The 121896-nt window shown below is 42.6% G+C and overlaps 1 protein-coding gene and 2 pseudogenes across 4 annotated transcripts; 1 reads left to right on the top strand and 2 right to left on the bottom strand.

Moving 5' to 3' along the window:
• Positions 1 to 15158: 15158 nt before the first annotated feature.
• On the bottom strand, positions 15159 to 21557 carry LOC116764054 (annotated as a pseudogene).
• Positions 21558 to 24273: 2716 nt separating this feature from the next.
• On the top strand, positions 24274 to 92798 carry EIF2AK3 (eukaryotic translation initiation factor 2 alpha kinase 3). Of its 4 annotated transcripts, XM_032652531.1 has the most exons (17): positions 24274 to 24805; positions 39489 to 39618; positions 58436 to 58630; positions 60633 to 60766; positions 62449 to 62683; positions 63267 to 63429; positions 64414 to 64554; positions 65533 to 65655; positions 66905 to 67125; positions 67504 to 67616; positions 70925 to 71047; positions 73688 to 73837; positions 75500 to 76277; positions 78535 to 78702; positions 82865 to 82966; positions 90221 to 90283; positions 91586 to 92798. In XM_032652531.1, the coding sequence occupies exons 1-17, from the start codon at positions 24465 to 24467 to the stop codon at positions 91784 to 91786; spliced, it is 3381 nt and encodes a 1126-aa protein (XP_032508422.1). In that variant the 5' UTR covers positions 24274 to 24464; the 3' UTR covers positions 91787 to 92798. The 4 variants fall into 4 exon arrangements, with proteins under 4 accessions (XP_032508422.1, XP_032508423.1, XP_032508425.1 ...); XM_032652534.1 differs by lacking the exons at positions 24274 to 24805; positions 39489 to 39618 and adding an exon at positions 45963 to 46011; XM_032652533.1 differs by lacking the exons at positions 24274 to 24805; positions 39489 to 39618 and adding an exon at positions 57622 to 57855.
• Positions 92799 to 120767: 27969 nt separating this feature from the next.
• LOC116764782 lies at positions 120768 to 121019 on the bottom strand (annotated as a pseudogene).
• Between the last annotated feature and the right edge of the window lie 877 nt (positions 121020 to 121896).

Here is a 121896-nt window from a genome sequence, read left to right as displayed (position 1 = left end):
AAATAACATTGTCAAATGACATCATAGAGATGGAGAGCAGATTAACGGTTGCCAAGGTGTAGGGGTGGTGGGAGGGAGAGTTGTGGGTGCGTGTAGTGTAAGTAACTGACAATTATACAGCTTTTTTGATTGTAAAATGTACGTGTCTGACATTAAGCTTCCGATTGCTGCGGCATCTACTTCAAAGTCATTCATCTTGAGCAAACACACTGCTTATTACACAAGCAGTTAAGGAGCCAGGCTGCCCCAACCATGAAGTTCCCCTTTTGGAAAGCCCTGGCTGACCTCAACAACTGACCATTTGAGTGAGCGACCCCGTTTTCCCTTCCCACACTTTTAATTCCGAAAAGAGTAAACCTGAGAAACCCTAGGCAACCCATCCTCGAGCCCAGTAAAGGCAGAACCCCAGGTCCGTACTCTCTTTCTCTCTCTCTCTCTCCCTGTGACCTTGCTGTGTGGCCCCAGACATGCTGTGTACCTTCCAGGACTTGTGGGTAATAAACCTTGTTTTTACAAAGTTCCCTGATGGTTGTTGACAAGGTGTGTCTTGTAATCGTAATAAGAACCACAAGGGCCGGTCCAGCCACAACACTGGTTCCAAAAGGGGAAGCGTCTGAGGGGGCTTGTCAAGAACATTATAGCCTTGGCATTTCTAGCCCACAGCATCACTACCTGTAGGCTGAGAGGTACACAAAACGGCATGATTTTCAGGGGTATTTGTGGTGACGGAACAGTTCTGTCTCTTGATTGCAGTAGTGCTTACGTGAATTTTTACGTGAGAAAATAAAAAGTGCACACACATGTCCTGTAGCAATATCAATTTCCTGGCTTTGCTACTGTTCCTGTAGTTAGGTACGGTATAAAATGTTCGCGACTTCCGTGAGTCTATAAGTATCACAACATAAAATGTTAAACAGCTATAATTACGCTGTGTGTAAACTACACCACAATAAAGGTAGTTTTTAAGCGATCTTTTAATTGTTTGGCAAAATGCAGCGTAACAGCCTGAATTCATGCTTTGGAGCCAGGAAGAATTGTGCTGTACCCATTATTTTCTTGTTTAATCTCGGAGTAATGTCTTAACCTCTCTGAGGATCCATTCCATCACGTGTAAAATACATATAATACTATCCATATTACAAGGCTGTGAGGTGAAGAAATTTATACAGAACGTTCAGTTCACGCTCAGTATTCCACAGATTTTAGTTTTCTTTATCTTTTCCTTTATCCCATTATGAGATTTATTACGTAAAAGAATTCAAAAATCATTAAAACATCTGCCAGCTTTCTCTATTTTAGCGGTTAGAAATATAGTCATAGCATTGGGACTCGCCCAGCCCTTACCTTTCCTTCAGGAATTCTATGCCCAATAAATTCACCCAACACAGGAATTGTGGTTTACCAGGGAACAATGCTGAGAGTTACCACCAGGTGGCAGACCATCCTCTCTACTGAGAGATCAATTTGGTCACCAGAGGTGATGGTAACTCACTATATTTCCACTATGAAGTCTTGTTGTATTTACTGCTGTGAAGAATTTCTGGAACAGCCCAGTTTCTCCAGATTTTCTGGCCCTGAGATTTTGAATATGATCCAACCCTGTACTCAGTTAAACTTGGTTCAACAGTATATCGAATATTTATCAAGCTCATATGACAGATAACTGCGAAGGGCTGAGGGGACCAGAGCCGTAGGCTGTATGGCACTGTTGCTTTTAGATTGTGTGTGTGTGTGTGTGTGTGTGTGTATTGCAGGGTGGTTTTCCATCAAATCCTCCTATATAAATCACACAAGGTATTGCAAAAAGCATTTATTCTACTTTGCACCCAAACTGCTATGGCCTGGGCCAAGCTAGAAAGAATAAGACCAAGTGGGCAAAAGTGATTCAGTTGGATTTCAAACCAACTACTGTACCTTCTCAAAATATCTGGGGTCGTAGGGTAAACAATCTGTCCCAGTTTTCCCAGGACTTTCCCAGCTTTAGATCTGAAAATCCCACATCCCGTGAAAGCCCTCAGTTCCAGGCAAAATGGAACGGGGTAGACAAGTGCGCGCAGCCTGTACCTCAGTAATGGATACGCTGCAGTGACTGTGACGGGTTTTCAAGGGAAACAAGGCTCAGGGCTCTGTGGACAATTGCCTCTGTGGCTAGTGTGTTTGATCTCGCAGGGAACCAGAGCCGGAGCAGACGGGCATCCCATGATAATGACTCATAGCACCTGAGAACAGCAGCACCTGGGGAGGGCGGGCAGCAACCATCCAGCCACCCTCAGGAGAACCTAAGTCTAGTCTGGGTGAATCGTGAGGCACTGTCACCAGCGTCATCCCCTCCTCCAACCTCAGTGGGATGCAGTCATTTCCTGTGTCATCCCCTCCTCCAACCTCAGTGGGATGCAGTCATTTCCTGTGTCATACTTAGGCTCTGATAGAACAAATACAGATGTTTATAAAAATAAGTCTTCCTTTGTCTACTCTTTGGTTAGCCTGAAGTAACGTTTGTATATGAAATGAAAGATAAATGACTGAATCTTTCTCTTTTTTTATAGGTCACTGTCACTTTCAACATGGTCCTAATTGACAATGCCCCATCCTGATACTTTTACCCTTGTATTTGGTCACCAATATATTTGCATTTCTCCCTCACTCAACTGCAAGCTTCCTGGGGGTAAGAGTGGTATCAATCATCCCCAGAGATTCTAGTTCTCTACCTGCCATATAATTGATAGCCAAGACTGTTTGTTGAATGAGTGAATGACTATTCTAGCCCAGGATTTTGTCTGTGTTTTTACCTTTATGCTGCTACCTCAGATACCTTCCAAGCGGGACTTCTCTCGTACTTCTCTGACCTTGAATTAGAGACAGGATGGAGCTGCCTTCTTTTTTTTTTTTAAAGATCCGTTTTTTTAAGCATTTTTAAAAAATTTATTTATTTTTGGCTACGTTGCTGCACGCAGGCTTTCTCTAGTTGTGGCAAGTGGGGGCTACTCTTCATTGTGGTGCGCGGGCTTCTCATTGCGGTGGCTTCTCTTGTTGCAGAGCACAGGCTCTAGGCCTGCAAGCTTCAGTAGTCGGCTCGCGGGCTCTAGAGCACAGGCTCAGTAGTTGTGGTACACGGGCTTAGTTGCTCTGTGGCATGTGGGATCTTCCTGGACCAGGGATCGAACCCATGTCCCCTGCATTGGCAGGAGGATTCCTAACCACTGCACCACCAGGGAAGCCCTGGAGCCTTCTTAATAAAACCAAAACCCAGGTTCCAAACTGGATATAGACCAAGAATCTCCATGTGAAGTGCAGGCAGCTGGGCCCTGAGGTTGCACCCTTGTTCAGACTCCTTGGTCTTTTTCCTCGCTTGCCCAGCTGTGAACAATCTCTTCCTATTAGACCTTCTGAAACAGCTGTGAGCAAACAATCCCTACTTCAAGAAGGAGTGGGCAATGATATTAATACTTAAGTATGAGGGCTCTTTTTTTTAACTTATGTAAAAAAAAAAAAAGCTTGTAGATCTCTACTAGTTAGCAGTTGTTTTTTCCAGTATTTGTGAACCAAATGAAACTCACAATGAAATATCTGCTATAAATTTTTCAGTGATTTTAAATATCTTTGAATTTTATTAAAGATGCCATTTCTACATTTATTGGATTGTCATATATGTGTGTGATACATTGTTTATTCTACCTACAGCCAAAGGCTTGGTGATTGCATGGGTTTTCAGAAGTCTGCAGTAATTCCTTGGTTCCTAAGGTTGGGATCAACATGAAGAAAGAGGAGGTAGCTTGGATCCAAGTTACAGCTTGACCCCAAACTCAAGAGACTCCCCCATTCACATAGGATCCTGGGAAAATAAGGGAGTTTCCCCTTCTTAATCTCTTAATGCTTCCTTCGTTGATACCAGTTATGAGTCTCCCCGCCCTTCTAGAAAGATGTTCCTTCAGGATCCCCCAAAGAAACATTTGATACATCCAGGAGTTCTTAAGGGCTAGATGCCAGTTCAAAGGTCTTTGACTTTGAAAAACAAGCAACAAAAGGTGGGGGACTTTCACATATAGGGGAAGTCCATGTCCTTACAAGGATCCTGGAAACCATCAGGCCTGTCCATGGACGTCCTATGGCTCCACCACTCGTCTCCTTGTAAGCTACATCTGTTTTGACCCCACTTTGCCTGTGTTCCAGATGTTACCCTTGGCTCATACAGTGTTACTGGTTTGCTATCTCTTATTATAATTTTGATACCTGGTGTTTGGGTCAAGGTGTACACTCAGAGAACAGAACTGGCTTATGCAAAAAGGATTTAATTTGGAATATTTTAAAGCCTACAGCATTGTTACAAGTCTTGAAGGCACAGGGTCTAGAAGGTTGGACTTTCAGGAACAGCTCCCAAATCCATGCTGAGGAAATGGACCACCAGAGACTCTGCCGCTTTGGTAGCCTTCCTCACCCCCCGGCTCTAGAACACTTGCTACCAACCACAGAGCAAGATGGGTGCCTCTTATCTTGTCACCTCTCCCACTTAACTCAGTCCTGAGTTCAAATGTCACCTGAGTACTTAGGATCAGAGGAATGGGAATCAGATTCAGAGCCATAGATGCAATGGGAAATGTGGTTTTTAGGTTTCTTGTCTCTACCATACAGGAAGGCACCCTAGAAGAGGCTGGAACTGTTGGGGAGGGACACAATTCACAGTACCCCCTGCACCTGGCCACACTTCATCTTGGCTTTTACCCCCATTGGAAATCTGATATCCCACCCAGATTCTCTGGGACCTTGTTTTATTTGTTTATTTGGTTGTGCCGGGTCTTAGTTGCAGCAGGTGGGCTTCTTACTTGCTATTCGCTGGCTCCTTAGTTGCGGCATGCAGGCTCCTTAGTTGTGGCATGTGAACTCTTGGTTGCAGCATGCAGGTGGGATCTAGTTCCCTGACCACGGATCGAACCCAGGCCCCCTGCACTGGGAGCACAGAGTCTTATCCACTGAGCCAGCAGGGAAGTCCCTGGGACCTTGTTAATCTAATGTGAACTATGGACCAACATAATCAGCACCACCTGTGAGCTTTTAGAAATGCAGACTCTCAGGTCTCACCCCTACTTAATTAGAATCTACATTTTAACAAGGTCCCTAGGTGGTTTGTATGAATATTAGAGCTTGAGAAGGACTGGTCAGACACCGGTTCTCAAATTTGACTTCATGTTGGAATTACGGAGGGAGATTTAAAAACTACCAGTGCCTGGGGTGGGGGAGGGATTCATTGGGAATTTGGGATTAGCAGTTGCAAACTATTATATACAGAATGGATAAACAACAGGTCCTACTGTCTAGCACAGGGAACCATATTCAATATCCTGTGATAAATCATAATGGAAGAGTACAAAAAAGAATGTGTGTGTATATATATATATATATATATATATATATAAAATGTGTGTATATATGTGTATAGAATGTGTATATGTATAGAATGTGTAAATATATACATATATAACTGCTGTACGTTACATATGAATGTTGCTAAGAGAGTAAACCCTAAATTCTCATCACAAGGAAAAGGACGTGTTTTCTACTTCTTTAATTTTGTCTCTGTACGAGATGATGGATGTTCACTAAACTTACTGCGATCATCATTTCAAAATGTATGTAAGTCAAATCATGATGCTATATGCCTAAACTTTCACAGTGCTATCTGTGAATTCTCTTAATAAAGCTAGAAGAAAAAAAGTGGTGTTCCGGGTTACAGGGTACATACATCAATACAGTGTCTTCTCCAGAAATATTTGTACAACTGGTATTTCATTCAGAGCTGGACAGATCCCACCTGAAAAGACTTGAAGATGAGCCACATAAGTGAACAATGTTCATTTCCCAAAGTGTATCTACACCGCCCCTCCCCCACCTCTCTGGCATTAACCTCACCGTGACCTTCTTTAGTCTGTAGTGAGACCATTTTAGGTTAGATCAGATTTAAGTGGTCCCACCCTCCTTAATCCCCTGTATCTACACTGTTAGTAACCAGAATTAGAAAAGTTAACATTTCACAATGGATCTATGATGCCTGAGATGCCTGATGTGTAAAATAAACAAGCAATTATCAAAATCAGTTTGTGTGACTAGTCACCAGGCACTATTTAGTGACAGAGGCCTGGCTTCCAAAAAAGTTCTAACATTGGCATCTCTAAAGAGGAAAGACTGAAAGAAAAAAAAATGCAAGAAAAAAAAAGAAAGAAAAGGGGAAGATTTTAGAATGGGAAGCGAGAAGTGAAATTTAGAGAATATTTAGTAGATAAAATCATAAAATCTCACCCCCAAAAATAGTTTGAACGGGGCTTCCCTGGTGGCGCAGTGGTTGAGAGTCCGCCTTCCAATGCAGGGGACACGGGTTCGTGCCCCGGTCTGGGAAGATTCCACATGCGGTGGAGCGGCTGGGCCCGTGAGCCATGGCCGCTGGGCCTGTGCTCCGCAATGGGAGAGGCCACAACAGTGAGAGGCCCGCGTATCGCAAAAAAAAAAAGCAGGGGTGGGGGGGGACTATGACCTGGGCACCCTGCAGTTCTCTTAGGAGCAATCCCTCTGAAATGAGATTCCCTGCTGGCCAGAAAGGAGACAAATATGACCAAGAGTCATCTATAAGGTCTCGTGAATGAGGGCAGGCAGCCTGCAGAGCGGGACCATGTGAGTTGGGCGTGGGTCTGAGCATGGTCCGTCTAGCCCTTTTGTTCTCCTAAAAGAGAGGAAAAGGAGCTTAACTAGAATCACAAACTGGCCAAGCCTAGAGAGCTCTGGAACTATACCTGTAAGCATCCCAGGAATATTTGCGTGGGAGAATCTCCAGAAACCCAAGATTTCTCTTAAGAGGTGCTGAGCATTGAATTTTTAAAATATTACCATCATGGAACTTTATTTTGAGGTCACTTGCTGTAGGGTTTGAACATGTGAGTTATATTTGCCTGATACCAAATTGATTGGACAATATTCTGGTACAGATATAAAAGCCACCTATAGATTCATTGCTGTGAGATGGACTCGAAAAATTGAATCAGTTTCTCATCAATATACTCCCCCTTTTTTTTCTCTCCCCCTGGATTAAGCAGAATACGATCAGTTTCTTGTGACATCTCAGAGACTTTAAAACAAATGTGCTTAATGAACCTCCAGGAGATTCCAGGGCTAGAGTGGACTGGCTTTTGGAAACTTATTTATCTTTGTGACCCTTTTTTTCAAGAAGCATTTCTTGAGATTAGTGTTTCATGGGACACATGAAATAACTGTAAAGTAATCTTCTATAAAAGACGCTTTTCCTATTAATCCCCAGTTTTCTGTTCTTTTTGCTTGCAGAACAAAGCTCTCAGTCTGACATGAGAGGCCCTTCACACTCTGTCCCCTGCTCTATAGCTGCATCTCCCACAATTTCTGTTCAGTGATGCAGCCAAATTCACCACTCCTGGAACCCATCAAGTCCATGTCCATCTTTTGTTCACGGAAGAAGGATTTATTTGGTTTGTATGACAAGAAAGGCGTATGTACAAAGTCCTATCCTCGTATGTGTGCACAAAGGGCCTTTTGCATTTAAAAAAGAAATAAGTAAGGCTACCAGTTCTGTGAGGCCCTTACAGCTCTGGGAAACATAATATGAACTAAGAACCAGTCATAAGAGCTGGGGTTTACATTCAAAGGGCTTTTCTGAAAGCTTCTGTCTTCGTGGTTTTGGTTATTTATATGCTTTGGTTTTGCAGAGGACCAATTAGAGTTTCCTCCTTTAACCATCACAGACAAGCAGAAGGAAAAAAACAAAGTCTCTGGTGTTACCACAAGCTAAGAAATGCACCCAAATGCCTGCAGAGTGATACCATACCGTAGTCAAGGCTGGACCCGAGTTGAGCGGGCACCTGTAGACGCCCTTCCATGGCAAAAGTTTGCTGTGCTTGAAAAGTTTCCCTTCGGAGAGAAGATTCGCTCTCTCACCCTGAAAGAACCTTTAGTTGGGGGTTATCTCTGCTCCCCGCTGAACTGCTCATGGCTGGCTACCTGGTACACATTCAAGTTCATGACATGCTTGGCCTTTTGACTTAGGAAAACAATTCTGAGGAAATGTGGGAGGCCTGAGCTCTGTGTGGAAACCACCCTTCCTGCCTTCTTTTCAGAACTAAGATCAAGAACTTAGTCCCCCCCTTTCTTATGAAAGGGGGACTTCCCTTAACCTTCCCAGTGGTTAAGACTCCGTGCTTCCACTGCAGGGGGCATGGGTGAAGGTTTCGGGGAACTGAGATCCCACATGCCTCTCAGCCAAAAAAAAAAAGGTTTTTTTATGAAAAGGCAGTTTTCCCCCAATTTAGCAAAGAGGGAGATGGTCAACGGAGAGGTGGTCAAAGGGATAAGGTGGAGGACAGCCTTCCACCTTACAGCCTCTCTCTGATCTCCACTTTTTAGCTTCTGCCAATTCTACCAAAATAAACTGGTAAAGGAAGCACAGATCTTCCGCGCCCCACCCACTGGCAGCCTGGCCACAGCCCCATCTGCCTTGGGGTTTCAGAAAAACAGATCCATATCTGAGTCACTGTTGGCCTCTCTGAGTGAAACAGGGGCTGGCCTCCAGGGTCAGGTGATTGTCACACTACTGAAAACGTAATCACCAAGCCAATAGGAGGAGTTTATTATAAGCACACATTCCCTGCTTCTGGAATTCAAGAGCTGCAAGGAAGCTGCTTTCAAATTGAAAGGAGGATTCCAGGATGCTGCAGGCTGCTGGGAAAGGAAGAATATGGGAACATCTCCTTACCTCAAAGCACAGCTGCGAGAGAGGAAGCCTGAGTTTCTACAGGCTTACCAGAAGAGCAAACGTAGCGGGCTGACAACCATCCACTTCGCTCAGCCGTGCTTGATCATTTCTCTCAGAATGTGGTAGTGAGAGGAAGGCTGTAAGGTGCAGGGTAGTATTGGCTATGACTCCTGTTCCTGGAGGGGGTCTCTGAACCCAGCACTAAGGGAAGGGTGGAGGCCCCCACGGTCTCAATTCCAGAACAAGTTCAGGAAAACACCACTCTTTCTAGTCACTCATTTAATCATTGGTCATTTCACAAATATTTATCATTTATTTATTTATTATAAATTTATTTATTATTTATTATTTTTGGCCGCGTTGGGTCTTCGTTGCTGCGCACAGGCTTTCTCTGGTTGCGGCGAGCAGGGGCTACTCTTTGTTGTGGTGTGCGGGCTTCTCATCGCAGCAGCTTCTCTTGTGGAGCACGGGCTCTAGGCACGTGGGCTCAGTAGTTGTGTCACACAGGCTGAGTAGTTGTGGCGCGTGGGTTCGTTGCTCCGCGGCATGTGAGATCTTCCCTGACCGGGGCTCGAACCCATGTCCCCCGCATAGGCAGGCGGATTCTTAACCACTGCACCACCAGGGAAGCCCAGCCAAATAAATTTTTAAAAATTAAAAAAAACCTGATGAATAAAGATAACAGCCACCCATCCTTCAAATCTCAGCATCCAAGCTTTAGAATGTGAAAGCCAAGAATTACACAACATGTTAAAGAGGCATCAAAATTATAATTGAAAGACACATTCTAGTTTCTATTTTTACTTTTTGGCTCTTGAGAGAATAAAAAGCCTTAGGACTGGAGGCACCCAGAAAAGACATCTTGAAGTTGATTTTTAGCTGCAAATTTATTGTATATTTACCGATATCTAAGGAAGAAAATTTCATTGCTTCCTGGATGAATCACTCTGGCGTTGTCTCTTGAGTTTATCTAAGACGCTCTGGTTTGGTGATCAGAAGTGTTATTATTCTACATTTTCACAATTCAACATCACCGTGCAACAACCCTCAACAAGCCGTATAAGCCTCTCAAACAGGGGGATTTATGTGAGTCTGTGGGCTCAGGTGAACTGGGGGGACTGAAAACACAACCCTCGTCCACTGGGCCAATGGATGGAACCTTCTTTGTCGTGAACAGGTAGCAGAGCTCTCGCCTTGAGCTACCATGAGTCACTGCATGTCTTCCTGCACAGGAATCTTTCGTGTTGTTTCTTCTCTGTTTTTGCTTTGAAATCTGTTTTTTAATGTCCAGGTAGTTATTTATTTATTTATTTTAATTGAAGTACAATTGATTTACAATGTTGTGTTAGTTTTGAAATGGAGCAGGACCCTGTGGTCTTTGCCCCCCATGTCCTCAGTCTGCCTTTTGTCTATGGAAAAACTTTAGCCAAAGAATAAGTTTAGTCAGAGAAGTGAGAAAATGCAGAAGCAAAGAAAAGCAGTCGAACAGGACAAAATAATACTAGGTTAGTCAGTAAGCAAAGTCAAGGCCCTTTAGTTCCTTCTTAAGGGCTATAGATAATATTCTGAGCCATATGCTCTGAGCTGTCTTACAGATACTAAAACCCCCATCAGGTGGAAGAAGTTAACTACATGATGACCAGACTGTAGCCATGACACAAGCTGCCGCAATTCTGAGAACTGGCCTCAAGGAAATGGGGATAAACCGACCCTGGAACTGAAGAATAACCGTACTTAAAACAATCAAGAGAGGGCTTCCCTGGTGGCGCAGTGGTTGGGAGTCCACCTGCCGATGCGGGGGACACGGGTTCGTGCCCCGGTCCGGGAAGATCCCACATGCCGCGGAGCGGCTGGGCCCGTGAGCCATGGCCGCTGAGCCTGCGCGTCCGGAGCCTGTGCTCCGCAACGGGAGAGGCCACAGCAGTGAGAGGCCCGCGTACCGCAAAAAAAAAAACAACAAAAAAACCCAAAAAAACCATCAAGAGGTTGCTGATCAGACCACCGCATGGCCAATTTCAAGATGACTGTCAGAGCCGATTGTGCTGTTTCTGCCTGTAGCCCCCTCCCTCCATCTATAAAAGCTCTTGCCCCCTGATTGTTGGGTGGGGGGAGGAGTTGGCCTTTGGACAGGAGTCCGCCCTCCCCACCCGCTTCCCATGTTGCCAGCGTCTAAAATAAAGCAAACCTTCCTTTCCACCAACCTTGCCTCTCTATTGGCTTTTGAGCAGTGAGCAGCCAGACCAAAATTTTGGTTACAGTTTCTGCTGTACAGCAAAGTAATTCAGTTACACACACACACACACACACACACATATATATATTCTTTTTCAGATTCTTTTCCATTATGGTGTATTATAGGATACTGAACATAGTTCCCTTTGTTATACAGTAGTACTCTGTTGTTTATTTTATATATAGCAGTAGTTTGTATCTGCTAATCCCAAGCTCCTAATTATCTCCCCCCTTCCTCTTTGGTAACCGTAAGTTCGTTTTTCATGTCTGTGAGTCTGTTTCTGCTTTGTAAGTAAGCTCATTTGTATCATATTTTAGATTCTACATATAAGAGGTATCATATGCGATTTGTCTTTCTCTTTCTGATTTACTTAACTTAGTGTGGTAACTTTTAGGTCCGTCCATGTTGCTGCAAGTGGCAGTATTTAATTCTTTTTTATGACTGAGTAGTATTCCGTTTTGTGTGTGTGTATGTGTGTGTGTGTGTGTGTGTGTGTGTGTGTACACCACATCTTTTTTTTATATAAATTTATTTAATTTTTGGCAGCATTCGGTCTTCGTTGCCGTGCACAGGCTTTCTCTAGTTGCAGCAAGCAGGGGCTACTCTTCGTTGCGGTGCGCGGGCTTCTCGCTGCAGTGGCTTCTCTTTGCTGCAGAGCACGGGCTCTAGGCACGCAGGCTGAGTAGCTGTGGCTTACGGGCTCTAGAGCACAGGCTCAGTAGTTGTGGTGCACGGGCTTAGTTGCTCCAAGGCATGTGGGATCTTCCCAGACTAGGGCTCGAATCCATGTCCCCTGCGTTGGCAGGCAGATTCTTAACCACTACACCACCAGGGAAGTCCCTATACTGCATCTTTTTTAATCCATTCATCTGTACATGGAATGTCCAGGTAGTTTTAAAACCTCCATTGAACAGGAAGAGGCAGGACAGTCATGAGGCCTCTATTTCTCTAGTGCAGCTCTTGTTTCTCAGACTTCACCAATGAAGAGAAAATCCAGGGCCCAAGTCATAGCCCCAGAGACTGATCCTCTAAGGCCCACTAAGTCTTCCTGGAACTCTAGCTCCACAGTTGGCAATGCTAAGGCCCCACCCTAGAGTTCCTCCTTTCCTCAGTACTAGACATTTGTTGTTTTTGTCTGCCCAGCCTCCATCGCCTCCTTGGCTGATAGAGGAACACTGATTTCCTGTAGGATCATTCCCTTCCCCAAATTACCATATGATCTAGCAATCCCGCTTCTGGGTCCATACACAAAAGCACTGAAAGCACCCATCTTCATAGCAGCATTATTTACAATTGTTAAAATGTGGAAGCAACCCAGGTGCCCATAAATGGATGAATGGATAAGCAAAATATGTTATATACATACAATGGAATATTACTTGGCTTAAAAAGGAAGGAAATTGTGACATATGCTACAACATGGTTGAACCTTGAGGATACTATGCTAGGTGAAATAAACCAGACCCAAAAAGACAATATTGTATGAGTCCACTTATATGACTTACTTAGAATAGTCAAAATCTTGGAGACAGAAAGTAGAATGGCGGTTGCCAAGGTTATTGTTTAATGAGTATAGGGTTTCAGTTTTACAAAATGAAAAGAAGTCTGGACATGAATGGTGGTGATGGCCACACAACATTATGAATGTGTTTAATAACATTGAACTTCATCCTTAAAAATGGTTAGAACAGTAAATTTTATGTTATGTGTATTTTACCATAATAAAAAAAAATTGGAAAAAAAATCTCTTGGGAGCTTTTAACCAGTCTGATGCCCAGGCTGCATCTCTGACTCATTAATTACATTAGATTCTCTGAGGGTGGGATCCAGGCAGCTATATATATATTTATAAAGCTCCCTTGGTAACCCCAAAGCGGTTAAAGCAGTATCCTAGTACACTAAAGGTAAAGTATATGTCACTTCTCCCTTCTCAAACTTTTCTGGAACAACACTGAGTGAAATATTCATTAGGACCACCTGTACATTAATAAAATATAAAAACCTATATTATTTACAGGGTTATTTCTCTTGTATCATCTTTCTCCACCCCCTCCCACTCTTGCTTCTTTCCCTCACCTTCTCTTCCTTTCTGCCAAGTATAATTTGTGTAAATTCAGTGTTTATATGATGCTCTGTTCCTCCTCTATCAATTTGTCTTCCAAAACAGAGATTCACGCTTTCACTGCCTTTCCACCTCCAGTCTGTATCTTGTCTCAAGTTCTAGGTCTAGTTCCTAACTTCCTGCCCCCCTCTCCTTTACCTTTCATTCCGGAGGAATATAGCTCTCGTCCAAATAATATGCCTGAGGACCTCCCTTGATTTCCAGTATTCCTGAGATGGCCGTGCCCACCAAGTCCTTCTGGAATCCTCATTTTCTCATATTTATGGCATAGCGTCGGGTACTCAGGGCTTAGTAAAACACATCCATATGTAGGAGGCAAGTTCCCTGGGGATATGAGGGGGAAGACCTCTACACCAGGGCCTTGATCTTTTGAGGAGTTCCCCTCCATCCTCTCATTGTTGGCAACAGAGTTTACTCAACCAGTTGACAGCAGGGAAGAAGTCTTCTTTGGGCTCTCTGTAAATGTGTGTGGGGTTAGTTGTTGCCTGTGTTGGGTGGGTGTTAAAGGCAGGACTATTAAGGGAGGTAGAAATGAGAAAGCTCCTTCTATGCACCAGGACCCATTAGAGGCCCTAGGGATCCAGTTTTGAAAGGCACAGTACCTGCTCTAAGGAAATCACAGTCTAAGGGGCAGGCAGGTAATTAGGTGATTAAAATACCTTATGGTAAGTGCTGTGCCTGAAGTGAGCATGGGTATTATGGAAACTAATAGGGTTTTAAGGGTACCAAACCTACCATGGGGAAATGAGGGAGTAGTCAAGGAAGGCTTCCTGTAGGAGGCACCATGAGGATGGTGTTTTATTTTTAACTTAAAAAATATAGAGGTAACATAGGTTCACTGTAGAAAATTAGAGTGAATTAAGAAAGGACACTGAAGATAAACATAAGCATCTTTTTAAAAATGTTCTAACTTGGGCAAAGTTGAAGGGAGTTATGAGACTAAACTTGTGATCACACATCCTGTCCTGGAATGCCATGCTTGGTGACAGGTGCCTGAAAATGCTGATAGGATGCTGTGCTGAAATCAGTGCTCTGCAAAGAGGCAAGTTCCCTGGGGAGACGAGAGGGGAGAGATCTGGATCCCAGGCTGTGGTCTTTTGAGGAGTCCCCCTCCATCCTCTGAAAACAAAAGTTACCAACCAGTGAAGTAACTTTTGGAGGTTGACTCCTCCAACCTGAGGAGTCCTTTGGCCTGAAGTGTGCCTTAGGCCTTAATTTATTTTATTTTTATTTTTTAACCAAGAAATGGAAAATTTTACTCAAGCCAGCCTGAGGATTATAATCTGGGAGACAAGTCTTTCAGAAAGCTCCGAGGACTGTTCCTGGGCACCTACTTCAAAAGATACAAAAGGATACACATTTTAAATTCTCCTTCCTGGTTGCACAACTCTGTCAATATATTCAGCCATTGAATGCTACACTTTAAATAGGTGAATTGTATGTTATGTGAATTACATCTCAATAAAGCTGCTAAAAGAAGCAAACAGTCTTCCTCCTATCCTCCCACCCTGGTGCCTTGGCCAACCTGTCTGTTCTTCCAGAAGCAACCTTGGGACCTGTTTTCTTCTTCCAGAGAGATACAGATATAGATAGGTATAGAAATATATATTTATTTATATAGAAATGCATTTATATATATAGAATGAATATATCTAGATAGATAGATAGATAGATAGATAGATAGATAGATAGATATCTTTTTAATACAAAATCCTAGGGCAGAGTCCTAAAAGAATTAGGGGCCATAGCCTAGGAGAGGGATTGGGTCCGACTACCGGGACAGAGAGTAACAGCCGCTGTGGTCACAGAAAGGAGGCGCAGGCAGGCAGCAGAGCTGTAAATTGGGTTATCAGACAGTGAGTGGAGTTGGGGCCGTGTTGAAAGGTGGGAAATACAGCAAAACGGAGACTACAAGGAAGCCTAGGGCTTATCTGTGACACACAGGATCCCTGGTCTCTTGCTGCCATAAAAGGGGACCAATATACCCTAGTTTGCCCAGACCTTTACCTGTTTTAAAACAGAAGATCCCAAGTCCCGGAAAATCCCTCAATCACAGAACTGTTCAATCATCCTAGTGGGTTGATCCTCCCCCGCTCCCCACCAGGAGATGGTGAGTTTTATTTTATCTTGCCAGAATAGAGGTTTGATTTGCTCTCGAATGTTCCAGGGCAGAGGGAGACTAGGAGAATGCAGAGGATGTAGAGGTCCATTCGTTGTAATCATCGCCCTCATTTTCATGTTCGCTATCAAAGGAGAGAGTAGCATGACTGCTTGCAGAACTGAACCTGAAGCCTGGATTTTCTTCAGGTTTCTTTGGCTCAGGTGCAGATCAGGAGTCCTGATCCTTTTTTACCATCCTTCCCACCTTACTCCTCTGGTCGTCTTTGTTCCCTCCCTGTACTGAATTAGGGCTGGAGTTGCCACGCTGACCTCTTGGGACGTTCACCCATCTATTTTCTTTTCACCTTTCCTGCGGGTCCTTCCTCAGATGGCTGAGCCGGAACTACTGTTGTTGCTCTATGTCTGAGCTCTGAGATCAGCCTCCCCCAAGCATTCTTCTTTGGTGGAGGGGCTGGCATTTCCTTTGGAGGCTGCTCAGGTATGGGAGGCTTGGAAGTTGGAGAGCGACAATCTTCCTCCTTATTGAATGTTTCCTTTTCTAAAGACTTCTTTCTCTTTTCTTCGTGCGTTTCTGCCAGATGCGGCTGAGGTCCGTCTGTGATGACTTACTTCCTCTCCTCAACCCTTCCCTTTCCTGAGTTTCTTTACTTGGGCAGCTTTTGCGTCTCTCCCGAGGTTGAAGTTCTAGTTTGGGGGAAGGCGTCTAGCGACTGTGTCAGTTAGGCTTTGCCCCTCTACAGACAGAGGCTGCCCTTCTGGACTGCAAGGTGCTAGCAGAGGAATCATCTTCCTTGGGAGTACCCTGAGGCTTTACATTCACGTTGGGTCTGTGGGTGGGAGGACCTCTATCATCATGCCTGTTTTCATCACGGGAGCTCCAGGACCGGTCGTCTCGTCTGTCATATCTGTCTTTATAGTGGTCCCCTCTTTCTCTGTAGTTATCATCCCTATAGTGCATGACCAAATGGTCTTCCTGCCACTGCCTGTCCTGTAATCATGGCCTCTGTCATAGTCTCTACTGCCTCAGTCATCATAGCAATCTCAGCCCCCATATCAATCCATATCCCAGTGTGAACCATCCTACTACTCATCCTGACACCCATCATGGTATCAGTGGGAATCACAATGATCTCAACATTTGCGTCCAAAGCTATCATCACTTCTTCTGGGCAGGTAGTCATCAAAGCTCTCTGCAGCAGAATGGGCCCTACGGTGTATACATGTTTTGTCAGAATACCGATTTCTATCTTGGCCAAAAGAACCATCCTTCCTGTATTCATCCTGTACTTGATCAGCAAAGTCCATTCGAAACCCCCTGTTCCCTAGAAACACGTCACTGATGCTCAGCATACTGAGCAAGGCATCCAAGCTCAGGTCCTCAAACTCAGTATAACCAGAACCTTTCAACCTCCTTGCTGGGTTCGCGGGGTAAATGCATTGGCCTTGGGGCGATGATGATGAATCAATGCAGGTTCGTTGATTGTAGCAAATGTACCACTCTGGGAGGGTGCGGATTTTGATAGAGGGGGTGGCTGTGGGTATGTGGGGAGAGGAGGTATTTGGGAACTCTGTACTTTCTGCTCACTTTTGCTGTAAACCTAGAACTGCTCTTAAAAAGTACTAAAGTCTACTTTTTAAAAATTTTAAGTCATTTTAAAAATGAGCTTTTCCAGATATAATTATGATTACATCAGCTTTCTTTTTGCTACTGTTTGCATGTACAAGTTTTGCGTGTACACCTTACAGGTAAGGTGTGTCTCTTACCGTTTATCTAGTCTGATAAGCTTTGTGCTATAGCAGGAGGACTTATTCCATACATGGTTAATGTAGATACTGATACACTGGCATTTATAATTACCACTTACAGTTTTTTTTTCTCTACCTGTCCCTCCTGTTTCTTGTCCTCTTTTTCCTATTTTCCTTCCCACTTTGGATAAATCACATATTTTTATTATTCCATTTCCTCTCTCTGTTAGTTATACAACCTTTATTATTCTTTGAGTGATAACCCTAAGATTGTAACATGCATCCTTGACCTAATACAGTATAACATAAATTAGTACTTTACTTTCCCAGACAATGCAAAGGTCTTTGACTACATCAACTGCATTTGCCTACTCCCACATTTTGTGCTATTGTTAAGTATTTTATTTTATTTTATTTTTTTAATTTATTTATTTTACTTATTTTTATTTTTGGCTGTGTTGTGTCTTCGTTGCTGTGCACGGGGCTTTCTCTAGTAGCAGCAAGCGGGGGCTACTCTTTGTTGTGGTGCGTGGGACTCTCATTGCGGTGGCTTCTCTTGTTGCAGAGCACGGGCTCTAGGTGCACAGGCTTCGGTAGTTGTGGCACGAAGGCTCAGTAGCTGTGGCTCACGGGCTCTAGAGCACAGGCTCAGTAGTTGTGGCACACGGGCTTGGTTGCTCTGTGGCATGTGGGATCCTCTGGGACCAGAGCTCAAACCTATGTCCCCTGCATTGGCAGGCACATTCTTAACCACTGTGCCACCAGGGAAGCCCATGTATTTTAATATTACGTACATTTAAATTCTATGTAATACTTAAAGCTCCAAAAGGCATTAGCATTATTCTACAAAACAATAATTTTCATTTATATTTATCCCCAAATTTACCCTTTTCAATAATCATTAGTTCTTGTGCCCTTCATTTTCAGATTTCCATCTTGGATCATTTTCTCTCTATCTGAAAAACTCCCTTCAGTATTTATTTTACTCTAAGTTTGCTGACAGCCAGGTTCTTTTATTGTTTTTAAAGTTTTTGTATTGCTTTCATTTTTAAAAAGACGTTTTCACTGAGTACAGTATTATAAGTTGTCAGTTCATTTCTTACACCACTTTAACATTGTCATGTCTTCGTCTAAGTAATCTGTCAATCTTACTATTGTTCCTTTGAAGGCAATGTGTATTTTTTCCTATGGTTCTTTTTTTTTTTTTTTTTTTTTGCTGTACACGGGCCTCTCACTGTTGTGGCCTCTCCTGTTGCGGAGCACAGGCACCGGACGCGCAGGCTCAGCAGCCATGGCTCACGGGCCCAGCTGCTCCGCGGCATGTGGGATCTTCCCGGACCGGGGCACGAATCCGTGTCCCCTGTGTCGGCAGGCAGACTCTCAAACACTGCACCACCAGGGAAGCCCCCCATTTGTTTATTTTTGTTTTTATTTCCATTATTCTGGGAGACAGATTGAAGAAGATATTGCTGAGATTTATGTCAGAGAGTGTTCTGCCTATGTTTTCCTCTAGGAGTTTTTTAGTGTCTGGTCTCACATTTAGGTCTTTAATCCATTTTGAGCTTATTTTTGTGTATGGTATTAAAAAGTGATCTAATTTCACTTTTTTTCTTTTTTTTTTTTGTTGGTCCAGTTTGCCCACACCATTTGTTGAAGAGACTGTCTTTCCACCATTGTGTAGTCTTGCCTCCTTTGTCATAGATTAATTGACCACAAGTGTGTGGGTTTATCTCTGGGCTTTCTATCCTGTTCCATTGATCTATATTTGTATTTTTGTGCCAGTACCATACTGTTTTGATGACTATAGCTTTGTAGTATAGTCTGAAGTCAGGGATCCTGCTTCCTCCAGCTCTGTTTTTTCTTTCTCAAGATTGTTTTGGCTATTCAGGGTCTTTTGTGTCTCCATACAAATTTTAAGATATTTTTGTTCTAGTTCTGTGAAAAATGACATTGGTAATTTGATAGGGGTTGCATTCACCCTGTAGATTGCCTTGGGTACTATAGTCATTTTGACGATATTGATTCTCCCAATCCACGAACATGGTATATCTTTCCATATGTTTGTATCTTCTTCAATTTTTTTCATCAGCATCTTATAGTTTTTGGAGTATATGTCTTTTGTCTCCTTAGGTAGGTTTATTCCTGGGTTTTTTATTCTTTTTGATGCGGTGGTAAATGGGATTGTTTCTTGAATTTCTCCTTCTGATCTTTCATTGTTAGTGTATAGAATTGTGACAGATTTCTGTGTATTAATTTTGTAAACTGCAACTTTACCAGATTCACTGATGAGCTCTAGTAGTTTTCTGGTAGCATCTTCTATGTATAGTATCATGTCATCTGCAAACAGTGACAGTTTAACTTCTTCTTTTCCAATTTGGATTCCTTTTATTTCTTTTTCAGTACTCTGGTTCTGACTCTAGCCTGTAAGTTTCCACTCATCTTTTTTTGTGTTTCTGCCATTACCATAAGAATAAAGTGTTTTGGCTACATCATTCAATCCTCAGGCACAGGGTGTGAAAGCATAATTTTTTTAAAAGCCACTTCATTTTTGGGATGGCTCCTTTTATTATTATTATTATGGCAATAGCCCATGGACACAGCATATTTCACTGTATGGCAAACTCTGCTGGGTGCCTACCTATATAAATTCTTTCGTTTATAAATGCTTTGAACAGATATTTCACAAAAGAAGATATATAAATGTCCAATAAGTACATTAAAAGATGTTCAAAATCATTAGTTATCAGGGAAATGCAAACCAAAACCACAATGAGATGCCATTGCATATCCACTAGAGTAGCAGATATCAAAAGACCGACAATATCAAGTGTTGGTGAGGATTTGGAACAACTTGAACTCTCACACATGGCTAGTGGAGTGTAAAATGGTACGACCACTTTGGAAAACTATTTGGCAAATTGTCATATAGTTAAAAATACATCAATCACATGAACCAGTAAGTTTACTTCTAGGTATTTACTCAAGGGTTATAAAAACCTATGTTTCCACAAAAGAGTTGTACATGAAAGTTCATAGCAGCTTTATTTATTTATTTTTAATAATATTTATTTATCTGGCTGTGCCGGGTCTTAGTTGCGGCACACGGGAGCAGCATGCAGGTTCTTAGTTGCACCATGTGGGATCTAGTTCCCTGACCAGGGATTGAACACGGGCCCCCTGCGTTGGGAGCGCAGAGCCTTAACCACTGGACCACCAGGGAAGTCCCAGTAGCTTTATTTGTAATAGCCAACAATTGGAAATATCCCGATGTACACCACTAGGTGAATGGATAAACAAACGTGGCCTAGATACAATAGAACACTCCTTGGCAGTAAAAATGAACAAAGTATGGCTACATGCAACAACATGCATGAATTTAAAGGTAGAAGGAGGGCTTCCCTGGTGGCGCAGTGGTTGAGAGTCCGCCTGCCGATGCGGGGGACGTGGGTTCGTGCCCCGATCCGGGAAGATCCCACATGCCGCTGAGCGGCTGGGCCCGTGAGCCATGGCTGTTGAGCCTGCGCATCCGGAGCCTGTGCTCCGCAACGGGAGAGGCCACAGCAGTGAGAGGCCCGCGTACCGCAAAAAAAAAAAAAAAAAAAAAAAAAATTTAAAAGTAGAAGGAGTGAGAGAAGCCAGACACAAAAGAGTCTAAACTGTATGATGACATTTATTAAAAATTCTAGAAAATCCATTGTGTGTAGAAAATCCATTGTGACTGAAAACAGATCAGTGATTACCTGGGGGCTGGGGAGTGAAAGGAGGGACTAACTGCAGAGGGATGTGAGGATGCCCTTGGGGGTGATGAAATATTCTGTTATCTTGACTGTGGTGTATGCATTTGTCGAAACTTTTCCAAGCATGCGCTTTCAATAGGAAGACTTTATCGTACACGTACTATACTTCGATAAAGCAGATTACAAATTCCCTCCTCATCGTCACTAGCAGAACCCCAGTTTTGTTCTGAGTGGCAGTATGCTATCCTAGCAGACTATGGGACATAGTCTTGACCTTTGAATTGTAAGTGGAAGTCCTCTCCTTGGGGCTTCCAGGTAAGTTCTTTAAAAGAGGGCAAATTCAGGTGGTAAATGTCTTCTGTTGTTCCTCTTTTCCTACCCATAGTAAAGAAATGATGCTGGGCATGCCATCCTGAAATCATGAGATGACAAGCACGAGGAACAAAAGTCATACACGAAGAGTGGAAAAACAGAAGAAGCGTAAGACTAAATAAACCAATTGTGGAACGGCCGTGTCACTAAGAAAAATAAATCCCTTCCTTGTTTCAGCCATTATGTGGCCATTCTTTTTTTTAATTACAACCAGATACAATCTCAACAGATACAGACATTCTCTGTTCATGGACTGAGCTTATGATACTAAAGCTCTAACCTGTTTTCCTGACCTTCTTGACCAAGCTGTTTTAGAATCTTAATTGTTCTGGGCAGCCCTAGCTCAGGAACGGAAACACCAGCTTCTTTTCCTGGCTCAGACTCATTGATCAGCATCACGCCTGGTCCCAACTTTTCATACACTTCCCTGAGGTGCTCAGACTCACTTTCCAGAGCTCCCATGCAGTCACTGTGGCTCTGCACGCTGTTCTAAAACTCGCAGATTCTCTTTCCCCTCCCAGTTATTATTTTCCCACTCAGATGACCATGACTCAGGACTTTCTTCTTTTTCCAAAATGGAAATATTTGCATGTTTTTTTTCTGAGTATGAAGCTTGACTCTCCTGACATTTTCCACCACTGCTCTTCTGCCTGTGCCCTTTTCATCATAGCACTTGTCTTGGTTTTAATAATATATTATTAGTGTCTGTCTCCCTAACTAGATAGGTATTAAGCTTCAGAAGGGCAAGGACCATGCCTGTTTTGTTCACATCTTTATTCCCATTACATGCAGGTGGCTACATGGTACTCCCTGAATGGTAAGTGAATGAATACATGAATGAACAAAACTTCCACATCATTTACAGGTGGCAAGCAGATCCCTAATTCATTAGCTCAGATTATTGCTCATGACATGATCATTTTTTGAAAAAGTTACAAAACCGTGAGGACTAGGTCCACTAAAAAATATATATCAATACTAGCTAATTTCAAATGAGCCATTACAAGTAGTCAACAATCATTTTTCACCTCAGGTTAATTTTCTGACACATCCCTCTTATAACCTCTTACTTAGGAGATCTTATCTCCTGTTTTGTTGAGTAGATAGTGATCAACTAGTTTGAGCTCTCTCATCTATTTTCTCTTCATTGCAAAGTAATTTATTCTCTAGGGGTATTCTCTAATCTCCACTTTCAACATGGAAGGCATAGCAGTCTCTGTTTTCTCCAGATACTCTGGGATCTTGCTTCCTTAATTGCCCCCTTCTATCTACAGCAACTACAATCTCTTCCATTTATCCCTTTCCCTTCTGTCCTCAGATATTCATCCATTCAACAAATATTTATTAAACACTTACTAAACACTTTGTATTGTTTTTAGGCTCTTTGAATACATCAATGAGTAAATGTTCATGGAATTTATATAGGAGTGGAGAGAGACAGACAGTAAACAAGTATGTAGAGTTTTTAAGATTTAAGGAGAGAAATAAAGCAGGGGAGGAGTTTAGGAAGGGTGGTCCTAAGAGTCTTCACTCGGAAGGTAACAGAGCCTTGAAGGAAGTGAGGGAACAAGTCTCACGAGTATCTGGGTGTTACGGGCTGAATTGTGTCCCCCCTCAAATTCATATGTTCAAGTCCTTACCCCCAGTACCTCCGAATGTAACCTTATTTGGAGAGAAGCCTTTCAAAGAGGAGATTAAGTTAAAATGGGGGTGGTAATGAGGGTTATGATTTGGCCCACGTGGAAGCAGGAAAACCAGTGAAAAGTGTTTTTATACAGCAAAGACTCATGTGCTGGGTTAACTATAGCTGATAAAATGAAGATGGAGAATTGTCTTTTGAATTTAGCAACGGTGGCCACAGCTAGAGCAGTTTGGTGGAGTTGTGTGCCCCAAAGCCCGATTGTAGTGTGTTTGACAAGGAGAGAAGAGGAATTAAAGACAAAGAGTTCAGAGTTTCGCTGTACTGAGCAACAATGAAATGTGGGAGGTGTTAGGCGAAGTGGGGGGTTTTGCTTCTTTTGCTTTTGGACACAAGAAATTAAGAGCATGTCTGTATGCCGGTATCTTAAAAAAAAAAAATCTTCAGAATTCTGATGGGGTCATAGCCTCCCAGCTATAGCTGCCCAACAAGTCTTCTAATCTTTGATGCTCTTCTTTTGAAAACACTGCTTAAGAATCCACAGCAGTTGGTTGTTCGTAAACCACAACTCTTATCACTTCACTCAAAAATCTTCACGGTGTCCTTAACTGCATGAAAAGTTCTAAAGCCTTAGCCGAACATTCAAATCTTCTCCAGTTTGGCCTTTTGCGGTTTTAACTCTTTCTTTGCTCTATAGTGAGGTACAAAGCATGGCAGACCAGGATCAGAAGGCTTGGATGAAAGTCACGGTTCTGTAAATAACTAGCTATGTGACTTTAGAAAAATGACGTAAGTGCCCCGGGCCAGGGCTCCTTGTCCTTTATAATGACGAAGGGGCGTGTCGGGTAGACTGGATCACGTAGGTCACCCGCATCTCTAACCAGCCGTAATTCTCAACACCGTCGCGGACACACGCAGGATCGTCTCCCCAACTCACGTTACCCCTTCCACTTTCAGGAACTACATGTTTTGTGCGGTCACTCATTTTTCCTGCTCTTCTTTTGCCTATCCAAAAGAACCAGGTTTTACAGCGGTAACCCCTTGAAGGTCAGCCGCCTCCCTGCCACTAGGGATAGCCTCCCACTCTTCCTTTCACTTGGGACTTTCCTCTCCACATTCAGAATCCGCCACGTATTAAGTGCCGCTTCCAACCAATCAAGAAGAAGTTATCTCAGACTTTTGAGGGGCATCCGCTTCCACCAGTGATCTTCAAGTGTTCTCTAGTGCCTCGCTTTGAGGGGCGAGGCCAACCAGCACAATGGCCAATCTGCTCTGGGGAAAGGTACTCTGGGAACTGCGGAGCTCATCAATCAGGTAAGAAGGTTGCCGGGAGGAGTGTTTCTCATTGGTAACCGCGTCCGGAAGAGGGCCGGGCCTCGGGCTAAGGAAATACAATTTGATTGGCAGGCGTGCTGTTGACAACCAGAGAAAGCCCACCTTCTCCAACAGGACTAGCCTGGGAGCCCAGAGTGGCAGAGGCCGCAGCCAATCAAAGAGCAGACGCGCGGAACGTTTGCTCAATGGGCGATGTCCGTGGGAGGCTGTCACTCAGGTGGCAGTGGCTGAGGCCGGGTTAAGACGTGGCCTGAGAAACGCGGCTGGACGTCCTGACCGTCGGGGCGGCGGCTGGGGTCCCTAGCACGTCCTCGCCCTGGTCCGGGGCTCCGAGCGGCGGGAGAGGCGGGCGCCGGCGGCTGCACCTCCATGCCCGCGCGCGGGGCGGGCCGCTGATGGAGCGCGCCGCCCGCCCGGGGTCGGTGGCACGGGCGCTGCTGCTGCTGCTGCTGCTGCCGCCGCTGCTGCCGCTGCTGCCACCGCTGCAGCTGGGGCTCGTGACGGGGACGGTGGCCGCGCGGCGCGCTTCCGACTTCCCCGCGTCGAAAGTGGAGGCGGCGTTCGGCCTGGGGGCCGCGGCCGCCCCAACGTCGGCCGTGCGGGTGCAGGCGGCGGGCGCCGTGACTGCGGCGGAGGTGACTGTGGAGGACGCCGAGGCGCTGCCGGCGGCCGCGGGGGAGCAGGAGCCGCGGGAGCCGGAACCGGACGACGAGGCCGATCTTCGGCCGTGCCGCAGGTGAGGGGCGCGGGCAGAGCACCCGGACCGCTGACCCCGGGAGTCTACTTGTTTATGCGCGTGCGCCGCGGAGGATCTGGTGGCCGCGGTCCCCCCTCGGCCACGGCCTCTCGCGGGCGGAGGACTGCTGCTGACCTGGGGGAGAGCGCGGGGCCGCCTTGCCAGCCCCTGGATCGGAGACTGGCCTCGCTCCGCTCCCCGGCGCCCGATTCTAGCTCCCGGGCGCAAGCAGCATCCTCCAAGGTACCTGGAGGATGCTCGGAGAATGGAGGTCGAGGTGGGAGAGAAACGTCACTTTCCGGATCTTGCATTGCTTTCGAGCTTTACTAGTACCCCAAGGGACTTACAGACCCCATTTTTTTTCTTTCGTGAATTACCTTATGTCTGTGCTGGTGTGACAGCTGTTTGGGGAAAGGACTTCACAAAGAGATTTCAACGTTTCCCTTTAAACATATCCCTGTAGTGCCCACGGACCAGGGTTGAGGTCAGTATTTCTGTAATTGAGTTCTGCGGAACACCTGCATCAGAAGCACCTGGGGATGCTGGTTAACTGTACAGTTTTCTAAGTCCGACTCCAGATTTACTGAATTAGACTTTCTCAGGGTAAGAACCTGGAATCTGCAAATTTAACATGCACTCCAGACAATTCTTGAACACACTAAAGTTTAGGAGCTATGGGTGTGTTCTTGAATTTTGGTAGTTCTTCGATATTTATAGGGTTTACTGTATAAACATTTAATATAGGGCTGTCTTGGTTGAGTTGCTTCATCTCCTTAAAAACGTTATTTCAAGATACATGTTTTAAAGCACTTTTCAAAGTCTGGACACAAATGTAAGGCATTTTAATGGTAAAATATTTTGCAGATGGCTAATCTTAGCACACCCAGGGGGAAAGTGATTTAATAAATGGAATGATAACAGGAGCGTTAGATAAATTAATCCCGAATCTGGATTAGAATGTATTGTAAATTTACAATGTGGTAATTACTAGATTATGACAAATTAGGTTTAATTTTTCAGTTAAATATCAGAACCTTGATATTTTGCCTGGAGACTACCATAACTAGGATACGTACTAAAATTCTAGAAGCACCCCTTGAATGTTTATATGTGGATGTTTTTAAAGTGGCAAACGTCTGGCAAAATTTTCATAGGTTTTGCTAATGAGTTAGCTATCCAGAAAGAGTGTTTTTGTTTCTCTTAAAGGAACTTCTGAAGCACTTGCTCAAAGTAAGTTACATGAAGTAGAGAAACATGTTTCATTTTTCTTAAAATACACATCCACTGCAGCAGGTGTTTATTGGCACTTAAGAGGCCCCCAGGATGCCCTGGGGTTACAGAGGTTAGGCAGATAGCCCCTGTCCTCCAAGAGGAAGTGCAGTTCAGCAGTGAGGATTAAATAAGGGGACCCGTAATGACTGTACAGGGCAGAAGCCATGCAAATTACGTGCCATCAGTGTCCCAGGGTTTTTGTAGTGTTCAGTGGGTGGGGTACCCAGGTGAGGTAGAAGAGAAGATGAGAAAATGTTGTGGCAGAATGAGTTGTTTCCTGAAAAGTGGGTAGAACTGTGATGGGCAGAGGCTGGACTTGAGGAGACAGCAAGAGGTGCAAAAGCTGGGAAGTATGTTTAGGGAACATTATTTTGTTTGTATGCATCTGTGTGTGTGTGTGTGTGTGTGTGAGAGAGAGAGAGACCTGTGCGTACGAGAGAGATACAGACATATGTGTGCTGGGCAGCGAGGGATAGAAGATAAGGCTAGAAAAATAGGTTGGGGCACATTGTATGTATACAGCCATATGCTAGTAACATTGTCATCACTTGGGAACATGTTAGAGATCCAGAGTCAGGCACCGCCCAGATCCACTGAAAGAGTACCTGCGTTTTAACAAGATCAGCGTCAATTCACATACACACTACAGTTTGAGAAGTCTTGGTGTAGAGTATCTCGAATGCCAGACCTGATTGAAGTTTGTGCTTAAGGAATATTTCTCCAGCAATGCTGTGTACTGAAAACTTGAGGAAAGGATACCAAAAGGAGCGTGTTATAGCGGTGCCGATGAGAGATGTACTGTCCAGTGGATATAGAACAGAAGGGGTGGATTTGAGAGATCGGAAGCAGAACCTTGGTTCCTGGCAAATGAATTGATTCCTCCTCCCTGGGTACCGCCGTCTGAAGATGGAGAACAGGGTGGCTAAAAGGTGAGAGCACAGGTGGGAAAGTGGAAAGATTTAGGGGAGCAGGGAGGAAAAGGTAAGGGGTTTGGTGTTGGACGTGGTGACTTGGAGGTGCTGGCAGGACATCCAGAGGGAGAGATTAGGTAGGAAACAAGCGACTGCAGTTGGAGAGATGTCGGGGTAAATGGTTGAAACTGTGTGAAGAGGAGACTCATGATAAAAATCTCAGGAAATGCCTTATGTTTTAGAGAAGATGAGCCAGCAAAGGAGACAAAGATACAGCTGGCTAGGCTGGAGGCGTAGGGTGAGGACTGAGAAGATGAGAGATTTGGGATGAGCACAATTATAGGAGTTAAAGAGTCATCCTTTTGGGGAATTCCCTGGTGGTCCAGTGGTTAGGACTCTGCGCTTCCACTGCCCAGGGAACTAAGATCCTCCAAGCCACGCTCTGCAGCAGAAAAAAAAAAAAAAAAAGATTCATCCTTTTTGGCTCCACTTCCTTAGTCCCTCACTGTTAAACCTGATGGGACCTCTGCCTCTGATCTTTATACATTCAGAGGGTGGGAGCCTATACAGACACGTTGAAAAAGAAAGGAATAGAAGAGGAGGCAAAGGTAGTTGGCAAGCAAGAGGACCACTTCTTTCTCAGAAAGAAGAGTGAAAATAGAGGAATTTTGCCTGCCAGAGAGTAAGTGATCTTTGGCAAACAGAATTGGCTGGGAAGAGATAGGCCAGGGTTTAAGGGTCTTCCGGGTAACTTAAGATAGTGTGGAAAGTTTGAGAAATCTTTTTTTTTTTTTTTTTGTGGTACACGGGCCTCTCACTGCTGTGGCCTCTCCCGTTGCGGAGCACAAGCTCCGGACGCGCAGGCTCAGCGGCCATGGCTTACGGGCCCAGCCGCTCCGCGGCATGTGGGATCTTCCCGGACCGGGGCACGAACCCGTGTCCCCTGCATCGGCAGGCAGACTCTTTCCCTGCACCACCAGGGAAGCCCGAGAAATCTTGAGTAAGTAGATTGGCAGAATCAACAAGAGATAAGTATGCAATGTTTGTAAAACTTTTGTTTTTAAGTGCTCTTCAGAAAAAAGTGAAAAAAAGAGAATATCAGTTCTATAATAATATCCTGTTTATTTAAAGAAGGAAGATTAGGGGAACAAATTTGGATTAACCAAGCCTTTATTGCAAACAGCTCTGAAAAACCATGGTCCTTGCAAAACTTTTTAAAAGAGGGAGATGGGGAATGAAGATCTTTGTTTTTGCATGTTGTCTTTTGATGCCAAGAAGCAGAATGTGTCTCGCTAGTTTATTTTTTTTTATCTTGATGAAATTTTCATTGGTTTCAGTCTAAATGCTTACTCTGCATCTCAAACATGTGAATGAGTGAGTAAACTACTTTTTTCCCCTTTAAAAAGTAGCTAAAGTAAACTTGTTTTTCTGGTAGCAGTCTTGTCAGTGCTTGTCATGTTAAATATTACATTTAGTTGAAATTTAAATGAGACGGTCAGTGCAGAAAATGGGGAAGAAAGTCAAAATCTCACCTCACTGTTTGGTTTTATGCACGCACATTGGCATAAGTTGTGAATTACCAGTTTTCCGACTTCAGCACAAATAACAAGCTGCAAAGTGTCACTTGGGGTTCTTGTGATGGGATGAGCATCTTCATATTGACATCTGACAGCCCCGGAAGTTGTAAAGCACTAGTTTTAACTATGACACTAATTTGTAAAATATGTGTTCCTTTTGCCTCTGAGTTCCCTCTAACAAAAGTATTACTAAGTTTGACATTCATCTAATGGTGCTTCTTTAATTTGTGCATCTGTAAACTGAAATTTTTGGATTTAATGAGTTGTAACCTGAAAATACTTTGCAAATGTAAGATGACTTAATTTTATTTATTTATTTATTTATTTATATATTTTGGAGGGGGTACGCAGGTCTCTCACTGCTGCGGCCTCTCCCATTGCGGAGCACAGGCTCCGGACGCACAGGCTCAGCGGCCATGGCTCATGGGCCCAGCCGCTCCATGGCATGTGGGATCCTCCCGGACCGGGGCACAAACCCGCGTCCCCCGCATCAGCAGGCGGACTCTCAACCACTGCCCCACCAGGGAAGCCGCTTTATTTATTTTTTATACAGCAGGTTCTTATTAGTTATCTATTTTATACATATTAGTGTATGTATGTCAGTTCATCCCACCACCCGCCCCTGCCCCCACCACTTTTCCCCCCTTGGTGTCCATACGTTTGTTCTCTACATCTGTGTCTCTATTTCTGCCTTGCAAACCGGTTCATCTGTACCATATTTCTAGATTCCACATGTATGCGTTAATATATGATATTTGTTTTTCTCTTTCTGACTTACTTCACTCTGTATGACAGTCTCTAGGTCTATCCACGTCTCTACAAATGACCCAGTTTTGTTCCTTTTTATGGCTGAGTAATATTCTATTGTATATATGTAACACATCTTCTTTATCCATTTGTGTGTTGATGGGCATAGAGCTTGCTTCCATGACCTGGCTATTGTAAATAGTGCTGCAGCGAACATTGGGGTGCGTGTGTCTTTTTTTTTTTTTTTTTTTTTGGCGGTACGCGGGCCTCTCACTGCTGTGGTCTCTCCCGTTGCGGAGCACAGGCTCCGGACGCGCAGGCCCAGCGGCCACGGCTCACGGGCCCAGCCGCTCCGCAGCATGTGGGATCTTCCCGGACCGGGGCACAAACCCGTGTCCCCTGCATTGGCAGGCGGACTCTCAACCACTGCGCCACCAGTGAAGCCCTGCATGTGTCTTTTTGAACTATGATTTTCTCAGGGTATATGCCCAGTAGTGAGATTGCTGGGTCATATGGTAATTCTATTTTTAGTTTTTTAAGGAACCTCCATACTGTTCTCCATAGAATTCCCTTTTATTTCTTTCTCCTCTCTGTCCTTTTACAAATTGATCTGATCTGAATCAGCGGTACAGAAATCTGTGGTCTTCCTCAGATCTTCAGATTCATAATCAAGTCTTTTTTTTTAAAAACTAAAATGACTATTGAATAATAGAGTCTTAGGATACACTGTTGAAAGGGAACTCAGTTATCTGCTCACTTTTCTGACCCCAGACTTTTAAAGTTGACTACAAATCACACTGAAAAAAGAATTTGTGCATAAGTATCAAGGCAGGCTGTAAGCCAAAATAAACATGCTTTAGGTGAGTAATGGATTAGCCTTCCTGTCTATAATTGTCTTTTTTTTAAATTTTTTAAAAGTTTTTGGCTGCGTTGGGTCTCCATTGCTGTGCATGGGCTCTTCTCTAGTTGCCGCGAGTGGGGTCTGCTCTTTGTTGCGGTGCCGTGGCTTCTCTTGTGGCGGAGCACGGGCTCTAGGTGCACGGGCTTCAGTAGTTGTGGCTTGCGGGCTCTAGAATGCAGGCTCAGTAGTTGTGGCTCACGGGCTCTAGAGCGCAGGTTCAGTAGTTGTGGCACATGAGCTTAGCTGCTCCGCGGCATGTGGGCTTTTCCCGGACCAGGGATCGAACCCATGTCCCCTGCATTGGTAGGCAGATTCTTAACCACTGCGCCACCAGGGAAGCCCCTATAATTGTCTTTTTAGCTTAACTGACACCTGGACTCTGGATATGATATGTGACAGGATTGAGGAAACGGTTCTGTATTCACACTCCTGGGCGCAGAAGGCGACCTGTCTTTATCAGCTGCTGTGAGCTGTGACTTCCACATGTTCCTTCATTTCCTAAATACTGCCTGGAAACTCCATCTGCTTTTTTTCCTTTTTTTGTAAGAGAGGAGCTGCCTGTACATTTTTATTACAAAACGTTTTAAAATACAGAAAGGAGAGCTGGTAGGTTTCAGAACTAAATGTGAGAGGGGAGATTAATTTTTTTCACCCTGCTCTGTCACTAATCATTTTATGTAAAAGGTTTTCTAGGATAAAGTAGAAAAAGTGCTTCGAAAAATGTTTTAATCTAACTGGAAAAGGATATCTGCCGCTCTCATGTGGTTTATAACATTGAAAACTTAGATTGTATTTCTTTAAGGTTTAGGTGATATGTCAAAGTTATATAGTTAGTAAGTTTCGGCACTATGTTTGGATTTGGGGCATGGCTAGTCTTGTGACAGGTTTAAATAAAGGAAGTTTGATTCGAAGATTTACTTAGTAGGTGAGGACTAAGAAGTAAAGTCCAATTAGTATGTTTGTTTTTCAACAAGAATATATGCTTCCTTGAGTGACAGCACGCATTTTAGGAAGAGGATTCTTGGTTAATCAAAAGAGCAGATTTAACCCAATCACATTTTTAACTTTGTGACTTCTTCTTCCCCACAACAGGAGATGTACAGTTTTAAAATAAGCAGTTGTTACTGTAGAAACCATTTAATTGATACAGTCTTCTACTGTCACCTGCGTCTGTTTCACCTGGGAAATTTATACAGGCATTAAGACCCCTTCAAAGTTACTGTATGAAGGAATTCAGCATTTACTTATCAGACTCAGATAAACTTAATTGTAAATAGCCAGGTATTCTGGATGACAGAAGTCAGAGCAAACAAAATTTTTTTAGAAATTGGGTATTCATTGTGGCCTAAGGTCATTTCTGCTCGGTTAAGGGCAAAATCAAAGCAATAACAGGATATGTGGCATCTTGATGAGACTTCCGGAAGGAATAAAAGCTGTACATTATAGTAATATAGGAGTTGCCACTTATGCAGACATATAACTAACAGAACGATAGAGTTAAAAACCCTGAAGTTTATGCTTCAGAATTCTGTCCAAAACCTCTTCTTTTGGTGCCTTTAGGCAAGTACATCTTTTCACATCTTTCTTAGCTTCTTTTTTGTTCTTGTTTTATGTGAATAGTGGTATCTGCCCTAGCAAGAGTTATTCATTCAACCAACATTTATTGCATTTTATTAGGGGCTCTGCACTGTTAGGTGCTGAGGGTAGATAAATGGGCCCCTGGGCTGTCCTTGAGTCCCAGGTCTGAGAGGGAGGTACATGTGTTAAAGACTTAGCTGTACTAGAATGGATGAAAAGTGACATAAGAAGAGTTTGAGAGTGAAGAGAATGGAGACGTCAAGTGAGTGAGTCCTTGAAAGTGAAGTGTCAAGGACAGTCTCGGCTGCAGGGATGACGTGAGCAAGGGCTCAGAGCAGTGGTTTCTGAGCCAGGGCTCCTAGACCCCTATGCACCGGCCTGTGCGGGATCCATGAGATCGTCCTTATTTTCCAAATAACCTAATGGAAATTGGACATTCACTGAGGAGAAGGCTAATTAAAAAGTCAAGTTTCTCAGTTTTGAACTGGAATTATACCAAACTTAATTAGTAATTTTAGCTACTTCTTTCCAGAAGCCTTGAATATTTTGATTGGTACTTAAATAGTTCCTCTAAAGATGGGGGAAATTCATTAGAAGTGATGTTTTAGGGGCACATGAAATCGTTGAAGACATGCGACAAAAACCAAATTAACAAGGGAACTTTGTCCAGAAGGTTAGAAACCTAGGTTACGCCAGATTATGTGCTGAACCGAGCAGTGTGGCCTTTATTCACTGGGCGCAGGGAACTTCGGACGTTTATCAGATCTCTATTATAGAAACAAAACTGTTGGGAAAAAAACAAACGGTCGGAAGAGCAAGGGGTACGAGACTAGGGGCAGAAAGTCTTTTTTTAAAAAAATTAATTAGTTAATTAATTTATTATTTTTGGCTGCACTGGGTCTTCATTGCTGCACGCGGGCTTTCTCTAGTTGCGGCGAGCGGGGGCTACTCTTTGTTACGTCGTGCAGGCTTCTCATTGTGGTGGCTTCTCTTTGTTGTGGAGCATGGGCTCTTGGTGCACAGGCTTCAGTAGTTGTGCACATGGGCTCAGTAGCTGTGGCTCACAGGCTCTAGAGCGCAGGCTCAGTAGTTGTGGCGCACGGGCTTAGTTGCTCTGCGGCACGTGGGATCTTCCAGGACCAGGGATCGAAACCGTGTCCCCTGCATTGGCAGGCGGATTCCCAACCACTGAGACACCAGGGAAGCCCGGCAGAAAGTCTTTCTGAAGATGTTCTAATGAGACATGTGAATTTGTTGTAGGACAAGGGCAGTGAGACTGAAGAAGAATGAAAAGATTTAAGGGAAGCTATAGAAGTAGAACCCAGAGTACGTGACTGTTGTCTAAATGTAGAGCAAGGGAGGATCTGATTTCTGATTTAGATGTTCAATGATGGGATGCATGCAGAAAGCTGGGAGAGGGAAGGGAAGTTTTCTGAAGGCTTTGTGGTGATGCCCTGCTGAAAATGCAGAGCTAGTGTTCTTATATGTACATAAGACATACACATATTTTACTGTTGGATTTTTTTCTTTGTTTTGAAAATGAAAGTTAGAAGTTTACTGTTCTTCTCTGTATATACCTCTAGCACAAGTTACGACATATTCAGAAAAAATACAGCTTTTGTATTTGGTTATAAGTAGCTGTCAGATTACACATAGAGTAAACAGCGGGCTTTGGATAAAGCTGGAACTCCTCGGCCCGCTTGTTAGAGATTGAGAGCTGTCGGGATGGCAGGTGAGGAGGGGCGAGGACTGGGCCAGAATGGGAGGCAGCCAGTGTCCCAGCTGCCACTGCAGGGATGCCTGACGAGGGGATGAACCTGGCCATCGGATGAGGTCATTGCAAACCTTTCTTGAGAGGATCTTTGAAGAACGGGGTTATGGGTGAGAGAATGGTGCTTGCTGTTGAATCATCGAAACAAATGCCTTTGTAAACCGAAGCAGTGTGTTAAGTGAGAGAAGTTTCAAAAGGGTTTGCTGACAGAGTTGATCAACAGGCCGTCTTCATCCAGGTAATGGATGATTTTTTTTTACTCCTAGGCAATAGCCCTTTGAGATAAATCGCTCTTTGCCAGACTGACCTTATCCTGAGACTCACCTCAGGTACTTGTTAAGCTGTCGTCTCCCAACCCTGTTCTGGGGAGGGGACCTGTGAACCTTTACTGGTTGTTTTTTTTTTTTTTTTTTTTGCGGTACGCGGGCCTCTCACTGTTGTGGCCTCTGCCGTTGCGGAGCACAGGCTCCGGACGCGCAGGCTCAGTGGCCATGGCTCATGGGCCCAGCTGCTCCGCGACATGTGGGATCTTCCCGGACCGGGGCACGAACCCGTGTCCCCTGCATCGGCAGGCGGACTCTCAACCACTGCGCCACCAGGGAAGCCCTACCTTTACTGGTTTTTAACAAGCACTCCAGATTATTTTGATAATCAGGCAAATTTGAGTTACGCTGAGCTGAGTGAAATAGTCCTGTTTTACCCATGAAAAAGCAATTCGAATGGAGCCGTGAGCAGAACAAGAGCAGAGCCATGGGGCTGGGCACACAGGGCTGACTTCAAAGCTCTGATTCTTTCCACAGGAAATGCTGCTTCTGCAGTTCCTTTGATCTTTAAATAAGTTAAGAGTTTTTCATCTTGCTCATAGAAACCTCCAAATAGGGTGAGTGGATCGTGGGGAGATAAAGGGCCTTAGATTCTCCCTGATTTTTGGTGGGGGGCGGTGGCAGGCTCATTATTCAGCTCTCACTGATGTTTGTTCTAAATGCCATATCTTATTGCCACCTCTGACTGTCCTGCATACACCCCAAGGACTTTGTTTTTCAGCAGAGTCTGTCTCCTTGATGCTTCTCTCTCTAAGAATGTGATAAGGTCTGACAGTCTAAATCGTTACATATCTCCTTGGCCGAGTAGTGCTGCCCAGTTCCAGCCACGGCAGAGGGGGAAACTCCCTTCCAGAGACGTGCTTGGGACAGAACCCATAACTTGTAGCAGAGGAGAATGAAGAATTTTTTTTTTGATACCTGACAGGGTTTGTTATGGGAGTTTCTGTTATTCCCATTAAGAGAGGTGAAAAGAATTAAGGATGCGCCATTCAAATCAAAGAGCCAGATTATACTAAATATCAATAGCAGTTAAGAGGGTGATGTACTTAATTGTTCCTGCCCACGTGTTTGTCTTTCTTTCAGTTATTGCTAGAATTCACACATATTCTCTAAATATAGTAGCTCATTATCTGAAATTTTCTTGTTTATTTTAAAAAGCAGAATCTTTGACTCAGTTCAACGCACCTCACATTATAGGTTTTCAGTGATAGTTAGATATTAAACTCCAAATTACTTATTAAAATGTGTTTTATATATACGTAAGACATATGCATACTTTATTGTTGGGTATTTCTTTGTTTTGAAAATGAAAGTTAAAATTTTACCATTTTTCTCTGTATAAACCTCTAGCACAAATAACTACACATTCAGAAAAAGTGTAGCTTTTTCGTTGTTGTTAACAGTGGAATGCCTAGCATGATTAAATGAACAACATTGGTTCTGAATTTTAAAAAAATAGCATCTGAAGTGTTCCAATGGTCTCCTTAATTCTTCATGGGTTACACTTTGTGTATACTAAGTTTTGTCTCAATTAGAGGGTTTTTCATTCTACCATTTATTTATGGTTAATGATTATTGAACAGAAAAGTTGGATCTTTCTGCAGTAGGACTAGGAAAGAGTTGACTTGGCTCCGAACCCTTGATCTCTAACTGAATTAGAGTCTATTGCTTTTATTTGTAAATTGACACATCTAAGGTATGAGGTTTTTCTTTGGAAATTTTATTGAAGTATAGTTGATATACAATGCTATGTTAATTTCTTCTGTATACCAAAATGACTCAGATGTGTGTGTGTACATATATATATGTATATGTACACACACACACGTATATCTTCTTTTCATGTTCTTTTCCATTCTGGCTTGTCAGGTATGAATTTTTTTATACCTTCATCATAACATAATTTTTTGGCTCATATTCTCCTCATCCAACTCCCAGTAGATCTCTTGAGAATGCAGGGTAATGCATGGGGAAAGGAGTTGAGTTGTTACTTTTCTTTTGTTGTGTTATTGAAAATTACTAGTTTGTAGTGTGGCAAAAGATCTTTATTTTCACGGTTGAGACTGAGTTACCATTTGAAAAATTCAAAGGGAGAATTAGTGTATAGTTGGGGAACTAAATTGACACTTTTATTCACTTGATAAGTGTATTCATTTGCTAAACAATTAAGTTCTTTGAAAGGTTTCACATTTCACATGAGTGTACTTGAACTGGTTTGTCTTAATCGACTTGTAGCTTTACTTTGAATTTGTATGTATTGTATATGAAGTAGGATAGATAAAAGTTACATTTTATACGCTGAACCAGGAACATAACTGTATGTGCTTGGAATTTGCATGGTCTTTCAGAAGCAGACCGGTATACCTAACAAATTCCTAGGACAATTAGTCAACAAACCCTTTCATTCCACAAATATTTATTGAGAGCTTGTCGTATATCTGGGGTATATGTTCCAGGATGCAAAGGAACAGTAGCTGCAAAGTCCCTGAGGAAAAATCATGCATGATGTGTTTGAGGAATTGGGGGTATCAGTCTGGGGATATTGATTTTGGATACATGCACTTTGAGGAGCCTGTAGGACAATCTGAATCTGGCAGGCAGTGGGACTTCCCTGGTGGCGCAGTGGTTAAGAATCTGCCTGTCAATGCAGGGGACATGGGTTCGAGCCCTGGTCCGTGAAGATCCCACATGCCGTGGAGCAGCTAAGCCCATGCACCACAACTACTGAGCCCACGTGCCACAACTACTGAAGCCCGTGTGCCTAGAGCCCGTGTTCCACAACAAGAGAAGCCACCGCAATGCACCGCAGAAGCCTGCACACTGCAACGAACAGTAGCCCGCGCTCGCCACCAATAGAGAAAGCCTGCGTGCAGCAACAAAGACCCAACACAGCCAAAAATAAATAAATAAAATAAATAAATTTATTAGAAAAAGAAATCTGGCAGGCAGTTACATATGTATGCCCAGAGTTCGGGGAAGGGGCCTGGAACCAGAGATACAAATTTGGAAGTTGCCAGTATATAGATGATATTTTCATCTATGAGGCCACCAAAGAAAAGTACGTGTAGGTAGAGAATATTTTCAGAGATAGGAGAGGTGAGGAGGGACCAGGAAATGAAACTGAAACAAGGAAGCATAGAACTAAGAACAAATAATCAGGAGAAGATGGTGCCCTGGAAGCCACGTGAAGAGTGGTTGATAGAGGATAAACAACAAGGTCCTACCGTAGAGCACAGGGAACTATATTCAGTATCCTGTAATAAACCATATTGGAAAAGAATATGAAAAAGAACATACACAGACACACACGTATGTATAACTGAATCACTTTGGTGTACGCCAGAGACTAACACAACACTGTAAATCAACTGTACTTAAATTAAAAAAAAAAAAAACTTAGGGGCTTCCCTGGTGGCGCAGTGGTTGAGAGTCCGCCTGCCGATGCAGGGGACGCGGGTTAGTGCCCCAGTTTGGGAAGATCCCACATGCCGCGGAGCGGCTGGGCCCGTGGGCCATGGCCGCTGAGCCTGTGCATCCAGAGCCTGTGCTCCACAACGGGAGAGGCCACAACAGTGAGAGGCCCGCGTACCGCAAAAAAAAAAAAAAAAAAAAAACAACTTAAGTGAAAAAACATCAATAAAAAAGAGTAGTTGATGGAGAGCAGGAGAAGTAGCTGATCACATGTCACTGGATGGTCAAGTGAATGGGATTTGTCAGTGTGAAGGTCAGTGGTGAGTATCACAGGAGCCTGTCTGTGAAGGGGTGGAGGGAAGAACTTGACTAGAAATAGTTCAGCACAGAAAGGGGGAGAGGATTTGGAGACCCAGACTACATAACAACTCTTTCAAGGAGTTTTGTTCCAAAGGGGGCCGAGAAATGGATTGGAAGCTGGAGCGGGGAGAATGGATCATTATATTTAATCTGGTTTGGTTTTTAAGTTGGAGGATATAATGGCAGGTTTGAAGGCTGAGAGGAATGCTGTGGTGGAGGGGGAATAATTGATGGGAGAGCAAGAGGAGAGGTTTTTGAGGAGTGAGTCCTTAGGTATGCACAGGGAGATACCTATTGCCTAAGGGGAGTGTTGGTAGTGGATGGAGTCCTGGACAATTCACCTGCAGTGAGAGGAGGGGAGGTAGATTTCATGGGTCTAGGTGCTGTTACATGGAGAGATGGGATGGTGGGATCTCTTTTGATTATTTCTGTTTTCCTTAGTAAACACCTATCTAGGAAGCATAGTCCCTGAGATGCACGAGCTTGGAAGAGCTAGGGTAGGAAGTTTGAGGGCAAAGGCAAAATGAAATAGTTAACCTGGGACAGTGGGAGAGTGGATGGACTAGGGAAACGTGTTGATTGTGGAGCATCATTCGAGCCCTTTAGATGTTGATGGTCATGAGTAGAGTGACACCAGTCAGCATGGTTATATTTTTCTTCAACCGCACATATGCAAGATTGAGCGAAGGCAGAAAGTTTCATTGAACCAGGGTTGGAGTTCTGCTAGTTCAGTGTGAGATGTAAGAGAGCGGTTAGGGAGTTGAGGGCGTGAGCAAGGAAGTGCTTAAAATGAAGGACTATGGGAACTTCCCTGGTGGTCCAGTGGTTAACACTCCGGGTTTCCCCTGCAGGGGGCACGAGTTCGATCCCTGGTCGGGGAACTAAGATCCCACATGCTGCACGGTGTAGCCAAAAAGTAAAAAAAAAAAAAAGAAGGACTATGGAATTTAAACTGGATAAGAAAGAAGTGAAGGCATAATGGTAGTCAAGTTCAGGGGAACAGTGGTAGGATCAATGGCTGATAGGGTTCTGGTGGGGTCAGAGGTTTTATGGAGTCAAGGAAGTAGAGGAGGTGAGCTGGAAAAGAGGGGTTGGTGACTGGGGTTGGAATGCTTGAAATTTCAGTGGGACAGGGAAGTTGTGATTGGTAATGACGAGGGCTTAGCGACTGAGGCGAGGTAGACAGATAATGAAAACCCACAGAACATGTTAATAGTGACAGTGAACCAGGAGCCAGAATCCTCAAGGGATGGGGCTAGTGACCCAAGGGTCAGTAGACAATTATTAGGAGGAGTAATGGATGGAATGACCTGAACCTGAGGATTTTTAGAGAGAAGAGAAAGTAAATAGTTCAGAAATGGTAGCGAGGCGCAAGGAGTGTGCCTACACCATCACTGGGCCTGGTAAGGGTTATGGAGAAGAAAATTCTCATAGCTTCTGAAGCAGTGTGCTCAGGGAGAGCCAGGTTTCTGTCAGAGCAAGGAGGTAAGTGAACATTCAGGGGACGCTGTTTCAGGGCGAAGGCTTTAGGAGGTGGGGAAATGGAAGAGGACAGAGCAGGGCATGTCGAATTCCATGTGGGGGATTAGAGTGTGGGAAGGAGGGGTGACCTCGGAGGCTGGGGCTTTTCATAAGTGGAACAAACCCATAAAGGGCATAGTGCAGCAGTTGTCTTGGAGGGCTCAAGACAGAGAATGGCGGAAAGGCTGCAAGTGTCGTGAAGAGGTGCTCCCTCCCCCTTACAGATAGAGGCCTGGGGAGAGGCTGGTTCCTTTTGAGTGTATGTCTTCGATATCTTTTCAACTCTGTCCTATTATTTTTTTAATTTACAGATCCTTAGTGATTATCAGCACTTTAGATGGCCGAATTGCTGCCTTGGATCCTGAGAACCATGGTCAAAAGCAGTGGGATTTGGACGTGGGATCCGGTTCCTTGGTGTCATCCAGCCTTAGCAAACCGGAGGTGAGAATTTTCTGTTATATGTTGACCGGAAAACTTAGTTCAAATCATCAATTATTATTTATAGCAGGTATTTGCTCAGAGAGCTGTGGCTCAGGGTCCGATTGCCTAAGTGTAGGGCATGTCTGTCTCTGACAAGCTATGTCCCCTTGGGGCATTTACTTAGCTTTTCTATTCCTCAGTTTCCCTCCTGTAAAATGAGGTGGGTAACGTCACCTACTTCTTAGGATTGTTTTGGGCATGGAATGAGTTAATTATGTAAATGAGTAATTGAGGATACTATCTGCTCTATCAGTAAATCTCATTATCTGAGCTCTAACATGATCATAATTTCTTCGTCTTCCTATTATCATCATCGTCACAGGGTCCCTAGACATCATAAAACAAATATAAATAACTGTGTTTTAATAGTTAGGAATGCATGCTGCAAAATCCCATAAATTATTCACTACATTTTCCCTCAGTTGTACGTCCTAATTGTAGACATAATTCATCTGAAGTTTCCTTGGCGTGTAATTTGAGACAAAATGGATTATTTGCAAAAAGAGAGACCTTGCTTCCAAAACTACTGTGACGTATGACTCCAAAACTTGGGCAGGTGACTCAGCCCCTCAGAGCTTTAGTGTCACCATGAGCAAAGTAAGGACACTGCCCACCTTGATGAGGGGCAGGTTGGGGGGCTGTGTTTATTTATTTATTTTTAATTAATTAATTAATTTATTTTTGGCTGTGTTGGGTCTCCGTTGCTGCGCACAGGCTTTCTCTAGTTGCAGCGAGCGGGGACCACTCTTCGCTGCGGTGCACAGGCTTCTCACTGCAGTGGCCTCTCTTTGTTGTGGAGCACGGGCTCTAGGCACGCGGGCTCCAGAGCCCAGGCTCAGTAGTTGTGGCGCACGGGCTTAGCTGCTCTGCTGCCTGTGGGATCTTCCCGGACCAGGGCTCGAACCCGTGTCCCCTGCATCGGCAGGCGGATTCTTAACCACTGCGCCACCAGGGAAGCCCGGGGCTGTGTTTAAATGAGGGAAGTCTAGACTCCCCTCATTTAAACACAGCCCCCAACCTGACCTTTTGTCTAGACTCTAATAGATTAAATCTCTCTCCTTTTCTGGAGCTTTACCCTCTTGTTTAAATCATTTAAAATAAGTCCCTCTTAAGAGTTACGACTGCTGACGTGGAAGCAGTCACCTGTTTTCCAGAATACCCTCAGCCTTCTACCTTGTCCCTATGGGCTACTCACTAGGGTACTCTTTTTTTCCCCCTTTCATCATCAATCTTTCCCTTTCAAAAAGCTTCTTAGCTGGTATCAAGTTTGGAAAAGACAAAACCTAACATGAGGGGCTTGAGAATGACCTGATTAGTGATGATGGAATTTTCTGATGGGAAAACTGCTCCCAGTGACCCTGCTGCTCTCTGGAAAATCCAGCCTGGATTCCTTTCTAGGGCACCCGGGCAGGTACTTAGGGCGGTGGCACTGCCTAGCCTCCACACTCGCTGTGTGCTAAGCTTTGACTAGACTTTCAGAGTGCCTGTTGCTTACCGGACAGTATACCGGAAACATCTGTTGAGAATTGTGAACTTGTGAATTATTAATATAAATAACACTTTGATTGTAAATTGCCTTAAAAAGTTTGAATTGGATGTCCTAGTCAAATGAATTACTACTCAGACCTGAATATTCATTTATTTGTGTCCTCCTGAGGTTATGCTTGGGTATGCACATTTTGCTTTATTTTCAAACTAGACATGAAAGGTGATGAGCAAAATCAGAAGATTGTAAGCTGTTTACATCTGAGGTAACATTATCGTGTGTTGTAGTGGTGCAAAGCATGTGTGTTTCTATAAACTAAAGTATGCACACTCACAAAAACATAAACTGCATGATATGACAAATAGTCGTAATAACCTGAGTGCCATTGAGCGTGTTTAAATTATAAGCAGCTAGTCGAGCTTGAAGATTTTCTTACAATAGCAGTTATATTAGCTGCTTTTTAAACTACAGTTGAATATTCTCACCATCCCCAGTCCTTACCGTTTTCTGTGGTTTGTTAGGGCTCTCTTGTTTTAAGTATCCTTCTTCCCACTCACCCCCAACCCTTGATCCTTTGGGTAGAATGCTTTGAAATGTTGAATTGCGAGCATATTTTAAAAGTTTGTGTCACCTTTACACAATAAATGCAAAGCTCACTGCCCACTTTCCATTTCAGGAAAGAATTCTGAGACCTCTTTGCATTATCTAGGTTTTAATTTCCTACTTTACACACAAAAAATTTTACTAGGTCACTACTGCCCTAAGTTCTTGGGACCATTTCTTGAGACTGTGTGTTTACTGTGTAGATATGCTAATGACAGCATTGTTCCCAGAGCTGTAATATACACACAATGTACTTTACACACCCTGTAATCCTCACAGCCATCCTCCTGAGGTTGATATGCTGGTGTCATTTTACAGAAGAGGAATATGAAGCTCAGAGAAGTTATTTGCTTTAAGTCACAGACCGACTACGTGGTAGAGCTGGGATTAAACCAGGCTTGCCTGACTGTACTCCACTCCACCTGCTCTGGAGCTCTTTCTACATCTTGTATGTTCCTCCCCTTTACAACTCAGGCTGTTCACATTCGATATGTTGCATTGTTGTTTCGGTTGAACTGTATGAAGAATAAAATCCGTATGTAGGGGGAGAAAGGGAGTATTTTAGTAGCCTTTTCAGTTGATTGTGATCATTCTTTTTTGGTTCTACACGAGAACAAGTGGAAGTTTCTGAAAGGTGAGTTGCACCGCGGAATCTGAAACCATATCATTGAACCATTGTACTCTGTACCAGTAACATCCATTGGTCTGTCTTGCCTTTTACTCTTGCATGATTTTCTAACATCATTTGGAAAATATTGATTCACTGAGTTACACAGATCTTCCAAATGTTGACATATTTCCTTATAGAATATTTTGTAAACTCACATTTTTTACTGTCACCACTGATCTCATCAGAAAAGTCTTCCAGAACTGGGAAGCTGTCAAGCTCATATGGGTAGATACAGCTATTCCAAAATTCTAATTTTCGCTTGAAAACTTGGATTTTATCATTAACACAGTCAGTTGTTTTCCTTGAAGTGAGAGGTTCACTTTATTTTTGAGAAAACGTCTGCCAAATACCCAAGGCTCATCACTGTTGCTTTTCTCTCAGTTTTTCAAGTGCCAATGGAGCTTTGTGAGCAGTGCTACTAGTTTCAGCTCAAAACTCAGTCACACAGGTGCTTTTCCTCAAAACATACTTCAGTTTGTGGCAGAAGTCCTTAATGTACACCTCCTGGTTAGTCGGGCAGAATAGTAAAAATATATGTACTCAGGTCACAGTTTAATGAAATTAACTTTTATTGTTTCATCAGAACATTCTCGAGTGAAACTTTTTTCTTTTTTTTTTGCTGCGAGTGTGTGACAGTGAAGATGCCAGGACTATGAGTTTGGTACCTTATTCGTGCTTTAGTCACCGTCGCTTTTATACCATCAAAGCAAATAGCACCCCAGGGAAAGGCAAATAGCACCTTCTTATGAAAACCATTTGGCCCTCTGCACCTCAAACAGAATCCACAGACCACATTTTGAGAACGACTGATCTAGTATATAATAGAAATATCACCATTATGAGAGTATTCGTAAGGTTATAAACATTAGCAAGGAGAGAGGACTGTGTTTCGAGCTTGGGTCACCTGTTATTCAGCAAGGTGTGTATCGCTCAGTATCTAGAAGTTATGTTCAGAAGCTGGACAAAACACCATCAAAAGAGGAACAGAAACTGCTATCTAAAATGCCCCAGATTGGATCCAGTACCCTTCTAAATGCATCTGATAGACAATTTTATGATGGTCCCTAACTTTCTGGGAGAAATAGTTAATTTCCTCTGTCTGAAGCTCAGCGTTTGCTAGGATAGGTAGTGTGCAGAGGAGAGCTGGGTACAGCAGGCAGGAACTGGTGGGGAGATGTAGCAGGAACCACCCAGGTGACAATTGGAGGCTCCGTTTGGAGACTCCTCTATTAGAATGTCAGTTTCTCCACCCTTTCATCAAGAGTGGTACAAAGATGAAACCAATTAAACTCAGAAGGCCAGGGAAGATGTATTCTCTGTGCGTTGATCCTTAAAGTGACTTATCTAATGAGAAGCTGAAGGCTAAAGGATTTGATAGACTGTATAATAATTTTTAAGTTATTAATGATAGAGGAATTGGTTATGGATCACATGTACTTTTGCTAGAATAATAAAGTAAAAGCATCACAGGAACTTTGTAGGCCGTGTGGTGTGGAGGAGGCACTGGGATTCAGAGGCTTCAGTTCTAGTATTGATGCTGCTGTTAACTGGCTCTGTGACCCGGCTAATTATTTCAGTAGAGCTTTAATTTCCTTCTCTGTAAAATTATGGATTGGGCTAAATTTCTTCTTCTTGTTTTTTAAAATTTTTTGGCTGCGCTGTGCAGCATGTGGGATCTTAGTTCCTTGACCAGGGATCGAACCCACGCCCCCTACAGCGGAAGCGCAGAGTTTTAATCACTGGACCACCAGGGACTAAATTTCGAAAGATTGTCCTAACTTCAGGACTCAGGTACCATCAAACACATGAAACACCCATATAAATTATCAGAGGAATTTTTTAACTTCCCCTTTTACTACATTTAAGGATTCTTTTAAAAATGGCACAAATCCATTACCGTTAGGTACATATCTCATTGCCTGTCAGCCTGCTTTCATGATGTCCTTAACCTTTTCTGATCAAAAAGCATATAAAATAGTTTATTATTTTGCTTTAGTCATTTTTTGATTATGTTAAGGAAAAAATAAGTTCCCGAAGGATAAGAGAGATTGACAGTTCCATTATGCATTGCATGCTGCAGGAAGGTTGCCATGGGACACAGATCTGACTTGCCGCTCTTTCCTCTTGACTAGGTATTTATAAGCTTCCTAAAAAGAATACTGAACAAACCAAGCTAAAACTGTGTGTGTGTGTGTGTGTGTGTGTGTGTGTGTGTGTGTGTGTGTGTTAGAATAAATGATGAACCTAAGGTTTACTCTGTTACCTTTAACATGTGCCCCTAGGTTCTACATCTAATACTTTTGATCATAGCTAAGAATTTTGTTTTTAATTTTCAGAAGGACCACCTGAGGTAAAATCTGATTTGCTTTCCACTGTTAATTTATATGCAGATTCAGCCTTGAAAAAGCACTAAGGAGATTTGGCAGTGGTTCCTCATTGATTGTCTTAAAATTCTGTTTTGTGACATATTAGCATAGTTTTTCTTTGGGGTCTCTGGGTGGCATTTGTTTGTTTGTTTGTTTGTTTTGTTTTTGCGGTACACGGACCTCTCACTGTCGTGGCCTCTCCCGTTGCGGAGCACAGGCTCCGGACGCGCAGGCTCAGCGGCCATGGCTCACGGGCCCAGCCGCTCCGCGGCATGTGGGATCTCCCTGGACCGGGGCACGAACCCGCGTCCCCTGCATCGGCAGGCGGACTCTCAACCACTGCGCCACCAGGGGAGCCCTCTGGGTGGCATTTGGATCACAGTTCACCAAATCTAAGTAGACATAATATCCTTGAACTGTCTGCTTCTCTGTGTTTTGGAACACATTTATAAATACAAAGACCTTCTTCCTTATCTGTATTTAGAATGCATATTATAATTGTGTATGTATAACTAGTCTGTCCTTAGAGAATACCTTTACCTTTTCCTTATTTAGAGATACCATATTTGTTTTTTGCTTCAGTTTTCTGTTAAAATGTCCTTTTTTTTTTTTTTTCTCTTAAAAAGAACAAACAACTCTCTTATAAGTCTATAGTTAGAGTTTGGGGTTTTGTTTTATTTTATTTTAGGCATGTTTCTCCCCAAGGGACACACCGCCTTTCTGTTTCAGACAGGTGCAGAAACAGCTATGATGCTGAAGCTTTCCCGCCTGCGCACTGTAGAGTCAGACTGCAGTCATGAAGAAGGGCCTTCATAGGTTGGGGGGGGATCTTTTGAAAAGAGTACATTTTTAATGGCTACTTGATTTGCTCACCAAGGGTCCATTAGTAGACCGTTTTGAGTATTGCTTTATTCAAAAAGGATCTGTAATCTGTTTTAAAGATAGTCTATACTGAAAGATGTCTGGTCATTTGGCAGTCTTTCATCTGTACATAAACTAGCACAATTTGAGCCTTAGATGAGCACCATCTAAGATGGTGGTTTATTTGGAAAAGTCACTGTCAATCACGGAGCAAGCCAATATTTAAATAATTGCTTAGGTTAATTGCTTTTCTTTTAATTATAGAAATGAAACAGTTTTTTGATTTAATTTTGTTTTATTAATCCCTTAGCATGGCTGAAAACAGTGCTGTGAACTAAATCGATTTATTCCAGCACACATGTTGCCAAGTGAGACACTGATTTGACTCTGTTTTGTAGGAAATTGACTTCTTGTGCACATTATTTATCTCCTTTATGAATGAATAGTAATCTAAGTGAAGGCAAAGATAGGTACTTAAATCTGTATTTTTCACCGTGAATGCAAAAAGTATACTTCAAAAATTAACCTGGTTGTTTTCCTGGAGGTATTTTGTTTTGTATGTTGACTATAGGTTAAGGAAAGAAAGAATGAAATAATAACTATCTACTTGGTATCTTACTGCTCTTGGTCAATAATTCACAATCTTTGATGATCATAAATACCAGCTCACTTCAGGATTTCTTTTTTCTTCTGCATTTTCTTTCTTTTTTTTTTTTTAACCTACATTTCCTTTTAAGCATGTCACATGGGATGCCTTCTTCGACTAATATCCAGATCTACTGAAAGATCTCATAATCCCTCACGTTTAGATCACGTAACTAGTTGTAAACCATGATGCCTCCTCCTTAGTCTTTGAGGTATGATTCCTGGGAACACTTTACTTTCAGCAGATAAGCTTCCTTTACTTTCCCCATCATGGTAATTTCAATGTTTTCCTTGAAATCTAGGGAAATGTTTAAAAAATTGTTTCCTCAACACAACAATGTTGGAACATCTTTTTTTTTCTCTCATAAAGTCACAAATAGTCAATTTTGTCAACTAGTGGTCTGGTCAGTTGCTCATTTTACTTTAAGAGTTACTATTTTGTGTTCGATATATAGCGCAACATTTTTGAAGAACTAAAATACATAAAAATATGCCTGTTAACTTCTCTTTAATATTGTTTATCTTTTTGGCCAATAAAGTACTTTATGAACCTTCAGAACTTCTATATTCAAAGGAGAATTTTAGGGCTGATAGAGATTTCTGGTGAGTCAAAGACTGGTCACAGTTTGATGTATTTAATTCTTATATCAAACTCATCTTTATATAGTTTTAAGACTTTGTTTTTAGATGGGTGTTGTGAATTCAGGATTGGGAAAGAGATACAGTTGGCTCTTGTACAACTTTGGGGATGGGGCGCCAACCCTTCATGCAGTGGAAGATCCTACATAACTTCTCCGTGGGCCTCTGTATCCACGGTTCCATGTTCGCAAATTCAACCGTGGATCGTGGAGTACTGGAGTATGTACTTAGTGACAAAAATTCACTTGTAAGTGGATTCATGCAGTGCAAACGCACATTCAAGGGCCAACTGTTACTGACATGGCATAATGAAGCTTTCTTCTCTCTCTTGAATTTACTCTTGGAGTGACTATTTGAATTCTAAAAGCTTTTTTGCAATGTGTGAAATTCAGTGTTAATGAACCACAGTCATTTCTGAAGTTTCCTTATTGAGAATAAAAGAAGGCTTATGATGAATCTATAGATAGTCAGATTAAGAGTTTGTATTTTCGTTTTTAACTTTTTTCTTTAACAAGTATATGTATATATGCACTCACACACGAATTACCTTAGAGGTTCAAAATAGCAGCCCTGGATCATTACATCTACTTGACAAGTATTGCTTGACTAGCACTTTATAGTTTGCAAAGTGACATCAAATCCATTCTTATTTATTCCTTAACATGGCCTTATAAAATACTCTTATTAACCCCCATCTTCCAGATGAGAAAATTGGGGCTCAAAATGGTTCAGAGGTTTGTCTGATGTAGTAAAACGGAGACTCAACCCTAGATCCTTGTGCTTATTTCTTGCCCCCTTTCCGATATTTCATGCCTTTTGAAATGCCTCAATACTTACCAATGTGTTTGCATTTTCTGCTCTAATCATTATAATTCTTAATGTGCTTTATCAGGAATAATCACTCAAAGACCTCATACAGAGAGCAGACTTTAGCATGGCGCTCAGCACATTGCGAGCACTTAACTGCTTCTTAACCCTCGTGAGAGACTCAAAGGTACTTGAACTTACCACATCCAAAACTGAACTGGTGTTTAAGGGGACAGGGAATCCTGCAGGGCTGTGCGCTGGGGTACAGCAATGCCCAAGACAGATGAGATCCTTGCCATCATGGAATTTACATGACACTCTGTGGAGCCGGATATGAAATGATTATAATATCAGTATCATAATTGAGTTGCGGTAACTGTCACAAGGACAGGTGGAACTAAGAGAGACTTAGCAAGGATACCTGACCTCCCAGCTGGGAAGTCAGAGAAGTCAGAGAAAGCTTCTCAGAAGAAATTATGTTTACGACTGAGATCCTCTGAGGAGAAAGAGCTGCAAGAAATGGGTAGAGAGGCTGGGAAGGACTACTCTGGGAGAGGAAACAGCTGGCATCAAGGCCTTGCAGCAGGAATGATCAATCTGGGAGAAAGCAGGTGAACCCCTAAAATCCTTCTAGAATCAATCTCTCCTGTAGTCTGCTGACTACTGACCACTTATATAGTCAGTCTCTGCTGACCGTAGAGAATGGACTGGAAGAGGAAGAAGAGCAGAAGTGGGGAGACTAGTTAAGAGACCAGGTCTAGTACAGATGGGGATGATAAGGTGACCGGGGAAGTGAGGGGAGTGAAGTGATGGATTGAAGAGAAGTTTAAGGAGGGACGTCTTTATGAAATGAAAAGACCAAAGGAGAAATTAGTAGTAAATTAAGAACAGGTGGGGGAATTCTCTGGCAGTCCAGTGGTTAGGACTCCATGCTTTCACTGCCGAGGGCCCCGGCTTCAATCCCTGGTCAGGCAACTAAGATCCCACAAGCCGCTGGTGCGGCTAAAAAAATATAAGTAAATAAAAATAAAAGTGTCCTCCGAGACTGCTCCCCGGCCCCTTTAAAAAAAAGAAAAAAGAAAAGGAACAGGTGTAGAGAGGGAGAAAATAAATTTGTTTAGATGTGGTGAGTGCCGAGTGACCTTGACCTTGAGTGACCTTAACAGAGATGTTAAGAAAGCCTGTGCATACGTGGGTCTGGTGCCCTCAGAGGAAAAGTCTGGGCTGAAGAGAAAATTTAGAAGTGTTCGTGTCCTGGGAGCTGAGAGGAGCAATCACCTGGAAGGAGAGTAGGGTGAGAAGATGACCTCCAACCAAATTTTCAGAATCCCTAACATTTAAAAAAATTTTTTTAAAGGATATTTATCTGTCTATTTATTTATTTATGGCTGCGTTGGTTCTTGGTTGCCGCGCGGGCTTTCTCTAGTTGTGGCGAGCGGGGCTACTCTTCGTTGTGGTGCGCGGGCTTCTCATTGCGGTGGCTTCTCTTGTTGCAGAGCACGGGCTCTAGGCGCGCGGGCTTCAGTAGTTGTGGCGCACGGGCTTAGTTGCTCCGCAGCATGTGGGATCTTCCCAGATCAGGGCTTGAACCCAGGTCTCCTGCATTGGCAGGCGGATTCTTGACCACTGCACCACCAGGGACGTCCCTCCCTAACATTTTAAAATTCAGGTAGAGAGTGATGAGTCAGAGAGAAGAAAGGGTTTCCAGGAGGGATTGGCTTTAGTAGGATTTTAGGGATTTTCCTGCTTTCTTCCACATTTCCCCAATGGTTAGTTGGTGTGAATTCTTTATAAATATTTTCTAAATATAGATAATTAACAATGCAGATGCCTCATTAAGAGAACCCTGTGATTCATCAAAGTCTCATTGAAAGTCTTACAGCAAAAGAAAATGTTAAAAACCCTTTCTGTTTTGACTCTGGAAGAATTGAGGGGGACAGGGGAAGGAGTGAGAAAAGCAGGAGGCCTATGGATCCCCAGAGTGGTAGAAACAGTCATTGGTAGTTTAGGGATCAGAAGACATACCTTTTCAAAAAGCTGTGGAGAGTGCTTTTGAGGATCCAGTGCAGTAAGTTAATTTGAGGCATTTTGTAAAAGAGTAGAGTGTTAGTTTTTGTCCAAGGTCACATTAGTGAGTGGCTGGTGGAGTCAGGGACCCAAGGATGGGGCTGGATGAGCCGCAGCCACCTCCCCGTGGACATGTTTCCATTTCATACGTTGGGTGCCTTGCTGTTGCCTCGCCCTACCTCGGTTTCCAAAACAGCTAGCGTGGCAAGGAAAGTAATTGTTCTGGGCAAAGGGGATTTCCGGGTATCAAAAAAAAGTCAACAATTTAACACTTTCAATGAAATGTTTTTCATGTATTTTACATCTTCCCAATCTTGGTGACTTTTATCTTTTAACTAAGCCCTGAGCTCATCATTGGAAGCATCATTTGTTGTATTATACCAGGGGTGCTTGGAGTTCCTGAGGTAGGAGGGAGAAAGGGTGTCCCTTTCATGAATATCCTAGAGTAGTTGGGTTTTTTCCATCCTTTTCCCAGATAGTCTATCTCCATTTTTCCTTATCTCTGTCTCATGAATCTGCATCTCTCCACGTGCTTTTTCACTGTTTCTTCCCCCTTCCTCCCTTTTAACTCTTACTGCTGCTGAGCTCGTATTTGGGACTTGGCTTTTGTAACCGTCAGGGCCAGTGTGATCGTTTTCCCTCTTTCTTGGTTAGGGTACACACTGGATACAACTTTGTGGATTTGAAAGTGTTTCATTTGAGTCACTACTTGAGAAAATGCTAGTGTATACAAATCCAGCTTCCACAGCCGAATGAGGAAAGTTCTTCTTCCTAGAAAAATTCTAGCTAATAAATGTGGAAAGAATGATAGAATTAGAAGTCATTATTTTATTATTTTACTGAAGTAGTAGATCATCAATTGATACTAAAATGGTGAAAAGTTGGTGGGACACTTTGGAGGGGTCAGGCTGACTCCCTTAAATCCACTGATTAATAGTAACAAACACGACAACTCAGGGGTTGGCAAACTTTTTCTGTAAAGGGCTAGATAGTAAATATCTTGGGCTTTGTGGGCCATATGGTCTCTGTAGTTGTAGTGGGAAAGCAGTCATAGATGATACAGAAATGAATGAGCGTGCCTGTGTTCCAATAAAACTTTGCTTACAGAAACACGCACTGGGTCAGATTTGGCCCGAGAGCTGTCGTTTGCTGACCTCTGTTATAATAGGAAGTATATAGCACCACCTGTGAAGTAGTCTTGTCCAAAAAAATCAAACCTGCATCAGATCAGAGCTCCAGTCCTAATTACACTTTTTTAGAAAATACAGGGAATAAAGGAACAAGTTAAGTGACATGCAAAATCCAAACTGTGGGACATTCTGTAGGGTGAATAATCTGGTTTCTCAAGTAAATCAATGCACGGAAAAAGGAGTGAAAGGGGCCCTTATAGGGGGAAAAAAAGAATCAAATATAATATGTGGAGTTGAAGTTCCTTGTTGAAGCAAACCAATTCTATAGTATGTCTTGCAATATCAGGGAAATTTGAATATTAGATCATTTTAAGGAATTACTCTTATTTCTGTTAGATGTAACATTGGCATGGTAGTTGCTTCTCAGCAATGAATACTGAAGTATGTATAGGTGAAATGACATGATGCCTGTGATTGCCTTTAAAATACTCTCATTAACAAATATATGTAGTGGATGGGTGGAGAGTAGCAAAATGTCGATGATTGTTGAAACTGGGTGACAAGATACATGGGGGTTTATTATATTCATCTCTTTACATTTTATGTTTCAAAACTTTCATATTAAGTTAACATAAAGTTGAATATACCCCCAAAAGTGTATGTGTTGATGGTGGGAGGTTGCAGATGGGTGGGTGGGGAGGTAGTTGCATAGAAAAAGAAGGAAGAACTGAATGAAAATATATTTTTGCATATTAGAAGAATTTTTGTTTTTATTGCTGGTTATATTCATTTTAGTAGTAGTACTTCCTTTATTTTCTCAGTTGAAGTTCCTTCTGCCACTTGAAAATAGAGTTCTTATCTCACATTCTGATTTCAAATAGAGTCCTTGATTACATGTGCCACTGGTATTCATTATGCCAGTTAGAGATTGTTCAGAAACGGTAATTGAATTACTTTGCTAAACTGCTTTGTGATTGCGTGGTTAAAGACCTTGATTGGATCTTAGGTACCGAGTTTGCCAGCTGATTTGACAAACCTTTTATTTTGAAATTATTAACAGGGAAAAACAAATAGAGGGAAAAACCCCAAATAACAAGCATTTGTATTTTTAAAAATGACTGAAGTGGGAAGCAAGTCACATAATTAGTTTGAGATGCAGAGCAGCGAATCAGAACAAATAGCAGCTTCCAGAGGCAAATCAGTGGAATGGGAAAATGCATCACCATAACCTACATTTTTTTATACCAAGAGATTTGCAGTTGACTCTCCGGGTGACTCATTCCTATGCTGGGAGGGTGAGGTAATGCTCTTCTGAGGGGTGATGTCATCTCTCTACCTGAACTGCAGGCATATGTCTCTTCTTGTGGCTCTCAAGGAAAACACACCATCTGCTTTCACAGATGCAGCCTGAAAGACTTCACAGCGATTGGTGCAGAGGTTAGCAGCCGTGGGTATGAGTCATGAGCAGCCAATTAGTGAAGAGCAGCTATTTAAAAGTGAACTTTAAAATCACAGTCCAGGAATATGACATGATTGAGTATTGAATCATAATGCTTTTTTGTTTTGGGTTTTGCACTCTTCTTTTAAAATAAGGCAGTTTTTTTCAACATGGTCAATCACGTGAAATCTTCTAGGTTGTTTAAGCCATATTTTTAATTGCAAATAAGTTTGCTTTCTTTTACATTTGGAAGCAATGATGAATTTTAGCTCCTATTTGTTTGATGGATTTTCTGGTTTGTTTTTTTGTTGGGGGGATTGGGGGCGGTTGCACTTAGAAGCCATTGTGTTCCCTAAGGACCTGCTACTTCTTTAGGAGAAAAGAAGTTGTTTAATGGAAAAGGAAACAAGTAAAAATAAATGTTATTTGTTTACTAGAGACCCACTAACCCCTCTTCCTCTTTCTTGTAGTGACGCACACCTGCTCTCCCTATTTGTACTCAACCCGTAGTACTGTTGACATTACCAGACAATACCTACTTTTTAATTTTATCACAATTTGAATTTATTGTTCTAGTAAATGGAATAGAGAATACCTAACATAATATGGGAGGTAGAGAACAGTAAACACTTGATTTTCTAACTGATATGTAACTTAAAATGAGAGATCACATTGGCTAAATACTACAATACTGTTACTGTCGGGTATATAAACTATGACCTAAATCTGTTCTTATTGACAGCCTCAAGTTGGACATTCTACAGAAGATAAAAATAAAAAGTTTTAATTTTTGAAAATATAATCTTTTATTTGTTGTTATCAAGAAATATAAGAAAGCAAAGAATAAAATAGTAATGTTAAAATTCTAAGATAATATGAGGTGGTATACATATGTACGTATGGTATACATACATACTGATGTCATTTGAGAGCTTACTAAAAATCAAATGTTTTTTTAATAAGAGTAGTAGTTGGAGATCTTTAAATATCCAGAATTATGATGAGCCTTCAGTTTAATGGTCTAGCCTTCCGAGTTTAGTTACAGAGCCCCTTCAAGGCTCTTGAGTGTCTTTCTTTTCTTTTTAACCTCTTATTTGGAAATAATTTCACACTACAAAAAGTTGCACTCTTTTTGGTATGAAAAAAACCCAACCCTTATATACCCGGATTTATCTGCTAAGAACGTGTTTGCTTTATCATTTGAGTTGTGTCTCTCTCTCTCTTATCTCCACATCCCCCACACATACTCTTTTTTTCTTGAAACATCTAAAGATAAATATCCATTGTAGCCCTTTACTCCTAAATGCTTCAGTGTGCATTTCCTAATAGAAATAGGAAATTTCTCTATTCTCTTACATAATCACAGTACAGTTATCAACTTCATAAATTTATATGGCCACTTTACCGTCCATATTCCAGTTTCATCAGTTGACCTGAATAACGTCTTTTATAGCGTTCTCCACTCCCAGTACAGCATCTAGTCTAGGGTCAGGTAATACATTTACTTGTTACATTAACCTCTTTTAATCTGGATTTTTTTCCCCACAGACTTTATCTTGTATGACGTTGACATTTTTTTTAACATCTTTATTGGAGTATAATTGCTTTACAATGCTGTGTTAGTTTCTGCTGTATAACAAAGTGAATCAGCTATATGTGTATATATATATCCCCATATCCCCTCCCTCTTGAGCCTCCCTCCCACCCTCCCTGTCCCACCCCTCTAGATCGTCACAAAGCACCAAGCTGATATCCCTGTGCTATGTGGCTGCTTCCCACTAGCTATCTATTTTACATTTGGTAGTGTATATAGGGACATTGACATTTTTGAAGAATATAATCTCTCTTATCTTTTACTGATATTTAAAAAAAATAGAACTTTCCTCATTTTGTGCTTGTCTGATGTTTCCTGGTGATTAGATCCAGGCTGTGTATGCTTGGCACAGAACGCTGCATGGCTGGTGTTGCATCATTTCTCAGGGTATCATGTCTGTCACTCATTTGATCATCCAGTCAAGGTATTGTCTGAATTCTCCACTATATAATGACTGTTTCTGTTTTGTTTTTCTTTTGCTGTACGCGGGCCTCTCACTGTTGTGGCCTCTCCCGTTGCGGAGCACAGGCTCCGGATGCGCAGGCTCAGCGGCCATGGCTCACGGGCCCAGCCGCTCCGCGGCATGTGGGATCTTCCCGGACCGGGGCACGAACCCGCGTCCCCTGCATCGGCAGGGGGACTCTCAACCACTGCGCCACCAGGGAAGCCCTGTGGGAAGATACTTTAAGACAGTGCAAATATCCTGCTCCTCATCCAAATTTTCACCTAGATTTAACACCATGGCTGATTTTTGCCTGTTGCAGTCTTTACTATGATGTCTGCAAGATGCTAATTTTTCCAACTCCAATCCTCCCTTCATATTTACCAGTAGACATTTGGCATTTCATTGCAGTAAAAGCCCTCTCTTCTCCCCCATATGTTGTTTATTTTATCTATTTGTTATCAGTGCGGATGCATAAATTCCTTATTTTTTTCCAATGTTTTATAATTCAGTACTTAATCATTCTGGTGCTTAAATTCCAGATGTGGTCAGTGACATGTTTCCGTCTTTTTTGTTGCATATCTTTACTTTTTAGACTAATAAGATGTTAAAGGCTCATCTTGTACCTGCCCTGCCCCAGCCCTGGAGGCAGCCGTTTCTCTCAGGAGCCTTTGTTCTTTCGGTGGGGAATGGAATTAGATAACAAAATCTGGGCACTAGGTTTGAGTGCATTACTTTTACAGCCACTGAATAAGCATAAATGTATACATGTTAGTATACCTGATAAATATTTGTTAGAGGTACAATAAACAATTTTTGAGACTGTAATGATGTCTCAGTTTACAGTTACAGCAAAAAGTGCAGTATTAAGGCTTTTGTCAGCGAACTTACGCTGCTACAATTTTCTTGGATTTCACAGCAAAAACATAAGTGATGCTAGCTTGAAGGCCAGATAGGGTTTCAGTGGGCAGGGTTGGTACAGGAGGATGTTCCAGGGAGAAGAAATGACATTGACAATGACGTAACTGAACAATAACAGTAAAAACATTAAACATCCTGCTTAAGTAATGGCACCTGATTTCCACCCACGTGGGGAAAAGTGAAAGACAGCAAGGAAAAGGTTGTTTGAGGTCACGTTTAGAGGACTTTGAATGTATGTCAGAGTTAGGAATTGGGGTCTTTAGTAAGAAGATAATGGAGAGCTGTCGAGGATTTTTGAATAGTGTCATAACAAGCTTAACTTTGATTCAGGGATTAATCTAGAAGATATGCAGAGATTAGATTGAGGGAATTTCCAGTTAAGAGCTGTAAAGAGGCTGTTATAATAGTTCAGGCAGGAGATAGAGGATTTGAACTACAAAATGAAGGAAAGAAGTGGATTAGAGTCGTGTTTTTCAACCTGTCTTCTAGAACCCCAGGGGTGTGGGGCACAGCTGGGGTGGGTGGGGGGGGATATATTAGCTGAGCATCAACGGAGAACACTTTGTGACTGAAAAGGATCTCTTTAAAATATCCCCGTAAGTATCCCTTTAAAGAAAGGAATTCTGCTGCTTAAGGAACAAAGAAGTCCATAGAGAAATTTTGTTTAAAAAGGCAAATCGGGGCTTCCCTGGTGGCGCAGTGGTTGAGAGTCTGCCTGCCGATGCGGGGTACACGGGTTCGTGCCCCGGTCTGGGAAGATCCCACATGCCGCGGAGCGGCTGGGCCCGTGAGCCATGGCCGCTGAGCCTGCGCGTCCGGAGCCTGTGCTCAGCAACGGGAGAGGCCACAACAGTGAGAGGCCCGCGTACCGCAAAAAAAAAAAAAAAAAAAGGCAAATCGACATTTGCCTGGAGGTTTTCTGGTTTTTAAACTCATGCTTCTTTCATAGTCTCTTTTTCCAGATTTTTGAGCCTTGATGATCAGGAAAATAATCGTGTCATTAGCTGAAATAAGTCAAGTTGTGTCTGTTTTGTTTTTTTGTGTGTTTTTGGTGCGCTGTGCGGCTTGCGGGATCTTAGTTCCTCGACCAGGGATTGAACCCGGGCCACCGCAGTGACAGTGCCGAGCCCTAACCACTGAATCACTAGGGAATTCCCGAGTTGTGTCTATTTTGAAATGCCAGAAGGCCAGTGTCACAAAGTCATGTACTAATTTAACTCTTTCTCAAGAAACAAGATTTTCTTGGCCAAAATCTTTATAGAGTCATCCTGAGCGCTTTTCTTCCGCTCATTCCGTACAGGGAATCCACCATGAAATCCTGTTGGCTTTACCTTCCAGTTATATCCCAAATCTAACCGCAGGCAACAGCTGCACTGTAGCCCACCACCAGCACCACCATTATCATCTCCGGCCTTCTGCTTCTCTCCCCACCTCCATCCTTGCCTCTACAACCTGTTCCCTTTCCTCCTCACAGTGCACTTCCCCCTTAAGGCCTTTGCAAAGGCTGTTCCGCAGGTATCAGCAGGGTTAACGCTTATGTTTAGATTTTGCTCAAATATTACTTTCTCAATGGGACCTACCCTGAACTTAACCATTACTGACAAGTCCTGTCCCCTCCCATGCACACATTTATCCGTTCCCCCTTTACCTTGTTCTAGTTTTTTCACTATGGCATTTAACACCTAACATACTCTGTAATTATTTATTACGTTGTTTATCTCCCGATACCAGAGTTTGAGCTCCACAATGGCAATGTTTTGTTTTTTTTAATTTGTTTTGCTCCCTGGTGTATCCTAAGCAACGGAATAGTCCCTAGCATGTAGTAGGTCCTCAGTTAACATTGATAGACGAAGGAAGGACAGCTAAGAGCATTAAATCAGTAAGCTTGGTTACCAGGCTTCTAGCTCATAGCAGATCTGAGAAAGTGAATAAAAGAAAGAATGGGATGCTGCGTAAATCAACCTGTGTTCCTTGGATCTGAACCTATGATGGTAATTGGCCTGGACAAAATAGACTTGGAAAGTGCTGCATAAACTATCCCTTTACTAGAAAATCATATTATACGTTAACATAGTAATCACTATAAGAACTCCCACAGTAACCTCTTCTTTTTTTTTTTTTTTTGGTACACGGGCCTCTCACTATTGTGGCCTCTCCCATTGCGGAGCACAGGCTCCGGACGTGCAGGCTCATTGGCCATGGCTCACGGGCCCAGCTGCTCCGCGGCATGTGGGATCCTCCCGGACCGGGGCACGAACCCGTGTCCCCTGCATCGGCAGGCGGACTCTCAACCACTGCGCCACCAGGGAAGCCCAGTAACCTCTTCTTGAACTCACTTGGTCACAGAACTCTCCTCAGTAATTCCCTTATTGTTATGGAACACGCTTGGCTCGTGGCAAACAGAGTTTGAGGAAAACCAGACTGGAGTGTACCTGTGGGTCCCAGGAGAGATGGGTGGTTCTTTTAAGTTGCTTTTGGTGGATGAACTGTGCCGTTTCGTATGCTGCTCAGGAGGCCTGAGTACCTCCGGTGAGAGACTACGGCTTTTAGTTCCTACTCTTACAGTTCAGATCCTTTTATTAATTTATTTTTTAAGATTTATTTTATTGAAGTGTAGTTGATTTACAATGTTATGTTAATTTCTACTATACAGCCAAGTGATTCAGTTATACATATATATATTCTTTATCATATTCTCTTCCACTGTGGTTTATCACAGGGTATTGAATATAGTTCCCTGTGTTATACAGTGGGACCTTGTTGTTTATCCATCCTATATATACTAGTTTGCATTTGCTAATTCCAAGCTCCCAAAAACATTCCTCCCCACCCACTCTCCCCCTTGGCAACCACAAGTCTGTTCTCTATGTCTGTGAGTCTGTTTCTGTTTCGTAGATAAGTTCATTTGTGTTGTGTTTTCGATTCCACATATAAGCGATATTATATGATATTTGTCTTTCTCTTTCTGTCTTACTTTGCTTAGTATGATAATCTCTAGTATGGCAGTATTTCATTCTTTTTATGGCTGAGTAGTATTCTGTTGTTTACATGACCCACATCTTTTTTATCCATTCATAAAATCCTTTTAAAAGTTAGCTTTTTATTTTAGGTATTTGGGAATAAGATGATCATTCCTTCCCTGGATGGAGACCTCTTCCAGTGGGACCGGGACCGTGAGAGCATGGAAACAGTTCCGTTTACAGTTGAATCGCTTCTTGAATCTTCTTATAAATTTGGAGATGATGTTGTCTTGGTTGGAGGAAAGTCTCTCACTACATATGGACTCAGTGCATATAGCGGAAAGGTGAGTAAAAATGTTCAGTTTGGGGAGAAATCAAAATAAATAGGAATAGAAGAGATAATTTCTTAAACTGTACTATTACTGGTTGAGCTTTGTAATAATTTTCCCCTGAGGATATCATTTCTTTTGATAAAAGAACTGTGAGTAGAAAGGGGGAATATTATTAAGAGAAACTAAATTTATCCAAGATAACAGAATGAACAGCAGAGCCAGGAATAGCAGGGGGAAGAGAATGGATAACGGTGGTCTATTGTACGTCAGGTGCCTTCTTCACGCCTTATTTTGAAATCATCACAATATTTCTGATGGTTACATTTTACAGTTTTCATTTGGATAGATGAGGAACCCTCCAAAGAATAATAATAATCCTGATGATAAGAATAATTGCTACTACTTATTTCTCTAGTTTGAGCCTATCGTAAGAGGATGCAAGAGGCAAGTTTGTACTCATTTTACAGATGAGAAAACCAAGACTTTCAAAGGTTCAGAAACTGCCAAGGTCAGATTTGATTTAGATCTGTGTGAAGAAAAAGTCATACTGTTAATGACCTAGACTTTCTCCATTATTAGCTCTTAGGAGATGGTCTGCTTCTAAGATTGGGTCTTAAAACTCCATTATGGGGAATAACTAATTAGCTTTTTGGAAAGGTAAAAATCTCTTTTTAACCCCTTAATACATTGATACTTGAATATTTGTAAATAGACTTAAGACGAAAATAAGGAAGAATAGAAAAAAGATCTTTGGCCCTCAAGTTTTTCAAACTTTAAGGATCCCTTGTCTGAGTGTTAGGCCCATAGGCCCTTTGCAGGCTTCTCTGCCCTCTCCAGCCACCTGCATGTGTATTGTATTGAGGCGGCCTTGTGATCCTTTGTTTCCTTCAGTATTCTCATCAGTAAAACAATGGGATTGAACCCCATCACCTGGGTCTCTGATTTGATGTGCTGCTCCAAAATTCTGGTATTCTAGCAGGTATGCTTCTTTCTGTGAGGATTTGGTCACATCATTCCAAAGAATCTTCCTTTTCCTTTGAGTGAAGTTTTCAAAGAAGTACTTGAAAATACGGCAGCTGTTAGAAAAGGTTCAGATTTTTAAAAACTAAGTATTTCTGTCATATGGAAATTCTGAGGTGTTTTTTTTTTAAATTCACCTAGAATTTTATTAATGATATTATTACTAAGAGATCACAACTAGTTATCCATTTCTTCCATGGAAATGCTCAAAGTAAGACTTATTCTCAGAGATAAATATTCATTGGTACTTTTATGGTTCTAACTGTTTCATTTTAGGAGTTGGTGGTAATCTAGCTGTTGCTTTTTTTCTTTTTCAGGTTATTTATTTTAAAAAATTTCATTGCAGTACAGTTGATTTACAATGTTTTGTTAGTTTCTGGTGTACAGCAAAGTGAATCAGTGATACATACACATATATCCACTCTTTTTTAGATTCTTTTCCCACATAGGCCATTACAGAGTATTGAGTGGCGTTCCCTGTGCTATATAGTATAGCTGTTGCTTCCTTTTGTTTTTTTTTAACAGAAACTGTGTATTTTTAATTTTATTTATTTATTTTTGGCTGCATTGGGTCTTTGTTGCTTGCTGCACGCGGGCTTTCTCTAGTTGCAGCGAGCGGGGACTGCTCTTTGTTGCAGTGCACGGGCTTCTCATTGCGGTGGCTTCTCTTGTTGTGGAGCACGGGCTCTAGGCACGTGGGCTTCAGTAGTTGCAGCACGCAGGCTCAGTAGTTGTGGCTCACGGGCTTAGTTGCTCTGCGGCAAGTGGGATCTTCCCGGACCAGGGCTCCAACCCGTGTCCCCTGCATTGGCAGGTGGATTCTTAACCACTGAGCCACCAGGGAAGCCCCCTAGCTGTTGCTTCTTAATGCTTGGCTACTTTTTACACATTTCCTCAATTTCCTTTTACTTTCTATAAAACTGTTGAGAGTCTTTTACTGTCTCTGATCTCCTGTAACTTGTTCTCTTTACTAATTTTACATCTGTCTTTTCAGGTGAGGTACATCTGTTCAGCTTTGGGTTGTCGCCAATGGGATAATGATGAAATGGAACAAGAAGAAGATATCCTGCTTCTGCAGCGCACCCAGAAAACCGTTAGAGCCGTCGGCCCTCGTAGTGGCAGTGAGAAGTGTGTATTCAGATAATGTTGCTGTTGGGGTTTAGAAGTACGACAAGACCAGAATTCATCAGCTTTTTCTTTGTGGAGATTTTCTGAACTATTTTGTTTCCCCAAAAGCATACTACTCTTTTAAGAGAAATGAAGCCCCTAAATTTAAAACAGCTTCATGATTTTTAACAGATCCTGAAGTGAACTTCTCACCATGTGCTTTAGGATATGGTAACGAAGAGGAGTCCCATACAGTGACTATATATTAGCTTAGTCTTAGGTTAATGATATGTTTCATAGCAATCTCACTGATCCAAGTTCTTTGCAGAATGCAGAAAACTCTTAAGACAAAGCTGATGTGCTTTGTTTCACTTGGGTCTGTTTGACCCTGCAGTTCTCTCTAGTAGGTAGTTTCATGGTTTGTGTGACCACCACCTCAATTATAAAATAATATTTTAGTGTATTTTCTTAAAGTGTTAAAGCCTAATTTATTTGGTCAAATACTGTTTTGTTTCCTTTTTCAAATAATGTAAATTTTTACATTTAAAGTAATGTGATTGAATTAGATATGCTGGTGGTAAATCACATGCTCGACTTTTCAAAACCTAATATTTAAATTTTAAATTGCTGCGCAGTAAAGAGAATTTGAGATCCCATCTTTATCTTTTGAAAGTGAAGCAGACTTTCAGATGTTGTCTAATCTGATGCAGTATCATTCAGTTTCCTTTCCTGAAAACTGTTTTCTCAAATTCAGTGAAGAATGTATTCTTTCTACATTCCCTGGACTTTGCATCTGCTGGCAACCCAACCTTCTTTATCCTGATAGGATTTTGTTTCCTTAAGTGTTTGAGTGCTTGCTGGGTGCTCAGCTACCATAGGAGCAGATGTTCAACTTCACAGAATTTGAGTTATCAGAATGGGAAGAGTCTGGCATCTAAGATCCATATTCCTTAAGTATCTGTTTTTCAACAGATGTCGGAATTCTAGGGCCATTTTATATCTTAGTGTCAAGACCATTATAGTGTCAACAGATAAGTGATTTTCCTATGTATTAGTTATAGAGGAGACATTGCTAATACCACTTTATGGATATGGACACTGAAACTCAAAAAAGGTTAAATGACTGGCCAGATCTCAGTCAGTAGAGATTTGAGATTGAAGCTGAGGTGGTATGACCTTCAGGCTTGGTATACTGGGTCACATTGCCTCTCGAGGCTGTATTTTCATAAAAATCTAAAATCAGTAGCTTTCGTCTTGCCTTTTGCATTGGTTTATTGGGATGTGTTAATTTCTCTGCACTTGAACAAAATGTGTCAGGCTTTAATTAAGAAGTAAGGCAGAAAAAAAAAAAAAAAAGAAGTAAGGCAGACTGCAAGCTACCTTATTTTAGGGTGACTGATATGTTTTGAGAAAATTATCCTGATTTGGAAATGTGAACATTTGTTAATTTCAAGAGAAAAATCTGTCCTGTAGCCGTTGTCAGGTCACAACTCTCAGAACCACTGTTTCTAAAGGGTCAGGACCAAGTTACACCCTCTTGTGGCATAAATCAGCAAGCATGCTCCCTTCCAGAAGATTGTGTTGAGTTGTTCCCTTTCTCGTCACAAAGTTTTAGTGTTTGCTTCTTCACTCTAGAAGAGTTCTTAATTATTTGGTCCTTTATTTAAGTGTAAATTTCTAAAACACACCTTTGTAAATTTAAGGTGGAATTTCAGTGTTGGCCACTTTGAACTTCGGTATATTCCAGACATGGAAACTAGAGCCGGATTTATTGAAAGCACCTTAAAGCCCAGTGGAAACAAAGAACAGTCTAAAATTATTTCAGACGTGGAAGAACAGGAAGCTGCCGTGATGGACACAGTGATAAAGGTCTCCGTTGCTGATTGGAAAGTTATGGCCTTTAGTAAGAAAGGAGGACGTCTGGAGTGGGAATACCAGGTACCTAGAACCACTGAGAATTTATAAATATGTTCCTTTCCTTCTCAGTTTGACCAAACATGTTGGGTAGAAGGAAGTGACTGCCATTTTGGATTTTCAGCTTGTTCTCTGTGCTCTAAGAAATTTGTGATTTTACATCTGTTAGAATGACTATTAAGAAAAAGTCAAAAAGTTGGTGAAGATGTTGGTGAACAGTGTACAACAGTGTATCTTCGTGCAGTGTTGGCGAGAATGTAAATTGGCATAGATGTTACGGAAAACATCATGGAGTTTCCTCAGAATATTAAACAGAAATGAAGAGAATAGATCTTAAATGTTCTTAAAACACATACATACAAAATAACCGTGAGATGGTGGATATATGAATTCGCTTGATTGTGCTAATTATTTCACAATTATACATATATCAAAATATCACACTGTACACCATAAACACATTTTTTATTCGTCAATTATACCTCAGTAAAGCTGGAAAAGTGAAAATTTGTAAAGAAATATGTGGTTTTAAAGGGTATTTCAGGAGTTGGGATACATAGAAATACTGCTTGAAATTGTTTAAAATTTCCTTTCCATTTTTGTTTAGTTTTGTACTCCCATTGCATCTGCCTGGTTGGTTAAGGACGGCAAAGTCATTCCCATCAGTCTTTTTGATGATACAAGTTACACCACTAATGACGGAGTTTTAGAGGATGAAGAAGACATCGTAGAAGCCGCCCGAGGAGCCACAGAAAACAGTGTTTACTTGGGTGAGTGGATATCTCTTATCTAGCAATAGTACATGTTGACATCTAGATTTTATTCCTACATTGTCTCTCCCTACTTCAGGTGTGCCTGTAGTAGTTTCAATTCCTAAGTACACTCTCTGGCCTTAAGATTTGTACTTTGATTTCTATTCCTGCAATTTTCTTTCATTTATCCAATTCTGAAACTTTTAATTACTCTAGCGGGTTCTTTTTCTCTGAGACCTATATTTAAAAGGCTTAAAAATGTTGCCATTACATAGCATGATTTCACAGTACTTATGTATCTTCAGAGTCTAAAACTTTCTACATTTGTATTTGCATCTGTATCAGTTTGCTCCCCCTTAAAGGTATGTTTATTTTTTTCTATGCATCTACACAACTTATCTGAAAAATTAAAACAAAATTCTGGTGTGCTGCTTGGCGGTTGAAAGCCGTCAATGTTCTACATTTTGAAAACCCTCAAATCTAATTATTTGAACTAGTTTTGTGGTCAGATACACATAAAATTCTTTAAGCTCTGTCAATGTGCTACCCGCCCCTCAATCTCAGTGAAATGCAAGAATTTGAAATAACATATCACATGTGTTATGATAGTATTTAATTGAATTGTTAGCAGTATCTCTTGAATGATAGGTGTTTAGGTTTTCTTAAGGAAAAGGTTACCTCATCTAAGCTGTTACTTTCATAAGAGTACAACGATTTCTTTTGTTTGAATTTTCCTACTGGAAGAGTTTTTCAGTAATTACCAAAAGTTATATAGTGAGAAACATTGTAACTTGTGTGTAACTTTCCTCCCCTGTTGTTGTTGAATAACCTTTGGGTCAAATTTGAGTGCTTCAGGTGTGATTCTTTGAAAAGAGCTATGTAGCACATGAATAAATAACTGGAATTCATCTAATTTTATTAAATCAAAGTGAACCTTTTTTTAAAAAAAAAATCATCAGTGCTTGATTCTAAACCTAACTGACAGTGTTCTGGTTGATTCAGGAATGTACAGAGGCCAGCTGTATCTGCAGTCATCAGTCAGAATTTCAGAAAAGTTTCCTACGAGTCCCAAGGCCTTGGAATCTGTCAACAGTGAAAATGCAATTATTCCTTTGCCAACAATCAAATGGAAACCCTTAATTCGTAAGTGAATTATGAACTTTTATAAATGTTATTAAGATGTTCAGAGGCCTAATCATGGGCTTTGCCCTAATCATGGGCTTTGCCCTAATATCACAGAGATCACAGCTATTATACACTCTATACTTTCTGATAAACTGGGAAGGTATTTCAGACGTTAATGAATTTTAATTATCCTTTAGAACATGATTTCATTGAAACAGCAGCTACTTCTATAGAAATCAATGTCAATAAAGTATTTCTCTGGACAGCTTAGAAAAAGTCTTTAACCATTCTCTGACCACGCCTTGATATCATTTAGCTCTTAACATATTTATATTAAGAATATTTATGGAACTTCCCTGATGGCGCAGTGGTTAAGAATCTGCCTGCCAATTCAGGGGACACAGGTTTGAGCCCTGGTCCGGGAAGATCCCACATGCCACGGAGCAACTAAGCCCATGAGCCACAACTACTGAGCCCACGTGCCACAACTGTTGAAGCCTGCGCACCTCGAGTCCATGCTCAGTAACAAGAGAAGCCACCACAATGAGAAGCTCGTGCACTGCAGTGAAGAGTAGCCCCCTGCTCACTGCAACTAGAGAAAGCCTGCGCGCGGCAATGGAGACCAAAAGCAGCCTAAAATAAATAAATTTATTTTAAAAAAAAAAGAATATTTATGAAATATCTGGTTATCACATCATGTTCTTTGAGACACTCAAATTGAGTTGAATTCAAATACTAAACCATCTCTTTCCTTCAGCTATCTTTCTGTACCTTGTATATGTTTTTTATCACATATATCACATCCTATTTTAATTACTCGTTTAAATGACTCATCTCTCTATAAGACTGCTTTTCAAGAGAAAGAACGTTGGGCCATTTGTTTGGCTTACATATTTGAACTGAGCTGTGCTATTTGAATATCTGTTTTTTGGATGAATGAGGCACACACATTTTCATTAAAGTCCTAACAGTTAAGATTTTACCATTTTCTTTTAGATTCTCCTTCCAGAACTCCTGTCTTGGTGGGGTCTGATGAATTTGACAAATGTCTTAGTAACGATAAGTTTTCTCACGAAGAGTATAGTAACGGTGCGCTTTCAATCTTGCAGTATCCATATGGTGAGTGTGATTCCACTTGGATTGAAAATGCTGTTTTTATTTTTCTGTTTATTTTAATTTATCAATTTGAAATTAGTTAATAGAATTCAAATGCAAAGTAGCCAGTTGGAGGGTAGAAAATAAATATCTTGGGGGGCAGATATTGTGAATGGTGGCCAAGGGTACAAGGCTTCAAAAGACGGATTGCCAGGGTTTTGCCACATGCTAGGCTGGGCACACCTAACTTACCTGTGTCTCTGTTTCTTCATCTGTAAAACAAAAGTATAGTAATCCTAATATCTATTTATTGGGTTGTGGTAAGGTCTAAATGAGATAATGCACAGTCTTAATTAGCACCATGCCTGGCAAATAATTGTGTTCAATAAGCATTAGTTCTTGTTATTAGCTCTTACTTAATTATGAGCTTATATAATATAGTCTATATAATATCAGTCTGTATAATGAAGAAGATTGGTGTTTCCCATAGAGCTATGTGAAAATGCTATAAAATGGGGTTATTTTAATTTTGTTTTCAGACAAGGAAAATTAGTACAAAAGTCAAGAATAGGTGACATTTGACGTGAAACACATTCCTGTGTATTTAAAGTTAGGATATATTCAGATATGAAAGTTTTTTGAACAGTTGGATATAAAAAAGAAAATTGCTTAGATCTGCATTAGGCAAAAACATAGACTCCTCATCATTTACCCTAGATGATAAACCTGGGAAATTATTGTAGAATTTAAATTGATTTAACAAAAATCAGAGAGCTCTGAACTACAGACAGCTGTCTATCTGATATTGATCAAAATGCAAGGTAAAAGAGAATTGTGTAATCTGCCCGTGTGGTATAAAATAGAAGGTAAAAAGGACAGGCTGCTTTCTAGGACAAATTCATTTTGACAGCCTGAAAGGAACCAGAGAGCATGTGGAGATGTTCTCCTCGTCATGGTAAAATTTGATATTTTATTGATGCTAAATGAAAGTGAAGTTTCAAATCCGCAAAGGAGGTTTGAGTACTGTCTAATTTTTTTTCTTTTTTGCATTTAAAGGATTGAATTATTAATGAGATAATGAATGGAGTAGGCCTTAAGGGTTGTTTTTAGTCTTATTATTCAATAGAAAGATGTGCTAAAGAGGAGATGAAATTTTAGAAAAAGGAATTAGGGTTAAAAGTCGTAGGAAATTAGATAATTTTTAGCAATTAAAGGTGGAACTATATTGGTTTATCTTTTTAAAAAAAACCACTTTTAATGTTTGTTGTTGAAGATAATGGTTATTACCTGCCATACTACAAGAGGGAAAGGAACAAACGGAGCACACAGATCACAGTCCGATTTCTCGACAACCCGAATTACAGCAGGAGTATCCGCAGAAAGGATCCCGTTCTCCTCTTACACTGGTGGAAGGAAATAGCTGGAACCATTCTGTTTTGTATCGTAGCAACAACTTTCATTGTGCGCAGACTCTTCCATCCTCATCCTCACAGAGTAAGACATTGTTTAGAATCTCATCTTTTTCAAAGTGTTGGGACTATAGAAAACTTGGGGGGTGTGTGCGCGTGTGTGTGTGTGCATGTGAGGAGCAAGGCGTCCATTTCCTTAAGTTTTACCCTAAAATCATTGTTGCCCATACTCTTGCCTCCACGTCCTTGTCCCCTTCGCTCCTCAACCCATTGCAGTCTGGCTCCACCCTGGTCATTCCCTTTCCCTTTGACAAAGGAAATGCTGTTGTTTTATGTTCTTATAATGCATTTATTTTTCTCAATATTATTTATTCTTCAGTGTTATTTTATAGCCTAATATTGTTAGCTAACCTCAATTCAGCTTTGTACTGAGAGGGATTTTTTTTCTCCCCCACCTTATCAGCAAAGGAAAGAATCTGAAACTCAGTGTCAAACTGAAAATAAATATGAGTCTGTCAGTGGAGAAGCTAATGACAGTAGCTGGAATGACATAAAAAATTCTGGATATGTATCACGGTATGAGTCTTTTCATAAAATGTATGTGTGCTGTAGCTTCTGGTGCTAACTGTTCAAATCCAGGAAGAAATGGCCTTAGATACAGAGAACGAATGGGTGGTTCAGAAGGGAGAGGGGGAGTGGTGGGTGAAATAGATGAAGAATAGAATAGTTGTTCATTCAACATCTGCTTCTAAACCTCCAGTTATATGATAAATCACAGGGATTGTAATATACAACATAAGGAATATGGTTAATAATATTGCAGTGACTTTTGTGGGGACAGATGATTACTAGACTTGTCGTGGTGATCATTTCGTAACGTATACAAATGTCAAATCATTATGTAGTACACCTGAAACTTACATAATATTGTATGCCGACTGTATTTCACTTAAGAAAGAAGAAACAACCTCTAAACTAAGATATTGTTTAATTTTTTTTAAAAAAAATGTATGACTAGGTAAATAAAACAGACATATCCCTCAAGTTACTTAAACTGATTCAAGGTGGTATAGAAGAGGGATAGAAATAGAGTGTTATAAAAGTTTAGAATTATAGCCACCATGTATGTCAATTATTTCTCAATAAAACTGGAAGGAAAAGAAAAAAAAGAATTACAGCCACCGAATTGAGTTGTCATTCAGATGACATAGTTATTGAGGGTCTACCAGGTACTGGGCTTGGCATTAATACCAAACAGTAATTTTTATGTTATTGGAATATGGCATAAATCTCCTATGTTACTTAGTCCTCAGTTATTTATTTCATCCTTATTCTGTCTAAAATAAGAAGCAGAAAACTGGGGAGAAATACACCAATAGAATAGACCATTTTTAAAAACAGAAGAGGGAGTTGGGTTACTTAAAAAGCGGCCAATTCAGATAATTTGAAAGTAAAATAAAAGTAGAAAATCTGTAAGCAGATCTGTCAGGTGTACGGATTTTGACGCTTTGTGGGACAAGAAGTGGTGCTGCAGTTCAGTTTTCTTACATGGATTATTGCTACTTAGCACTTTCGTGATACAGGGACAAGGAGAAGCTCTATATGAAACTTACTGCTTAATAAATATCTAGGGAAATGGCTTTTTGACAGAAAAGATGGAAAATTACAGCTAAAATGTGGGTTATTTTGATTATCTATGGACTTAATCTAAGCTGCATTCATACCATCTTCTCAAAAGTTAAGAATTAGCTGCAATCCGTATGTTTAGCAAAACGTACTAGGTGACTAGCAAGTGGTAAGGGCTTTAATACCCTTGCTAATAAAAATGCTGACTTATAGTGAGGGAGAGGAGAGGGGCCCGTCAACTCCATGGGCAGTTCAGTACCCAAGCCATTCACTGTTCATTCAGCATCTTTCTGAACGACTGTGTGCAGTACCTCAGGCTTTGGGAGAAATAAAAAGACTGGTCCTATCCCCTGGAGGAGCTTCAAGTCTACCGGGGAAGGTGATACTAGAGAAAACATAAACATATAAGGAAAAAAGCCATGAGCTATAAGCAACTAACTCTGGCTGTGATGATTCAAGAGGGCGTCATAATAAGTCACGAGTAAGAGACAGGTGGAGAAGGGAGGGTGAGTGGGGTATGGTGATTAAGCATATATTTGTAAGGCTGTTGTGAAGAGAATTGGAATAATGTACTCTAAAATTGAATTAGACTCAATTTTCCTTCCATTTTATTCACTATGAAGAGAACAGCTGATTGTTTTTAAAAATACAGGATCTCTGTGTAATACCTGATGTCTATTGAGTGCCTACTACGTTCTAGGCATTATTAAGAACATGAGCTGTGGATTCAGTCATGAATTTAAGTCCTAAGTTGGGACCTGAGGCAAGATGATACTTATATTTATAAAAGCTGTAATCATATATAAGATGTTTCTCCTTTCAAAAGATATATCCATTTTCATATGAGTGTTTTCTTTAATGTAGGAAGATAATTCAGTTGGCCCTCCAGGAGTAGGACAAGAACTTCATGGGCTTTTGCAGTTGGGGAGATGGATTTGTACTCAAGTACCTTGCCTAGCTATTCTTAGGGATACAGATCATTACTCTTCATTCTCTGTGAAGGTAATTGGCCCATGGAGGGTTGGGATCTATTGTCTCTCCTCCTTAACACCATGCTCTAAAGCTGAGCCAACCGCTGAAATAATATGAGTGTGCAAGTCATAAAGTAATAAAGTTAGCCTTATAAGGGACACCAAAGATCATCTAATTCAACTCCCCCTCACACGGCTGGAAGAATGTCTTCCACAGCACGCATGCGTGCATTCATTCATTTATTAATTCATGCATTATTCGATAGATATTTGTTAGCCCTTCTATTTGCCAGGTGAGCCCAGGCTTTGGAAATACAAAGAGAAAAAAGAATTCTCTCCTGCAGTCAAGGTCCCTACAATTCGGTAGTAGTGGAGAGAGAAAGCTGCTTATAAATAACTGCAAAATATTGAGACTAAGTTTAAACAGTTCCAAGTAGTATGTGCAAAGTGCTATAAGAACATTAAGACAGGGGTCTAGGAAGGCCTTACAGAGGTGGTGAGATGAGCAGAATGAAAGAAAAATAGAGGTTTTTTATTAAGTCCAAAGAAGTAGGGCATCCCCCTGGAGCAAATAGCAGAAGCAAAAGCTCTGAAGTTGTGAGAGAGCCTGGTGCAAGTTGGCTGGAATATACAGAGCAGATCAGAGAGGTCAACAGGGGAAATGGGCTACAAAGTGGAGGTCCATCTGTAAGTGCCAGATGGTGAGTTCGCTTCTGTCCAAATACCTTTGGTGATGAGCACACTGACTCCTGAGGCACCCCAGCGAATTTCAGTTAGCTTTGGTTCCTAGAGAAGGTTTCTGGCTAAAAACGTACATAAATGTAATGGGACTGATTAAATCTTTTCCATAAAATACACAGGCACTGGCATAAGATTAAAATACATTTTCTACTTGAATACAGAATGCCACAAGAGGTAAAAGGTTAGAGAATTAAGGATAAACTGTTTTGATGGATGATGGAAAGTATTGGATAGGACAGAACAGTACTAAAATTGCTGTAAGAATAAGTGATTAACAAGTGATTCCCCATTAAGCAGAAGTTTTAAAATTTTTAATAAAATTCCCAGGGGCAAAATTAAAATGTGTTTGCTTCATTTATACAGACAGAAAAGCAAAGAATGCTATTAGAATTTAAACTGCGCTCTATTAAAATAAGTTCTAGGAAACTTAGTTTATACCTTTTTACATATCATAAAATAAGATTGAACTATCAGTACAAAATTTAAAACTATTACAAACTTTTTTTTTTTTTCAAACTTTTTAAAATTTACTTTTTTTTTTTTAAGCTATCTAACAGATTTTGAACCGATTCAGTGCATGGGTCGTGGAGGGTTTGGAGTTGTCTTTGAAGCTAGAAACAAAGTTGATGACTGCAATTATGCCATCAAGAGAATCCGTCTCCCCAACAGGTAATGGATGGTACTTTTAGTAAACTTGGAGTTAGGACTGTATTATCTAATCTCATAGGCAATATGTCCTTACTATACTCCATAGAGACTATAGAAAACAGAGTTTCTGACCTTCTGAATCTTATGTTCTCAGTACTACCCGGTAACTAGCTATCTTTTAAAAGTGTCATCTACTTTGACCGCTTTGTATCTACTTAAAAAATATGCCCTTGTTTTTGATTCTTAACAACTCAGGGCATTCCCATAGTGAATTTTAATAACTATAGACTTTAATACATAGCACCATTTAAAAATAATCTATATTTATTGTGGAAAATAAGGAATAGTATTAAAACAAAAAACGATCCATGTGTACTCTACCTAGTAATAAACACTTTTAACATTTTAGGGTATTTTCTTTTGATTTTTTTTTTTTCTGTCATAAATTTACCTAGTTCGTAGCACAGATATCAATACAATACAGTTTTATCTGTTGCTTCCTTCATTGTATTCTCAGTGTTTTCCTTGCTATTAAGAGTATGTCATTGAAATGCTAAAATATACTGAAAGTGTTTTATGACTGGAAAATAGTCCAGTTAATACTTGTGCCATGTCCCATTTAACCATTTCTTATTTTTAAATATTTAGGTTTCCAACTTGTTGCAATTAAAAATAACTTTGGGGACTTCCCTGGCAGTCCATTAGTTAGGACTCCGTGCTTCCACTGCAGGGGGCGTGGGTTTGATCCCTGGTCAGGGAACTAAGATCCCGCATGCCTCTCGGCACGGCCAAAAAAAAAAAACACAGCTTGGCATTGTTCGTCTTTTATATAAAATTTTGATCACGTCTGTTTCCTTAGGATAGATTCCTAGAAGTAGAATTTGGGGCTCAGAACAGTGTGATGCTTAAGATGATGGGCTTTCAGTTACGCCGTCCTTTTCATCTATCGTGGAAGCCTCCTCTGGATTCTTGATTGAATGTGCACTAATTTCTGGGCTGTCTTCCTAATTAGCAGTTAAACATGCTGTCCAACAGATAGGGACATAGGAATGGGACAACCTGAGTACTATGGGACTAATTCTTTTCTTTGGTGTATAAGTTTTGAGTAGTTTAAATATTCACATGTACAGAGTACCACATAGGATATAAAATTAAGAAAGGCTTCTGCCCTCAAGAATCTATAACTATTTGAGACCTTTGTATATATACTCAAATAACTGCAAAGCCAGGAAGATTGTGACTTGTGATTTAATTTAGTAAACAGCTTCTCATGAAGAAAGTGCAGAGGTAGCCGAAAGGCAGTCAAGGAAGGCAAGCCTCGTGGTGGTAGTGTTGTCTGCGCCGTGTTCAGGGGTAACCTGTCCCTTGGCGGACACACATGTAGGGGAGGGATGGCCAAGTACATGAAATGGCCTGAGCATAGGCTCTAGGCAAACATTTGCAGGGGATGTAGAGGTTAGTTGAGGATTCTGGCACAAGTGGAGCAAGGGTAAGAATGGAGGGGAGGGACTTCCCTGGCGGTCCAGTGGTTAAGACTGCCCTTCCAACACAGCGGGCATGGGTTCAGTCCCTGGTTGGGGAGCTAAGATCCTACAAGCCACACTGTGCAGCACCCCCCCAAAAAAAAAAAGAGAGAATGAAGGGGAGTATGGAAGAAAGATGGCAAAGATGGGTTCCAGCACCTTAAATGCCAAGCAGAGGAGTTTAGATTTTATTCCATAGACAGTTGTGCCTTTGAGCAGAAGAATGACGTGATCAAAGTGGAGGTGGTATGTAGTAAGAGACAAGCGTGTTCATTAGGAGATTTTTTTTTTTTTTTTTTTTGCAGAAGTTCAGTCCTAAGATACAGAGCATTAGTGCAGCAGAAGTGGAGATGGATGAGGAAGGAATGAGTATCAGGAATTAAAAAGGAGAAACTGGTAGGATTTGGTCACTGAATATGGAAAATCCAGAAACCTACCAGGATTCTCAGGGTGGGACCATTAACAGTAATGAAACACAGAGAGAAAAGTGGGAGTAGCTGACTGTCTCTTGGGGACGGAAGAGGATATAACTTATATTTATTATGTTGTTTCAGGTGATGGTGGGATCCCTAGAATGTGAGCTTAGATCCATCAGAAAAGCTGTCAAAGCAGAAGATCAAATCCAGATGCTTTTCTGGTTAAACATCACTGCCTATGATATTCAGTAGTTGAGGCTTTAAACAGACAAAGGTGCTCGTACAAGCCTTTTGGATTGTTGTATGTACCTTGTCGGGCTGGTCCTTCTCCATCCTCTGGAGCTGCCAGGCTGAGCTCTCTTTTCTGAAGACTTCACTTCCACCTATTCATCCCCCTATTAATTAACAAGCATTAAGCAATTATCTTCAAGGGTCTTTAGTCATTCATTTTTAGTCAGCTAAGAACTCTTTATTTGAATGGATAGATGTACTTGTAAGCATTTATTTCTGGAAGAAAAAAGAAATACTAGAAATACATATCTTTTTCTAATAAAGACTTATTTACTCTTTGGCTTCTTAGAATTATGCCGCTAGGCTGACTCGTCTGTTCCCCATTTTAGAACAAGGGAGAATTTTATTTTATTGTTTTGTACTGTCTTTGGATATGATTGCTTCTTCAGATCAGAGCAACCTTCAGTGTCTTCATTGTTTCTCTGTTTCAGGGAATTAGCTCGGGAAAAGGTCATGCGAGAAGTTAAAGCCTTAGCCAAGCTTGAACACCCAGGAATTGTTAGATATTTCAATGCTTGGTTGGAAGCACCACCAGAGAAGTGGCAAGAGAAAATGGATGAAATTTGGCTGAAAGATGAAAGGTAACTTGGTTAGACATAGACTTAAAAACTAGTATTTGTTTCAGGCTAGTTTTTGGCTTACATGAACAAAATATCCTTTCTATAACTTTAGAGATGATTTTTTTTAAAGAAAAATAACAGCAGATTACTGTTTCTGTCATCATGTTTTGGAACATTCTCTAGTCACTTGTTAAGTGAAAGGTTGATTTAGTTTTTAGAACATGAACTTTTTTTCTTTTCTGTCCAGAACATGAATTTCTAAAATCATTGGTAGATAGAGCTCTATGACTTATAATTCACTGCAGGATTTACAGCAGTCTTTCTCAATAAGAGATATTGTCTGCTTTTGTCTCCATTTTTGTTGTTGTTGTTGCGGTACCCGGGCCTCTCGCTGTTGTGGCCTCTCCCGTTGCGGAGCACAGGCTCCGGACGCGCAGGCTCAGCGGCCATGGCTCACGGTCCCAGCCGCTCTGCGGCATGTGGGATCTTCCCGGACTGGGGCACGAACCCGTGTCCCCTGCATCGGCAGGCGGACTCTCAACCAGTGCGCCACCAGGGAAGCCCTCCATTTTTTATTTTAAATTTTCATTTACTTTCTTAGTAGTTAGCAATTTCCAACTCCTTTCTAAAGCAGTTTTAAACTATTTGCAGTTAAAACTACAAGAACTTAGACTTCCCTGGTGGTCCAGTGGTTAAGACTTTGCCTTCCAATGCAGGAGGTGTGGGTTCAATCCCTGGTCCGGGAGCTAAGATTCCACATGCCTCGCAGTCAAAAAAAAAACCCAAAAAAACATAAAACAGCAGCAATATTGTAACAAATTCAATAAAGACTTTAAAAAATGGTCCACATCAAAAAAAAAAAAAAGAAATACATGAACTTATGGGAATTCCCTGGTGGTCCAGTGGTTAGGACTCCTCACTTTCACTGCCAAGGGCGCAGGTTCGATCCCTGGTCGGGAAACTAAGATCTCGCAAGCCACACGGTGAGGCCAAAAACCAAAAAGCAAACAAAACCATGAACTTGGGCAACCTGATGATAATTCCCACGTTAAATATGCTGTTCTCTAGGAAGGAAGGCGCTTTTAAAAACTACTCGATGAGAACAAAAAGGGAGCAGGCTACAAATAGACTATTTAGTAAAGAGCTGGAGTAAAATTCCTGCCTAAAAGTACCAAACACAGCCCTAGATCCACATGAGGTACCTAGTTACAGTGACACTTATATACACAGCCAGTAGCCAAACCACAGAAGGACCAGGTGAAGCGACCCTGCGTCTCAAGCCCTAATTGGGATGGGGGCTTCCGAATCACAGCCACCAAGGGGTTCTGGCCTTGGTCTTCCTCTGTGCTTTGTGTTTTGCACATAGGCCTTGGCTGTTCTGAGCATGACAGTCCCAGATAACTGTTTCCAGTTTAAAACCAAGATTTCCAATTCAGGAATGGATGGGCTGTGATGTTCTTTGTCTCGTGTGGCATGTTTCCATTGAATTTCCATGTTGTCACTTGGTAACTGGCTTTATTATAGTTGAAGCTTTGGAGACAAAGCATGTAGTTACAACACTGTAAGTCAACTGTACTTCATTAAAAATACATCAGTCAATAAATAAGCAAACAAAGGATGTAGTTCACATAATTTAATCAACACGTATTCACTCTCATCCCTTTGTACTTCTCCCACTCTTAGCACAGACTGGCCGCTCACCTCTCCTAGTCCCGCGGATGCGCCATCCGTTAAAATATGCAGAATGGATCCTTTCTCTACAAAGGAACGCATTGAAATCATAGCCCCTTCTCCAAGAAGCAGTAGGTCTTATTCGGTCGGGATTTCCTGTGGCCAGACAGGTTCATCCAAGAGCCAGTTCTCTCCACTGGAATTTTCCGGAATGGACCACAGAGACACCAGTGAGTCGGTGGACGCAGTGTGCAACCTCCAGGACAGCTGCATTACAGACTGCGAGGGGGAAGACGGTACTAGGGATGGCAGTGATGAGGGACACTCTTTTGAACTTTGTCCTTCTGAAGCTTCCCCTTATGTAAGGTCAAGGGAGCGAACCTCCTCTTCTATAGTATTTGAAGATTCCGGCTGTGATAACGCATCCAGCAAAGAGCCCAAAACGAACCGACCGCCTGTGGGCAACCATTGTGTTGATAAACTAACTGCAGTCCAGCATTCCAGTAGCAAGTCTTCCTCGGAACCTACTTTGTCTATTTCTCCTTCAAGACCAACCACTTTAAGTTTAGATCTCACTAAAAACTCTGTGGAAAAACTCCAACCCAGTTCACCAAAGGTGTATCTTTACATCCAGATGCAGCTGTGCAGAAAGGAAAACCTCAAAGACTGGCTGAACAGCCGCTGCACCATTGAGGAAAGAGAGAGGAGCGTGTGTCTGCACATCTTCCTGCAGATCGCGGAGGCGGTGGAGTTTCTGCACGGCAAAGGGCTCATGCACAGGGACCTCAAGGTCTGTTTTTGTGGAACATCACCCAAGGGTTTCAATGTGGTTTTTTTTTTCTATTAAAGTCATTTATTTTATTTATTTACTTATTTTTTATTGAAGTACAGTTGATTTACAATGTTGTGTTAGTTTCAGGTGAACAGCGAAGTGACTGAGTTCTTTACATACATACATATTCCCAGTTGAAAAGCTATGTATTGTGCTCATTCTGACCTATCATTGAGCCTAATGTTAAACCTTCTAGGCCCTCTAACCTTTTTGTATTTTGGTCACGTGTTTGTCACGTATCAGTCTCAACACAGCTGCCAGAAGTTCTCAGGGCTCCATGTTTTAAGTCTTTTGGAGGTGTTGGGGAGAAAAGTATCACTTTCCCCTGCTATTGATCAGAAGTCCTGGGTTTTCTTTTTTTTTTTTTTCATTTAAATGAGCTTTTTTCAAAAATTAATTTTTATTGGAGTATAGTTGATTTACCTGGTTTTCTTCTAATCGATAAGCCAGGAACACATATGCGTCCCTAAACCAGTCGCCTGGCCAGAGGCTGGGATTATGCTGATTGGTGGATGCAAGTTCTGGATGCAACCTCCAGATAACATCCCGTATGAGCCATGGACTTGCTGCCCAGAAGAAGAGAGTTCCCGAAGTCACATCAGGATACTTTTGGTGGAAGCGTAGGGCAATGGAAAGATGCTGGAGAACCAAAAAAAAAAAAAAAAAAGTCTGTTAGTGTTGGGTAGATAACAGCTGACAGCAGAGCACGGAGAGGGGAGGAAAGATGAAATTTAAGGCCTGTCTCTCTTACAAGGTTATTTGAGGGAAAGTAGGAGGGTATCACCGTAGATGTTGGTTATATGCAATAACTTCATTGTTTCAAAGTCCATACTGTATGATGGCACTTTGGAGTTTTGCAATAAAATGTTTTTCATCTGGCAGTATTTGAAGCCCAGTGAAAGTCAATTTTGTGAGCTAAATGGCTTCCTTTTCCCTTATTTCAAGGGCTATGAATGGTGGTCATGTGGGCTGAGAGTAGGCTCTAGGGAAAGACGATGTATTTCATGTAGGGGATTTTGGGTTTGAGGAGCCCGTGGTTAGATGTATCTTATGAACAGTTGCATATGAGAGTTTAGAACTCGGGACGGGGGTTGTGGGGTATATGGGAGCCTGTGAGTATTAGAAGAGGCAACACAAGGTTGTAGTTAAGAGCTCTTATTCTCCTTGACAGCCTACATTCCCCTCTCAGACACAAGCCCGAAGGTCAGTCTGTTTCGTTCATTCACCAAATAGTAGTGATTAGCTACCGTTGGGCAAGAATTGGACCCATGGCAGTGGAGCAGAAGTCCTTTTCTCACGGAGCCAGACTGCCTGGGTTTGAATCCCTGCTCCACCCCTTACTAGCTGGGTAACCTTGGGCAACTTACTTAACTTCTCTGGGCCTCAGTTTTCACATCTGTGAAATGAGGGACCAATAGGAGTAAAAGCATTGTATTACATGAGTTAATAGTAATGAACTACTTAGATCAGCTTCTGGCTCATTGCAAGTGCTATATATGCATTTGCTATTATTATTATTATTATCATGGCTTAGGTCACAAATGTAGAGGAGCTTGCCAACGGAGAGTATATAGAATAATGAGATTGAGGTTTAAGTACCGTAGACCCTAGGGAATGTGAATCTCTAAGGATTTATTGAAATAGATGTTCAGGGACTTCCCTGGTGGCGCAGTGGTTAAGAATTCACCTGCCAATGCAGGGGACACGGGTTTGAGCCCTGGTCCGGGAAGATCCCACATGCCGTGGAGCAGCTAAGCCCATGCGCCACAACTCCTGAGCCTGCACTCTAGATCCCACGAGCCACAGCTACTGAAGTCCTTGTGCCTAGAGCCTAGAGCCGCAACGAGAGAAGCCACCGCAGTGAGAAGCCCGGCACCACTACAAAGAGTAGCCCATGCTCACCGCAGCTAGAGAATGCCCGTGCACAGCAACAAAGACCCAACACAGCCAAAAAATTAATAAATAAAATTTAAATAAATAAATAGATGTTCAATAAATATTCACTCCCTTTGCTACCCTTGTGTCTTCTTTACTCACAGTACTTGTCTAGCATTGAAGGATTGTTTTTATTTTCATATTAGCCCATTGTAAAGAGAAACATGCTTGAGAATATCTAGTGTCTTGTATTTATTTTCTGTAGTCATTTAAATAATTCTCTTCACTTTCCTTCTCCATACACACCCACCACGCTTTTGTCTGTTTCATTTTTTTCCAGCCTTCCAACATATTCTTTACAATGGATGATGTGGTCAAGGTTGGAGACTTTGGATTGGTGACTGCAATGGACCAGGATGAAGAAGACCAGCTGGTTCTGACCCCAATGCCAGGGTACGCCAAACACACAGGACAAGTGGGGACCAAGCTGTATATGAGCCCAGAACAGGTGAGCCTTTCGATTTCTTTCTGAGGAATAAAGAGATTTTTAATTAGGGTGGCAGCAAGCTAGATGTGCGCCATGAATCTCCATCCGTGCTGTGTTTAAAATACCCAATAAAATAAAAGCTGAAAATGATGAAAACTGGCAGAAGTGTTCCACAGGCAACACAGCTAGGGTACAGTTTCACAACGTGAATTGGCGTGTGGAGGAAGAAAAATACTAAAAATGCATGAAATGTGCTCACCCTCTGAACCGGAACCTGACAGCAACCAGAAACTTAGAATGAGATTTTGAATGTCCTCCTCCCAAACTTAATTGTCATTCACCCTGTGTGAACTATGCAGGAACTGTTTTCAGAGCCAGCTGGAGGTAGTGTTCTAAGCTATTCTCTGCAATAATCCACAGGCAGCTTCCAGAACGTACCATGGCAGGAAATAAAGGTGGACAGGCTGAGCTATGTTGCCTTGTGGGATGCTTAGTCTTCCAAGGAAAAGCTCCATAAACTGAACAGAGACTGGAAGAGTGGTGGGAGCAAGGCATCCTGGGAGCTTCAGCACAGCATCCCTGGCCACCACTACGCTGATGGTATTCACAAGCTTACATATGCTTAGATTGGCGGTTCTCAGACTTTCTGATCAATGCCTGTTCATACCTGTAAACGTGATAGAGAGCTCAAGAATTTTTCTTAAGGAATTTTATCCATCAGTATTTGCCATATTAGAGATTAAAACAGAAATTTGTAAACTTTTTAATTCAGTTAAAAATGACAGTATAGGGCTTCCCTGGTGGCGCAGTGGTTGAGAGTCCGCCTGCCGATGCAGGGGGCGCGGGTTCGTGCCCCGGTCTGGGAGGATCCCACGTGCCGCGGAGCGGCTGGGCCCGTGAGCCATGGCCGCTGAGCCTGCGCGTCCGGAGCCTGTCCTCCGCAACGGGAGAGGCCACAACAGTGAGAGGCCCGCGTAACGCATAAAAAAAAAAAAAAAAAAAAAAAAAAAAAAAAAAAAAAATGACAGTATTAAATCAATCACATCTTCAAGATATTTTCTGAAAAATAAATATTTTCCGAAAGAAAACTAGTGAGAAGAGTGGCATTTACTTACATTTTTGTAAAGCTCTTTACTGTCTGACTTAAAAGAGATTTCATATCTGCTTTTCCATTTAATCCCTTGCACTATGTTATTTTGGTTGAAGTATATGAAGAAAATCTGACTTCGCATAGATAGGCAGTTGGAAAAGGAGGAATATTTTAATACCATTTTCAGGTAGTTGTGGGCATTCTTCTTTGACAGCATATCAAAATACAATAAGCAAAAGTTTCTGAAGAGTCATTTGCCCTGAATCTAAAACCATAGCAGTGAACATTTTGTATTCTGTTACTTTAACATCCGTTGGTCCACTTTGCACATTGAATGGACCTTTGACCCACGCATGATTTTATAAAATTGTGCGTTGGTCATTTGGAAACTATTAGTTCCCTAAGTTATGCATCTTTTCCAAAAGTTGTCACAATTCACTATACAGTATTAAAAAAATCACTCTGGTTAATATCACCACCAGTCTCACCAGAAAAGGCTTTAAGTATTAGGAAGCTGTCAGGTTCCCAGTGATGGACACAAATTTTCCAAAATTCTGACATTCATTTCCAAGCTCAACTTTTATTTTTGGCAACAAATGCTGTCAGTCTTCCTTGAAGTTCCATTCTCACTTTCTTCATCTTTAAGAAAATATCTGTCAGGTATCCAAGTATGAATAACCACAGTTTGTCTACCAGTTGTTCTTTCAAGTCAAAATGGAGCTCTATGAAAAGAGCATCTGGTTCATATAGTAACTCAAACAATTGCACAAATGCTTTCTCTTGAGACAACCATTGTACTTCGGTGTGGAGCAGAAATGCTTTATGAATACTGCCCATTTTGTCACACAGAATATTTAAAAAATGCATACCTAAGGGGGAAGATATAATAAAATTAATAATTTTTACTGCTTCAGCAAGGACATTTTAAGTGAAACTGTCTTCCTTCCTCCCTTCCCTTTTCCCTTCCTTCCTGCCTCCCTCCCTCCCTCCCTTTCTTCCTTCCTTTCATTGAAGAACATAACTACTACTAGTACGGTTTGGTGCTGCTGCCTTGGTTCATGCTAAGATTCAGCAGTGCAAATGTCAACACAGTGAAAAGACAAATCATGTCTCAGAATTATTATGAAAACAGTCTTGACTTTGTAGACCTCCTGAAATGGTGTTGGAGTCCCCAGGGATCCATAGACCACACTTTGAGAACTGATGGATTAGTTTATCTTTGGAAGGTCATATCAGAGACCAGTCATAGGAACTGGCCTTTATTTTACTGTTGTACAGTATCCTTTTAGACTTCTTGAGTTGTTTGCATCATTCAAGTGTTTTCTTTTTTATGCGTAAATTTTATTTTTTTATTTAATTAAAGAAATGTTTTAATAGAACGCTGTACTTAGACATCTTGAATTTCAAGATAAGGGAAAAATAGTGTAAGTATTTAGGTACGATAAAGAAGCACATTACAGCTTAAAGAGCTTGTTTTCTATAACACTCAACCCTGGAGGACAATAAGTCAACATTTACAGTTTGGATGAAAAATAGCTGTGACCCACAAATCATGTTTCTGGCCATAAAGTTATTCATATAAAAGAAATTAGGCATTTTTAGATAGGTAAGAGTTAAAAAAGAATCTCCTAAGTGAAAAAAGCCAGGGGCAGAAATGTGTGTATAGTGTGTAAAGGGGGGAAAGATAGCTATAGATTTGCTTATGTTTATATAAAGAGCTCTGGAAGGATGTACAGGAAACAAATAGTTTTGGGGGTGGTAGGTAGAGGGGAAGTGACTGGTGGGAACTGGGCAGATAAAGGATGGACAGGAGGGAAGCTTGACTGTATACTTCTTTTTGAATCATGTGAATGTGTTACCTATTAAAAGTGAGTTTAAGAAGGGAAACGTTTGTTTTGGATGTTTTAGTGACTTAGACATTTTGCTGTTAGGAATATCACTGTGATAACCATCCCTGTGTACAAATCTCTGTCTGCATTTCCATCTACCCTGGGGTGGATGAAATTTAAATAGAACCATTAAGTGGTAGTAGCCACTTATTGCCAGGTTGCTTTCATGAAGGTGTGTTAATTAATATTCTCCAGATAGTGTATGAGGTGTCCTTTTCACTGTAACCCTGTAAACTCTGTTTTGAACATATTTTCTTTGAATACTTCCCAGACCCCAGTAACAGCTAAGGGAAGGGAGGAAGATGGTGTAGCCTGTTGCAGCCACTGGAACTTCCCACCTGATAGTCTATAAGCAGAAAGGCAGGCTGGGTCTCAGAAGGAACCAGGGAGACAGGTATCAAGTGTAGTTTAGAGAGGAGGTTGTAAAGGGTTCCTCATCCCTGACAAATACCTTGTGATCCCCCAAAGGGAGGGCTTCCTTGGCCTTTGCCAAGTGTCGTTCTGTGCCTAGAGTCATTTTCCCAAATAAAAGTGTTCTTCTGAGTCCACAGGAGGTCACTTTTAATTTGAATGAGGCTTTGTTTAATAGAGTAGTTGGGTTGTAATTCATTTGTTCATTTTAACAAGTAAGTATTTATTGAGGGCCTTCTCTGTACTTAGCCCAGTGCTGGATGGTGAGAATTCAAAAGAAGCAGTTCCCTTCCCTCCAGGACTTTATAATCTAGTTGTGAAGAATAAGAAATAACACACATGAAAAGTAAAACCAAGAATGCAGTGAAGTCCATAATTAAGTGCCGTAATGAGGGCTAACCACGGTTGATTAGTGGTTTGGAGTAATGAAGATTTTCTCATAAAAATAGGTGAGGACTAAGTTGGTTAGAAATGAGAGATTTGCTTTAGATAGTGCTGGCTTTGAAAAACTTCACCCCAGGGGTGGGGGGAGCAGCTTTTCCGGGCTCCTGGCTCCAGGTTTCCGCTGGGCCTATTTTACTGATGCATATCTCAGAGCTATACCTGGGCTTCCTTCTGTAATGCTGAGTACTTTAATTACTCTTGCTGTGGTGAGTTGAAGAAAAGAGGCTTGAGAGATGATTAACTCTTTGCTAACATTTCTACGTACACTTAGATGCACTGATGCCGTATTATCCGTTGTACTATCTCCGTGAATGTTTTCCTAATATTTCTTCTTTATTTGGGATTTCAGATTCATGGCAACAACTACTCTCATAAAGTGGACATCTTTTCTTTAGGCCTCATTCTATTTGAATTGCTGTACCCATTCGGCACTCATATGGAGAGGGTCAGGGTAAGTGTTCCCCCCTCAAGAAAGGTAGAAAAAGAAAATATTAAATCTTAAATTCACAAAAGAAAGAGTTTTAGAAGAAGAGTAACTTACTCCTAATACCAGCAGACTGGTTGACGTAGAAGAGGTCACGTGAGTGACGCAGAAAGGATTTGTAGACTATTTGCATCCACAGAAAGCTCAGTCTTCAAAAATTGTTGAGTCGAGTTGTCTGTTCCTTAAATGTGTAATAAGTGCAATGCACAGGGTAAGGGAGTGAGGGTGACGGTGTTGGTTGGTCAGAGAAGAATTTTCCAGAGGACAAGTGGCCATACACTCACATACTTAAAAGGTGGCAAACTAAAGCATGATTAGGTTTTTTTTTTTCCCCTCTCAAAATAAACCAAGGTGATGGCCTTTAAGGAAAACAGTACTGAAAGTCTTTTAAAAGTAGACCTCTGTCGCATTCTTCCCCGAAATTCATAAGTGGTTACCCTCCACTTTTCCAGCTGTTGTCCCTGTACTTACTTCCGTATTTCCAAAGTTTATGTCCTTATCACCATTTCTTAATTTATCAGTGTTAGACCTTATCTGTTGACTCCTGGCCACGGTAGAATAGGATGTAGTTCTCACATAGAACCAAAAGGACCTACCAAGTGTTCTATACAATAAATAGGAAAAAAAGAAAATAATTTAAAAATCAAAGTGGCTAAATTTCAGAATACCAGAGGTAAAGGCACTAAAAGCTTCCAGAAGGGAAAATAAAACAGGCCCAACGTATGTTAAAGGATCAGGAATCATATGGCATCAAAATTTAAGTAGTTATGGGGAATTCCCTGGTGGTCCAGTGGTTAGGACTCTGCGCTTCCACTGTAGGGGACACGGGTTCGATTTCGATCCCTGGTCAGGGAACTGAGATCCCACATGCCTCACGGTGTGGCCCAAAATAAATTAATTAAAATAAATTTTAAAAAACAAAGTATTTTTAAAAAAATGTGTGTAGTTATAAGGACATCAAAAGACACTATGAAGAAAGTGAAAATAGGACTGCCCTGGTGGTGCAGTGGTTAAGAATCCACCTGCCAGAAAGAAAAAGACAAATACCGTATGCTAACACATATATATGGAATTTAAGGGAAAAAAATGTCATGAAGAACCTAGGGGTAAGATAGGAATAAAGACGCAGACCTACTGGAGAACGGACTTGAGGGTATGGGGAGGGGGAAGGGTGAGTTTTGACAGGGCGAGAGAGAGTCATGGACATATACACACTAACAAACGTAGTAAGGTAGATAGCTGGGGGGAAGCAGCCGCAAGGCACAGGGATATTAGCTCGGTGCTTTGTGACAGCCTGGAAGGGTGGGATGGGGAGAGTGGGAGGGAGGGAGACGCAAGAGGGAAGACATATGGGAACATATGTATATGTATAGCTGATTCACTTTGTTATAAAGCAGAAACTAACACACCATTGTAAAGCAATTATACCCCAATAAAGATGTTTAAAAAAAAAAAAAAAAGAATCCACCTGCCAAAAAAAAAAAAAAAGAATCCGCCTGCCAATGCAGGGCACATGGGTTCGAGCCCTGCTCTGGGAAGATCCCACATGCCACGGAGCAACTAAGCCCATGTACCACAACTACTGAGCCTGCACTCTAGAGCCCGCGAGCCACAACTACTGAAGCCTGTGCGCCTAGAGCCCATGCTCCGCAACAAGAGAAGCCACTGCAATGAGAAGCCCGCACACCGGAACAAAGAGTAGCCCCCGCTCACCACAACTAGAGAAAGACCTCGCTCAGCAACAAAGACCCAACGCAGCCAAAAATAAATAATTAAAATAAATACATTTATTTTAAAAAAGAAAGTGAAAATACAACCCACAGAAAATATTTGTGAATCATGTATCTGATAAGGTTCTAGTATCCAGAGTATATACAGAACTGTTGCAGTTCAACAACAAAAAGACAACCCCATTAAAAAATGGGCAAAGGACTTGAACAGACATTTCTCTGCAGAAGATTACAAATGACCAATAAGCACAACACCATTATTCATCAGGGAAATGCCAATCAAAATCACAGTGAGATACCATTCACACCATCTAGGATGGCTAGAGTAAAACAAAACAAAACAAAAACGGAAAAGAAGTGTTGGCGAGGAGATGGAGAAATTAGAACCCTCATGCATTGCTGGTAAGAATGTAAAATGATGCAGCCACTGTGGAAAACAGTTTGACAGTTCCTCAAAAAGCTAAACATGGAATTACCATATGACCCAGCAGTTCTACTCCTAGGTATATACCCAAGAGAAATGAAAACATAGGTCCACACAAAAACTTGTACACAAATGTTCATAGTAGCATTTTCATAATAGCCAGAAAGTAGAAACAACCCAAATGTCAATCAGCTGATGAATGGCAAAGCAAATGTGGTTGACCCATACAGTGAAATATTATTCAGCCATGAAAAAGGAATGAAATACTGATACATACTACAGCACAGGTGAACCTTGGAAACATCACACTAAGTGAAAGAAGCGGACATAAAAGACCACATACTGTATGATTCCATTTATGCAAAATGTCTGGAATAGGCAAATCCATAGAGACAAGGTAGATTAGTAGTTGCCAGGAGCTGGGGGTAGAAGGGGATGGAGAGTGATTGCTTAATAAGTACAAGGTTTTTCTTTGGGTGATGAAAATGTTCCGGAATTAGAGAGTGGTGATGGTTGTACAACATTTTGAATAGAATAAAAACCACAGACTCATACACTTTAAAATGGTTAAAATGGTGAGTTTTATTTATGTGAATTTCATTTCAATAAACACATTTTCGAAAATATGTAGTTATGTAAAAATTTTTTAGTTAAACTAAGCCATGCACATATTGTTCTATGCTAGACCAAATAATGTACCCTGACTTTCTTTTCTTTCTGATACAATCCTTTTTTTCAGAATTGCCTTTTCCCAATTGCTTAGTTTTCTATGAACCTTTGCCGTAATTTTTAACAAATGTGCAAAAGTCTGTCACATATCAAACAATATTTTCTCTGTGCTTCAGTATAGCTTATCTAGATAGATAGATAGATAGATAGATAGATTTAATTTGTTTTCCCCTGGAGTCTTTCTTCTCAAAGCTTTGTTCTCCGGTCTGGACCAGTTGCCCCCTAGACCTTCTGTAAGCTGTCATCCAAGGATGCACTTCCCTACTCTCCTGGCTTGGATCCCTTGTTTCCTAGCTTCCGTGTTTTGCTTTGTTTTATTTTCTTGCACTATTCTTTTATTTTGCTGGAGCACATTCTGCAGTAAATTCCTCAGAAACAATGTATGAGAAAGAAATTTTTAGAGTCCTCAGGTATCTGAAAAAGTACCTTTTTTTCCATTTTCATACGTAACTGATAAATTGGCCAGGTTCCGATTCTAGATGGAAGATAACTTTCCTTCAGAACCTTGAGAGCATTGCCCCATTTCCTTACAGCTTCCAGCGCTGCTGTTGAAAAGCAGATACCATTCTGATGCCTGATTTTTTAATATTGGGTATCTTGGACCTGTTACATTTTCGTTTCTGGAATCTTTAGGGCTTTAGTTTTATCAGCGCTCGGTAGTTGTGGCTCACGGGCTCTAGAGCGCAGGCTCAGTAGTTGTGGCGCACGGGCTTAGTTGCTCCGTGGCATGTGGGATCTTCCCGGACCAGGGCTTGAACCCGTGTCCCCTGCATTGGCAGGTGGATTCTTAATCACTGCGCCCCCAAGGAAACCCTGTACTATTTTTTTGCAGGAGTTCCTTAACTTGTTATTCTGACTTTCCTAAGCCCTTTATTTTGACAGTCCAATTTTTAGTGTCGGAGATTGTACCGTTTTTATAGTATTTCGCTCTGTTTACATGAAGTCAGTATCTTCACATTGCTGAGAATCTCCAATACATGTGTGTATATATTTTAAGTTTTCTTCCCCCTATATTGTCTCTTTCCTCTGGGTATTTTTTTTTTTAACTTTCTGTTTTGAAATTATTATAGATCCACGGGAAGTTGCAAAGACAGAGAGGTACCCTCCACCCACTTTCTGCTGACAGTTACATTTGACATAATTACGGTACAACAAAAACTTGACATCGGTACCGTGTATGTATGTAGTTCCGTGTTGTTTTATTTCAGTACAGGTTTGTGTAACCACCACTGCAATCCAGGTACAGAACTGTCACGTCAACACAGAAAACTCCGTCTTGCTACCCCCTCATAGTCACACTTACTTCCCTCCCTACCAGCTTCTCTGAGTCTTTTAATGATTCGTGTGTGTGTGTTTCTCATGCTTATAATCCTTAGCTGTCCATTCATATTTAAGAATAGGGCTCTTGGAGAATTCCCTCGTGGTCCAGTGGTTAGGACTCGGCGCTTTCCCTCCCGGGTCCCGGGTTCGATCCCTGGTCGGGGAACCAAGATTCCTGCAAGCCGTGCAGCACAGCCAAAAAGAACAGGAAAAAAAAAAAAAATGGAAGAAGAATAGGGCTCTAAAATGGTGACTAGAAGTGGACATCACTGTAGGGGTTACAATCCAGTTCTTACTTTGGGGTGGGGGGCGCCGAACTCCCACATGTCAGCATCTATAGGCCTTTCCTCATTTTCTCCAGAGAAGAAGCTCTCATTCTCCTGCCTGAGAAAGAGTCGGGATGGGGTGTGGAGAGTTCTTACTGTTCCACATGCAGATCTTCACTGCATCCTTCTGTGTTCCATGCCCACCCCCGACTCATCCTCGTTCTGTCAACCCTAAGTCTGGAATGCCTGGGTTCCGTTTCTCCAGAGAGCAAACCTTATGTGTTATCTGGGGATATATCACTCCGTCCATATACAGACCTTTCGACGGCTCTCCTGCTGCCATCCTTGAGCCTCACCCCCATGCCCAGCAGGTTCTGCTCAGCTAATCAGTTCCCTCTTTGTTGGCTTTATCCCTCACAGGCAGCCTGGTTTACCTTCCTCTGTTCTGCTAAAGAAGCTGCTATGCTTCCACTGCTTTCTCTCTTTCAAAAATGTAATCTGTTCTTCCATTGCAGTCATCCTTATAGACTTACAGTACATCTTACCTTCCTTGGCACTTGTTTTAGTGAAAATGCTTACTAGGAATATAGTAGAAAATCTGCCATGTGTAGCCAGGACCCCTCTGAAATTCCATTAGTAAATGTAAAAGAGACTATTCAATGATTTGACCAAGATCTTTTTTTAAAATTAATTTTATTGAGATACAATTTACATACATAAAACATACCCACTTTGTACGTTTTTATGAGTTTTGACACATTTATACATCCACATAATCACCACTACATTCAAAATATAGAACATTTGTAGCACCCCAGAAAGTTGCCTTTTGCTCCTTCCCAGTCAGTCCCCTGTCTTTCCAGGCTCCACCTGGATCCCAGGCAACTGCTGATCTGTGTTCTGTCTTTTCTAAAGTTTCGTATAAATTGAATCATACATGTCTATTCTCTTTTGTGTCTGCCTTCTTTGACTCACTATAAAGTCAGTAGTTCCTTCCTTTTTATTAATATTCCATGGTATATACACCACAGTTCATGTGTCCAGTTACCTGTTGAGAAACATTTACGACTAAAGTTGCTGTGAACATTTGTGAACAAGTCTCTTTGTAGACATACATATGTATCCTTAGTCTCGGGTAATTACGAGGTAGGATTGATAAGCTCTGTGGTAAGTGGTTTAACTTTATAAGAAAGTGTCATTTTATATCCTCACCGGCAGCGTAGGAGAGACCTAGGTCCTCCACATACTCAACACTTATGTTTCAGTCTTTACATTTTTAGACATTCTCATAGGGGTATGATGGAGTCATACTGTGGTTTAAGTTTGCATTTCTCTGATAACTAATGACCTTGACAGTCTTTTCAAGTCCTTTGCCAAGTATATGTATTGTGACTAATTTATTCCAGTCTGTGGCTTGCCATTTCATTTTCTTAATGGTGTCTTTCACAGGGTAGCAGATTTTAATTTTAAAGTTCAGCCTACCATTCTTTTCTTTTATGCTTATGCTTTTTGTTGAAAAGACTCTCTGTTTCCCCATTGAGTTATGGCCAAGGTCTCTTTTAAATTCTAAGTTATAAAATAAAAACTTTAAGAATGTTATGGGATTAAAAATTAATTCCATGAGTCCAGACTCAAGCATTTATCTGCACTTAGTTTGGTACGACCTACCTATTAGCAGGTGAAACCCTCCGTTCTAGGGCCTGCAGCACAGATTCTTCTAGTGAAGTATCTGTTTCCCTTTAGTGGGAAGTGACAAATGCCAACCCAGTTCATATTTTTGTTCAAGTACACTCCAGCTTATTTCTCAAGAAATATGAAGACATATTTAATTTATTTCATTTCTCAAAACTGGTTTTTATCATCATTACAAAACGAACATCAGGCACTGTGCTAAGTAGTTTGCCTGAATTACCTCATTTAAGTCTCAGAGCAGTCACACACGGCCCTGTTATCCTGTTTGTATGAAAATTTCCTAAATAACTAGTTTAATTTTATATTCAGAATTTAGCATAATTGACTTGGTTTTCTTCACTCAAAAAAAAACAAAAAGAGGGCTTCCCTGGTGGCACAGTGGTTGAGAGTCCGCCTGCCGATGCAGGGGACACGGGTTCATGCCCTGGTCCGGGAAGATCCCACATGCCGTGGAGCGGCTGGGCCCGTGAGCCATGGCCACTGAGCCTGCGCGTCCGGAGCCCGTGCTCCGCAATGGGAGAGGCCACAACAGTGAGAGGCCAGCATACCACAAAAAAAAAAAATCTATGTCTTTTTATATCAAATACAAGAGGTTAGTGACTAGTAGAAAAAGTTACCCACTTAAGAACACAAATGTGGGCTTCCCTGGTGGCACAGTGGTTAAGAATCCACCCGCCAGTGCAGGGGACCCGGGCTTGAGCCCTGGTCCAGGAAGATCCCACATGCCACATAGCAACTAAGCCCGTGCACCACAACTACTGAGCCTGCACTCTAGAGCCCGTGAGCCACAACTACTGAGCCCGCGTGCCACAACTACTGAAGCCCACGTGCCTAGAGCCCGTGCTCCGCAACAAGAGAAGCCACTGCAGTGAGAAGCCCGCACACCGCAACGAAGAGTAGCCCCCGCTCACAACTAGAGAAAGCCCGTGCACAGCAACTAAGACCCAACGCAGCCAAAAATAAATAAAATAAATAAATTAAAAAAAAATCTCTCTATGTTTAAATAGATCCACATATCAAAATAGATTTAAAGATAAGTGACACTTTTCTTTCTTTTCAGATCTTAACTGATGTAAGAGATCTCAAATTTCCACCACTGTTTACTCAGAAATATCATCGTGAGGTTGGTATGAATTCTCATCTTTTATTTTCTTCAGAATCTTACTTAGAACCTGAAGCGTCCTCAGCAGTCAGCTTGTCAGTTTCCCCGTTTTACAGATGAGGAAGCCTAAGGTCTAGAGAGGAAAGGGACCTGATCCCAAGAACACACACCTTGTTAAAACCAAAGGCTGTGACTCGGTCCCAGGTCCTGGGCCCAGTGCCCTGTGCTCCAAGCTGCATGACACCCCATCTGGGAACTGTAGCAACCTTGCGTTTCGATAAGGCTGAACTCCTAGCTCACCCTCACAGCCGTAGAGTTGCCATTATGATCATGCCATTAATTTCTTTATCTTAGTGAATTTGGGAGAGATCTTAAAAACTGGCTTCTTTTTTAAAAAATGTCACTAATTTCCACTGATTTCTGTGTGTTGGAGTTATGCCCCTCAGAGTGACATAGTCCAGAAGAGTGGGAAGGGAAAATTAAGCTGGTCTTGATGGTGAGAACTGTGTGTAATGAATTTTTGAAGTTTCTTTTTGCAGCTTTTGTTTATTTCATTATATGTCCACAGACATATCACTTTAAAATTTATGTGTTGATAAATCTTGAATTTTCTTAGTAACTTACGTTTAGGTAAATTAGACTGTGTGGCTAGTCATCAAGTTGGAAAAAGTCTAATTGATCTTTCAGTATTATAACGAAGGGTTGCGTTAAAAATGAACTTTATAACAATATAGAGATATGCCGGCCTAAAGTGAAATATATTTTACAAAAACTATTCTGTTATGTATTTTGCAAAGTCGATGATTCAATCCCTGGGGGCGCTCATCAGAATCTGTGTTACATTAAAGGGGTTCAAAAAATCAGTAAAAAGGGCTAGGTACTGATCACTGGCATGGTTATTTTTTAATTGAAATCTTTGAGATAATTGTACATTCACATACAATTGTAAGATGCATTTATTTTAAAAGTCAGAGTATGCCTGCGTTTCAAAGATGTGACTGAAGACCTTTTATTATATGTTAGAAAACAACCAATTACCCCAAAATGGTCCATGTGTATTTGGGGCAGGGGTTGGGCAAACTATGACCCACAGACCAAATCCAGCCTGCTGCCTATTTTGGTAATAAAGTTTTATGGGAACACAGCCAGGCCCACCTGTTTATATAGGGTCTGTGGCTGCTTTTGTATTTCAGTAGCTGAGTGGAGAAGTTGTGTCAGAAACTGGCTCGCAAACTTAGTATAGCTATAGAAACATTTGGCTGACTTCTCAATTAGGCAGCTGGTTAGTGGCCCTTTTATTACAAAACAGTTTTTATCTTTCAGTATGTAATGGTGCAAGACATGCTCTCCCCATCCCCTACGGACCGGCCTGAAGCTGCAAACATTATTGAAAATGCTATATTCGAGGACTTGGAGTTTCCAGGAAAAACAGTTCTCAGACAGAGGTCTCGCTCCATGAGCTCATCAGGAACAAAACAGTCAAGACACTCCAGCAGCTCCCACAGCCCTTTGCCAAGCAATTAGCCTTAAGCTCTGCTCGCCTCCCTAACAGGTGACACGGAATAGCCCACTTCGAAGGAATGTTGATTTTTCCAAAATCGTGACCTTGAAAATTTCGTTCTTTGCTGGATTTCATTTTGGACTACTTTTCGTAAATCAAAGTTAAACTGGATATTGGAGCTCAGACCTTTGAGCCAACTCTTGATTTTTGCTCTGCTCAAGGAGAGGGCTGTCACTGAATCACACGTGGTCCTTTTCCTTTGTTGATCTCTTGAAATCAGCCGGCCAAGCATCGTAGCCCTCACGTTTTGTCTAAGGAGGTGGAAGCAACCCCTAAAATGTATAGAGAGAATTATAAAATGGAAATATTTTTGTAGTACAGAAAAATGAAAGTCCCTACATGTAGTAACTATACTGTTCTAGAAATACACTTTCTAGAGAGAACAGTGGTGATTTTGAAACTGATTTCCAAAAAAGCTGACTCCATTTTTGTCCCTGGTGGGTAAAAGGAATCTGCATTATTTTGGAGGACAAGTGGCACAAATTGTATAGTGGTTTATTCCATAGCTAGTTTTCTAGTGACGTTTGTAGCATTAAATAGCTTTATTCCTTAGATGGTTCTAGGGAGCGTTTAAGAGCTTTTTGTACTTTTACCTCCGGTAAAGGGAAAATGAAGCTTTTTGTGTAAATTGGTCAAAAGTTCTGGTTTGGGGAGGAAAAAAGCCGTAGTAAGAAATGAATCCTATATTACAACTAACTTCTTCAATTATGGACTTTTAAAATCTAACGAGATCTTAAGTGTCTTAAATATAATACTGTAGGTTGGTTTTTTTCCCCAAAACTGACTGTAGATAACAGTTTAATCATCTAACTTGCTAACATGTTTTTATTTTCCACTGTAAATATGTTTATTTTTTATTTATAAAAATTCTGAACTCAATCCATTTGGGTTGGTGGTGTATAGAACGCACTTAAGTGTGTTAACTATTGTGACTTCTTTCAAGTCTAAATGATTTAATAAAACTTTAAAAAATGATTTATGGTTGATTGTTATTTTGGGGGGAACTAGCCCTGAAATGGTAGTTTTTCAAATTTATAAAATGGGATCATAGGTCTAAGAACAGTCATAACCCTACTCTCAAGAAAGCTTACTCCTAACCTGTTCTAAACAGGCATCTTCTCGTCATTTCCCAAGGACTTGACAGGACCAAGTCCTTTTCACAGTTCACTGGACTCATAATCCAGAGACATTAGCTCAGTTCCTACTCGGTGGCAGGGACATAAAGAACACCCTGCCCTAAAGGGAGACCTCGAAGAGCAAAGGCTCCGGCGATGCCAGTTGTGTTGGGATCACAGTATGTCTGACGTGTACCGTGGGGAGGCGTGTGGCATGAGGGCACAAACCAGCTAGACACAACTTTTAAGGGTCAAATGCATGATTATTTCCATCTTACAGATACGTGATGTCTGACCCACAAAGTTTGAGCAGTTTTTAAGCTGGACACCCATGTCGCAGATCTTTGTGTGCTCTGTCCTCACTCTCACTTCGCAGTGAGTCTCTAACTTTGTCTTTCTTCCCCATCCTGCTTGGCTCCTGGCCAGCCCATCTCTCTTCTTCATCTCTTGGTCGGCCTGCTTCCGTTACCTTTTTCCTCTTCACCCCAGCGAGGGATCCTGTTGATTTCTTCCCAGTCTGCCCACTCAGTCCCAGCTGTGGACCCTTTGACCCTCACGACCACCCTGAGAGCTAGCTATGAAAATGTTATAATAACGCCGTGATGGGTGTTATTATTGCCATTCTTCTTATGGTGAAACTCGGGTCCAGAAAGGTGTAATTTGCCCAAGATCACAAAGCCAATCAGAGCAGAACTGGGATCAGATCCCAGGAATTCCAGTTCCTAGTCAGGGTTTTGTCTATTCCCTTGCACCAAGTTGTCTAAAGGTTTGCAAATATCTTACATGATATAATCAGGCCTTCTTTCATTTTAATTCTGCCTGTGCCTTTGCTGGCCACTAGGATGAAAGCAGCCATGGGAAGTTAAGGGGCTGGGCTAGCAGGACCTAGGAACTCCTCAGTGGTAGCCGGAATGGAGTCTCCTGCGTTCTCACCCAGAACCCTTTCTCCCGACTCCAAACCCTACCTCCCTTCAAGTTGTTGCTTTTCTGGCATCTTTCCAAGTCCCCTCCCTCCACACTTGCCTCTTCCTTTAACACTTTGTACTTAATAACACTTAACCATTGTCAGTCCGCAGATGCGCCTGTAACTGGTGCAAATCAATCTGCTAAATAGCTGAGGTCCCAGAGGGTAGGGACACACCTTCTTGTAAGCCCAGTAACATCTATCATAATGTCTGGTACTTGATTACGTATTTGTCGAATTGAATTTGGAAAACATAACGTGTAACTCACGTAGCTGCAGCCCTCAGGAAATAGCCAAATAAGGAGGAAAAGAAATGCACCGGTCGCTGCAATAAATATTTGGCAAAGTGAAGGAGAAAAGATGGCTGAACGATCCTGATGTTAAAAACAGATAAATTATTATGAACTTTCATCAGATCTTTAACCGTGGCCGCTTTTAAGTCTTTTGTCATTTACAGACAGTTCTGGGTGTACTCTGATGCTTTTGCAAAAACGTTCCTGTAAAAGGGTTTCATCTTCAAGGAATTCATGGAAACGACTCTGACAAGCACAGGTTTCTGGTAACTGACTACACTGATGAACTGAATGAATAAGCATTTTCAGAACTCTAATGGAAAACTGATGAACTCATAAAAGTGCTAACAAAAGATCGAGATAAAAAAAATTAATTACATGGGACTGAGTGAACAGATGAGGATGATTATAATTTTTGTGACTTTGAATTTAAAAAAAAAAAAAAACATAAAAATCTCAAATCCTGGAAGTTTTCTAAAGGAACGGGACCTTAGGGTTTAATTTAAATGAGAGGAGAAGTGGGCTGGGACACTCAGCATCCATGTGGCTCTGTCTGATGCTGTCTGCTTTAGCCTACCTCCCTCTCCATCTTTTACTGGAGTGCGTTATTTCCCCGGCCGCCAGCCTGGCCTGCAGGGGAGAGATCCCGATGGGGGAGCCACGCAAGCCCGCAGGGCTTCTAGTTTCCAGGTTCCCTCATTCAGGAAGGCAGCAGCACGGGAGTGCTGGTCCGGAGGTCAGGAACCAAGCCTGCCCCTTGCCTCCTAGGAGAACAGCAGACATTTAGGATGTTCGGACAGTTTTCTTTTTCCAGATTGTTTCTCAGTGATACTTTGGATACATTTACACCGAAAGTGATTCTATTTCTCCGAGTAAATGGGGACAGAACAAGCTTTCAATCCAACCACCGGCCATAGAGCGACCCAGTCTTACTCCTGGAGTAAGTCAAGGGCGAAGCAGGAACTCTGGACGTTTTCTGGCTTATGTCTGGTGACGTCTACTCATTCTAGAACTAGATTCGCACGGGACTGCTTAAGGAGACTTCCCGCTTCAGGTTCTAGCCCTGCAACTACTGCAGCTGCCACCAGGGGGCTCATTTTCACCTTTTCCCCTAGAAGTAAATACGGAAGTTCCCCACCTATGATTTTCCGAATTTACAGTGGTGCAAAAGTGATACACGTTTGGTAGAAACTGTACGTCGAATTTTAAATTTTGATCTTTTCCAGGGCGAGTGGTAGATAAACTATCATGATGCTGGACAGCTGAAGTCAGCCAGCCAATCAGGAAGGGAAACGATGATACCCTTACAACAGTGCTGTACCCAGACAGCCATCCTGCTTTTCACTTCAGGACTGTATTCAATAAATTACATGTGGGACTTACCTGGTGGCGCAGTGGTTGAGAGTCCGCCTGCCGATGCAGGGGACACGGGTTCGTGCCCTGGTCCGGGAAGATCCCACATGCCGCGGAGCGGCTGGGCCCGTGAGCCATGGCCGCTGAGCCTGCGCGTCCGGAGCCTGTGCTCTGCAACTGGAGAGGCCACGACAGTGAGAGGCCCGCGTACTGCAAAAAACAAAACAAAAAAAAACAAAAAAACCCAATAAACCTAGGGCATTATGCGCCTGGCTACTTCCAACAGCCTTAGCATCCCTCATCCCTGGCTCAGCGCCGCTTCTTAGAGCAGCAGAGTAGCTTCCTTCTCTGATTCCCCTGCACGGGCTGGTTCGCTAAGAAAAGATGGACTTGTAAACCCTTTGGAGGTCATGAGGATATTTTCATCAACCACATCGTAATCTCTAGTGGAATAAAATAAGACTGTTTTAGTTCTTCTCTGCAATTTCCTGCAGTTAAATTAATTGGATCCATGTGTTTCTGTAATAACAAAGATTAAGGCGTTGACAGCATGAACCAAAAGTAGTTCTATAGATGTATGTCTTGCTATTTACTGTCAGACAATATGGCTCAACATTCATCTGGTGAAAAAATAAAATTATCTTCGACAGACAAAAAAAGACAAAGATGGGAAAGACAGTGGGAACAGCCCTAGCGAAGGCTTGGTGGGGAAGGGTAGGAATGAGAAAGAGAGCTGTCGGTAGTGGGAGGGGAGAGAATTAGAGCAACCTGAGAAGTATTTTTGAGGCAGGAGGGCCAGGACACTGGAATTAAGTGAATAATAGGTAAAGGAGATAGCTCTTGAATTTCTGGTGTGGAAACTTCCATAGAATCTAGAAGAAGGAGGGTGTGGTTTGGGGACAGATGTTACCCTTCAAAAATGATGAATTTCCTAGGTCTCTGTGGTTAAAAAACTGGGGCTTTAGTCGGGAGAAAATGGGAAGCCATTGAAAGTTTCTGAGCCGAGGAAGGATGTGATGAGATTTTAGGATCTCTGCAGCAAGTAAGGCAGAGGTGGCTGGAGATAGAGAGGCCTTCACCCAGCAGAGGGGCAGAGGGCCTGAGCCTGGTCAGTGGGGGCCAGAAAACATCCCCTGTCCAGCGACTAAAGCTGTGCTGGTCCCCAGGAGCCCAAGGGAGGCTCCTCTGTCACCACTCTTCAGTGTTGAGTTTGGAAGGATTTCTTCAGGGGCTGCTGCAGTGCGAGCCTCCCCGTCTCCTACCTCCTGAAAAGACGGGAGGGAGCTTTTAGAGCTCGCCTAGAGAGCACGTCAGGAAAGATGACAGTGACGTTGGGATCAGCCCATCGCTTGCTAGCAGCCAGAATGTGGGCAAGGAAGAGGAACCAAGACAATGCAGAGTTCACTGGCCCAGAGTTCAGACGCCTCCAGTAAGAGCCTGAGGGAATTTGCCCTTCCCAGAAAGGTCACAAATGTGTCCAGAGGCAGGGAAAGGCTTTGATACTGAGAAGTAATGAAGGGGAAAGGGTGTTCTCTCTCCAAAAGGAGCTTTTGAAGAAATACAGTAATGGCTGAATAGATAAATGGCTGGATATTATGCAAATGAGTCCGCAGCCTCATGGAATGATTCAAATGTCTATTCAGCAGATAAATGACAAATTTGCAAGTTGCAGAGGAGTAGGGATAGTATGATTGCAAACAAATATAATGGCTTCTATATCTGTTTATTTTTATTTTTTGCTGCACCCCACACCTTGAGGGATCTTAGTTCCCCGATCAGGGATTGAACCCACACCCTCGGCAGTAAAAGCACAAAGTCCTAACCACAGGACAGCCAGGGAATTCCCTGTATCTGTTTAAATATTTTCATGGGCATACAGTTTAGGAATATCCACACCGGTTACCTTAGGAGAGAGGAGTGGGAGAGGAGGGCCGAGGGAGATTTTTTTTTTTTCCCATAAATTATTTATTTTTGGCTGCGTTGGGTCTCCATTGCTGCATGCGGGCTTTCTCTAGTTGCGGCGAGCGGGGGCTACTCTTTGTTGCGGTGCGCGGGCTTCTCATTGCAGTGGCTTCTCTTGTTGCGGAGCATGGGCTCTAGGCGCATGGGCTTCAGTAGTTGTGGCTCGCAGGCTCAGTAGTTGTGGCTCACGGGCTCTAGAGCGCAGGCTCAGTAGTTGGGGCGCATGGGCTTAGTTGCTCTGAAGCATGTGGGATCTTCCCGGACCAGAGCTCGACCCCGTGTCCCCTGCGTTGGTAGGCAGATTCTTAATCACTGTGCCACCAGGGAAGCCCAAGGGAGATTATTAACTCCAACCTGCATCTCACTATGGTTTGACCTCTTCCAACTACTGATACACTACTCTCAGGATTAATAATATTGAATTAATAAAACAAGAAAAAGGAAACCAATAAACCATATTTACAACATTTTAATTGATCTCATCTTTGTATCCTGCTCTATAGTTTAGAAGGCTGTAATGTGGTCTGCAACTTGGATATTTTCATATCTGTAATATCTGCTGTTTTATCGGTAAGCAAACAACACAATTATTAAAATAACACAGTAACATAACAGGAAGCTCGTAATAATCCACCTGTCATCCCACCACCATTTTAACATAACAATTTCACTTCTCTGAATTCCCTTCAATCCAGAGGGCATTTTGAGGAGTGATGTGTGACAAGACACTGCGCTTTGGAATCACAGTCAGCTGTATTACTATTTACTTGTTTATAATTTTCCTTGAGCCCTCTAATCTGTTTCCTCAACTGCAAGTAACACGTTGTGAAGATTAAGGGATAATAACATTTAGCGTAGAATCCCGTAAGTAGTAAGCATTCAATAAACAGAGGCTTAAAATGAAATCATAACCTCAGTTTCCTCAACTCTAATATGGGCATAATTTGTCGCAGAGTCCTTGTGAGGATTAGCGGACATAATTTGGGTTAAAGAGTCATACAAATATGTGCATATATGCAAATCTACGATTACACGATGGGGGGGTGGGGAGGTATAGAAAGAACCCCTGGCTGTTACTGTCCTCAGGGAGTAGAAAGGAAGGAAACAGTAGGTGAAGGAAGAAGGAAAGATCACATAGCAAAATATGTAGCTTATAAAACTTTATAATGTTTCGGCAAAAATACATACATTGAATATGCACGTGACAAGGACCAGAGGCTGACAGTTGATTATATGAGGGTAACGTGTTAGGTTAAGATGAAAGTATGATTATTATTAAGGCAATCAAGAGACGTCTTTTGTTAGCTGAGGGGTGTAGTGTAGGGCCGGGCAGGTGGGGGTGATGCTGAGAATTCCCTTTCTTTCAGGACTTTGACGCTAAGCTGCGGGTCAACAGGGTAGCCTGCGAGTCTCCCCCCCGCCCCTCCCCGTTTGACTCCGCGGGGAGCCGGGGCGCAGGGTGGCCAGAGGGTTTGGAGATCAAAGATATGTGGATGAGACATCATTCTCTGGCCCGGGGCCGGATGTCTGGCTCGGGCGAAGCCGGGAGCGGCGCCAGGAATTATTGATGCAAAGACCGGTCTGGGAGAAAGAAGAGCTCCGACTGGCCACGTGGGGGCGACAAGACACCGAGGGAAGGCGGGGGGCTCCAAGGGCCTTGGGGTTTGCCTGGGCGTCGTCGAGAGGGTCCAGTGGCCCGTCCCTTAATGGGGCAGATGCAGGAGGACGGACTGGGCAGCGGGCACCTCGGCTGCGCGGGTGTGATGCGGCCCGGATGCTGCGCGCGGAGAGCCGGGCCACCACCCGCTGTGAATTACCAGGCACCGCCCGCCCACCTTCCCTGGGGTTAAATGGACCCGCCTTGGCAAGTTTCAAAGGCAAACATTTCTGGAACGCCTGCTGTATACCAAGTCCTCTCCTAGGCACTGTATATTCGTGAAATCTCATCTAATCTTCACAACCACCTTGGGGGATATTATCGCCTCCATTTTATAGAGGAGGAAACTGAAACTTACTAAGTCGGAGGATTTAGCCCTAATAGGTATAATCAGGCAAGCAAGGAGAACTGTAAATCTTTTCATTTATTTTACTTATTTTATTTTTGTCTGCACGTGGGCTTTCTCTAGCTGTGGCGAGCAGGAGCTACCCTTTGTTGCGGTGCGTGGGCTTCCCATTGCAGTGGCTTCACTTGTTTCGGAGCACGGGCTCCAGACGCGGAGTCTTCAGTAGTTGTGTCACATTGGCTTCAGTAGTTGTGGCTCGCGGGCTCTAGAGCGCAGGGTCAGTAATTGTGGCGCAAGGGCTTAGTCGCTCCGCGGCATGTGGGATCTTCCTGGACCGGGGCTCGAACCAGTGAACCCTGCATTGGCAGGCGGGTTCTTAACCACTGCGCCACCAGGGAAGCCCTGTAAATATTTTAAAGTAAATATATGAATGAAAAGAACTCAACCTCGCTGCTCATCAGGGAAATGCAAATGAGAGCAACAACGGGGATCCCATTTTTTCACTACTAGATGGCAAGAATTTGAAAGATTTACCTGTGTGGGTGCAAGTGTAATAAAAAAGAAGTCTCCTCTACACAGTTAGGAATGCAAAGAGGAATGCATTTCAGTGAATGTTTGGTATCTGTCAAAATTTGCAAGCAAATTCCTCCTGATACAGAAATCCCCCTTGTGGAATCTATTTTACAGAAATAACCACACAAGTACATTAATCTTAGTGGGAAAGGCAAATAAAGCTTTTTTGTTTGTTTTGTTTTTTTAAAGTGATTTACCTGCTATTATGCAGCTATTGACTGAGCCTGGGGGTCCAATCCCAGCTATCTGATTCTGATAATCTCTGCCTTTGGGCAACATCGGAGGGGGGGTGAGGGGAGGGTTCCAGTTTGAGCATTGTTCACCGGCAGCGGAATCTCTAGGGAAATGCACATTTCTTTGGAGGCCTTTTCCCAGATTTAAAGAAACAAAAGCTTTAGGAGTGGTTATCCTAGAACCTACATTTAAAAAAAAAACCAACTCCCTGGGTGATTTTGAAAGCTCTGCTTTCTCCGTCTTTGCAGCGGGTTAGAATACTGGGACCTTTAAAAATACCAATATCCAGGCCACACTCTAGCCCTATAAAACCACACCCTCTGTCTGTGAGGCCCAGGCATCAGGATTTTTTTTAAAGCTCCCAGGTAATTCCCAGATGCAGCCAAGGCAGAGAACAACAGGCCTGGCCACTCATAGTATAGCTGCTGGCCCAGGAGTATTGGCAGAACTGCAGAATCTCAGATTCAACACCTCAGGCTGGCTGGATCAGAATCCACATTTTAACAGGAGCCCCCAGCGATTCATATGCAAATTAATGTTTGAGGTAGATGTGGGTGAGTGTTTTTCTTTTTAATTAATTTTTATTGGAGTATGGTTGCTTTAGGGTGAGGTTTTAGATTTATTTCAACATTCCTCCTGTAGCCTGACCTCATTCTGATAGCTTGGAGAGCAGATTGGAACTCTGGGCTGTCACCTACGAGATCAAAAGCAGCCGGGCCATGGTTAATTCTGCCAACATCTCCTGATCAGCTCCTCAGGGGAAAGGCAGTTCTGGAGGGAGCTATACCTCTTTGTCCAGATCCCTAAAATCTGGACAAGCATAGGCTGAGGGAGGACTGGCCTGGAAGCAGTGTAAGCGCAGACAATCCGAACTCCAGGTGGATTAAAAGCATAAAGTAAATCAACCATGTGAGGCATCTAGCGAAACTTCAGATTCAAGTCTCCGTCATTCACTGGTCTCCATCACCTCTCACCAGATCCCCAGATTGGTCTCCCCACCTCCAATCTTGAACCAATTCACGATGACACGACAGAGAATGTTTTACAGCACAAATCTGGCTGTGCTATTTATTCCCTGCTTACCATCCTTGACAGGTTTTGGGCATCCTCACATTAAAAGTCAAACACATGATCTTGGCATACTAAGCCCTCCACCCACTGACCCAGCTAAGCCTCAACTCTGGAGAACCGCCATGTGCCAACTCTGTTCAGGAATAGTGACTGAACCACTGGGCTTCCCTCAGGCTGCTGTGTCCCCAGCTTCTGTATCAGTCACGCCCCCCGACTCCCTTCACCCACACTGCCCTCAGCCCCTGGGAAGTCTTCCTCCCAGATTAAGTCTCAGGATTTCAGTCTATGACTCTTCTCCTAATCAGTCCTCATCCCAGCGAAGAGCTGAACGTGACGTCATTAGGAGGAATGCCACCTGATTTCGGATTTGAAGGCCTGTCCTGTGAGAGCGGTGGGACCGTCTTACAGGCACAGCTTTTAAGAGCCAACCCTCCTTGGACATATCAGCATAGAGGTTCAGGTGTGTGTCACACACACCCAGATCAACATAAAACAAGGGTTCTCAACTTTGGCTGGGGAGCTTTTTGAAATATCGAAAGCTCAGGGTACATCCCAGACCAATTACATCAGAAACTGAGGAAGAGGGGGCAGTCATCAGTATTTTTATAAAGCCCAACCAAGGTGGAGAACCGTTGGTGATTTATTTCTCTCCCATGAGACATTCCAGAGCTGGTGTGACTGCTGTGTACCACTCAGGAAATCCAGCCTCCTCATCCCACCCACGTGGTCCAACTGGCTCACAGTTTGTCCAGACTACAGGGTGGAGGAGGGGAAGATGCACACATCACTTCTGGGTATGGCCCATTGGCTGGATGTAGTCAGAGGGCCACGTTTTATCCAAGGGAAGCTGGGAAATGTAGTCTTTATTCTAGGTGGCTGTGGCCCAGCTAGAAAACTTGGGGGCTCTGTTAATACAGAGGAGAAAATGGCTACTGGAGGAAATCAACCCAAGGAAGGATTTCCTAAAGAACAGAACGGTTGTGTAATGGAAGAGGCAGTGTGCTCCCTGCCACCTGAAGAAGGAATCACACCAGTGGAAAAGCGCTGCTCTAAAGTGACCAGATACTCCATCTGTCCTTTGATTATTCATTCTCAGCCACCACAGTCACACTGGCCTTCCTGTTCCACGAGTGCACCCATCTGTCTTCCCCATCAGACGGCCTTGAGTTTGCCATGCGTCTTTCCTGTCCTTTGAGTCTCAGAGGGGTCCACTCTGAGCACCAGACCCAGAGGTGTGCTCCCACTACCCCCGCCCCTGTCAGTCCACATACTTTCTATTTCATCATGTTTCTAACCTTAAGAGTTAGACTGCTGGGTTTAGTCCCAGCTCAGCCCCTCACTGGCTGTGTGACTTTTCTGTGTCTCTGTTTTCTCACCTATAAAATGGGGATAAGAATAGTGCCTAGGGCTTCCCTGGTGGCGCAGTGGTTGAGAATCTGCCTGCCAATTCAGGGGACACAGGTTAGAGTCCTGGTCCGGGAAGATCCCACATGCCCTGGAGCAACTAGCCCCGTGAGCCACAACTACTGAGCCTGCGCGTCTGGAGCCTGTGCTCCAACAAAGAGAGGCTGTGACAGTGAGAGGCCCATGCACCGCGATGGAGAGTGGCCCCCGCTTGCCACAACTAGAGAAAGCCCTCGCACAGAAGCGAAGACCCAACACAGCCAAAAATAAATATAAATAAAATTTTAAAGAAAAGGACCTAAAGAAGAAATACATGGCAAATATCTTAAAAAAAAAAAAAAAAAGAATAGTGCCTATCATTATAAGGTTGTTAAGCGCATAAGTTATTTCTGTAAAATAGTTAATATTAGCTATTGTATCACTGTATCAGGTGTCTCTTCTTACGGGCAGGGAAGCCCCCTGAGATCCTTTTGCCTTCTTGCCTGTCTGTTCACTGTAGGGAAAACAGCCCCCAGAACAGTGCTTGACACTTGTAAGGCCCTCAGTTTCTTCAGGGAATTGTACACAGTGGTGGGTCCACTGCCCACTGCATTCTCCTGCCTGTGTTTCAGAACAGCCTGAGGAGTGTAACCCAGATCCCCAGATACTGACTCTGCACGTCAGTTCTGCGTCTTAACAAGCCCCTAGGTGATCTGGATACAGCCCAGCCATGGATGGGGGTGGGGGAACAGGGGGAGGGGGACCCACTGAGGTAGACGACCTGAAAGCCCCTTCCAAATCTACCTGATGTGACCCCACTGTGTACGTTTTTATTTTAAATTTAATTCTTAAGGCAGTACCTGTGGGTGGTTAAAATTTCCAGCAGTGCAAAAGGATAAGAAGGCCTTATGGATGGGAGGAGATGATACGCGCTCACTTTCCTGTTTCCTAGTCCGTCGCAGCTTGTGTCCCGTGGATGACCAGCTGGTGGACATTTGGATTTCTTCCAGGGTTTTGCTATTATAATGATGCTGTGATTACACCTGTACATAATCACTGAGCATCCATGTGACTCTGTCCATTGGGACAAATTCCTAGGAGCAGAATTACTGGGTTGAAGTCTAAGTTTACTGAACAGAAAGGCTGTACTAATACCAGGTCCTAACAGCGATGGGTGACAGTTGGCTTCTCTGGGTTTCCACAGTATAGTATCAATTTTTAATCTCTCCTGATCTGATAGATGTAAAAAGAATTCCCCCCCGCCACCGTTGTTTATTTTTTGTTTTTTGCCATGTGGCTTGCGGGATCTTAGTTCCCCAAGCAGGAATCAAACCCAGGCCCTCGGCAGTGAAAGTGCGGAGTCCTTACCACTGGACCACCAGGGAATTCCCTCTGTTGTTTGATTATGAAGTTCAGTATCTTTCCATTGTTTAAAAGCCATGCATATTTCTTTTTCTGTGAACTTTCCATGTCTTTGCCCATCTCCCCCCACCCCCATTTCTTCTGCCTCATTCCCTCTTGCCCACCCTCTCTTCTCCCCCATTCACGCCCAGGCTCCTTGCCAGGTCACCATAACCTTGTGACTGCGCCCGGAGTTTCGTCCTCAGGCCTCATGCTTCCAGGCCCAGCGGCGGCATCGGGCCCAGCCGGTCCACTGAGAGCTCCCTCCTCCCTGACACCTCTCTTCTTGGGGTTTCCAGAACGCCCACTCCCCTGGTTTTCCTCCCACCTCCCAATGCCTCCCCATCTCCGTGACTTCTCAGCCTGGACCTAGACCTCAGTCTCTGGGCTACTTCCATGCCTTGCCAATGGGGTCAGGTGCCCTGGTTTGCAGTACCATCCGTAGGCTCTTAACTGCCACCTTTCTGTCTCCAGCCGCCCCTGACCTCTGTGCCGACCTCTCCCCCAGCGTAGCCAACCACCTCCTCAAATCCACAATCGGATGTCCTCCTGGAGTTTCAAACTTAACATTTCCAAAGCCAAACTGGTCTTCCCTCCCAACCCATTCTGACTGTTGTCCTCTCCAACTCAATGAGCAGCCACTCAACTTTCCAGTTTGCACAAACCCAAGACCGGAGACCCCACTGCTGCCTCTCCTGCTCTCACACGCCCTCCGCACCCCCGATCTGTTGGAAATCCCATTGGCTGGACCTTCACACGCCCCCAAGACCCACCTCTTCCCACCAACCCCACCTCGCAACTGCCACTCTGGTCCAAGTCGCCACCAACTCTTGTCTGGATTATCCTAATTGACTTCTCGGCTTCTGCCTTTGCCCAACCCAGGGTTTTCCCAACCCAGCGGCCGAAGTCATCCTTTTATTTTTTATTATTATTGGTATTTTTTTGGCCGCTCTGTGCCGGCATGCGGGATGCGGGATCTTAGTTCCCCGACCGGGGATCGAACCGTGCCCCTTGCATCGGGAGTGCGGAGTCTTAACCACCGGACCATCAGGGAAAGCCCTAAACTCATCCTTTTAAAACAGAAATCGGGTTATGTCATCCCTTTGCTCGTTACTTCCCTGTGGCCCCCGGCTCGTTTGGAATAAGGCTCGGAGCCTTTGCAACGGCTCAGCGGTCTGTGGACAGTCCTACGTGTCTTCTCTGACCTCATTCTGCTGCCCTGACTGGCCTCCCAGGCCCGTCCCCCTCAGGGCCTTGGCCTGGTCAGTAGGTCCCACTCATCCCGTGAGAAGGTCTCTGTCCTCTTTCCTGCTTTGCTCAAAAGTTGCCTTCTCAGTGAGCTCTGCTCTGACGAACCTATTTAGGCTGTGCCCAGGTCGCAGCCCTCCTACCCTCTGTTCTTGCTTTACTTTTCTCCAGGTCACTTGTTACTTTCCAACATATTATATACTTCCCTTATTTAGTTTATTGTCATTTTTCCCATCTGGTATGGAATCTCTTTGTCTTATTATTATTTTTATTGTTGCTGTATTCCCAGCATTTAGACGTGTGCCTAGCATATACTGTTAAAAAGTATTTGTTAAATGAGTAAATCTTTGATTTCAAAAATAATTTTTCTCCAACTATCATATATTAACGCATACATGTGGAACCTAGAAAAATGGTACAGATGAACTGGTCTGCAGGGCAGAAATAGAGAGACAGATGTAGAGAACATGCATATGGACACCAAGGGGGGAAAGCAGCGGGGGGAGGGAGGCAGTGGTGGTGGGATGAATTGGGGGATTGGGATTGACATGTAGACACTAATATGTATAAAATGGATAACTCATAAGAACCTGCTGTATAAAAAATAAATTAATAATAATAATAATAATTTTGCTCCTGCATTGTTGGCCTTTTTCTTCTTGGTGTGTAAGGGACTTGGATGCTTTTGTCATTTGTGTTACAAATATTTTCCCAGTTTGTTCTTTGCCTTTTGATTTTGTTTATGGTATTTTTCCCATGCAGAAATCTGAATTATTATGTAGGCAATGTGCTAATTTTTTAAATTTATAGTTTCCAGGTTTTATGTCACAGCTTCCCTTTCATATATATTGAGATATATATATATATATATATATATATATATATATAGTGTGTGTGTGTGTGAGATGAAATATACACATAACATAACATTTACCATTTCACCCACTTTTAAGTGTATAGTTCAGTAGCATTAAGTATATTCACATTTTGTGCAACCATCACCTCCATCCATCTCTCGAACTTTTTTTTTTTTTTCTCGTGGTACGCGGGCTTCTCACTGTTGTGGCCTCTCCCATTGCGGAGCACAGGCTCCGGACGCGCAGGCTCAGCGGCCATGGCTCATGGGCCCAGCCGCCCCGCGGCATGTGGGATTTTCTCGGACCAGGGCTCGAACCCGTGTCCCCTGCATCGGCAGGCGGACTCCCAACCACTGCGCTACCAGGGAAGGCCCAATCTCTCGAACTTTTTCATCATCACCTTCCCCCCTTCTCCCAGCCCTGGGCAACCACCATACTGCTTTCTGTCTCTATGAGTCTAACTACACTAAGTACTTCTTATAAGTGAAATATACATATTTTTTGATGTTTGGAAATTAATGCACAGTTTCTGGCTTGTTACTTAGCCAAGACACTCTTGAGATATTTAAATAGGTGCTGGACTTCCCTGGCAGTCCAGTGGTTAGGACTTGGCGTTTTCACTGCCAAGGACCTGGGTTCAATCCCTGGTGGTGGAACAAAGATCCCACAAGCCTGGCAGCGCAGCCAAAAAACATAGGTGTTGCTCTGATCCACCCCCACCCCCTCCATGCCAACCCCTGCACACCCACTTCGTAATTTATCTCCAGCAAAGATTTACTACTGTCTGCCACTGAGACCTCCAGGAACTCTGCAGCCTCTTCTGCTGCTTCTCAGAGCACCAGTGACCCAACCTCCAGGTGAACTGGATAAAAAAGCAGATGCTTGGAGTTTGCTCCAGACCTAGTGACTCTCCATCCACACCTGGTGGGGCTGAGGAATCAGCATTTTATCAAGGTGCTCAGGTGTGATCGCCTGCTAGGCACGTCTTCAGAGGTCACGATCAGCGGTGGGTGGCCACTTGATCCAGAAGAGGGCACACACGGCAATCTAAGCCTGGGCTCTGCATCCCCACCTGGCCTTAGTTACTTATCCTTCTGTGAAATGGGGGTAAGAACTCCTGGAGATGAAATGAGCATCGCAGGAGAGAGCATCTGCGGCTGTGTTTTGTAAACTCTGAAGAATATACACATGTAAGGGCTATTAGCATTATCTCTGGAGCCTCCCAGTCCTGCTTCTGCAGCCTCATCATCAGGGCCCCTCCCCAGGCCAAGGAATGACAAAAACATCCCATCAGGTTGACATCATGGTGGGGATGGGGGACACAGTGCCGGGCAGTGGCAAGTCTTCAAGCAAGTGCAGCAAAACGCTTTATTAACTTTTACCAAAAAATTTTAAAAGTCCATTCGTGTACATTCTTTTTTTTTCCTCTTAAGTACACCTGCTTATTTATTTATTTTTTTGCGGTAGGCAGGCCTCTCACTGCCGTGGCCTCTCCCATTGCGGAGCACAGGCTCCGGACGCACAGGCTCAGCGGCCATGGCTCACGGGCCCAGCCGCTCCGCGGCACGTGGGATCCTCCCGGACCGGGGCACGAACCCGTGTCCCCTGCATCGGCAGGCGGACTCTCAACCACTGCGCCGCCAGGGAAGCCCTATTTTTTTTTTTAAATTGAGATATAGCTGACTTACAATGTTGTGTTAGTTTCAGGTGTACAGAAAAGTGATTCAGTTATACATACATATATATATTCTTTTTCAGATTATTTCCCCTTATAAATTATAGCAAGACATTGAGTATAGTTCCGTGTGCTATCATGTACATTCTTATTTGTATCTTGTAAGATGGGTGTAATTATCCTCATTTTACTGATGAGAAAACTGAAGGTTTTCATGGAAGTGAGAGTTCACGGAAGAAAGAAGCCAAGCTTGAAGTCCTGTGACATTTGGCAAAATCACCTGATCCCTCAGTTTCCTCGTCTATAAAGTGGGGTCACAGCTGGATTATCTCAATGGTTATGATGGGTATTTGGTAAGATAGGGCATGTGCCTGGCTTGACACTGGGTGCACCTCCACAGCCCCTGCTCCAGGTTCTGTGCTCTACCCTTATGCTCAGGGACCTCAGGGAGCTCTAAAAACACAGATGGATGAAGACAGATGGGGTGGCTGTTGGCATCCAGGCATGTTCTGCCCCAGGAATAACTTGGCAAGGAGCTAAGAGTCTTCTGCTGAGAATATTGAAATATCTGTTGACCCGTAGCAGGCTTCTCCTGGGTCCGCTGGTCAGACAGTCCAGGCTAGCTTCAGGACTGGGAAGGCACGGGGCGGGGGCGGAGGGGGGCACCAAACCCAGTCTGGAGTTCCCACAATCTGCTCTTCCCAAAGATGACTCTGATTGGTAGAGAGTAGAATTCAGTGGGCAAAGTTGTGGGCCATCCTTGGGAACGTCTGCTCAGGTAACTTCACCCGACATGGCCAGGGGCAGAGAGCTTCCCTGGCTGAAGGTGAACGCACAAGCTCGCCTGGAGCCTGATGTTGCTGGAGGCCAGAGGTTGGTGAGCAACTGCTGAAATGCCCGGAGGTCAGGCCCGGGGCCACCTCACTCCTGTGCCTCCCCTTGGAAAGCCCCATCTCCACCATTCATCCCTTCAATGTTTATCGAGCACCTGCTATGTGCCAGGTGCCAGGAGCCACCAAGATAAATAAAATACTCTTGGGGATAAATAAGACAGTAACAATTCTAAAGAGAATAAAAATGAAAAATATCTTACAATTACTGAGACTTCGCTGTTTGCCAGGCTCTAGGAGTTCACTCATGTAATCCTCACAGCACTTCTCTAAGGGATGGAGGAATGAAGGGACTTGGGAACCCAAACTGATGGGGACAGCAGATTATCAAGACAGGCTTTTTGGAAGAGACAGAAATGCAGCTGGGGGAAACAGAAGGGCTTTCTAGCAGACAGCAAATGCAAAGGCACAGAGGTGGGAAGTGTGTGTGTGTGTGTGTGTGTGTGTGTGTTGGAAAGGTTGATGCCACATACAAAGGGCCTTTGCAGTGGCAACCCCGTAGGGACGGTTATGCAGGGAGATGAGAAATAATCTGTCGTGTGTTTTGATTCCTCTGGGGGGAATACGGGGAGGACCTGCAGGGGGCGCTCCTGGGTGCTAGCTGGATGCTTCTGCAGTGGCCTCTGGACAGAGGGCCAATTCAGAGATTTATGAGGCAGGATCTTGGGACCCTAGTGGCTGTTGCCGAGACAGAGACCAGTTTATCAGCCTTCGGGCCTCTCTGTGGGAAGATGGGGCAAGCACCTCAAATGCAGCCTGTTGGGGTCTCATCCTCGTCTCTTGAGCAGATCCCTCCTGGGCTCCCCTCCACTGTCCTCTCCTGCTCCAAGGGACCCAGGGCCCAGCTAACCTTCTTGCCCTCTCCACTCCCATGGTGCTGTCCAGGCATGTCTGGGTGATCCATTTTCTATCTTAAGCACGGCCACTCACACCCCTTGTAAGGCTGAGATAAAGGCTATGACCTCCCGAACACCTCGGATTAAGAGCTCCTGAAAGACCACTCGCATTGGCCCATCTTATTGGTCCAGGCAGTTATTCATACCAATGGGTGGTTTATCAAAGAAATTTGGACATAAAGGAGCAAAACAATGATGGTATTAAGGGGCTTTCCATCATTTATTCAGAAAAAAGAGAATGACACGTGACATTCCCAAAATGAAACCTTGGGGTTGGACTCAGATAAATCTGGGATTCACATTCTGGCTTTGCCATTGTGGCCTTGGGCCGGGCACTTAACCTACTTCCCTGAACCTTTGTTTCTTTATTTGTGTGTGAGGATGAAATAATGCCCGTGATGTGTACAGCACAGAGCCTGGCGTATGATAAGTGATTGATAAAGGGTAGCTATTGTTATTAATGTTTTTACCTCAACTAAGTCATTTTGTGGAAGTAACTATGTTTCAAAATGGTCAGCTGATCTACCTGACTCAACACTGGAAATAAAATATTATTTATTAATAAGTATTGAGAAGTAGCGAAATTTCATTCGCAGATACTTTTTTTCTGGACATCTTGGAAGGCACCATGGATAAAAGAGATTCACTAAGGGACCTCTCTGGTGACACAGTGGTAAGAATCCGCCTGCCAATGCAGGGGACAGGGGTTTGAGCTCTGGTCCAGGAAGATCCCACATGCTGTGGAGGAACGAAGCCCGTGCGTCACAACTACTGAGCCTGTGCTCTGGAGCTCGCAAGCCACAACTACTGAGCCCGCATGCCACAGCTACTGAAGCCCAGGCACCTAGAGCCTGTGCTCCACAACAAGAGAAGCCACCAGAATGAGAAGTCCGCACACTGCAACGAAGAGTAATCCCCACTCACCACAACTAGAGAAAGCCCGTGCAGAGCAATGAAGATACATCACAGCCAAAAAATTAAAAAATATAAATAAATAAATTTATTTAAAAAAATAGCATAGTTTAAAAAAAAAAAAGGAGATCCACTAAGGATTGTAACAGATAAAGGAGATGGGAACACACAGGCAAGAAAGTATTTTACAACTGATGAAGAGATAGATAAAGATCTGTGAGTCTGTTTTCTTATATTCATGCATTTGTATATTTTTTAGATTCCACATATAAGTGATAACATACGGTATTTGTTTTTCTCTGTCTGACTTATTTCACTAAGCATAATACCCTCCAGGTCCATCCATATTGTTGCAAGAGGCAAATTTCATTCTTTTTTACGGCTGAGTAATATTCCATTGTATCCATATACACACACACACCACACAGACATAGGGAACAAACTAGTGGCTACCCGTGGGGAGAGGAAGGGGGGAGTGGCAAGAGGCAGAAGTAAGGGATTAAGAGGTACAAACTGTTATGTATAAAATAAATGAGCTACAAGGATGTAATGTACAGCACAAGGAGTATAGCCAACATTGTATAATAACTTTAAATGGAGCCTAATCTATAAAAATATTGAATCACTATGCTGTACACCTGAAATCAGCTATAATATTGTAGATCAATTGTACTTCAATAAAGAGATAAAGATCATTTGCAAAACTGTTCAACCTCACCATAGATCAAAAAGGCTATACTATCAAACTAACAGACTTTTTTCTCATTCTTTCTTTCTGTCTTCCCCTCTCTTTCCTCCTCCCTTCCTTCTTTTCTTTCCCTTTCTTCCTTCCTCTTTCTTTTTTCTCTCTTTTATTCTTTCTTTCATTCTTTCTTTTTCTTTCTTAATGAGGTTAGCGAGGATGACAAGAATATTATGAATTAGACACACTTATAAATGGCTAGGGGTAGTCAAAAGGAGTGCATCCCTCTTTTTTCCTTCTTTCCTTTCTTTTCTTCCTTTTCCTCCACCTTCCCTCCCTTCCTTTCTGATCTAAATGGAAAATTTCAAACATACACAAAAGTAGAGAGAGTAGGATAATGAACTTCCACACACCCATCACCCAGGTCAACTTTTATTTTGTCACTAAAATTGTCTCACTGATTATCCTTCATCCTACTAATGCTGTTTCTTTTGCTAGAGTATTTTAAAGTAAATTTTAGATATCATCTCTCCTGTAAATATTTCACAATGAAGTATCTCTCACATAATCAAAATGCCATGATCACACCTAACAAAATTAGTAATGATCCCTTAGTATTAAAAATACACCTTTTTAGACATAGAGAACAAACTTGTGGTTGTCAAGAGGTTGGGGGAGTGGGGAGGGATGGATTGGGAGTTTGGGATTAGCAGTGCAAACTATTCTATATAGGATGGATAAACAACAAGGTCCTACTGTAGAGCACAGGGAACTATATTCAATATCCTGTGATAAACCATCATGGAAAAGAATATGAAAAAAGATGTATATATATGTATAATGGAATCACTTTGCTGTACAGCAGAAATTAACACAACATTGTAATCAACTGTACTTCAATAAAATTTCAAAAATACACCTGTTTAGAAAGCGGTTCGGTAATGTGTATCAAGAACCTATTCATACACTTTGACCCAGTAGATCTATCTCTCTTTTTCTACCTAATTGGAGAAAAAAAGTTTATTCTGCAGCCTTATTTGTAAGAGAAAATACATCATTGGAAACTCAGATGTTGAACAACAGTATGTTGTTCATATTCTTCATTCAATAACACTTACAAGGTTTTAAGGTTGAGTAGCACTGTTTATAGTTAATGCAACAATTACGTATTCAGTGTATGATTTGTAAATATGCATATAAATAAGTAAAATATACATATAAAAGATCTCACAGAGCACGAACTATATCATAGGCGCTGTGTTCACTCAAAGATATGACCATTATTAATACTTCTTACAGATGAGGAAAATTGCTGTTCAGAGAGATGAAATAACTTTCTAGAATACCCCTCACCTGGTAAGTTGTAAATGTAGGTGTGGGTGGAACTCCAGTTTTGTCTGGCTCCACAGCCCAAGGATTTAACTGTTACCCTGCCACCCTGGGCATCAAAATGTCAACAGAAGTTGTCACTGACTGAGCAGTGTGATTATACGCAGTTTCTTTTTCTTCTTCAAACCTTTCTTCACGTTACGACATTTTCTAATGCGAGTATTATGAATTTTATATTAGAGAAAAATACATTCAGGTTACACATTTAAATGTTTCTATTTAAAACTCGAGAGAGAACGTATTTGAAGCATGTGCTAGATAAAGGGTTGTTGTGGTCAATGTGCAGAAAGCTCCTGTAAATTGATGGGAAAAAAGATAACTCAAGGGAGAAAGATCCGATAGCTAATGAGATAAAAAAGATCCTTCACCTCACTAGTAGCCAAATTAAAACCATGATGAGATACCACTTTCCATCTTATCAAATTGGCAAAAATTTTAAAGATCCATATGCTGGTGAGGAGATGGGAAAAGAGGCACTCATACTCACTGCTGATAGGAAGGGAGCTGTTCTGGTGGTATCTATTAACACTACATACCATATGGTATGACCCAGAAATCCCACTTGTATGATTCTGCCTTACAGAAATCAAAGCATCATTTGTAAAGATACATGTTCATGAATAGTTATCGCAGCATTATTTGTTGGGAGGACATTGGAAAAGCATGACTATCCACCAATAAGAAAATAGTTTAATAAATATAATCCATCAATCCAATGGAATATCAGGCAGTCATTAAAAATAATTAGATCTATAAGTAATGATGTGTGGAAAGGAAGATGCAGAGTATTGCGTATGGCGTCATTCCTCAAGCGTGAACTATCTCCTAGCAGCACTGGCTTCACCTGGGAGCTTGCTGGAAACGCAGGTCTCCTCCCCATCCTTGACTCAACCCGAGTCTGCATTGTAACATGACTCCCTATGGAAGCACTGGTGTTTAGCGTGATCCTATAAAGGGAAAGCCTTCTCATGTGTCGTGGCAAAAATGGTAATCATCGGGTTTCCCTGGTGGCGCAGTGGTTGAGAGTCTGCCTGCCGATGCAGGGGACGCGGGTTCGTGTCCCGGTCCGGGAAGATCCCACATGCCGCGGAGCGGCTGGGCGCGTGAGCCATGGCCGCTGAGCCTGCATGTCCGGAGCCTGTGCTCCACAACGGGAGAGGCCGCAACAGTGAGAGGCCCGCGTACCGCAAAAAAAAAAAAAAAAAAAAGCACACACAAATAGATTATCTGGACAGGATTCAATAAATAGTGTATACAAAGCACAGGGCACACCGAAGGCTCTCAAAAAATCCTTGCCTCCTTCCTCCGTGAGGATATTCACCTCTACATCTTTATTTCCCTTTCTTTCTTTTTTTTTTCCTGAAGTATAGTTGATTTACAATATTTCAGGTGTACAGCAAACTGATTCAGTTATACACACACACACATATTCTTTTTCAGATTCTTTTCCATTTCAGGTTATCACAAGATATTGAATATAGTTCCCTGTGCTCTACAGCAGGTCCTTGTTGTTTATTATATATGTATTTAGTAGACTGTATCTGTTAATCCCAAATTCCCAATTCATCCCCCCACCCTTTCCCTTGGGTAACCACGAATTGTTTTCTGTGTCTGTGAGTCTATTTCTGTTCTGTAAAGTTCATTTGTATCTTTTCTTTTTTTCGATTCCACGTATAAGTGATATCATATGATATTCGTCTTTCTCCGACTTACTTCACTTAGTATGACAATCTCTAGGTCCATCCATGTTGCTGCAAGTCATCTTTATTTCCTTACTGATAAAATACATATTCACAGACTGGATGGGAAACTAAAGGAGAAAGACGCCCCAATGCTCTGGTATGTTGTAGGAGCTTAATTATTGCAACCTTCATTCATCTGAGAGAAACTCCTCTTGGCTTTCCCTGAAGGGAAAGCTGGGCCCCAAGTTTCTGTCTATGCAAATTCTGCATGTTAATATTGTTAAATCACAGGAGGAAATTCTTCTCCCAAACCAGAAGCCCTCGAGTTCCTCCAGGCTGATATTAAAGGGATTACAATCCATTTCCTTCCTAATTCGGCTAATGCGCTCTGGGAAGCCCTCAGGCCGAGGATTAAAGCATTTACGCCTTTAATTAGGAGCAAACCTTCCCCGAGAGCCTGAAGCACAAACAGCAAGTCAACACTACAAAGGCCTCCTCCTAGAGCGGTGGGGATATTGATCCCCCTCCGGGAGCCAGGAGCCTTGGAGGGCTTAGCAAACGCTGCTTTTCCCAAACCGGGTATCTGAGCCGGGAAGGCCCTCAGCAGAAATAGAAACCCCTTCGCGCAAAGAACAAACAAACAAAAGCAGATCCGCGGAGTCCATCGGAATCGGAAGCATCTTTGGGAGGTTGGGGGGGACGCTGGAGGCTCCCACCGCCTGGCTCTTCTAGATTTTCCCTGTGGGCTCACAACCGGGTCATTAGCTTTCAAGTGGACGGCTCTGAAAATGAAGTGTTTGTGCATCAGAGAGGCCTGTCCCCACATGGATGCCTTCACCAGGCCTCAAAACAGGGTCTCCAAGGGCAGTGCCGTGACTGTCTGCTTCAGAGTCCCCTGGGATGCGCATTAAAACCCAGATTTCTGCTGCCACCTTGTGTGTCAGAATCTCTGGGAGAGGGAGCTAACCTGGGAATCTACCTTTTAGCAAAGCTTCATGGGTAATTCTTAGGAGCCTCCTGCTCCTCTGGAAGGAAATCCTGGCTGGGCTGCCCCCCAGCTCTTCGTAGAGGAGAGAGCTGAGGCCCAGAGGCTTCCAGGGGCTTGTACAAGGGCAGACGACCAATCGGCTGGCCTGGGACTGGTACACAGTGGTGGGTGTGCCCAGTACCTGAGTAAAGAAACCAAAAGAGCCAGGGAAATTGTTAACCTGGGATAAGAATGCAGGACCTTTGGCTTCATACACGACTGCCTTAGGTGAGCGAGGCAGGTGTTAGACGCTGTGTGTGTGTGTGTCTGTTGTGTGTATAGTAATAGGAAGGGTGTGTTGTTGGAGTGATGATAAAAGATGACAAACGCAAGGTTCCTGTCGTCTAGCGCTTTATAACCTGGTCAGGGGAGGAAGGAGGAAGAATGAACCAGCACGTGTAGGGGTTCAGAGGCAGGACCAACTGGTACAGAGGGGGGCCTGAAGACATGGCAGAGATGTGGCCATGGGACCAAGTCTTAAATGAAGAGCCTCCTTTTGCCCAAATCTGGCTCTTCTCTGAAGATTCAGCCACTCTCTGACCTCTGGTGGGAACCACTTCCGGTCTGCCCGTGCTTGCCCACATCCCTTTTCTCTGAACGTTTATGACATTCCAGCAGACACCTGTCACTTAATTGATACCTTTCCATTAGTTATGCTTTTTTTTTTTTTCTTTTTTTTTTTTTGCGGTACTCGGGCCTCTCACTGTTGTGGCCTCTCCCGTTGCGGAGCACAGGCTCCGGATGTGCAGGCTCAGCGGCCATGGCTCACGGGCCCAGCCGCTCTGCGGCATGTGGGATCTTCCCGGACCGGGGCACGAACCCGCATCCCCTGCATCGGCAGGCAGACTCTCAACCACTGCATCACCAGGGAAGCCCAGTTATGCATTTTTCACTTCCTCAAAAGGTTTGAACTGTCTTTTGCCTCTCGACGTTCTCTCAGCCTTCCAGACTAGACCTGTGGATGCTGGATCCTCCACAACGCTCTTTGGTTGTTTGGGGGATTTTTCAAGGTCAAGCTGGAAGAGCAGGCTGGGGCAGGACACTGAAGGCCTACAACGCTAAAGAGTGTGGACTTTCAGACGGGAGGCCAAGTGCAAAGAGTTTAAAGGTCAGATGATTTCACGTTTGATCCCAGCTCTACCACTTACCAACCTTGTGTCCTTGGGTAAGTTCCTTATATTCTCAAGTGGTCAGCTAGGGGTTGAAAATGCCTGGCTGGCAGGAGAAAGGAGTAAAATGCTGTGCTGGTCCTGTTCAACGCGATGCCTGACACATAGTACAAACAGGGAGGTACTCAATGAATGAGAGTGAGTGTGGAACACGCCACTCAACAGTAACACCATGAGAGGGACTTTTTAAGGAGACCAGCGTGGACGTGTGCGCAGCCCAGACAGGGAATGGGACACAGCACTAGAAATGACAACAGCTGGAGGCTCTACAGTCAGCCAGGCTGGACAGAGAATTGGCTGGACAGTTAGGGATGCTGGTAACAACAGAGCACGTCCTCTGTGCTGGTTACTGTCCTGACAGCATCACCATAACCCTACAAGACAGATCCTTCTTATTCCCCGTCCCCATTCTGTAAATGAGGAAAATGAGGCACAGAAGGGTTAAGTGACTTGCTTAGGGTCTCACGTGGCTAATAAGTGGCAGAGGCAGGATTCCAGCCCCAGCTGCCTGGGGCCAGAGTCCACGTTCTCCATTACAGGGCCGTATGGCCTCTCCACACCTGAAGAGAAAGAGACGGGGTTCTAAAGAGGGCAACCTATATGCTGCGGTTCAGGAGATGGTATTCTTTTCAATGTCCTGAAATTGCCTGAGAAAGTGAAAAGCAGCCCCTGGTCTGGAGGCTGGCACCCACGGCTGGGCTGTTGTGTCCTCCTGTTAGACGTGAATAGTTTCACACAGCACACACATCGGACAAGACTCCTGTGACCACAATGGATCAAGACAGAAACAAGACCACTCTGTCATTATGTTTCAACACAGACAAAGCAAGAACACTGTCCAGGACACAGAACTGACCAAACACCTCCATCCTGGCTAATGAGTGACTCCTGTTTTTTAGTCTCAACTTAATCCTCCTGCCTGATAGATAAGAATTATCAAGATACCCAATCATAGAGTTACACCTGCTTCCTGACAGTGTCCAATCTGGAGCAAAGCTCCGCTTCCTTGGACCCTCCCTCAAATCACCTAACACAAGCCCAAATTCTATGATCAATACTTCCTGACACCCCATTCTGACAGCTCCCCCTTGTGTGTCTTCTCCCTCTTTGCGACTGGACATGAACCCAATTTGTCCAATCCCAAGAGGGTTCCTGATGGTCTTTGGACGGAAGTCACTGACAAGTCATTGGAAATCCCAGTGTTTCAGTATCCAAGCTGTTTCCCAGACTGCCTCTCCCAGTCAGAAGCGGGATCTTGGTCAGGCTGTACCATGGTTGGGATTCTCAGAAAGAATCACTATAATCGTCTTTGTGTTTCCCTAATCTCGGTAGAAAAGGGAAAGAATTCTCCATTAAAGTGAGGGTGAAATGTTCAGATCAACATCAATGAATTGTCAGGAAGCATCAATTCTAGAACATACAGCAATCTCTAGCATGGTGACTAGCAGAAAGAGCTCAGACTGCAATTCTTAATTTGTTTAATTGATTGTTATCTCAGCAGTGCTCAAAGCATTGAAAAAAATTCATCCAGATTATTGGCTTCTATTCTATTAAAATAAGACTCAAATTATGGGATATAGGTGAAAAATGAGGTATTCAGTGCCCTCATATCATACATTTTCCCCAGTAATGAAGCTTACTATTCTAAGAATTAAATATTATGAAAATCAACCTGTGTAATATTTTAAAATGTTTTCTTATGTCTAACACAGGATTAGGCATTTCTCAGAATACAAATACACAAATGACTAATAAACACATCACTGCAAATCAAAGGAGTGCAAATAAACATGAAGTTTCCTACCTATCAGAGTGCCAGAAAAAGTTTTAAGTATAATCTCCAGCAGTGGCATGAGGAAACAGGCACTTCTTCATACACTATCGTCATGAGTATAAACCACCATAACTTTTTCGAAGACTATTAGAGGTACCTACCAAAGGTTTAAATGGCCATACCCTTTGACCTAGCAATGACACTTCTAGATGTGCCAAGATAGGCATGGCTTGGTTCATTATGGAATTGCTTGAAATGGCAAAAACCTGCAGCAAATGAAATCTACATTGGCAGGGACTGATTAAGTAAATATGGATAAATCCACATTGAAGTACTAGTACATCTTTAAAGGAAGTACGACAGACCTTCAGATGAACTGAAATGGAAGGACGTTCATGTCTATGAGAAGGAGATATCATTTCTGTGCAGATGCTGAAGAATAATTTTGATACCCTTAGAGATGGCTCGATAAAATCCTTTTGCCCAGAGGCCTGGAAATGCAATGGAAAATTATACCTCTCAGGGTCTCTTTCCCATGATAAATCTAAGACGTAATCTAAGACGTATCTTACGAGGGCTCAGCAACTATTGATTATTGTGATGGTTGATGATGATGGTGAAGATAGAAATGGGGACGATTCTATGCCTCCAAAGAATTAGAAGACTATCATCCCTAAAAGATCTTACTTTGCCTAACAGTTACTTCTGTTAGGCAACAAATTAGCAGTGCTTATTTTGCTTCCTTGTACCTCTGTCAACTTTCCTAAATTCCTTCCAATGCTTTTTGGGCCACGGGTCTGGGGTCAGTGGTGGGTCGGGCCATTAGATGTTGAAAGGGCAAGGTGATCAGTAAGTCACACTCCCATCTCCTCCCTGCCTGACCTGGCACTGGCGGTGTAATCTGTGAGAGGATCTGCCTTTGTGCCATCACGTTGGAATGAGGTGCCGAGCGGAGCATCTTCCCGAGGAATTGTGTTGACAGATCGGTCAGTCACCTTGAGGTCAGCCCCCTCATACTTCATAACGCAAACCTGGCAGCGAGAGGTTGGGGAAAAGACTGACTTTTTTGATCACAGACACTTTCAAGATAAGTTGGTGCATCTTAAAGTGTGGTCCTTGGACCGTCACAAGTAATTGCTGAGAATACAGTCTCAAGACCCCATTCCCTACCTCCAAATCAGAATTTGATGGGGGAAACTGGAGTCAGGCATGGGAGCCAGCATGTTAAACAAGCGCTCAAGAAGATTCCTTTGTGCCCTGAAGCTTGGGGACAACTGAGGAACACCTTGGTAATATTTTGCCCACAGGCAAGTCTTTCAGGGTCCCATGATGACTGATTATATCTTTGCATGAAGCATTTTTGCAACGTCAAGTAAACTTATGTCTCCATGACTCTGGTGTAGAGAATAATTGGAAATAAATGAAGCTTTCTTCTGGCGACATCAGACAGAAGACAACTCCAAAAACGACATTAGGAAGAGAAATAAGAAAATTTCAAGGCGTGGTGTGTAGATACATGCCATTTACTGATAGTTGGCAAACATTTATTAAACAGCTAAACAGCTCAGATATATAGATATATATATATAAGAATTTATCCAAAAAAATTTTAAAACTTGAAAAAAATTACCCTTAGTTCGGAGATTTCCTCTCTATTTATATTTATTTGTAACATATCATAGACACAGGCTCCAAGCCCTCAGTGATGACTTTTCATTCCTCCAGGCTTCACGTACCGGAAAGCCCCAGGCAGGGAAGGCCTTCTCCCAGCTCCACGGTAGCGTGTCTGAAGCATCCATCGACTGCCCATGTAGACGGCCCCTGCTCATTGAGGTCAGTAGCACCTGGCGCTACCTCTCAAAGCCCCAGTGTGCCTGAGACACCTGCCCAGCTCCTGACTTCCATCAGACTTGAGCACAGGTTTTCCTCTCTGTCCCTCTCCATCCAAGTCAGGCATGATTCTAGGTCCCTGCAAGGTCCACCCCACAGCCCAGCCTTAGCGTTGCACCAGCCCTTCCACAGTGACGTCCTCCTCTCCTCTGCGTCAACTTCAAGGTTCCATCTGTCTTCTCTCACCCCTTTGAAACCTTAAACACCAGTACCGCACCCCAACCATGAACTCAATGCCTTCAGGCTTTCTCCTCCTTTGAAAACCACTGCACTTTCCGTCAATTCCACGGCAGTCCTCACGCATGTCATTTTCAGCCTCCTCCTGTTTCTGTCTCTCCCCTCCCGGCCTCACCCCCATGGCCCATCACTACAGCCACTCTCTTATGCTCAAACTCCCTCACCATGGTCACCTATTGCAATGGCTCAACAAAATCCAATTATATTTATTTATTTATTACTATTTATTTATGACAAACATTCCACATCCGCGATCCTCTTCAGTCAGAAGTTCTTTGAGAGGATGCCTTTGGCCTTGGCCAGTAAAGAATGGAGTCATCTGACTTCCCCCACCCTGTGAACGCCCACGCAGATAGTGTAGGTTTTAAACTGGCTGTTGAACCTGCTTGTCACCTTGTCAACCTCGGCCACGTTCACCTGGATGGACGCTTGGTCCTTGGCGCCGATGATTCAGTTGCTGGCACAGCATTTTCGCTGCACGTACAGATCCACAAACTCGCCGGTGTCATTCTGCATGCTGACGGCGCGTCTGGTGGCACCATGAGGACCGTGACAGCAGAAACCAAAATCCAAATTTTAGATCTTCTTCACACCCCCATCCAAGATTTCCGGGTGTCTCTGTTAGGATGTCCGGCAGACGCCCCCAACTCAGCGTATCCACACCGAGAGTACTTCTCCCTCAGCGATCCCCACCATAGCTAGTGCCACTCTGGTATGAACAGCGGTAGTGATGACAACGAAATTCATAGCTAAACGTATCTTGGATGCTACAACAGGCATTGTATCCCTATTAATGGCACTTTCACCCTTGCAATAAGCCCTCTCTTATAGATGAAGTGACTGATTCTCAGAGAATTTGTGTAATTTATCCAGACCTAAGTGGGTGACTCAAACCTAGACTCATCTGATCTCTACAAAGTCTTCACCGGTCCCCTAAACCAGAAACCTGAGAGTTGGTTCAGTGCCTCCTCCTGCCTCTTCCCACATCACTAGGTCCTACTGTTTCTACCTCATTCCTTCCTGCCCACCCCTCCATCTGCCCGTCTCTCTCCATCCTCATAATACTTCTTGGTCCTCATCATTAGCTCTTTACGTCTGGATTGCTGAAGAAACCTCTAGTTTCGATCTCTCAATCTACCCTCCGCTCCGCTGTCCCAGGACATTTCCTGAAGCCTAAATCTGTGCACTTTCCAACAGGCTTCTTGGCAAAGAGAAATCATGATAGGGCCGGCTCAGAGCTATGATACTCCAAGACACATTGTCCACGTATAACCCCCCATACACATTTACTTATTTATTATCAGTCGATGACTTGACACATAGAGATGAAGAGACTATAAAGAGTCCAGCAGAACCTGAGAATAAAACAGAGATGAAGACACAGTCCTTAAGA

Source organism: Phocoena sinus, chromosome 13 (genome assembly GCF_008692025.1).
Source record: "Phocoena sinus isolate mPhoSin1 chromosome 13, mPhoSin1.pri, whole genome shotgun sequence".
In the NCBI taxonomy this organism is placed as follows: Eukaryota; Metazoa; Chordata; class Mammalia; order Artiodactyla; family Phocoenidae; genus Phocoena; species Phocoena sinus.
The sequence above is the reverse complement of the archived record's forward strand: the minus strand, read 5'-3'. Positions and strand labels throughout refer to the sequence as shown.

Bases quoted from the DNA above. Each gene is read 5' to 3' on its own strand.
- EIF2AK3 (XM_032652531.1), top strand. From the start codon at position 24,465: ATGGAGCGCGCCGCCCGCCCGGGGTCGGTGGCACGGGCGCTGCTGCTG. The intron at 58,631-60,632 runs GTGAGTAAAAAT...CTGTCTTTTCAG, and splicing joins TCAGTGCATATAGCGGAAAG to GTGAGGTACATCTGTTCAGC. The intron at 67,617-70,924 runs GTATGAGTCTTT...TTTTTTTTTAAG, and splicing joins AATTCTGGATATGTATCACG to CTATCTAACAGATTTTGAAC.